The sequence below is a fragment of the Scyliorhinus torazame genome, chromosome 15 (assembly GCF_047496885.1).
Source record: "Scyliorhinus torazame isolate Kashiwa2021f chromosome 15, sScyTor2.1, whole genome shotgun sequence".
In the NCBI taxonomy this organism is placed as follows: Eukaryota; Metazoa; Chordata; class Chondrichthyes; order Carcharhiniformes; family Scyliorhinidae; genus Scyliorhinus; species Scyliorhinus torazame.
Window position 1 is genome coordinate 34,145,150 of NC_092721.1, and position 144,179 is coordinate 34,289,328.

A 144,179-nucleotide genomic window follows, 5' to 3' on the forward strand; every position below is an offset into this window, starting at 1 on the left:
TGTAATTATGCTCATCTGTCATCGCATATGAGTTGGTAAATCTTTGGTGAAGACTCAATCTGTTGTCCTTGGATTTCTACCTTCTATTCCCACAAACAGATTCCTTCCCTCCAGGAGCATTGTATATCTCATATTAGGTCAGGTCGATGGCATCAGCTCTGTTGATATTATGTTCTTTTCTGCTGCCGACCTGTCTGAGCAGGCTTTCTCAAATTGTGGATCGCGACCCACGGGCGGGTGTCGACAGGGTCGCGGAGCAGTGTTCCCAATGGTGGGAAAAAGTGCCCAACGGCTGTGACCGGCTTTCAGAATGCCGGCCGCCCCGTGCATGCAGGCCCCCTCAGGCAGATCTGGCAGTTTGCAGGCCCGAGATCTGAGGCCCTCCCGCTCTTGTCTCTGTTCGCCCAACCGGCCATTGCGTTGCCCTTCCACAGCAGCCCGTCACGTTCTGGGTCCACCTCAGCACCGCTCTGCTCTTGGATGCGCAACTCCGCTCACCATAGCTGCAGTGTGTATTCCTCATAAGCCAGAGAGTGGCACGGAGCATAACGGGACAGACCACCTCCTCCTGGTGTCTGCCACTGTCCCAGTACCGAATTTCTAAAAAAAAAAGAATGCCACGTGACAGGCTTTTCAGTTGAGAATGGCAGCCGCAACCAAGTTTTAAATACAAACGGTGGAGTCTTCCTGCGAGAAGCGGCAGCAGAGAGAAGGTTACATGTCCGGCCCATAAACTGACGTCACCCGCCCTGTAGGTCGGTGCTTTGGGTGGAAAATAACAGAAAGAGATTCCTTCATTTTGTAGCTGCGAGCAAGCAAGCAACAGGACTTTGAAGAAATGAAGATGAATCATTTTGTTATAAGGAAGAGAGGTTAGAGATGCAAACAGGCCAGGATCTCACAACAGAATCTGATGGAGACAGCTGCACAGGAAAGTCCATGGCAGGAAAAAGTAGTACTGATATAAGCTGTATACAGAGCTCCAGAGCATCTGGTGAACAAGTCATTAAGAAGAAACTGAAATCGGGAACAAAGCAGTAGAAAGACGATTTCTTGAGATGTGGCTTAGTTAAAAGCGGCACAGTGGCATGGTGGTTAGCACTACTGCCTCTCAGCGCCAGGGACCAGGGTTCAATTCTGGCCTCGGGTAACTGTCTGTGTGGAGTTTGCACATCCACCCCGTGTCTGCTTGGGTTTCCTCCGGTTTCCTCCCACAGTGCAAAGATGTGCAGGTTAGGTGGTTTGGCCATGCTAAATTGTCCCTTAGTGCACAAAGGTTGGGTGGAGTTGTGGGTTTAAGAGGTGGGGTGGGGTGCCCTTTCGGAGGGTCGGAGCACACTGGGTGGGTTGAGTGGCCTCCTTCTGCACTGTGGGGATTCTGTCAATTGTGCCATTGCACATCAGGGTGCAAAGTCCATGGGCTGGACCCTTCATTCCTGTGGCTAAGTGCTGATGCCAACGGAGGATCCACAATGGAAATACCGTCACCACACCTGCGCCGATTCCATTACCGGTGAGGGGCTAGCACCGGTGCTGTGTAAAACACCCGCAGAACAGGCAAAAAATGGTGGGAGAATCGCTGGGTCCGTGCTGGACACGTGCCGGGCTGACAAGCTGCAGCCACGCGTACACTTACACCCCCCACACACGCACAGATCACGATCGAAAATATGGCGCCAGTTGTGCTGGACCACGTACACGTCCACTCCGACCCCACAGCCCACCTCGCGGCCATCCCCCCACTATTCCCCACAGCCCTGGCAGAAGCCTCCCGGCCAGCGGCATGGCTATCGGCGGAGTATGGTGGTACTGGACACTATCCGTATGCCCTCCCTCTTCGCAGCCACCACGCGAGGCTCACGACCGTTGAGGCCACACGTGGACAGCACCGTCGGGAACACGACCCATCAGAGGCGGAGCATTGTGGATGGGCCCGATAATGAGATGCGAACACGGTTGCAATGACGCCAATTTGGAGAGGCGGAGCATCGTGATTCGGCACCAAACCTGCGTCTGCCGCGATTTCGGCGTCGGGAGCTATTCTCCGCCCGATTGGCGTTCCCGATTTCAGAGTCAGGCAACGGAGAATCCCGCCCCATGTGTGTAAAATGCAGGGAGGTGCTGACAAATGAGAGTTTGAAACGCTGAAAACTTCTAAGTCATTTGAAGACTACATTTGAAGTCTCAGCATGGTGAGTTTGAGGATAAGCCTCTTGATTTTTTTTAAAGGATGCAGCAAGAACTTAAATTATCAGCTGAAGTCCTTTGCCGAAATGTACCATTGAATGGCAAAGCAAGTGCGATCATGAGGACCAAGCAGGCTGAAGTGTCGCATTAAAGATCAGCAAAAATGGTATGTTGTGAAGGTCGGCCGGCGTGGGTCCCAAAGGTCAGCCGGTTGGTAAAAGTGGGCCCCGGGGAAAAAAGTTTGAAAAACACTAATCTAGATTATTTTTCTTGTCCACTAATTCTTAACGTTTTTTATTCTTCCAGATTACAACATTGGCTACACTTCAAAAGTATTTAATGGGTTATAAAGTGTTTGGGAATGTCCTGGGGCTGTAGAAAGGTGTGATGTAGGTGCAATGTTAATTCTGTCCACACAGGCTGCCAGACCGACTGAGCTTTTCCAGCATTTTCTGTCAATATAAATGCAAGTCTTTCTTTCTCTCTCTCCTTCTTTCTTTCAAATTTCCACACTTTTCTCAAATCTCCTGCGATTATTCGATTAGAAATTAGGGAAAAACCTGGAAACATTAAATTTTCAATGAATCCTCCATTGAAATGATGACAGAAGGGGATTCCCTTCTAACAATTCTCCTTGGGCATTTTAACTGTGCCCTAATCAAAGGTTTGTATAGGTTTATGGTGATGTCTTACTTGCATGTCCTATTTGGTAAACTTTCGATTCACAAAGTTTTTCATTTGTCCCTCCACCTTTGAAGATTTGATTATCTGGTCATTAAGTCTCACATTTTCCAAATCTTTAAAATTTGTACTGTTCAAGTTATCTTTACCTTATTCTCCCTCCCACAATTTCCCTCAATTTCTCAATGTTAAATATTATCCAACATCCTGGGCAAAATTCTCCGGAAACGGCGCGATGTCCGCCGACTGGCGCCCAAAACGGCGCAAATCAGATGGGTATCGCGCTGCCCCAAAGGTGCAGAATGCTCCGCATCTCTGGGGGCCGAGCCCCAACCTTGAGGGGCTAGGTCGGCGCCGGACAAATTTCCGCCCCGCCAGCTGGCGGAAAAGGCCTTTGGTGCCCCGCCAGCTGGCGCGGAAATGACATCTCCGGGCGGCGCATGCGCGGGAGCGTCAGCGGCCACTGACAGCATTTCCACGCATGCGGAGTGGAGGGAGTCTCTTCTGCCTCCGCCATGGTGGAGACCGTGGCGGAGGCGGAAGGGAAAGAGTGCCCCCACGGCACAGGCCCGCCCGCGGATTGGTGGGCCCCGGAGCCCGCCCGCGTCGACTTGTCCCGCCGGTAAGATAGGTGGTTTAATTTACGCCGGCGGGACAGGCATTTTAGCGGCGGGACTTCGGCCCATCCAGGCCAGAGAATCGAGCGGGGGGGGGCCCGCAAACCGGCGCGGAGCGATTCCCGCCCCTGCCGAATATCCGGTGCCGGAGACTTCGGCAACCGGCGGGCGGGATTCACGCCAGCCCCCGGCGATTCTCCGCCCCAGCGGGGGGTCGGAGAATCTCGCCCCAAATCTCTGCTTTATTAAGCTGTTTCTGGCTTCCTGCATTGTGGAAAATCGTCTGTAACCACGGGCACTATTCAACCACAGTGTTGCTCCCGGCGGCGATCTGGCCACGCTGGTTAAATTGTGGGAAAGGCCAGAATCAAGATCCAAACCAGGTGCAAACCATTTTCCGATGGCGAGTTTGGGATAATGCCCCCAAAATGGCAAGCATATCATGAACCCTCATTTGCATTCACTTCAATCTCATCAGCGAGATTGAAGTCGAACGCAGTGATCTCCCAGTAACTACCCAGCTCCCTAGTGGGAAATTACATGGGCATCGTTTAATACTCACTTTCAAAAACCCAAAGATCTTCTCATGGCCAAAGGGTGAGTGTGTGGATCAGGGAAGAGCACCTGGGTACGGTCTCACGAATGTTCCCAGCAGAGATCTGGGACCTAGGGGCTGCTGATGTGGCCGGGGTTGAGTGTACAGAGCAAGGTTTGCCAGCCCAACTAGCTCGCTGGATGGCACTCTGAGAGAAGGCGAAACAGTCATGGCAAGGGTGGGGTTCGGGGGCTGGATTTGTGGGATTTGTAGGTCTCGGGATGGAAGCCCGAACAGATTGTCGGTCTCTCTCTTTCTCCAATTACTTCCAGATTAAAAACTGTTTGCTGATATGAATCCTGCAGAGGCTGCCATCATGTTGCTGGTGTCAGCCGAGGCAGGCAGATGTCAGAGAAGGCGGAAGCAGTGACGAAGTAGGGTTGATGCGGCATGCCATGTGCAGGGGACCACCGGACGCCCTGAAGACCCGACCACCCATCAGGCCGAGGAGGAACCCAGAGGGGGACGCTGGCGCCAGCCCAAGTTGTACAGGCTTCATTGGTCTTTCGATGAGATGACGGACAGCATGTGTCGCAGGAGACTGCGTCTCAACAAAGCGACATTGCGGCACCTCTGCCATGTCCTCGCAGACATGAAACCCGTGGAGGCGGAGGAGGACATCCACTTCCGGTGGCCGTGAAGTTCACCGCAGCCCAGAACATTTATTCAACCGACTCATTCCAGGGCTCAAGCCGGGCCTTGTGAGGCATCTCTCAAGCTTTAGCCCGCAGTTACATCTGGGAGGTTACAGATATCCTGTATGCCCAGGCATCCAACGGCATCACCTTTGAGATGGACCAGGCCTACCAGGATGCCCGGGCTGCAAGATTGTCTGCCATCGCCCAGATATACTCAGTCCAGGGGTCAATAGGTGGAACGCATGTTGCGTTGCACACATGGGGTCATCAGGGAGTGTCCTTTATTAACAGGAAGGGGTTCCACTCCATGAATTTTCAGATTTTGTGTGACCACCGCGTGTGTGCCTGCTACCCAGGGACCGTGCTTGATAGCTGTATTCTGGGGCACTTGGAGAGCACTGGCACCTTCGTGTACCACACTAGGATGATAAGTTGGCTCATGGAGGACAGGGAGTACCCGCTGAGGTCCTGGCTAATGACATTGGTGCAGTGGCCTGAGACCGAGCCAAAGACACGATATAATGAGTCCCATGCTGCCACCCATGCTATCATTGAGCGGTGCATTGGAGTGCAGTACACCACTCAGAGGCTCTCCCGCTTTGTGGTGGTCTGCTGCGGCCTCCACAACCTGGCACTGCAGCGGTGTGACATGCTGGAGGAGGAGGAGGAGTCGGAACAGGAGGGTCTAGAGGACGAACCTGGCGAGGAGCGAGTGGAGGACCGGAGGCAGCGGTAATGGTCCGGCAGGCCCAGAAAGAGCCCTCCCCCCCCGTTCCCACATTCCCCCTTCCCCCCATTTCCCTCGTCCTCCCCAATCACACTTAATTTCCCTCCTTCCCCACCCCTTCCTCTCCAATCCCACCTCCTCTCCCAGTTCCTCCCTCCCTGACTACCATGTTCAACTATCCAAGGGTCTGTGTAACATCACTCCAGGGTGAATGGGTCTATGGCGGCACTGTGGTGATATGCATCACTGTAAATACACAAGGGGTTAATGTAAATACACTAAGACTAAATAAACACTAGAGGGAGCACCAGAGACATCCTGACACACAGACGTTCAACCAATCGGTCAGTAAGATAGGACACGACCAATGGGCAGTCAAGACACACCCAGAGGTGACACTACCACAAGGGGGCAACCCATATGAAAGGACAGGGCACACATTGCTCTTTCTCTTTTCCACAGGTGACACTCAGTGAGAGGCACAGGGGCAGATCAGGAAGCATCACACCCACCGCATGGATTAGAGCAGCCTGGTTAGTTAGATTGAGTTACTATAGCAAGATCAGCAGGAGAGTCGAACTGAAGTAGGAGAATTGCTAACTGTTCGATAAATGTGTTAAACCTATCTCCAAGTCTGAACCTTCCTTTGTCAGAGTATACATCAAGGAAGCAGCTTATGCTACATGAAGAAGCATAACACAACAGGCACTATCAGAGGGTCAATATACAAGGCAGGAGAGTGATGTTAACTCGCTGTGAGGAAAGCTCTGGTGCTCCTCAGTTTCTGCAAAAGTCTGATTTCTGTCTTTCTGCTGACAGCGCGCTCACGCCCATCCTCTGCACGGGTCGACGAAGGGTGTTTGATCTTCGACCACTGTGCCAGGGGTGATGGGGTTAGGGGGAGAGCAATGGGCAGTGGGGGTGCAGGCAGGCCGACTGGGAAGATTAACGTGACAGAGACTGCACATGTATCAGGTGTTACATCTTTTAAGAGTGAACATTTCACATTTCCATTCCTCCTGGCTACAGAGAGTGACCCTGCCCCCCCCAATCTTCTTGATCTTACGTGTTCCACTGCTATGTTTAGGTGTGGCCTCAGGATGCCCATCACAGGTGGAGGCAGCCTGCTGCTTTCCACGCCCTGTGGCTCTTTACATCCTTACAGACAGCCTCTGGAGGGCCTGGAGCATGCTCACTGCCCTTGTGATGCGCTGGTGTCAGGAAGGCGGAATTCGGGAGAACTGTAGACTGCTGTAGTCTCCTTGGCAGCAAACCCTGGGTTGGCCTCCAGCACTTGCTCTTCCCTGGTGGTATCCGTGGAGCCCTGGGGGTCTCCATGGGATGGAGGGGCAGCTGGACTTATCTCCAGAGGCCTTTGAGCCACCTGGCTCTGCCAGACCTGACGGCTCCCCATTGTCTGCACCCTGGTGTCGATGCCCTCATTGACGGTGCCAGGTTCGGGAGTGCCTCGACAATGTATATCTGCATCAGGACATGCCCCTCAGCAACTGGGACATGAAGTCGAGCCCCTCAGCCCTAGTCGTCACAGACTGAGTCATGTCTTAGAAACGACCACTCAAGTCGTGCTCCAGGTTTTCCACTGCGGCCTAGCAGAGCTGGCCTTGTTGCTATATATTGCTGGCAACGTCTCCTGTGATGGAGGCCTTTGGGACTCCTCCAAGTGGCTATGCAGTCGCTGGAATGTACCTGACATCCACTTCTGGATGTCATGGCTGTGTCCTAGAAGGTGGTGGGGATAGCTGTGGTCTTGTTAGTGCTCTCCTCTGAGGTGGTTTTTTAGGTGGAGAATGGGACCCGACTGTGGATGGCCCGGCCTCATCAGATGGAGATCCTATCAGACAATAGACATGTGGTCAGTGAGAGGGAAGGATCATTTTGTCCGAGATAAACTACTCACTTGAGACAGGTTATCTGGGTGATGGAGCACTAGATACTCACCTCTGTGGCACAGGCAGCCTCCCTGTTGGTGACTGCTCTCTCCTCGGGTCAACGCTGCGATCTCCAGGGTCCGTTCCGCATAGGGGGTGAAGACTGGGATCCCTGGCATTGTGCCATCCGTCATGGTCCTTTCCCTCTTATTATGGGCAATCAGGCTGCGGGAACAAAGAGAGGGCATTGTGAGCCTCATGCCTCTTGGGTCAGGTGGGTCTATAGCAGGTGGCATGTGTGGGCACCACACCTGGACATGAAGGTGTTGTGCTGGTGGGAGCCAGTGTGTGCTGAGGAATAAGTGTGAAGATCGGTGTGGGGAGGGTGCGAGGTGTCAGCCAGTGATCTGTGTTGGAGGGGGGATTTGGCAATTGGATGGGTGGCAGGTGACATCGCTGCCAGGAAAGATGTGATAACTCACCCTTGCAGCTCAGTGGAGGCCTTTGGTCTTCTTCCCGCACTGGACAGCGATCCTCCTGGTCATGCTGCCCACCCTGACAGCTGCTGGCACTGCCCCCCAGGTGGCATTAGTGACCATGCTGCTGGACTTCCGACCCCCTCAGTGGAACAGGATGTCCCGTCTCGGATCAACTACATCGCAAAGTTTGGCCAGGTCGGCACTCCAAAGCAAGGAACAGGTTTGCTGCCATGCTTGTGACCTTTATGTGAACCACAAGCTGTTTCTTATATCGACCAAATGACCACACAACCAGTATGTTAGCTCAAATACACAGTTTATTAATAACACAAGATTCCGTACTAAACGACACCTAACAACTAAGATGACATATACTTAACTTTGAGTGACCGGCACTGTGCGAGATAAGGCCTTGATCTGGGTCCATGTGTGTGGTGAATGTACATACAGTTAATTCACCAGTTAAGTTCTATGTTATTAACCCTGTGGGTTTTATCTGTGGGCCATTGTACGGCTTCAACCACAGGGGGAGATGTTGGAGGATGTTGGAGCATGTATGGGCTCCGCCCATGGCTTCGCCCCTTTGAAGGAGTATAAGAGTAGCTGGCCTGTGGGACTGTCCTCAGTATGTACCAGTCGCAGGCAGGCAAAGTTGATAGTTAATTAAAACCACTGTTTTACTCCGACACGAGTCCTTGAGTGAATTGATGGTCACATCAATTTAATTAACTATCTGAACAAAAACGATTATGGAGTCAGCCCTCAAACCTGACAGACTGGAGCTCGATCCACAGGCCGCGGAGGCGAAGGAAATTTTTTCACACTGGCTGTGGTGTTTCAAGGCCTACTTTGTCACGTCGCCGATGCCATCCGTCACGGACGAACAAAAATTGAATCTCCTCCACGCACGGGTGAGTCACTGCATTTCCGTGCAACTCGAAGAGGCCACCTCGTATACCGCCACTCTCGCAGTCCTCGAGCGCATCTACGTGCGGCCTGTGAATGAGGTCTATTGTTGCTAACTTTTGGTTTGTTCAATTGGCTCTGTTTTATAACCTTTGCTCTCGAGTCGCCAGGTATCTTTATGATACCGCCACGAGGTTCAAGTTCAAATCATGATCAATAACTCAACACACCAATTAGTAAGATTCAAATCAAAGCACATTTATTCTACACAGTAATCGCTATTCATGCATGAATTCAAGTAAGCTACTTCTACAACTAACAGGCCTATGCTTAGCTTCGGACGGGCCCACCAGGTCAGGGGAACAAATGGCCTTTCATTCGGGTTCTGAGTCTGCGGGATTCAAAGTTGGTACGGACTGGTAGCTAGGAGCGTCTATCTCGTAGCGAGCGTTGACTTAAGACTTACTGGGTCTTGGCGGTAGCTGAACCGGTCACTGTCTAGTGTTGGTTCGCGTTGATGAGTGACCCGGTCAAGAAGGACGATTTGAACTTGGGGGCTTGACTTTATAGTCCCCAGGGGCTTCCCGCCTTTCGGGGCGGACCCTGTATCTGGTTCCAAGTGATTGGACTTCGTTCCAATCGCTTGGTTCGAATTCTCCAATACTGGAGCGGTTCCCTGATCGATGGGCGGTCTTGAGGTGTCCGTTAACCTCTTTTCTGTTGGCTCCTGCTGGCGCTAAGGAGTCTGGCTTGGCCTTGTTTATCCCAAATGTTTCGATTGTTCCCGGGGATCGCTCATTAGTATGTAGATGGCTGCTACATTATTATGCAAATGGCTGCTTGTATCGATGCTGTCTGGCCTTTTGCAGAGTTTAATACACAGTAAATTTGCACCTGCTAGTTTCTGCCTGTGTTGGCTGAATTTCCCTTCAGCCTTTGCTGTTCTCGATTTTACATCGGGAGTTGGCCAACCCAGGTGGCTATACTCCCTCCTGGTGATCCTAACGTGAAGCGTGAAGGATCACTTAACTGTGCTGTTTTTCATTCCCTGACCCGGCGAGCACTCTTCTATGGCCTCTACACTGACCATAACTATGCAAGAAAATTTTTAACTGACAATTCTGAGGGGCGCTATGTCAAACAGGGACATGCATTACAAAACAAGAAAATCGGTACCTCTAACTATCCTTAATAAACTAAACTCACTCAAACATTCCATCACACTAACTTCCTAAACAATACAAACAAAATCATAGCAGCATTATGCACATTTTTCTGGCTTGGCAGTCAAGCTCAGGATTGTACAATCGCTCATGAAATATATCTTTATTCACAAAAAGGAAGGAACGCAAACGAATGTTCTTTATTATAGGACAGGGAATACCAGGTTATAAACCTGGCACGCCAAGATGGTGTGGTGTCGCTTGTGACTGGGCTCTGGGTACTGTGGGGAAGTGAATCATTAACAGCTGGAGGGGGGGAGGTTGAGGTCAGGGGGTTCGCGTTCGCGCGCAACCAAATGTCCATTAGGGCGACAAGCCACGCGGAGGAAGTCCTCATGGTTCTTCTTCTTTCACTTCTCTTCTCTTCTCTTCTCCTGGAGCTTCTGGAGTTCTGTGTGATCAAGCATAGTGTCTGTTACTATCTTGGTTTAATATCTCGTATGATAGCCTGTCTGTCCTTTAGTGCCAATTACTCCCTTTATAATTGGTCACTATGTGTGACTCCCTCATTTTTTTTCCCCCCAAAAACCGAATTTCAGGACAAGACACACTTACAAATACTGAACCAGTGCGAGCCGTCTCGCAGACTGTGCGGGTTACCATCCAAATGTTTGAGGATGTAAATAGCATAAGGTTGGCAACCTAAGGGTTACCTGAAAATAAAACAAAACCTTTTGAACAAAACTTGCCGAAATGTGGTGCGTATGGGCCGCGACCGGTGAGATTTGGATGGAGTCCCCGGGTAGGACGGCGACCAATGCTGTGTGTGCTCTACCCGAGCGTAGCTGACCAGAGGGGGGTTCCCAGGCAGGGCGGGTCCCAATGCCGTTTCTCCACTGCCTGAGCAACTGACAAGAACGGGCAAGAACTGTAGTCATCGTGGGGGGGGTTGCCGTATTGGTTCTTCCTTCGAACCAGAAGGGCAGTTACGAACAGGGGTCTGGCAAGCTCTCAGAGGTTTCTGCTGATGAGCGTGCAGACAAGTTCTCAGAGGTTTCGGCCGAAAAATAAGGCGTGGGGCTAACGTACAACATTTAACAGAACAAGTACAGACAACATCCAACATGCTGCAGGTTCCATCAGAAAGGACACCGTTTTCTCCCAAGCGGTTCCTTTTAAAACATCATCTGAACTCCTCAGTTATCGGTTGCGAACAGGGTCGCAAAGGGGTTCTCGTTTTGGGAGTCAGACTCCAAGTTGTCATCTTCTCTCGGATGCCAAACTCTCGAGTGTATCAGGACTGATAGGGCTGCATGGTGGTGTCTCGTTCTGTGGGGACGGAATCAGGGTTGTTATTGTAGGTTGGTGGTCGGTGGTGGGGTTTGTTTCGGAAAGTGATCATGAAGGGATCACTCGAATCGTGGTCAGATTCGCTGGGTGTGGGTCCTGTTGCATGGGGATAGTAGGGAGGCGTGCTCTGGCTATTGTCTGAGTCACAGTCGCTGTCACTGCTGCTGTCTGTGGGCGTTCCGGGGCGGAGTGTATATTTCAGGGGTGGAGTCGAGGTTGACTCCGTGGCTGGACTGGACGTGTTGGGGGAGGGTAGGGTTACGTTGGCTGTGGGCGGGGCGTGGTCTGCTGCGTCGAGCATGACGTCATGTGTGTGGTCAGACAGTGTTCCATATGCCTTAATCTGGTTGATATGGAACCACGCAGTCTTTCCATTGGGTTACTTTGATTTGTAGACGGAAGGGCTTATTTTGTCCGCAATGGAGTACGGACCCAAGTACTTTGGTGACAGGAATGTGCTGGGTTTGTATACAGAGAGCATGACTTGCTGTCCTACACTGAACTCAGTCGCATGCACTGTCTTATCAAAACAGGCCTTGCTCTGTTTCTTTCTTGTGCCCAATTTCACTGCGGCTGCTAGCTGAGCCGTTTTTACATTTCCCACTAATTGTTTGACTGCGTTCTCGTGTGTGAGGGCGGTCACTTCGGGGCTGGACAAATCTAATCCGAATAAAAATTCTGTGCCTTTCATGGGGCGTCCGGTCATGAGAGTGTGTGGGGTGTAACCTGTGGATGTGGAAACCGTGTTTTGCAAAAACATCAGCGCAAAAGGGAGGACTGAATCCCAAGTGGTGTTGTTTTGCTGGACCATTTTTCTGAGGGTGTATTTTAGGGTCCGATTCATGCTCTCCACGATACCACTTGACTGGGGGTGGTATTCAATGTGGAATTTTTGGGTAATGCCAAATATCGTGAGGACGTTCTTCATGACATGTGCTGTAAAATGGGAGCCTTGGTCGGATTCAATGCTGCGGGGGAATCCCCATGTCGTAAAGATATGGTGGGTTAAGATATTGGCTGTGGTCTTTGCAGTGTTCGTTCTGCATGGGAATGCTTCCACACATTTTGTAAACGTGTCTATTACCACGAGTATATATTTATAACCATTCCTGCAAGAGGGCAATGCTCCAATATAATCAATCTGGAGGTTAGTCCAGGGGCCATTAACGGGTCGGGTGTGACTGAGCTGAGCCTTTTTGACGTATCGGTCCGGGTTGTTCTGGGCACAGATAAGACAATTCTCAACGTAGTGAGTTACATCTGCTTTTAAACTGGGCCACCGACAGAGCTGCCTGAGGTGGGCTGTAGTGGGATCAATTCTCTGATGTCCATGACTGTCATGGAACAAACAAATCTGTTGATTCCTGTCCTGTTCAGGAACCACATAAAGGGTGTCTTTCAACACCACACAGTCATGTGTGGTCAGTGTATTCTTAAACCTATCAAAAGGTGCTGGGAATCTTCCTTTTAAAATCTCCCTGAGATTGCTATCCTGCTTCTGGGCCTGCACTAAATCCTCGATATTAGTCTGCGAGACCTGAACTGCATTCACTGGTGCGCTTTCGGGGGGTGTCCAAAAATATCCGTGCCTGGAACCTGCTTTAGCCAGTGCGTCGGCTTTTACATTTCCAGGGGGGGAGGAACGATGGTGACTATGAACTATTCCAAAGGTCCTGTTCTGTGCTCGCTCGAAAATGTGACAGAGCAATGGAGCTGAGGGGAGGGGTTTTCCGTCTGCGGAAACAAATCCTCTTGCTTTCCACAGGGGTAGGAATTCTGTAAGGCTGTTGCAGACATAGAGGCGGTCCAAATATATGTTTACTGGGCTGGGGAAGGAATCTGGGTGTTCCACTATGTATGCGATGGCCGAAAGTTCTGCTGCCTGCGCGTCTAAGTGTCCTGGAAGTTTTATTGCTATTTCTTCTAGGGCGCGTACCTGCACGTCCTCGACGTAAATACCGCATCCTGTTATGCGCTTCCCTTCTAATATTGTGGAAGAACCATCCACATATATCCTAATGGGTTTGCACGTGTCTGTGTGCTTGGGGCTCTGGGTTGAGCTACCTATCTTTCTGGGGGGTGTGTTCGCAATAAAGATGCCTGTGTTGTGGTGTGGAGAGATCATTTCACATTCATGTGGGGTTCCGGGGTACTGTAGTGCTAAAAAAGTGTGGGTCTTTGTCCTTTTAACAGTGATGTCCCATCCCTGCAAAAGAAGGGTCCATCTAGCTGCTCTAATCTGACTAACTTGAGTCGTCCATCCAGTAAACGTTGGGTGGGGGTGTGCTCCGTAAGGATTGTGATGGGGTTCAGTCCGGTAATGTAAGAAAAATACTGTACTGCCCAAAAAACTGCGAGCAGGTGCCTTTCACAGGCTGAAAACCCCTGCTCCACAGCATCTAAAACTCTGGAGGCATAAGCCACGGGCCTTAACTGTTCGTGTCGTTCCTCAAGGAGCACGGCAGAAAGGGTGCGGTCTGTGCTTGCTACCTCTATCGCAGAGGGGAAAATGGGTCTGGAACCTGTAGTGCGGGGGCTGCTATGAGTGCTCTTTTCAGCGAGTCCACAGCATCCGTATGCTGCGGAAGCCATTCCCAGGGGGCTCCTTTCTTTAGGAGGTCTGAGAGGGGTGCTGCCTTGCTGGCAAAATCGTCAATGTGGTTTCGGCAGTAGCCAACCAGTCCTAAAGACGACCGGAGGGCTGAAACTTTCTGGGGAAGGGGCAATTTCGCAATCGAGTCAAACGTTTATGCTCGATCTCGCGTTTACCATGTGTGATAATTGTACCCAAATATATCATTCTGTGTTCCAAAATCTGGGCCTTTTTGGGGTTGACTTTACAACCAATTGCTTGTAGGAGTTCCAGGAGTTCGGACAGAAGCTCGATGTGCTCTTCCTTGGTGTCTGTCTGCAGTAGTAGGTCGTCTACGTACTGGACCAGACATTCGGGGCGAGAGAATTTGGCTAAACCATTTGCCAGCTGTCGGTGGAAAATGTAGGGGGAGTTGTGGAATCCTTGTGGAAGGCATGCCCACGTGTACTGTTGATTTTTAAAGGTGAACGCAAATTTGTACTGGCACACCTTTGCCAATGAAATGGACCAGAATCCATGACTGATGTCCAAAACCGTAAAGTATCGGGAATTGAGTCCCTGCTTGAGCATGGTCCCGGAACTTGTTGCTACTGTGGGGGCTGCTGCGGGGGTGATTTTGTTGAGTTCCCGGTAATCGATGGTCAGTCGCATGATCCATCGGGCTTTCTCACTGGCCAAATTGGGGCATTATTAGTGGAGGCTACTGATCTAAGTACGCCCTGCTCTAATAAGCTTTTGATTACTTTTGCAGTTTCCCCCTCTACCTCTTGGGGACATCCATATTGCTTTTGGGGTCTAGGGTCAGGTCCTGTGATTTGTACTAAACCAGTCATCCGGCCACAGTCGTGTTTGTGAGTCGCGAATGCTGTCCTGTTCTTTCGTAACATTGCCCTAACCTGCTTGTCCGTGCTAATTGTAGTCGGGTTAAACCAAAATTCGCCTACTGGGCTAATTTTGTTGGCGCATTCCCCTTTGGTGAGCGTTGCGGATTTTGCAGATTTTGCCATTTTCCAGACACATTGGTTGACTGGATCGAAGGATAGATTGTGGGAGTTCATAAAGTCTATGCTCAGAATGTGTTCTGCTGTGTGGGGCAGATCGACTAAAACTATGGGGTGCTTGGTGGTGATGTTGCCGATTTGAATGGGTACAGGGACTGTGATGTGTCCCTGCTGTGAGTGGCCTGTAAAGCCGCTGAGAGTGATAGTGGCTGTAGTGGGCTACGTGTTCTTTTGAAACAGGGTGGAGGAATTTATTGTGGTGCGGGACCCTCCTGTGTCCCAGAGAAACTCGATGGGCTGTCCCCGCATTTTTGCTGCAACTACCAGTCGCCCGGACCTGTCCCAAAGGGTGTCACAGACCCAACTGGGGAAGCCCGAACACTGTCAGTCCGTTCCGTTCAGGTCCGTCTGATCTGAACGGGTGCTCACACTATGTATGGGCTCTGTCTTATTCTTACTTAAAGTACCCGTCTGCTGGGCTCTCTGTGGCTTTCGTGGGCATTGCATTCTCTTGCAAAGTGTCCTAAATGGCCACAGTTGTAACACTCCTTTGACTTTTGTGGGGGGCTGTTCTTGCCTTCATTTACCCATGCGGGGTTCTGGTGTGTTTTAACTGCTTGTATGTCTGCTTCTGCCTGCTTTTCTTCGGGATTTTTAACTGCGGGTTTGTTTTGTACAGACTACTCCCAGGTGCGGGGCAATCTTTTTATGACCCATTTCTCATTATGAGCCTCCTCTGAGGGATCATAATTCGCACAAGCTTTTTGTCCTGTTTCTGTGGCATGGGAGATAAGGGTGCGGGTCCATTTGGCCATGTTGTCTGGGGACAAATGGGCGCGGTGTAAGTCTCCAAAAACTGCTGCAAACTGGATCCACAGGCGTCCAGCAAACGCTGTGGGGAGCTCAGTTTTTTAATGCCTTCATTTATTGAGGCCATCTACGGGGTTACCCCGGTTATACCCGATCGCGTCCAGGATCGCGGTATGCATTTCTGCAAGGGTGCCTCCTCCTACATTCTGTGGAAGGGTATAAACTCAAAACTGTGAGCTTTACGTGCTCACGCTCGTCCAGGCCGTACACAGTCGCCTGCTGCTTTACTCTGGCAAAGAAGTGGTGGGGATCTGAAGTGGGGAGGAACGGTTTGATTTTCTCGCACGCATCCGGTAACTGGGTCACTGTTAAGTGGGTGGTGTACAAAAATTCTGTTTCGTCCGATGTGGCTGTGCGGTGGGTGGTGGCTGGGTTCATTGGAGCCTGAACTATCTGCTCTGTGGGGGGTTGGGGCGCTTTCCTTTTCTGAGGCTTTCCCTGCGCACATGTTCCCTGAACATATCTCTGCGCTGTCTCATTTAACTCTTCACAATCAGGGCCGTCTTCCTCATCTAACTTTGATCCAAAGGTTTCCTGGAATCCTTTTTGAACTGAAAGCAGAGATTGCAGTTCTGCAATCTGCTTCCGGCACTTTGCGTGGTCTAGTGTGCTTTGTCTTTGCTCCGTGGTGGCAGCATGGAGTGCTCTTAACGCTGTCTTCAGGTCACTACACTGCCACTGCAATGCCTCTACCTGCTTCTCGGTTTCTTCTCGTACCAGGACGGCACGTTGCGTGTCCTGATAGGCCTTTTCGTACTGGGACTGGAAGCTGCTTAGGTGCGCCAGACAAGACTGGTGTGCCAACTTGGCATCATTCACCTCTCCGTCTTTTGCTGCCAACTTCCTCCTTAACTCTACGTTCCCTCTTTCTACCTCACTGACATCGACCTTGCTCATTCAATGTATGCCTTCTATCTCTTTCCAGAGCATCCTAACGACCTCCTCTGTGCCTCGCAATTGTGCCAAACAGGACACGAATGCCATCGGCTTGCAAGCTTTTCCTAAGCTCTTCTTGTGAATCTCGCTCAGATTCTCTCATCAAGTATGTCCTATACTCCCGGGACCTGTTTCCTCATCGTTGCAGAATTCGCTCCAAAGGGGCCATCCTTTCCCTTTGAGGTACTTCCTGATTTCTTCTTCCCATAAGACCATAAGGCATAGGAGCGGAAGTAAGGCCATTCAGCCCATCGAGTCCACTCCACCATTCAATCATGGCTGATTTCAACTCCATTTACCCGCTCTCTCTCCATAGCCCTTAATTCCTCGAGAAATCAAGAATTTATCAACTTCTGTCTTAAAGACACTCAACGTCCCGGCCTCCACCGCCCTCTGTGGCAATGCATTCCACAGACCCACCACTCTCTGGCTGAAGAAATTTCTCCTCATCTCTGTTCTGAAGTGACTCCCTTTTAATCTAAGGCTGTGCCCCCGGGTCCTAGTCTCCCCTGTTTTTTTTTTTTCTCGAGGGATGACTTTCACTAGATCGCAGCGAGATAGCTGCTCTGCTACGTACGAAACCCTGAGCCAGAATCAGGTCGTCTGCGAATATTTTAACACCAGGTTCCCCATGAACATTGTGTGCGTATATAGAGAGAGGCGCCGCCCATCTGGCGTCAACCGCCCATCTCCAGTCAAGTGTCGGGTGGCACTCCTCACCGACCGGAGTCGGCTATCCCAGGCCAACAAGTGATCCGTGGCGCTAGGGGTATCGTTACTTTTAGGCGGGATTCTGACTTCGAGGCATTCAGTCATAATCCCACAGATGGTAGCTTCGCACCATTGGCTCCTCAGCCAAGCACATACACCAAATGTCTGAACCTGCGGTTCCTCTAGTACTGAGCAGGATTACTATTGCAACAACACTTGTAATCATCAGTAGGGTAAAACTAACCTGTCTCACGACGGTCTATACGGGACACTGTGCTACTCTACTGCTGCTGGTCGCTGCGACCGTGAATTCCTCTGGGTTCATGAGGCGTTGCATTGCCTGCATTGCTATATTTCCTATCTGAATGCTTTCCTAAAATTTGGAACAAGGGGTATTAAGGCGGTGCTGTAATTACGGGTACGGCTTTCGCTATTTTCCGAAATACAAACTCCCGACAGTTTTGTCGCAACAAAATAATCTATCAGTTTACCTTATAGCCCTGTTAGTTATGCATGCATTTAACACACTTCTGAATTATGAGGAATGATCAGAACTGTGGTTTTCTGTTCCCATTTGGATCTCTAATTCAAATTTTTGGGTTCTCCTGGAGTGGTAAAGCCACTTCTAGATTGGGTCCCACCAGAGCCGCCAGTAATATGTTGCTAACTTTTGGTTCGTTCAATTGGCTCTGTTTTATAACCTTTGCTCTCGAGTCGCCAGGTATACCGCCACGAGGTTCAAGTTCAAGTAATGATCAATAACCCAATACACCAATTAGTAAGATTCAAATCAAAGCACATTTATTATACACAGTAATCGCTACTCATGCATAAATTCTACTCCTAAGCTACGTCTACAACTAACAGGCCTATGCTTAGGTTTGGAATGGGCCACCAGGTCAGGGGAACAAATGGCACTTCGTTCGGGTTCTGAGTCTACGGGATTCAAAGTTGGTACGGACTGGTAGCTAGGAGTGCCTATCTCGTAGCGAGCATTGATTTAAGACTTACTGGATCTTGGTGGCAGCTGAACCGATCACTGTCAAAGGTTGGTTTGCATTGCTGAGTGACCCGGTCAAGAAGGACAATTTGAACTTGGGGGCTTAACTTTATAGTCCCCAAGGGCTTCCCACCTTTCAGGGCGGACCCTGTACCTGGTTCCAAGTGATTGGACTTTGTTCCAATCGCTTGGTTCGATTTGTCCAATACTGGAGCGGTTCCCTGATCGATGGGCAGTCTTGAGGTGTCCATTAACCTCTTTTGTGTTGGCTCCTGCTGGCGCCGAGGAGTCTGGCTTGGCCTTGTTTATCCCAAATGTTTCAATTGTACCCGGGGATCACTCATTAGTATGTAGATGGCTGCTACATTATTATGCAGATGGCTGCTTGTATCGATGCTGTCTGGGCTTTTGCAGAGTTTAATACACAGTAAACTTGCACCTGCTAGTCTCTGCCTGTGTTGGCTGAATTTCCCTTCAGCCTTTGCTGTTCTCCATTTTACGTCGGGAGTTGGCCAATCCAGGTGGCTACACTATGCGCGACATATTCTCACTACTCGATGCCAGCGCCCGGGGAGTCACTCGACGACTATCTGCGCGACCTCAAAGCCCTTGCGCGCAACTGAAACTATCAGGCCGTTACTCTGCACATGGAGCTCGCCATCCGAGACGTCCACGTTGCGGGGGCCAGATCAAATTACATGTGGCAGCAACTGCGCGAGAAAGGGGCCCAGGACCTGGACGAGACGGTGAAACTAGCGACTTCACTGGAGGTCGCTTTCCAGAGCCTCACTGCATTTCCGGCGGAACACTCGACCCCCTCGTGGGCTCCCGACCAGAGACTACCCAAGGCCTGTGCTGCGTGCCCACCAGCTCATCATGGGGGTTGCCTTGTTATTTTTGCGGCCAGCCTCAACACCCTCGACAGCACTGCCCGGCCCGCAACGCGCACTGCAACAGTTACAGTTGCGGCCGAAAAGGGCACTTCGCCAAGGTCTGCCTCGCCAAGCCTAAGCACGCGAACTCTCAGACCCTGACTACCGACTCTCAGGCCCGCAGACCTCGCAATGTGGCAGCGTGCCTGCCAACTCCGCACAGCACGTGCAACTCACGGGGGTCGTCATTTTGGTCATCCTCCCCCACACGGCCGGCCACGTGCGATCCATGGGGGCCGCCATCCTGGACGCCATCTTCCTCGACGTCCGCCACGCTTGATCAACGGGGGCCGCCATCTTGGGCGCCATCTGCTACTCCGCTCGACGGGTTCGACCTGCTCGGACAGTCACCGGGGGGGCGCCACAGCACAGCCGACCACTCCGCCGGTTACCCTCAACTCAGCGCAGTCACCTTGGACCAGTCGCGACCCAAGCACCTCAAGAGCTCAATGAACGTCTGGGTTAACGGATTCGAGACACCTTGCCTGTTCAACTCCGGGGGCACCGAGAGTTTCATCCACCCGGATCTGGTAAGACGCTGCTTGCTCCCGATGTTACCCGGCGCAACTAACAATTTCCCTCGCCTCCGGGTCGCACTCGGTAGAAATCCAAGGGTGTACTACAGTAACCTTAACGGTACAGGGGGCTGAGTACACTAATTTCCAGCTGTACGTGCTCCCAGACCTCTGCGCCCCCCCTCCTTTTAGGGCTCGATTTTCAATGTAATCTCAAGAGCCTGACACTTAGCTTTGCCCCTACTCACTGTGTGCAGCCTAGCCACTCTGAAAGTCGACCCTCCTTCCCCCTTCGCTAATCTCACCGCTGATTGCAAGCCAGTAGCCACTCGCAGCAGGCGATATAGCATGCAGGACAGAATATTTATTAGGTCTGAGGTCCTGCGTCTCTTGCGGGAAGGAGTCATCGAGGCCAGCAATAGCCCCTGAAGAGCTCAGGTGGTGGTCGTCAAGATCGGGGAGAAGTCCGTGTGGTGGTTGATTACAGCCAGACCATTAACCGGTTTACGCAACTTGATGCGTACCTCCTTCCCTGGATTGCAGACATGGTCAATCAAATCGCTCACTACTGCATGTTCTCCACGGTGGATCTGAAGTCTGCATACCACCAGCTCCCAATCCGTCCGGAGGATCGCCACTACACGGCGTTTGAGGCAGAGGGCCGTCTTTATCATTTCCTCCGGGTCCCTTTTGGCATCACGAACGGGGTTTTGGTGTTCCAACGAGTAATGGACTGAATGGTGGACCAGTATGGGCTGCGGGCCACGTTTCCGTACTTGGACAACGTCACCATCTGCAGCCATGATCAGCAGGACTACGACGCCAACCTCCACCGATTTCTCCAACAGCCCAAAAACTTAATCTCACCTATAATAAGGAGAAATGCATTTCCGCACCACCAGGTTAGCTATCCTCGGCTACGTCATGGAAAACGGAGTCCTAGGGCCCGACCCTGACCGCCTGCGCCCCTGCAACGCCCTCTCCCTCACTGTCCCAAGGCCCTCAAGAGGTGCCTTGGATTTATTTCCAACTACGTCCAGTGGGTCCCCCAGTATGCGAACAAAGCCCGCCCACTATTTAAGGCCACCCTTTTCCCTCTGGCAGCCGAAGCCCGCCAGGCCTTCAATTGCATCAAGACGGACATCGCCAACACCGCGATGCGTGCGGTGGACGAGTCCATCCCCTTTCAGGTGGAGAGCGACGCATCAGAGGTCGCTCTCGCCGCCACTCTCAATCAAGCAGGCAGACCGATTGCTTTTTTTCACACATCCTCACCGCCTCTGAACTTCAATACTCCTCAGTCGAAAAGGAGGCTCAAGCCATCGTGGAAGCCGTGCGGCACTGGAGGCGCTACCTCGCTGGTAGGAGGTTTACCCTCGTCACTGACCAACGATCGGTAGCCTTCATGTTCGACAATACGCAGCGGGGCAAAATCAAGAACGATAAGATCTTGAGGTGGAGAATTGAACTCTCCACCTATAATTACGATATAGTATATCGTCCTGGGTAGCTCAACGAGTCGCCAAATGCCCTGTCCTGCAGCACATGTGCCAGTGCGCAAGAGGACCGACTACGGGCTATCCATGACGACCTCTGCCACCCGGAGGTCACCCGGCTCGCCCATTATATCAAGGCCCGCAACCTGCCCTACTCCACCGAGGAGGTCAAAGCTGTAACCAGGGACTGCCAAATCTGTGCGTAGTATAAACCGCACTTCTAGCGACCCGATAAGGCCCACCTGGTGAAGGCGTCCCGGCCCTTTGAACGCCTCAGTATCGATTTCAAAGGGCCCCTCCCCTCGAATAATCGCAATACCTACTTTCTCAATATTATTGATCAGTTCTCCCATTTGCCATCCCGTGCCCCGATATGACCACCCCCACTGTTGTCAGAGCCCTGCACAGTGTCTTCACGACACTGTTCGGTTCGGTTTCTCCAACTACGTCCACAGCGACAGGGGCTCGTCGTTCATGAGCGACGAACTGTGTCAGTACCTGCTCAGTAAAGGCATCTCCTCGTTCAGGACTACCAGTTACAACCCCTGGGGAAACGGACAGGTGGAGAGGGAGAATGCGACGGTCTGGAAGACCGTCCTACTGACCCTACGGTCCAGGGATCTCCGGTTTCCCACTGGCAGGAAGTCCTCCCCGATGCGCTCCATGCTATTAGGTCCCTCCTTTGCATGGCCACAAACCAGACTCCTCATGACGGCTTGTTTATTTTCCCTAGCGGGACTACCTCAGGGGCCTCGTTCCCACCCTGGCTGATGACACCGGGTCCGGTTCTCCTCCGGAAACACGTTCGGACCCATAAGACCTGGGAGAGGGTCCAGCTCCTGCACACAAACCCGCACTACGCATATGTTGAGCACCCTGATGGTCGACAGGATATCGTCTCCATCTGAGACCTTGCGCCCTCAGGCTCCGCCACCACTACGTCCACAGTACCCCCCGCTCTGTACACCGCTCTTTCTCCCATGCCCATTGAGCACCCCGATGGTCGACAGGATACCATCTCCCTCCAAGACCTTGCGCCCGCAGGCTCCGCCACCACCACGTCCACAGTACCCCTCGCGCTGTACTCCACTCTTTCTCCCATGCCCAGCACCCCCCTGGCTATTTGGCTCCCGCGCTCCCTTCCACCCGGCACACCAGTCCGCAGGAATGAAGCTCAGGAGAGCCGCTCCCAGAGTCCACCCCTGGGGCTGCACCGGACCCACTTCCCCAGCCATCTGAAGCGGCTGCAACACCAGTGCTTCGGCGGTCGCAGCGTACGTCCGGGCACCGGACCGGCTGAACTTGTGACCCATCACCCCCGCCAGACTTTATTTTTTTTACAGGGGTGAATGTGGTGAATGTAAATACAGTTAATTCACCAGTTATGTTCTATATTTGTAAATACAGTTAATTCACCAGTTATGTTCTATGTTAATAACCCTGTGGGCTTTATCTGTGGGCCATTGTATGGCTTCACCCACAGGGGGAGATGTTGGAGGATGTTGGAGCATGTGCGGGCTCCGCCCCTTTGAAGGAGTATAAGAGTAGCTGGCCTGTGGGACTGTCCTCAGTATGTACCAGTCGCAGGCAGGCAAAGTAGATAGTTAATTAAAACCACTGTTTTACTCCGACACGAGTCCTTGAGTGAATTGATGGTCGCATCAATGTGATCGGTTGGAAGTTGTTGGGTTCGTCTCAGCTGGGCTCATCCTTCAGGAAATGGTCGCGGGTCCTTGAACTTGGTTGTTCTGCTACAGTTGGCCGCGCACAGGCCAGTCCCAAAATAGACCGATCTCTCGTGCGCAGGGCTTTTTATCCTTTGTCTCTTACACGTCCATTTGGGCGGTCCTTACTCCAGGTCCAATGGATCGATAGGGTTTCGATCACCCTCATCGATCTCAGCCAATTAGGGGGCGGATACCTCGATGGCTGGGCGGGTCCTCGCTATCATTGTCCCAGGCATGTAGGCCTTTCCAAATAAGGGGGTTGGTGCCGGTTAGTCTGCCATTGTTGATGGTGCTTAATGCGAATGCTATTGTCTTGGGGAAAATTATGATTGATTCTTAATGGATGCAAGTTTCAGTCAAGTCTGGTTTCTTTGCACAATACACAAAGGCTGTATACCTGTCTGTGTACCAAATTTCCATGATCCTTTGCAGGTGGCCATTTTACATGGCTACACTGGGACTGAGTGGTGAGGGAGCATTTGAAAATGTTCAAAAGCCACGTTGTTCGCGGCTAGATGCTGAGGCATGAGTCAGGCGAATCAAATGGTAACACAGGCAGTAATGGCAAGATTCACGTGGGGGCTTATTTTCGGCACTCAGTTCCTTCGAATTCGGCAGCCATCTCGCCAACGCGGCCGTCAAGAAACACCCCTCCAAATGCGCCAAAAATAACACTTAGAAATGTTTCTGTTGAATCACGCCCCACATTTTGTATTTTGTGACATTGTCAAATTTTAACATGGGGCTCAATGTAATCAAATCAAGATAATAGTTATTGGGGAGATAACAGGAGTCATTGTAGCACTGGCTCTTGTGAGGTAGGGAAATAGTGAAGGGAGATTATGAGGTGAGAATGAGGAAGACTTTGCACTCATCTGAAGAACTGGTTCTGGTCTCTTTGTCAATCTTGAGTCATGCATAACATAAATCCTCTAACTTATCCACTAAGTAGTGGTATATATTTCCTGTAAGTATATAAACATAAATTATAAATAGCAACAAACATAATTCTTGGTCATCATTTTCAATTTCTTAATTAACTTGAGTATTCATGGTTTGTGATTCCTTTGATGATTAAAATTAGTGTCACTTGGTGGAAGTAAGGTAGTTAATCAACCCTTGGTAGGTGTTTGTTGCTGCGGACATGCCAAACAATGGAAACTAATAGAAAAGCCCCAGCATTTTTACAAGAAGTTACAATATCTTCAAAAGGTTTGCAATAACAATTTCACCGTCAAGAAAATATTATTTGCTCTGTGACACAATATTTAAATTAATTCTATGTGGGTTCAGCAAGAAACAATTATAAAAAGATTTTTCTCAATACTAACCAGCTTGGTGACTGGAAGTGCATTAAAAATTAATTGCAGTTGTACTTCAATCCAAATTGGCACATTTTCTGAGGCTTAATTCTCACTCGATCAATCCTGCATCAACCACTGATAAACTTCTTGTTGCTGGTTTTCAACTTCTGTAGGCAGGGAGCAGCTGATGCAGGAAAAAACATTGATATTCTGTGTAAACGCCTTGGATTGATCAAGCAAATTCATGCTCCGCGCAACTGATTCAATGCCAGTTTTCCAATAATCGCAAAAACAGATGTAAAATTGTCACATTATGCTTGCAAAAAAATTGAAGGACAACCTACAGAATCATGCTGAAGGACCATTTTGGGGAGAATCTTATCAGCACAAATTTCTTTCAGTGCTTCAGTTGCTCATACCAAAGGCCAGGGCAGAACATTGACAAATTTGTCGATAAATTGACTGAAGACGGGGGCACATTTTGAAGTGCTTCAATCATTAATGTACATTGAAAACAAGCAATCATAATGAATGCCAAAGAGAGGTTTCATAGAATTATAGAATCATAGAATTTGCAATGGAGAAGGAGGCAATTCGGCCCATCGAGTCTACACCGGCCCCTGAAAGGCTACCCTACCTAAGCCCAGACCTCCACCCTAACCCATAACCCAGCAACCCCACCTAACCTTTGGACACTACAGGCAATTTAACATGACCAATCCACCCAACCTGCACATTTTGGGCTGTGGGAGGAAACCGGAGCAACCAGAGGGAACCCACGCACACACGGGGAGAACGTGCAGACTTTGCACAGACAGTGACCCAAGCCGGGAATCGAACCTGGGTCCCTGGCGCTGTGAAGCAATAGTGCTAACCACTGTGCTACCGTGCCACTCCTTAAATTGTGCACATGGCAGCTTTCAGGGAATCCTTTACTTTGGACATTGCAGTTGTGCATTGAGATGTTGACTAGCTCTTTAATTACACACAGTATGAAAGGAGTTGAAAGTAATGGCCTTTTTAATTTGCACATCAGTCATGTGCTCAATTCACATCTGGGCAGTATGATTGCTGCTATTGATGAAAATAGAGAAGTGCTGCTTAAATTGCTCATCATGCACCTATCTGGTGAAACACAGGACTGTCAAATTTCAAACAATCACAGCAATTTATGAGAAAAAGGGGTGAAGACTTGGTTGGCAAGTCAACTGTGGTTGGGCAAGGCATTGCCATGGAGAAAGCAACTGGGAACTATAGGTTCCCCAATTCCTGGGCAATTCAAAATTGATGCAAGGCATGAACATATTCCTTTTATTTGCAGAGGTTCCTGCACAGGAATGTATGCCACTTCTGGCAAGCATATATGTGCAATATCACAGGTTTGATCGATTATCTTAAATTGTTAGTGGAGCTATTAGGATACTCAGGATTGTTGTTTGTCAATGCAGAACGTGAGTATTGTTGAAAAAGAGCAATGTTGCCGAAGCATTTTGTCTACCACTCATCAGAACAAAGGGAATAATAACTTTTACTGCATGAGAAAAGAGAGTGCTTATTGGTCATGGTGTTTCCATGGAAAATGCAGCAGAGGACAGTTAACTGCCAAGCATGTGTTCAAATTCAAACTTGGATTGGCCAAGGCATTGCCAAGGTGCAACACTGGTCAAGGCATTTCCATGTGGAATGAACAAGGGAATGGCTGTCCTCCAAGACTTTGTTTAATTGAAAATAGTCAACTAATGTGTGCACAGGGCCCTATGTCAGGTAGATAGGCTGTACTTCCCAATGATTGTGTGAGTGGATTGAACGGCATCTTCCTTTGATCATAAAGTGAACATTGGAGCTCTCAAGAATGAATCTGAGGAATTCATAATGAAAAATAAGGAAATGGCAAATGAACTGAACAGATATTTTGTAATTTTCTTCACTGTAGAGGATACAAATAATTTCCCAGCAATAAGTATGAATCAGGAGGTTAAAGGGTGGAAGGAATGTAAAACAATTGCAATAACCAGAGAAAATATACTGAGAAAAATATTAGAACCAGAAGTTTGCAAGTCCCAAGGTCCTGATAGGCTTCATCCTCAGGTTGGGAAAGAATTGGCTGCTGAAATAATAGTTGCATTGGTTTTAATTTTCCAAAATTTCCCAAATTCTGGAAAGGTCTAATCAGTTTGGAGAACAGCAAATGTGACTCCTCTATTCAACAAAGGAGGGAGACAGAAAGCAGGAAACTATAAATCAGTTAGCTTAACGCCTGTCACTGGGAAATGTTGGAATGTTCTTCAGGAAGCTATAACGGGGCAATTAGAAAACCTCAGTGCAATCTGGCAGAGTCAACGTGGTTTGTGAAAGGGAAAACTCATTTGCTAATTTATTGGAACTCTTCGAGGAACAAGCAATGTGGATCAAGGGAAACCCGTGGATGTGTTGTACTTAGATGGTGAGAAGGCATTTGACAAGGTACCACATCAAAGGTTACTACTTGAATTAAGAGCTCATGGCATCAGTGATAACATATTAGTATGGACAGAGGATTAGTTAGCTAACAGGAGAAAAGAGTTGACATAAGTGGGTCATTTTTGAGTTGGAAAGATATGACGAGCAGAGCACTATAGCGATCAATGTTGGGGCCTCCACTATTTAGAATTTATATGAATGACCTGGGTGGAAAAAGGGGCTGAATGCATGGTTGCTAAATTTGCTGTTGACACAAAGATAGGTAGGAAAGTTTGTGATAAAGTGGACAGAAGTATCCTACACAGGAAAATAGATAGATAAGTGAGTGAACAAACAGTTTCAGATAGAATATAGTGTCGGAATATGTGAACTTGTCCACTTTGGGAGGAAGATTAGGAAAGCAGTGTATTATTGCAGAGAGAGATCGCAGAACTTCTGGAGCAGGCCACAGGCTGCAGGGTTGCTGGGAGAGGTGAGTGCATATTTAAAAGAGACTTCAGTTCCTGGAGCAGGCCACAGGCTGCAGGGTTGCTGGGAGAGGTGAGTGCATATTTAAAAGAGACTTCAGTTTACAGATCGAGTGGCAGTTGGAGGCTTCACTTCCTGGAGCGGGCCTATTGGCTCATTGGAAATCAGGCAGGGTACAAAAGGTGTGGCAGGAGTGCCTTTAGACACGGAGTGCTGATTGGAACAGCGTGCATCTGAATTTAGGTGAGTGACTGAGTGCTGATTGGAACAGAGTGCATCTGAGTTTAGGTGAGTGACTGAGTGCTGATTGGAACAGAGTGCATCTGAGTTTAGGTGAGTGACTGAGTGCTGATTGGAACAGAGTGCATCTGAGTTTAGGTGAGTGACTGAGTGCTGATTGGAACAGAGTGCATCTGAGTTTAGGTGAGTGACTGAGTTCGGGTGTGTGACGAGAGAGGGCTGTGTTTTTGTTGGTGTTTGGGTTTATCCTTGAGGTTCTATAAAAAATTTTAAAATTATTTAAATTAATTAACTAGTTGAATATGGTAGACAGGTGATGTGCTGTTGCTGTATGATGCTGGAACTGGTGGATCCCATTGAGACCGTCAGTGACCACACCTGCAGCAAGTGTTGGCTGCTCGAGGAACTTCGGCTCAGAATTGATGAGCTGGAGACCGAGCTGCACACACTGCGGCACATCAGGGAGGGGGAACATTACCTGGACGCTTTGTTTCAGGAGGCAGTCACACCCGGTAGAATAAGTACTGTTAATTCGGTCAGTGGTCAGGGACAGAGTGGTGTGACTGCAAGGGAGGCAGGTAGGGGGATCCTGAGTTTAGGAGTTGAGGAGCCTCAGCCCTTGACCTTGTTCAACAGGTATGAGATACTTGCTCCCTGTGTGGATGAGGAAGAGGGCTGTAGGGAGGATGCGTTAACTGACCACTGCACCGTGGTACATGAAGCCATTCAAGAGGGGGGAGCAAAAAGACAAGTGGTAGTTGTAGGGGATTCTATAATTAGGGGGATTGATGGCATCCTTTGTAAGCCAAATCGTGAGTCCCGCATGCTATGTTGCCTGCCCGGTGCCAGGGTGAGGGACATCTCTGATCGGCTTGAAAGGATTTTGGAGAGGGAGGGGGAAGATTCAGTTGTTGTGGTCCACGTTGGGACTAACAACATAGGTATGACTAGGAAAGAGGACCTGTTTGGGGATTATCAAACACTTGGGACTAAATTAAAGAACAGGTACTCCAGGGTTATAATCTCTGGATTACTACCCGAGCCACGTGCCAATTGGCATAGGGTTGAGAAAATTAGGGAAGTTAACACGTGGCTAAAGGAGTGGTGTGGGAAAGAGGGATTCCATTTCATGGGGCATTGGCATCAGTACTGGGGCAGGAGGGACCTGTACCGTTGGGACGGTCTTCACCTGAACCATTCTCGGGCCAGTGTTCTAGCAAATAGGATAAATAGGTTGGTCACAAGGACTTTAAACTAGCAAGTTGGGAAGAAGGGAAGGGTAAAGCTATGGACAGTATAATGGTTAATGGAGAGCAAGGCAGCAGGTTACGTGACAGGTTATTATGTAGAGATATGGGTTCAAAGACAAGGAAAGGGTAAGAGGAAAAATAATTTGCGAAAAGTTACTGATCAAGGTGTTAGGATTCATAACAAAGACATAAAAAGCAGCAGAAGTGTACTTTACCTGAATGCCCGTAATATACAGAATAAGGTGAATGAGTTGATGGCGCAAATCATTGTGAATGACTATGATTTAGTGGCCATTACTGAAACATGGTTAAAAGATGGTCACGACTGGGAGTTAAATATCCAAGGGTATCAGACTATACGAAAGGATAGAATGGACGGTAAGGGCGGTGGTGTAGCTTTGTTGTTTAAGGATGGCATCCGGGCAATAGTAAGGGATGATATTGGTGCTATGGAGGACAAGGTTGAATCAATTTGGGTGGAAATCAGGAATAGTAAGGCGAAAAGGTCACTGATAGGAGTAGTCTATAGGCCACCAAATAGTAATAGGATGGTAGGGCAGGCAATAAGCAAAGAAATAACGGATGCAAGTAGAAATGGTACAGCGGTTATCATGGGAGATTTTAATCTGCATGTCGATTGGTTTAATCAGGTTGGTGAAGGCAGCCTTGAGGAGGAGTTTATAGAATGTGTCCGGGATAATTTCCTGGAACAGTATGTAATGGAACCTACAAGGGAACAAGTGGTCCTAGATTTGGTCCTGTGTAATGAGGCAGGATTGATTAATGATCTCATAGTTCGGGATCCTCTTGGAAGGAGCGACCACAATATGGTGAAATTTAAAATACAGTTGGAGGATGACAAGGTAAAATCAAACACTAGTGTTTTGTGCTTAAACAAAGGCAATTACAATGGGATGAGAGAAGAACTAGCTAAGGTAGACTGGGAGCAAAGACTTCATGGTGAAGCAGTTGAGGAACAGTGGAGAACCTTCCGAGCGATCTTTCACAGTGTTCAGGAAAGGTTCATACCGACAAAAAAGAAAGACGGTAGAAAGGGGAAAAATCGACCGTGGATATCTCAGGAGGTGAGGGAGAGTATCAAATTGAAGGAAAAAACATACCAAGTGGCAAAAATTAGTGGGAGACTAGAGGACTGGGAAGTCTTTAGGGGACAACAGAAAGCTACTAAAAAGCTATAAAGAAGAGTAAGGTAGACTATGAAAGTAAACTTGCTCAGAACATAAAAGCAGATAGTAAAAGCTTCTACAAATATATAAGACAAAAAAGAGTGGCTATGGTAAATATTGGTCCTTTGAAAGATGAGAAGGGAGATTTAATAATAGGAAACGGGGAAATGGCTGAGGAGCTGAACAGGTTTTTTGGGTCAGTCTTCACAGTGGAAGACACAAATAACATGGCAGTGACTGATGGAAATAAAGATATGATAGGTGAGGACCTTGAGATGATTGTAATCACTAAGGAGGCAGTATTGGGCAAGCTAATGGGGCTAAAGGTAGACAAGTCTCCTGGCCATGATGGGATGCATCCCAGAGTGTTAAAAGAGATGGCTAGGGAAATTGTAAACTCACTAGTGATAATTTATCAAAATTCACTAGACTCTGGGGTGGTCCCAGAGGATTGGAAAGTAGAAAACGTGACACCACTGTTTAAAAAAGGAGGTCGGCAGAAAGCGGATAATTATAGGCCGGTAAGCTTAACTTCGGTTGTAGGGAAAATGCTGGAATCTATCATTAAGGAGGAAATAGCGGGGCACCTGGAGGGAAATTGTCCCATTGGGCAGACGCAGCATGGGTTCACAAAGGGTAGGTCGTGTCTGACTAATTTGGTAGAATTTTTTGAGGACGTTACCAGTGCAGTAGATAACGGGGAGCCAATGGATGTGGTATATCTGGATTTCCAGAAAGCTTTGGACAAGGTGCCACACAAAAGGTTGCAGCATAAACTAAAGATGCATGGCATTGAGGGTAAAGTGGTAGCATGGGTAGAGGATTGGTTAACTAACAGAGAGGAGAGAGTGGGGATAAATGGGTGTTTCTCTGGTTGGCAACCTGTAACTAGTGGGGTCCCTCAAGGATCAGTGTTGAGCCCGCAGTTGTTCACAATTGACATAGACGATTTGGAATTGGGGACCAAGTGCAATGTGTCAAAGTTTGCAGACGACACTAAGATGAGTGGTAAAGCAAAAAGGGCAGAGGATACCGGAAGTCTGCAGAAGGATTTGGACAGGTTAGGTGAATGGGCTAGTGTCTGGCAGATGGAATTCAATGTTGCCAAGTGTGAGGCTATCCATTTTGGGAGGAATAACAGCAGAATGGATTATTATTTAAACGGTAAGATGTTAAAACATGCTGCTGTGCAGAGGGACCTGGGTGTGCTGGTGCACGAGTCGCAAAAAGTTGGTGTGCAGGTGCAACAGGTGATTAAGAAGGCTAATCGAGTTTTGTCTTTCATTGCTAGAGGGATGGAGTTCAAAACTAGGGAGGTTATGCTGCAATTGTATAACGTGTTGGTGAGGCCACACCTGGAGTATTGTGTTCAGTTTTGGTCTCCTTACCTGAGAAAGGACATATTGGCACTGGAGGGAGTGCAGAGGAGATTCACTAGGTTGATCCCAGAGTTGAGGGGATTAGATTATGACGAGAGGTTGAGTAGACTGGGACTGTACTCATTGGAGTTTAGAAGGATGCGGGGGGGATCTTATTGAAACATATAAAATTATGAAGGGAATAGATAGGATAGATGCGGGCAGGTTGTTTCCACTGGTCGGGGAAAGCAGAACTAGGGGGCATAGCCATAAAATAAGGGGAAGTAGATTTAGGACCGAGTTTAGGAGGAACTCCTTCACCCAAAGGGTTGTGAATCTCTGGAATTCCTTGCCCAGTGAAGCAGTTGAGGCTCCTTCTTTAAACGTTTTTAAGAAAAAGATAGATACCTTTCTAAAGAATAAAGGGATTCGGGGATGTGGTGTACGGGCCGGAGAGTGGAGCTGAGTCCACAAAGATCAGCCATGATCTCATTGAATGGCAGAGCAGGCTCGAGGGGCCAGATGGCCTACTCCTGTTCCTAGTTCTTATGTTCTTATGTAACTCTGAGGTACAGAGGGATCTGGGTGCCCTGGTCAATGAATCACAAAAACTACTCTGCAGGTACAGTAAGTGATTAGGAAGGCAAATGAATTCTTGCAACAACAGTAAAAGTAAAGATACTTTGCTACAGATGTATTTGGCAGTTGGTTTAGCTCAGTTGGCTGGACAGCTGGTTCATCATGCAGAGTGAGGCCTGCAGCACGGGTTCAGTGCCTGCACCGGCTGAGGTTAGTAATGAAATGAAATGAAATTAAAATCGCTTATTGTCACAAGTAGGCTTCAAATGAAGTTACTGTGAAAAGCCCCTAGTCGCCACATTCCGGCGCCTGTTCTGGGAGGCTGTTCCGGGAATTGAAGCGTGCTGCTGGCCTGCCTTGGTCTGCTTTCAAAGCCAGCGATTTAGCCCTGTGCTAAATGAAGGTCCATCTTCTCAATCTTGCTCCTCATGTGAGGTGTGGTGACCCTCAGGTGAAATCACCACCACTCATGCTTCTGCAGATATGTTTTGGGCTGGGGGCACATAAATAGAGTCTCACCCCACTACCTTCCACCCATCCCCTTAATATAGGGGCAGGGGTGTGCTAATTTTGGTGGCCTGGCAAATAAGTAATCAACAGAAAATTAGGCTTATCAGTCAATTTACCCTGATAATATGTTGCTTATGCCATAAAACATTTGGTGTGGTCAGCTGGACAGGAGTGGACAACCCAATTTTTCAAATGTTTCTTCAAAACATGAGAAGGAAGGGGGTTACACTCCTCAGGGGCTTCCCATTTATTGATTGTGGAGCAGGCCACAACTGCCCTCCCCTCGTGCCTATGTATGCAATACCTCCCCATGCCTACCCCACCATCTTGCTCCACTCCCTGACTTACCCAAACTCTCCCTGCCCGACTTACTTGACCCAGGGAACCATGAGCCTTTTCCCTTCTCTTTCTGTAGTCCTGGCTCAGGAGTCTTTGGAAATCTCTTCCCTGAAAGCAGTGGAGGCAGGTTGATTGGCTATTTTTAAGGTAGGGGTAGATAAATACTACAAAAGTTGTATTATGCCAAAACAAAAAATTCTTACAAAAAAGATCAAGGTCAGTTGGTAGGAGGAGGAACACCTGGTGGTGGAAGAGGTGTAGGTGGTGCAGATAATGGTGCCGAATCACTGGGCAGTGGAGGCCTAATCATTGGTGGAATGGGAGCAGGGGGAAGACCCTGTGGAGCTGGAGGAGGACCTTGTGGAGCTGGAGGAGGACCCTGCAGTGAAAGGTTATCGGGGGTTGATGAATGTGGAGTTAACTGCACAATCGTACTGCTACCATTCCATTTGGACCCACAAAGTGAGGTAGTACCAGGACACATATTGGAAGAAAAGTTCTGATTTGCTGCTGGCAATCTTCCCATTTTGATTTTCAGACAACCTTATTTTGTGAAGCCAGCATTCTCATCTGCAACAGGTAGCAGTTGAACCAAAGTACACAAATAAGCATGAACTGACATGGTCAGCATGTTATTAGCCTCTATGGTGAATGTAGGAAATAGATATATCGATTGTATTCTACGAATCTGGCATGATAATGTTTTAAAAGCTTGGGTTAGGGTGTTTCTACATCTATTACAGTAATATTTTGTAAAATACTGGTTTAAAAAGCAGACAGACTTTGTGGCTGCAAAAGGTGAAAGGAAGATGTCATAAAAGTGAGATCATCATTCTTTCAAGCCATGATTATAGTTGAAAGGAGAGGCTAATGGGATGTTGTTACGATTTCTGGGGAGTAAATAATTAGAAACATTGTTTTCAAACTCAAGTGAGTAGGTCAGGGGATTTGAGTGGAATTACTTTGATGTAAGTAACGGGAGGAACCAAGTCTATAGCAGTCAGTTTTAGTTAGTTTCTGGAAGCTGTGAGCTGAACAGGAACTTTTCCAGAAGACTGTCAGATTCAGCATTCATCTGACAGAAAGGGATCTGCAAGCTGTTTCTCTCTCCTCAATTAGTCTTTCAAATAATTACTTGTACCAGAAAGGCCAGAAAGTAATCCTGTGTTTGCTAACTAGATTTACAAGTGTTTTTTGACCTGTGATTGGTTTTGTTTGACTGGAGATAAAGGGGGTATCAGTTAGGAGTTAAACTGTTCCATTTTATTGTTAAGTATTGTTTACCTGGTAATTGTAAGCTATATTTCTGTGATAGTACATTAGTTTAATACTGGGTCAACAGTAAAGTTGGTTTCAACATATCGTACCCCTATTTGTGCGTGGAAGCACTCCTGGAGTGATGATTTCTTTCCTCACTGTTTTACAAATTTTTAAAAAGTGATTGGGACTCCTGTTCAGTATCCTACCAAATGTTGAGGTATAGTCAGGATCGTGATACCTCTAATAAAAACTTACCAATCACACATTGGCGGATGGTCACAACTGATTGTTTTTTTTATTGATGACAACAGACTATGCATTGGTTTACAGGAGAACTTTACATACACATGTTCTGTGCAGATTAACACTGATCAAACTATTTAATAATATGTTGCCTTTCATCACTTTTTGTGATGATTGTAAGTTAAAGGTCCAGGACTTAAAGGGCTAACAGTTGTTGGCAAGATTCTAGAATCCATTGTTAAGGATGAGATTTCTAAATTCTTGGAAGTGCAGGGTCGGATTAGGACAAGTCAGCATGGATTTAGTAAGGGGAGGTCGTGCCTGACAAACCTGTTAGAGTTCTTTGAAGAGATAACAAATAGGTTAGACCAAGGAGAGCCAATGGATGTTATCCATCTTGACTTCCAAAAGGCCTTTGATAAGGTGCCTCACGGGAGACTGCTGAGTAAAATAAGGGCCCATGGTATTTGAGGCAAGGTACTAACATGGATTGACGATTGGCTGTCAGGCAGAAGGCAGAGAGTTGGGATAAAAGGTTCTTTTTCGGAATGGCAACCGGTGCCAAGTGGTGTCCCGCAGGGTTCAGTGTTGGGGCCACAGCTGTTCTCCTTATATATTAACGATCTAGATGGCAGGACTGGGGGCATTCTGGCTAAGTTTGCCGATGATACAAAGATAGGTGGAGGGGCAGGTAGTATGGAGGAGGTGGGGAGGCTGCCGAAAGATTTAGACAGTTTAGGAGAGTGGTCCAAGAAATGGCTGATGAAATTCAACGTGGGCAAGGGCGAGGTCTTGCACTTTGGAAAAAAGAATAGAGGCATGGACTATTTTCTAAACGGTGACAAAATTCATAATGCTGAAGTGCAAAGGGACTTGGGAGTCCTAGTCCAGGATTCTCTAAAGGTAAACTTGCAGGTTGAGTCCGTAATTAAGAAAGCAAATGCAATGTTGTCGTTCATCTCAAGAGGCTTGGAATATAAAAGCAGGGATGTACTTCTGAAGCTTTATAAAGCATTAGTTAGGCCCCATTTAGAATACTGTGAGCAATTTTGAGCCCCACACCTCAGGAAGGACATACTGGCACTGGAGCGGGTCCAGCGGAGATTCACACGGATGATCCCAGGAATGGTAGGCCTAACATACGATGAACGTCTGAGGATCCTGGGATTATATTCATTGGAGTTTAGGAGGTTGAGGGGAGATCTAATAGAAACTTACAAGATAATGAATGGCTTAGATAGGGTGGATGTAGGGAAGTTGTTTCCATTAGCAGGGGAGACTAGGACCCGGGGGCACAACCTTAGAATAAAAGGGAGTCACTTTAGAACAGAGATGAGGAGGAATTTCTTCAGCCAGAGAGTGGTGGGTCTGTGGAATTCATTGCCACAGAGGGCGGTGGAGGCCGGGACGTTGAGTGCCTTTAAGACAGAAGTTGATAAATTCTTGATTTCTCGAGGAATTAAGGGCTATGGAGAGAGAGCGGGTAAATGGAGTTGAAATCAGCCATGATTGAATGGTGGAGTGGAATCGATGGGCTGAATGGCCTTACTTCCGCTCCTATGTCTTATGGTCTTATGGTCTTATGGTAACATGGGACTGAGTACAATACTGCCTGCACAATGATGTAAGAGAACACATGATTCACACCTCGGCATCAATGTAATTTTGGACACAGCTGTGTGTAGAGCCAAGCATGGAGTCAGCTCCGAGCTTAGTGGTTTAGGTCACTGAACTGGTAAACCACAAACCTAGATCATCGCAGCTCCCCAATGTCTGCACAATGGTGTTGATGCCCTCAGCGAAGCCCCTTTGTGAGCGGGCCATGCTCTGCAGCGCCTCGTCAATGTCCACCTGCATCTGGGGCACAGTCCTCAATGACCAGGTCATACTCTGGAACACTTCAGCCATTCCCACCTATGACTGGGACATGCTCCGCAGCACCCCGGCAAGTTCCACCTGTGTCAGGGACACAGCCCCAGTGACTCGGACATGCTGCTGAGGCGCTCAGCCATGCCTGTCACTGACTGGGCCACGCTTTGGACACCACCTCTCATGCTGCTGACATTGTGCACCAAGCTGTCCACTGTGGTCACCACCCTAGCAGTGTTGGCCTTGGTGCCAGTCATTTCCAGCATTATCTCCTGCGCCTTCAGCCTTTGGGACACCTCCAATTGGCTGTGGACCAGTAACACACTGATATCCCCACTCTGAATCTCACGGCCTCACCCTATCGATTGCATCAACTCCGGGTAAACTTGCACCAGAGGCTGAGCATCTGACTGAGACTCAGCTGGGTCCTGGGATCCAGCAGAACTCTGACTGTTGTCTTGACTGGATGTTCCTGCCTACACCTGATGTGCATCTGCAATGTGTGGTTCTCACCTGATTGTACCCAGGAGTCTGTCCACTATTTACATCCACAGAGGTATGTACCTCTGTGCTGGTGGAGGGTGGGGATGACAGTAGTGACTCCTCTGAGGTGTTCTCATGGGGGTGGGGGTCGAGTGGAGGGGGTGAGGCGGTAGGGAGGGGGGGACCACCCCAGTTGGGCCGGCACATTCGGAAGGTGATCCTGTGGGAGAATAGACCTGTGGACAGTGAGAGGGAAGAATCTAGCTTTCACAACTCACATGTGACAGATCATCTGGGTGGGGGCCAGTGGATTTTCACTCTGCAGCACAGACCAATCCCGTCGGTGAGCAATCTGTTCTCGGCCATCTCCGCAGCCTCCAGGGCTAGTACCTCGTAAGGGTTGTGGACTCTGATGTCTGCTCCCTGCCACCCATCTAGGCCCTCTCTCATCTGTTGTGGGCCAGCTTCTCCTACGGGGACACAGAAAGAGCATTGTGGGGTTGGGGGAGAGGGGGCATGGGAGAGGGGATACAGGGCATGGTGCTGGACAGGGATGATACCAGGCGCATGGTCATCGGGGCGGTCGAGAGTGACAGGCAGCATCGGGGCCAGGGGGCAAATGCCAACTCAACAGTGCAACCTGATGGAGGTCATTTAGCTTCTTGCGGCACTTGGTGGCAGTCCTGCTGGTCACACTCCTCGCGCTGACGGCCGCTGCCACTTCCTCCCAGGTGGCAGTGGCTACCCTGTGGCTGACCCTCCGGGCCCCTTGAGGGAACAGGGCATCCAGTCTGGACACTACCGCGTCTAACAGTCGGCCAGGTCATCAAGTCATAGAATCATGCAGCACAGAAAAGACCCTTCTGCCCATTAAGTCTGTGCCAGTCAAAAACAACCACCTAACCATTCTAATCCTATTTTCCAGCACTTGGCTCATAGTCTTGAATCCCCTCAGATCACAAGTGCATATCTAAATACTATTAAAATGTTATGAATGTGTCTGCCTCCACCATCCTTTCAGGCAGTGAATTCCAAACTCCCAGCACCCTCTTGGTAAAAAGATTTTTTCAAACATCCCTTCTAAACCTCCTGCTCCTTACCTTAAATCTATGCCCCCTGGTCATTGACCCCTTTACCAAGGGCAAAAGTTTGTTCCTGCCTACTCTATGTATGCCCCTCATAATTTTATACATCTCAATCATGTCCCCTCAGTCTCCTCTGCTCCAAGGAAAACAATCCAACTCTATCCAATCTCTCTTCATAACTAAGACTCTCCAGCCAAGGCAACATCCTGGTAAATCTCCTCTGCACCCTTTCCAGTGCGATCACACCCTCCTGTTATGTGTATTTCAGGTCGGCATCTCCGAATCGTGGAGCTGGTCTCCTGGGTGCCATGCGAGCTGTGTGGGGTTTGCTCTGCGGGATTGGTTTAAGTGCTGCTCCCCCTCGTTAGTAGGGAGCTACCGGCCGCGGTCCCGGAGAATCAGCCGACGGGACAAGTCACTTGCGGCGTGAAGCCCATGGGGTCTCATTAAGTGGACCAATTAACATTAGATACCAGTGATGGCCTTGCCGAGTCAGCTGTCGGGAAACTCTCGGCATTACCCGCTCGCTACCCCACTTAGAACGAACTTGGTTAGATTGCATCCATAGTTCCAAGTGAGGATGATCTGTGGCTGGGAAACTTGCAGGGGTAGTGTTTCCATGTGTCTGCTATGCTGTCCTTCCAGTGGTGCAGATAGTGGGCTTGGAAAGTGATGTCAAAGGAACCGCGATGAGTTGCTGCAGCACTACTCGTGGTTGGTACACACTGTTGCTGTTATGCGCTGGTAGCTGAGGGAATAAGTGTTTAAGGCAGTGGTTTGGCTGATTTGAGGAAATTTGCATTGCCTCCAGCAAAACATGAGGCCATAATGCAGATCACCGAGAGCAGATTGGCATTCAAGGTTGCTGGAATATATCCACCCACACCGTCATCTCCCCATTAAATACTCCAGCAAAAACCGTCACCTAATGCACACAGAAGGGTCCCTCTCCTGTGCTGTTTTGCAGCTATTTGTTTTGCTGTCCAATTAACTTATTTTCAATTAGTTGCCACCTGGCGATGGCTGTGAAATAATACCTCAACCATTTGTTATTGCTGTTGTGTATTAGTAGCAGCTTGTGCCAGATGGCAAGGAATATAATTTACTGAGAAAAGGCTTTGCACAGCACATTTTAGCCTCTTAAAATCTGCAGCGAATCTTCCACAGATGTAACTGCTTCAGTCGCGCCAATGATCATCAGAATTTCCCTGTTGACCATACACGTTCCCCTTTATTTCTGAAGTGGTTGACTTGCCCCTTTAAGGAAACGAAAATAGGGAAACATGTACGAAAACAATTAAACTGTTCCAATTTCTCTCTTTTGTCTCCTATGTATTTCTTTTTCAGGGTCTTTGTATCGTTCCCATCAATTAATTCGTCTTAATTTAGAGGTGATACTAAATTATATATTTTGAGAAGAAAAAAAAGTTGAATCCACCTTATAAATAACAGAGAAGGGATATGAACTTAGCGAACCTGGTTTAAATGTTGAGACGAGACAAATGATCCGAATCCGCGTGGAGTAACATTGATTCCGTGAGAATATTTGAAAAATTCAATGGGATTTCAATGGGGTTCAGCTAACTATTTCAATTGTCAGGTCCATTGATTCATTAAAACTCTGTTATCATGCAGAAGGCCAGATTTATCTCATTGTTTTTTTTCATTGTGTAGGAATATGAGAGTTTAAGGGATCACTAAAGTTGGAGAACAGGGTTCAGACACACTTTGCATCTATCTACCTTCAGCCATCATTTTCCTCCAGAACTCGCAGGTATTGAATACTGAAGTTCAGTCAACGTTTCCTTATTTTTCGACATTTCACTTCATTCAAGCTGAAAACTTCACTCTTCAGTTCCTGGCCTTATTAAAATTTCCGAGTGTTTACAAATATTTCCTGGCTTTTGAGCAAGGCTTGAATTGTTTTCTTTATGAAGTCACTTTCTGAATGGGTAGGAGGGAAATTTCATCTGCAGTGGGGCTTTCGAAGAACTTTCACAAGTTATTCTTGTTACGTTTTCAAGTCTTCCAAAAAAGGGTTCATCGTTGTCCTCTTAAAAATGCAAGAGAAGGGCAGCACGGTGGCACAGTGGTTAGCATTGCTGCCTCATGGCGCCGAGGTCCCAGGTTCGATCCCGGCTCTGGATTACTGTCTGTATGGAGTTTGCACAGTCTCACCGTGTTTGCATGGGTTTCACCCCCACAAACCAAAGATGCGCAGGGTAGGTGGATTGGCCCTGCTAAATTGCCCATTAATTGGAAAAAATTAATTGGGTATTCTAAATTTATGGCGAGATATAATTGATTAGAAAGCAATTAATTTGGAATTTACACCATGAAACAAAACAAGACATAGCGATAAAATGAGACTAAATTTCATCAAGTGACTTTGAAAGCTGCAAGGGTCAATATAAATGAAGGTAAATTATGAAGAAAGAGGAAAATAAATTTCCGAATTTTTTGAAGGATACAAGTAGGTTTAACATCATGTAGCTCATGGTGAGATGGAGGATGCAGTATTTTACAATGAAGTGACGATCAAACCACTTCTGACAAAAAGTGTATTTTTGTCCGGGGCTTAGTTTAGTGACTTCAAACGAAGTAGCTCCACATGGGGGAGTTTATTAGCCAGATGGAAGCAAACCCATATAGCAAGTTCAACCCAACAGACTTGCACAAGTTTCATCCGTCCCAGGCTTGTGAAAGGGACAGCTCAAGCATAAAGAATTTTGTGTGATCACTTCTGGTGGTATTTTAATTTCAGGGGTCAAATTCTTCAGATCCCAAAGGTTTCTTCTATCTTTCATCCAGAGATATATGTATATAAACATGAAAAAAATTGTTCTGTTTAAATTGGAGTGATGAAAAACGGCATGGAAAAGGACAGTTAAAATATTAGCCAGCCAATCAATACCGGTCGATTTGATACATAATGGGTAGGATTCTCCTGTCTCCCGTTTTTAGGCCAGCGCTTGATTCTCCGCCAGATCGAAAAACCGGGTGGGGGGGTGGAGGGGGTTGCTAACTTTTGGTTGGTTCAATTGGCTCTGTTTTATAACCGTTGCTCTCGAGTCGCCAGGTATCTTTATGATACCGCCACGAGGTTCAAGTCCAAGTAATGATCAATAACTCAATACACCAATTAGTAAGATTCAAATCAAAGCACATTTATTATACACAGTAAATCGCTACTTATGCACAAATTCTACATCTAAGCTACTTCTACAACTAACAGGCCTATACTTAGCTTCGGACTGGCCCACCAGGTCAGGGGAACAAATGGCCTTTCGTTCGGGTTCTGAATCTGCGGGATTCGAAGTTGACACGGATTGTTGCTAGGAGCGCCTATCTCGTAGCGAGCATTGACTTAAGACTTACTGGATCTCGGCGGCAGTTGAACCGGTCACGGTCAAGGTTGGTTCGCGTTGCTGGGTGACCCGGTCAAGAAGAACGATTTGAACTTGGGGGCTTAACTTTATAGTCCCCAGGGGCTTCCTGCCTTTCGGGGCGGACCCTGTACCTGGTTCCAGGTGATTGGACTTTGTTCCAATCGCTTGGTTCGATTTCTCCAATACTGGAGCGGTTCCCTGATCGATGGGCGGTCTTGAGGTATCCGTTAACCTCTTTTGTGTTGGCTCCTGCTGGCACCGGGGAGTCTGGCTTAGCTTTGTTTGTCCCAAATGTTGCGATTATTCCCGTGGATCGCTCATCAGTATGTAGATGGCTGCTACATTATTACGCAGATGGTTGCTTGAATCGATGCTGTCTGGGCTTTTGCAGAGTTTAATACACAGTAAACTAGCACCTGCTGGTTTCTGCCTGTGTTGGCTGAATTTCCCTGCAGCCTTTGCTGTTCTCCATTTTACATCGGGAGTTGGCCAACCCAGGTGGCTATACTCCCTCCTTGTGATCCTAACGCGAAGCGTGAAGGATCACATAACTGTGTTGGTTTTCATTCCCTGACCCGGCGAGCATTCTTCTATGGCCTCTACACTGACCCTAACTATGCAAAAAAATTTTACCTGACAATTCTGAGGGGCGCTATGTCAAACAGGGACATGCATTACAAAAAAAAAAAAATGGGAACCTCTAACTATCCTTAATATACTACACTCACTCAAACATTTCATCACACTAACACACGATGCAGCAGAGTATCGCCAATACCAATAGGGATTCTATCACGTAGGACAGGGAATACCAGGTTATAAACCTGTCACACCAAGATGGTGTGGTGTCACTTGTAACTGGGCTCTGGGTATTGTGGGGAAGTGAATCATTAATGGCTGGGAGAGTTGAGGTCAGGGGGTTCGCGTTCGCACGCAACCAATTGTCCATTAGGGTTATGAGCAATGCGGAGGATGTCCTCATGGTTCTTCTTCTTCTCTTCTCTTCTCTGGTCCTGGAGCTTCTGGAGTTCAGTGTGATCAAGCATAGTGTCTGTTACTATCTTGGTTTAATATCTCGTATGATAGCCTATCTGTCCTTTAGTGCCAATTACTCCCTTTATAATTGGTCACTATGTGTGACTCCCTCATTTTTTTGTCTTCAAAAACCGAATTTCAGGACAAGACACACTTACAAATAATGAACCAGTGCGAGCCGTCTCGCAGACTGTGCGATTTACCATCCAAATGTTTGAGGATGTAAATAGCAGAGGGTTGGCAACCTAAGGGTCAGCTGAAAACAAAAGAAAATTTTTTGAACAAAACTTTGCCGAAATGAGGTGCGTATGTGCCACGACAGGTACGATTTGGATGGAGTCCCCGGGTAGGACGGCGACCAATTCCGTGTGTGCTCTACACGAGCGTTGCTGACCAGAGGGGGGGTTCCCAGGCAGGGCGGGTCCCAATGCCGTTTCTCCACTGCCTGAACAACCGACAAGAACAGGCAAGAAATTTAGCCATCGTGGGGGGTTGCGGTATTGGTTCCTTCCTCGAACCAGAAGAGCAGTTACGAACGGGGGTCTGTGTTTCCGTCGACAGACGATTTCCTCTGAACTGGTGTCTGGGGCCTTAACAAGTCTTTGTGGACAAATTCTCAGAGGTTTCGGCCGAAAAGGCGTGCGGCCATGGAAATCTTTTTTCCATCTGACATACAACATTTAACAAAACACTACAAACAACATAAAACATGCTGCAGGTCCCATCAGAAAGGACACCGTTTTCTCCCAAGCGGTCACTTTTAAAACATCATCTGGACACCTCAGTTATTGGTTGCGGACAGGGTCGCTAAGGGGTTCTCGTTTTGGGAGTCAGACTCAAAGTCGTCATCTTCTCCCGGATGCCAAACTCTTGAGTGTATCAGAGCTGATAGGGCTGCATGGTGTGATTTTGGATCGCTCTCGTCGTTCCCGACGAGTCTGTACGAATTATCTTTGTGCCAATAGGTGGTGTCTCATTCTGTGGGGACGGAGTCGGGTTGTCATTGTAGGTCGGTGGTCGGTGGTGGGGTTTGTTTAGGAAAGTGATCGTGAAGGGATCACTCGAATCGTGGTCAGAATCGGTGGGTGTGGGGCCTGTTGCATGGGGATAGTCGAGTGGCGTGCTGTGGCTATTGTCTGAGTCACAGTCGCTGTCGCTGCTGCTGCAGTCTGTGGGCATTCCGGGCAGAGTGTATGTTTCGGGGGTGGAGCCGAGGTTGAGTCCGTGGCTGGGCTGGACGTGTTGGGGGAGGGTAGGGTTACGTTGACTGTGGGCGGGGCGTGGTCTGCTGCGTTGAGCATGACGTGGTGTGCATGGTTAGACTGTGTTCCATATGCCTTCAGCTGGTTGATATGGAACCACGCAGTCTTTCCATTGGGGTACTTTATTTTGTAGACGGAAGGGCTTACTTTGTCCGCAATGGAGTACGGACCCACGTACTTAGGTGACAGGAATGTGCTGGGTTTGTATACGGAGAACATGACTTGCTGTCCTACACTGAACTCAGTCGCATGCACTGTCTTATCGAAACAGGCCTTGCTCTGTTTCTTTCTTGTGCCCAATTTCACTGCGGCTGCTAGCTGAGACGTTTTAACATTCTCCACTAATTGTTTGACTGCGTTCTCGTGTGTGAGGGCCGTCACTTCGGGGCTGTTCAAGTCTAAGCCTAATAAAAATTCTGGGCCTTTCATGGGGCGTCCATCATGAGGGTGTGTGGGGTGTAACCTGTGGATGTGGAAACCGTGTTTCGCAAAAACATCAGCGCAAAAGTGAGGACTGAGTCCCAAGTGGTGTTGTTTTGCTGGACCATTTTTCTGAGGGTTGATTTTTAGGGTCCGATTCATGCGCTCCACGATACCACTCGACTGGGGGTGGTATGCAATGTGGAATTTTTGGGTAATGCCAAATATCGTGAGGACGTTCTTCATGACTCGTCCCATAAAATGGGAACCTTGGTCGGATTCAATGCTGCGAGGGAGTCCCCATCTCATAAAGATGTGGTGGGTTAGGATCTTGGCTGTGGTCTTAGCCATGTTTGTTCTGGGTGGGAATGCTTCCACCCATTTTGTAAACGTGTCTATCACCACAAGTACATATTTATAACCATTCCTGCAAGGGGGCAATGGTCCTATATAATCAATCTGGATGTTAGTCTAGGGGCCATTAACGGGTCGGGTGTGACTGAGCTGAGCCTTTTTTGTGTACCTGTCCGGGTTGTTCTGGGCACAGATAAGGCAATTCTCAATGTAGTGATTTACATTGTCCTTTAAACTCGGCCACCAGCAGAGCTGCCTGAGGTGGGCTGTAGTGGGATCAATTCCCTGATGTCCATGACCATCATGGAACAAACAAATCAGTTGATTCCTGTCCTGTTCAGGAACCACATAAAGGGTGTTTTTTAACACCACACCGTCATGTGTGGTCAGAGCATTTTTAAACCTCTCGTAGGGGGCTGGATAGTTTCCTTTTAAAATCTCCCTGAGATTACTGTCCTGCTTATGGGCCTGCATTAAATCCTCAATCTTAGTCTGCGAGACCAGAACTGCATTCACTGGTGCGCTTTCGGGGGTGTCCAAAAATATCCGTGCCTGGAACCTGCTTTAGCCAGTGCGTCGGCTTCTACATTTCAAGCGGGGAGGAACGATGGTGACTACGAACTTTGACTACAGCAAAAGTCCTGTTCTGTGCTCTCTCTAAAATGTGACGGAGCAATGGGGCTGAAGGGAGGGGTTTTCCGTCTGCGGAAACAAATCCTCTTGCTTTCCACAGGGGTAGGAATTCCGTAAGGCTGTTGCAGACATAGAGGCTGTCCGAGTATATGTCTGCTGGGCTGGGGAAGGAATCTGGGTGTTCCACTATGTATGCGATGGCCGCAAGTTCTGCTGCCTGCGCGCCTAAGTGTCCTGGAAGTTTTATTGCTATTTCTTGGAGGGCGCGTCCCTGTGCGTCCTCGACATAAATACCACATCCTGTTATGCGCTTCCCTTCTAATATTGTGGAAGATCCATCCACATATATCCTAATGGGTTCGCACGTGTCTGTGTGCTTGGGGCTCTGGGTTGAACTCCCTATCTTTCTGGGGGGTGTTTTAGCAATAAAGGTGCCTGTGTGGTGGTGTGGAGATATAATTTCACATTCATGGGGGGTTCCGGGGTACTGTAGGTTGTCGGCTAAAAAGGTGTGGGTCTTTGTCCTTTTAACAGTGTTGTCCCGTCCCTGCAAAAGAAGGGTCCATCTGGCTGCTCTAATCTGACTAACTGTACCGTCCTTGAGTGGTCCGTCCAGTAAAAGTTGGGTGGGGGTGTGTTCTGTGAGGATTGTGATGGGGTTCAGTCCGGTGATGTACAAAAAATACTGTACTGCCCAGAATACTGCGAGCAGGTGCCTTTCACAGGCTGAAAATCCCTGCTCCACAGCATCTAAAATTCTGGAGGCGTAAGTCACGGGCCTTAACTGTTCGTGTCGTTCCTGGAGGAGCACGGCCGAAAGGGTGCGGTCTGTGCTTGCTACCTCTATCGCATAGGGGGAAAGCGGGTCTGGAACTTGTAGTGCGGGGGCTGCGATGAGTGTTTGTTTCAATGCATCCACAGCATCCGTATGCTGCGGAAGCCATTCCCAGGGGGCTCCTTTCTTTAGGAGGTCTGAGAGGGGTGCTGCCTTGCTGGCGAAACCGTCAATGTGTTTTCAGCAGTAGCCAACCAGTCCTAAAAACGACCGGAGGGCTGAAACGTTCTGGGGAAGGGGCAATTTAGCAATCGAGTCAATTCTTTTGTGCTCGATCTCACGTTTACCATGTGTGATAATTGTACCCAAATATATCACCTTATCTTCCAAAATCTGGGCCTTTTTGGGGTTAACTTTACATCCAATTGCTTGTAGAAGTTCCAGGAGTTCGGACAGAAGCTCAATGTGCTCTTCCTTGGTGTCTGTCTGCAGTAGTAGGTCATCTACGTACTGGGGCGTGAAAATTTGGCGAAACCATTTGCCAGCTGTCGGTGGAAAATGGAGGGGGAGTTGTGGAATCCTTGTGGGAGGCATGTCCACGTGTACTGCTGAGTTTTAAAAGTGAAGGCAAATTTGTACTGGCACGCCTTTGCCAATGGAATGGACCAGAATCCATTACTGACATCCAAAACCGTAAAGAATCGGGAATTGAGTCCCTGCTTAAGCATGGTCTCGGGACTTGTGGCTACTGTGGGGGCTACTGTGGGGGCTGCTGCGGGGGTGATTTTGTTGAGTTCCCGGTAATCGATGGTCAGTCGCCATGATCCACCAGACTTTCTCACTGGCCAAATCGGGGCATTATTAGTGGAGGCTACTGATTTAAGTATGCCCTGCCGTAATAAGCTTTTGATTACTTTTGCGATTTCTCCCTCCGCCTCTTGGGGAAATCCATAGTGTTTTTGGGGTCTAAGGTCAGGTCCTGTGATTTGTACTGAACCAGTCATCCGGCCACAGTCGTGCTTGTGGGTCGCGAATGCTGTCCTGTTCTTCTGTAAAACTGCCCTAACCTGCTTGTCTGTGCTAAGTGTCGCCGGGTGAAACCAAAATTTGCCTACTGCGCTAATTTTGTTGGCGTATTCCCGTAACAGCCTCCCCGGACAGGCGCCGGAAATGTGGCGACTAGGGGCTTTTCACAGTAACTTAATTTGAAGCCTACTTGTGACAATAAGCGATTTTCATTTCATTTCACCTATTGTGAGCGTTGCGGGGGCTCTTGCAGATTTTGCCATTTTCCAGACACACTGGTTGACTGGATCAAATGAAAGGTGGTGGGAGTTCATGAAGTCTATTCCCAGAATGTGTTCTGCTGTGTGGGGCAGGTCAACTAAAACTATGGGGTGCTTGGTGGTGATGTTGCCGATTTGAATGGGTACAGGGGCTGTGATGTGTCCCTGCTGTGAGTGGCCTGTAAAGCCGCTGAGGGTGATAGTGGCTGTAGTGGGCCACTTGTCCTTTTGGAACATGGTGGAGGAATTTATTGTGGTACGGGACCCTCCCGTGTCCCAGAGAAACTCGATGGGCTGTCCCCGTATCTTCGCTGCAACTACCGGTCGTCCGGACCTATCCCAAAGGGTGTCGCAGACTCAACTGGGGGAGCCCGAACACCGTCAGTCCGTTCCGTTCAGGTCCGTCTGATCTGAACGGGTGCTCACACTATGTACGGGCTCTGTCTTATTCTTACTTAGAGTACCCATCTGCTGGGCTCTTTGTGGCTTTCGTGGCGCATTGCATTCTCTTGCAAAATGTCCTAAATGGCCACAGTTGTAACACTCCTGTGGTTTCTGTGGGGGGCTGTTCTTTCCTTCATTTACCCATGCGGGGTTCTGGTGTGTTTTAACTGCCTGTATGTCTGTGTCGGCCTGCTTTTCTTCGGGATTTTTAACTGCGGGTTTGTTTTGTACAGACTGCTCCCAGGCGCGGGACAATCATTTCACTACCCACTTCTCGTTATGGGCCTCCTCTGAGGGATCATAATTGGTGCACGCTTTCTGTCCTGTTTCTGCGGCATGGGAGATAAGGGTGCGGGTCCATTTGGCCATGTTGTCTGGGGACAAATGGGCGCGGTCTAAGTCTCCAAAAACTGCTGTAAAGTGGATCCACAGGCGTCCAGCATACGCTGTGGGGTGCTCGGTTTTCTTTTGCCTGCATTTACTGAAGGTGAGACTGTAGTCAGGAGAAAGAAAGCGATTGGACTTCAGGGAATTCAATCGTGGATGCCAGTGGGGCTAGGATAGAGTGGGGACAAGGTTGGGCTTTGAGGTGATTGTGGAGAATATGCATGTCGGCTTTTGTATATTTTATGTATTTGATTTTCCTCAAAGCAGTACAGAGATAGTCTTACAACACCAGCTTTAAGTCCAACAGGTTTGTTTCGAATCACTATCTTTCGGAGTGCAGCTCCTTCCTCAGGTGAGTGAAGAGGTGGGTTCCACAACCACATATATAGACAAAGTCAATGATGCAAGACGGTACTTTGAATGTGAGTATTTGCAGGGTTTTAAGTCTTTACAGGTCAAGACTGAGCAACAGGAGAGAGGAATAATCACAGGTTAAAGAGGTAAGAATTGTCTCAACCCAGGACAGTTGGTGGGGGGTGAATGTAATGAGACATGAATCCAAGGTCCCGGTTGTGACCATACTCATGCACGCGGGACTTGGCTATCAGTTTCTGCTTGCCGATTCTGCGTTGTCGCGTGTCCTGAAGGTCGCCTTGGAGAACGCTAACCCGAAGATTAGAGGCTGAATGCCCTTGACTGCTGAAGTGTTCCCTGACTGGAAAGGAACATTCCTTCTTGCCGATTGTCGCGCAATGTTCATCCAATGTCGCAGCATCTGCATGGTCTCGCTAATGTACCATGCCTCGGGACATCCCTTCCTGCAACGTATGAGGTAGACAACGTTGGCCGAGTCGCACGTCCAATGCCGGCATCTCTGCATCAATACAGATCTGACACTAGTTTCTAAGCTTTTCTTAAAGCAAAAACTTTATTTCCAAGCAGTTTACACAATGATTTAAAATGTCGACACTGAACTTCTAGAAGCTTCAGTATCCCTGTTTATTTTACTCTGAACTAATCAAAAACAGAACAATTGAATATTGTACTGAGCTTCTGGGAACAACTGCATTTGGGGACCTGGCAACACTTTTTTTAAATTCATGAGATGTGAGCATCACTGGCTGCGCCAGTCTTTATTGCCCATCTCTGATTGCCCTTGAACAACATGGCTTGCTAAGCCCTTTGAGAAGTAACCATTCCACTGGAGTCACATGTTGGCCAGACCAGATAATGATGACAGATTTCCTTCCCTGTAGGGAGTGGATCAGATGGGTTTTTGCAACCATGGTTTCACAGTCATCATCAGACTTTTAATTTTTTGTTGAATTCAGATTTTGCAAGGTATTCATTCAGTTGCTAATCAGAAGTTCCAGAATCTTGGGGTCCTAGATTTAAACCCTGGACTGACTACAGCAAATGTAAAACAAGCCAGATTTTATTCAGTATCGTCGGAAGGGGATGAGTAAAGGGTCTGACTATTGAGAGGAAGAGAGTAGAGGCGATGGGCATAAGGAGTTAGTCGCTCCAGATAATCAATACTCAATGTATTTCAATAAGCGTAATTTGTATGGAGAACCAAGTTGTTATGAGCAGTATTTAATGCCCTCCACCGTTTTACAGACAGCATTTATTACCCCCACCATTGCAAGTTTGGTAACAAGAGGTAGGGAGCTGCATTTAATTAGGTAGGATGGTGATGGGTGGGCACTTCACCACTTTCTGCCTCCAATCCAATTAGTTTTGTGATAGGAAGGCCATGTATGACCTTCCCATTCTGCCACCATTTGAGACCAATCAATGCCCATTTAAGGGCCTCATCCAGCCACCTTTGATTTAGCCCAGTGGTGATGGAGAGGCTCGCCAGGCGTGGCTTGCAGGCTCACGAGGGATCCTTCATTCAAAGGCTCTTAGTGTCTGGTCGGAATGCTCAACATCGGGAAAGGGGCGTGTCGGGTCAGAGCTACATCCTGCCCTTGCAGCCAAACTCCCTCCCCTCCTCAATGTCCCTCCAACCTGCAGCACCCCTCGTGCCATTACTCACCTGCGGTTTGGGATGCAGAAGATGAGACCTCGGGTGGGTGTCATACTTGCAACCCCCATCGCCTCCCTCATGTCGCTGTGTTCAATAGGGCTAACCTTTAGGGGTGTGGGCATCGTTGGCTAAGTCAGCATTTATTGTTCCTTGAGAGGATGGTGTGCTTTCTTGAAATGCTGCAGTCCAAATGTTAGAAGAACACCCACAGTGCTGTTAAGAAGGGAATTCCGGAATTTTGATCCAGCAACAGTGAAGGAATGACAATATAATTCCATATCAGGCTGGGGTGTGGCTTGGAACGGAACATGCAAGTGGTGTTGTTCCCATCCATCTGCTGCCCTTGTCCCTCTCGGTGTTAGTGGTTGTGAGTTTGGAAGGTGCTGTGGATGGAAATTTGGTCAGTTATGCCAGTGTATTTCGCAGATGGTGCAAACTGCTCCCTCTGTGCATTGATGGTGGAGAGAGCAAATGTTTGAGGTGGTTAATCGGGTGTAAGTCAAGTGGGTTGCTCTGCCCTCGATGGTATCAAGCTCCTTATGTGTTGAGGGAGGTCCACGCATCCAGGAAAGCAGAAGGTATTCCACCATGCACCTGAATTATGCCTTGGGAGTCAGGGGGTGAGTTACTCACCACAGATTTCAAAGTCTCCGATTTGCTCTGGTAGCCATAGTATTTATATGTCTGGCCCAATTCATCTGCTGATCAATGGTAACCCCAGAATGTTGATAGTCGGGGATTCAGCAATAGTAATGCCTCTAAATCTCAAAGGGTGATGGTTAAATTCTATCTTGTTGAAGATGATCATTGATTGCCACTTACATAGCACAAATTGTAGAATCCTTTCAATGCAGAAGGAGGCCATTCAGCCCATCGAGTCCACATCAACCCTCTGAAAGAGCACTTTAACAAGGCCCACTCCCCCACTTTATCCCCACACCTAACCTTTGGACACTGTGGACAATTTGGCATGACCGATCCACCTAACCTGCACATTTTTTGTTGTAGGAGGAAACCGGAGCACCCGGGGGAAACCCAAGAAGACACGGGGAGAACATGCAAACTCCACACAGATAGTCATCTGAGGCTGGAATTGAACCCGGGTCACTGGCGTTGTGAGGCAGCAGTGCTAACCACTGTGACACCGTGCCGCCCATTGTTACTTGTCACTTAGTCGCTCAAGCCTGAATGGTCCAGGTCTTGCTGCATATGGGCATGGACTGCATCGTTATCTGAGGGGTGACAAATGCTGCTGAGCATTGTGCAGCCATCAGTGAATATCCCCAATTCCGACCTTATTATGGAGGGGAAAATTAGCCAGCAGCTCTCGGCAGGTGGGATTTCTGCCTCCGGTTTGCTGGAACCCAGTTCAGTTAAGTGCCTGAGTGACACTTAATACTTAATTAGGTGGGCTTTCACTAAGAATAGGCAACGCGGGGCTCCCGTTGGCCCTCCAGCCAGCAGGCTAGACCGCGCACCCCCGCTGCCCTCCTGCCCACCTTGGGCAACAGGAAATCAGCAATTTTTTGGTTAACTGTACCAAACTAAACTGTTATTTTTAAAGATTACACTGGAGGAAAACACTGAAGGAGCATGTTCTAGCCCTGATCTGTGCCAGCATGACAGGTATCTACAGAATGAATTTGCTCATTATTGGAAAGCTTAAGGAGCCATATGGTTGCCATGGAGCCGATCTTAATCTCTTGCACATCAAATGGTGAAGTAAATACCAGGGTGCGGATGACTTTCACAAGTTGTTGAAAGGGATTAATGATCGGTAAATGCACTGCAGCCAAAAAACCACAACAATTCAGCACCACAGCACCTGCATTACCTTGACAAATGCAAACAAATTGGCTGGCTCGAAACACACAATTGGCAGAGCTGATGGATCCAAGTTTTAATTAAAAAACTGAAACAGCATTACAGGAGTAGAATGGGGGATCAAATCTTACGAACTATTGTAGAGGGCAGTGAATATGCAGGATCAGAAATAGTCAAATTTGATTAATATCCCTCCTGCAATTCATATGCTGATTACTTCCTCTGGTGCCATGAAGGCTACAACTATCAGAAAAGTGCTGCTTCACAAAAACTGAAGAGCCACTGCATATTTGGGGGAAAATCTATTGTAATGGAGAATATGGTGTGGGAAATAACTGCTGAATAACTCAAGAAATCTGTTAAAATTGAGAACACAGCAGAGTGCTCAGGACTTAAGACTGACGCTGAAATCTATTATTCAGCATTGGTAGGATGAGTATTAAAGTCAGGATATGAAAGGGCGATGTGGGCAATGACTAATTCGAGGATATGATCAGAGATGGCCTGATCTCTAATTGAACTAGCGAGACAAAGTGAGGTGACAAGGACAAGGAGATGGCTGTGAATATGGGATGGGGCGTTTACATGGGCAGAGAGATTTAAGGGAGGTAGCGGCGCAGTGCTATTATCACTGAACTGATAATCCAGAGATGCAGGGCAATCATCTGGGTACCCGGGTTCAAATCCCACCATGGCAGATGGTGAAATTTGAACTCTGAAATTAAAAATCTCGTGATGACCATGAAACTATTGTCAATTGTCATAAAAATCCATCAGGTTCACTAATGTCCTTTCGGGAAGGAAATCTGCCATCCGCTCCTGGTCTGGTCACATGTGACTCCAGACCCACAACGACTCTTAAATGCCCTCTGAAATGGCCAAGCAAGCCACTCAGTTGAAGGGCAATTGGGATGGACAATAAATGTTGGCCAAGCCAGCGACACCCACATCCCATGAATAAATAAAAGTCAAAATAGGGCAGTGAACTCAGAGAAGAGAGAAGATGATGAGTTGAGATGGAGTTTGAAATCGCTGAGGGTAAGACGTCAGTCAGTGCAGAGGTTGAGAGAGGTGATAACGTTTTTATCATACTTGGGATGACGCTACAGAATGATGATTTTGAAAGCGAGGTGAGAGTGGCGGAACATGGTAAAATGCTGAGGGGGCGGGGGGATGGGTGGGGGGGGAAGTGTCAGAGGAGCTTAGAGTCAGGCCAAGAATTGCGAGGGCTTCCATTCTCTCAATATGTAGCTGGTGCGCATCCAGAAAACAATCTCCATGCAGATGTGGCATTATTTCTGGGAAATTGCCTTGATGTTTTCGTCATGTGGCAGTCCACATCTAAATACCGGGTCTCTTTACACCCCAAAACAGGGTTACCAGCTGGCTGTTCAAGGACAAAAGGCATTCATTTAAAATGCAGCCGATAATGCCTCTCAGAAACCCAAAGACTGAGACCCAAGAGCGATATAATAATATAGCACTGGCAGGTGTGTCACTGAATCAGCCATCAGTGTGCTGAAGATGCATTTTCAGTGCCTGGATAGATCTGAAGCCACCTTTTGATACACATCCCAGAATAGCCATGATGTGCTGCTGCCTTCAGAATCGCGTAATGGTGAGGTTTATACCTGCAGGAGGGACAAGGGACAGTGCATCGAGCCCGCTCGCATGACTTTGAGAAGGAGGAGGAAGCCATGGGGGAGGGGGAGGAGGATGGGCATGAATTGGACATGACAGAAGGTGATGAGGACAAATGCAATACCCGTGCACCCATCGAACAATCACTCAAAGCCACTTTTGCCTTCTTCCACCACCAATGACATAAACAGAAAGCAGTTCCGCAAATAACCTTGGCACAGGCGGGAAACCTGACCCAAACGTCACATCAGAATCTGACAGAACTGCTCTATTCCTCAGGATCTGACTGTCATCGGCCTTTGCAGAGTCCCTAATTGCTTGATGTCAATTCATGCCTTCTTAATAACGATTGTACAATTGAAAAAGCTGTTCATGTCCCTGTTCTGATTGCTGTGATACTCTTGGCAAATGTATTCTAGGTTTTGGAGAACCTAAGGGTAAGACTATCCCACCTGCAGGAACAGCCTCAGCTATTGGGCCACAAGGCAGTAACAGGTACTGACTGGGGATGAGGAGAGAACAGGGACAGAAGTGGAAACCCTTTGAACATTCCCCACTTCCATACACTCTTTCACCAATGTTCCTCCCTTCCCCAGCCACACCTCCTTGCGAGCAATGAGCTGGAGAGCATTTTACTGCAGATTTCTGGGACAATAAAAGGCTAAGGACGGAGTAACAGCCATTCTATTAGAGATGACATTTGGAATGTGCAAATTATTGGGAGAAGGCCTGCAGTAATTGCTGTGTTTAATTCTCCATGGCCGTTCTTTCCATGGAAAGATACATCACTGTTAAGGTCGGTAGCATTATGTAGTTCATGCTTGAGACACACTCTTCCAATCCCTCAGTATGCATGCCCCATGCAACTGCAATGGCTGTCAATACATTAAACATTCACAGCTGTTGCTCCAGAAGTCTCTTGGTTATTGTTGGCCCCTGAGGGACAGCATCTGCATCCAACTAAACAGAACCGTGGAGGAGTCCTACACCTTCCAATGTGGACTTTCCATTGCAACCCATTTCTCTGCTCCTTTGTGCTTGGGTTATCAGATCAATACACAATGATCTGTTTCCATGGGTCCACTGAATGTGACTGACCTGAACTGGTGCAGGGCCTGCATGAGTCATGTGATAATGCACCCTCAGAGAAGATAATCTCCGTCCTGACATCGTGGCCATCATTCATCAGCTGGACCACCTCCAGTCGATTACATACAAGCCCTGTGGGAGATTAAAGACATAAATTAGAACTGTCATTGTAATTGCTGGATATGCAGAAGTACTTTAAAGTCCATTTTTGCCACACTTGCAAGCATTTCCTATCCCCTGCTGAGCGGTCTGAGTGTCTGTGCTGGATTTTCAGCTGTCTATGCTGAAGCCATCTCCAAAGACATCAAGGCACCATCTTTCATGGGCACCACAATCAGTGCTGTAGCCTAGCGCCTCCCACCCCCCATCACACAGGAAGTGGATCTCTCCACCCCCACCCCCCACCCCCGCCCCCGACAGTCCTTGCCGCTTTATCACCCAACATTCGTCGCCGGCAAACCCCCTCCCCGCATAGTTTGAAAGGTTTAGGAGCCAGCGGTGCAATTAAACCAGCGTAATAAGCTTGGGCTAATGGAACGTTATTTTGATAAATGAGAATCCCTGGCGAGTTACTTCGATTTCAACCTGGTAAGATTATGTCATTCCTGGATTGAGCGAAGCTATCAGGCATTTTTCAGAAAGCAGGTCAGTGCAGGTGCGAGCTGAATGAAGCTGTGTTTTGCGCTCACTGCAGTTCAGTTAAAAGAGATTAACAGTCTTTAAAGCAGTGCAGACTTGTCTGAGGACAAGGGGGAGCTGAAGCAAGCTGAGAAGCATCTTCTCAAGAAATACAACCAGAGTGTCTGCATGGTCTGACAGGAGACAGATCTTTTCTTTAAAGCAGGGTCAAGAGGTCTCTCTTTCTCAAAGAAAATTTCTGTAAAGCAAATATTCCTGTGTGCGATTGGTAGTTAAAGTGGATTGAGAGCTGACATAATTTTTTTATTATTGTTTAAGTGGGAATAAAGATAACAATTAAGGATACTCACTGTTTTGAGTAATATTGTTTAAGGGGTAATTGAATGTTATTTTCTGGTGTGCTGTTAAAGATTTTAATACAGCGTTAGTAATAAAGTTTGTTTTAATATTCCATGCCCCTATTTCTTTGTTTAATCACTCGTGGAGTGAGGTATCCTTCCCTCAGAATTAAAATTTAAATATTGGTGTTTCTGTCCAGTATCCTAACCACTGTTGGGATCTGGTCTGGGATCGTCACACAGGAATAATTCAATTAATTCCTCAATCATTGCAAGTGCTGGTTAATAGTGTTTGTTCATTTACTAAATTTCGCTTCTGGCTAAAATAGATGTCAAAGGCTTTATGAATCAAATCAACATCCGTGATTAACTACTGCATAACCTGCCTTATGAGAATGTCATCTTCTATTGGAGATACATAAAGAAAGGAACTGACTGGAAGCTTTGGCTCTTTGTGAACACTGACACTGCTCTGTGTCAGAGAAAATGGTGTTTCCATAACTTCCACTGCGAGCCTCTCTGGAGACCCACGAGACAGTTAAACAGGTGGTGCAAGGGCAGGGACAGCTCATCAGGTACAGTCATTGTTATCTCTCTCCAATGTTCCTCCTTTGTTCACTGGAATTGCCTGAGAAGCTTTCAAATGTTTCTTCATTCTGTGGTTCCTCCGATAACATTGATGTGTCTTTTGTATTGACGTTTCCACTGTTGCCACATGTCCCTATCGTAGAATTTACAGTGCAGAGGGAGGCCATTCGGCCCACCGAGTCTGCACCAGCTCTTGGAAAGAGCACCCGACCCAAGGTCAACACCTCCACCCTATCCCCATAACCCAGTAATCCCACCCAACACGAAGGGCATTTTTGGACACTAAGGGCAATTTATCATGGCCAATCCACCTAACCTGCACATCTTTGGACTGTGGGAGGAAACCGGAGCACCCGGAGGAAACCCACGCACACACGGGGAGGATGTGCAGACAGTGACCCAAGCTGGAATCGAACCTGGGACCCTGGAGCTGTGAAGCAATTGTGCGAACATTGGAGCAGGAGTGGGTCATTTGGTCCCTCGAGCCTGCTCTGTCGTTCAATTGGATCATGCACTGATTATCATAGAATTTACAGTGCAGAAGGAGGCCATTCGGCCCATCAAGTCTGCACTGGCTCTTGGAAAGAGCACCCTACCCAAGGTCTACACCTCCACCCTATCCCCATAACCCAGTAACCCCACCCAACACTCAGGGCAATTTTGGACACTATGGGCAATTTATCATGGCCACTCCACATAACCTGCACATCTTTGGACTGTGGGAGGAAACCGGAGCACCCGGAGGAAACCCACGCACACACGGGGAGGATGTGCAGACTCCGCACAGACAGTGACCCAAGATGGAATCGAACCTGGGACCCTGGAGCTGTGAAGCAATTGTGCTATCCACATTGCTACCGTGCTGCCCTGATCTTCTATCTCAAGGCCACTTTCTACGCTATCCACACATTCTATGATATCTTTAATATATAGAAATCTATCGATCTCAGTCTTGAACAAATTCAATGACTGAGCCTCCACAGCACTCGGGGTAGAGAATTCCAAAGATACACCAACCTTTGAGGGAAGAAATTCCTCCTCAATCCTAAATGGCTTACCTCGTATTGGTTCTATACTCTCCAAACAAGGAGAATTCGGCAGCCAGCGTCGGAGTGGCGGCGCGGGATTTTACCGGATATTCGGCGGGGGCGGGAATCGGGCCGCGCAAGTTGGCGGGCCCCCCCGCTCAATTCTCCGGCCCGATGGGCCGAAGTCCCGCCGAGAAATTGCCTGTCCCGCCGGCGTAAATTAAAGTAGGTATTTACCGGCAGGACAAGGCGGCGTTGGCGCATGTGCAGGAGTGCCAGCATGTTCCCAGAACCGCTGGCATAATTCCTGTGCATACGCAGGGGGTTTCTTCTCCACGCCGGCTATGGCGGAGCTTTACACAGGCTGGCGCAGAGGGAAAGAGTGCCCCCACAGCACAGGCCCGCCCACAGATTGGTGGGCCCAGATCGTGGGCCAGATAATCGTGGGGGCCTCCCCTGGGGCCGGATCCCCCCCGCGCCCCCCCCCCCCCCCCCGAGGACTCCGCAGGCCGCCCTCAGAGCCAGGTCCCGCCAGCACTGACCTGGTCTAATCCACGCCAAAGGGACTGGCCGAAAATGGACGGCCGCTCGGCCCATCGGGGACCGGAGAATCGCCGGGGGGGGGGCACTGCCAACGGCCCCCGACCGGCTCGGCGTGATCCCCGCCCCCGCCAAAAAAACGGCGCTGGAGAATTCGGCAGCCAGCGTCGGAGTGGCGGCGCGGGATTTTACCGGATATTCGGCGGGGGCGGGAATCGGGCCGCGCAAGTTGGCGGGCCCCCCCGCTCAATTCTCCGGCCCAATGGGCCGAAGTCCCGCCGAGAAATTGCCTGTCCCGCCGGCGTAAATTAAAGTAGGTATTTACCGGCAGGACAAGGCGGCGTGGGCGAGCTCCGGGGTCCTGGGGGGGGCACGGGGCGATCTGACCCCGGGGGGGCCCCCACGGCACAGGCCCGCCCGCGGATCGGTGGGCCCCGATCGCGGGCCAGACCACCCTTCCGCCCTTTCCCTTCCGCCTCTGCTACGGCCTCCACCATGGCGGATCGGTGGGCCCCGATCGCGGGCAAGGCCACCCTTCCGCTCTTTCCCTTCCGCCTCCGCAACGGCCTCCACCATGGCGGAGGCGGAAGAGACTCTCCCCACTGAGCATGCGCGGGAAACTGTCAGCGGCCGCTGACACTCCCGCGCATGCGCCACCCGGGGATGTCATTTCCGCGCCAGCTGGCGGGGCAACAAACGCCATTTCCGCCAGCTGGCGGGGCGGAAATCCCTCCGGCGCCAGCCTAGCCCCTCAATGTCGGGGCTCGGCCCCTAAAGATGCGGAGCATTCCACACCTTTGGGGCGGCGCGATGCCCGTCTGATTGGCGCCGTTTTGGGCGCCAGTCGGCGGACATTGCGCCGTTGGGGGAGAATTTCGCCCCAGCACTTGCAAATTTCTCACCATTTAAGAATCATAGAATCCCCACATTGCAGAAGGAGGCCATTCGGTCCATTAACTCTGCACCGACCCTCCAAAAGGGCACCCTACCTGGGCCCATTCCCCCGTCCAATCCCAGTAACCGAACATAACCTGTACATCTCTGGACACTAAGAGGCAATTTAGAATGGCCAATCCAGCCAACCTGCACATCTTTGGACTGTGGGAGTAAAAGCACTCAAAGCAGATAACTTCGCATCTTTGCACAATTTACTCCGTCTGCAGGAGAAGGTGTTGTTGTGCAGCGGTGGTGTCCCTACCTTTAGGCCAGAAGCTCTGGGTTGAAGTCCCACTTCAGGGGCGAGATTCTCTGACCCCCCGCCGGGTCGGAGAATCGCCGGCGGCTGGCGTGAATCACGCCCCCGCCGGTTGCCGAATTCTCCGGCACCGGATATTCGACGGGGGCGGGAATTGCGGCGTGTCGGTTGGCGGGCCCCCCCCCGCGATTCTCCGGCCCGGATGGGCCGAAGTCCCACTGCTAGAATGCCTGTCGCGCTGGTGTAGATTAAACCACCTACCTTACCGGCGAGACAAGGCGGCACGGGCGGGCTCTGGGGTCCTGGGGGGGGGGGGCACGGGGCGATCTGGCCCCGGGGGGTGCCCCCACGGTGTCCTTGCCCGCGATCGGGGCCCACCCACCCGTGGGCGGGCCTGTGCCATGGGGGCACTCTTTTCCTTCCGCCTTCGCCACGGTCTCCATCATGGCGGAGGCGGAAGAGACTCCCTCCACAGCGTATGCGCGGGGATGCCGTGAGCGGCCGCTAACGCTCCCGCGCATGCGCCACCGGGAGATGTCATCTCCGCGCCAGCTGGCGGGGCACCAAAGGCCTTTTCCGCCAGCTGGCGGGGCGGAAATTAGTCCGGCGCGAGCCTAGCCCCTTAAGGTTGGGGCTCGGCCCCCCAAGATGCTGAGGATTCCGCACCTTTGGGCCGGCGCGATGCCCGACTGATTTGCGCCGTTTTGGGCGCCGGTCGGCGGACATCGCGCCGTTACCGGAGAATTTCGCCCCTGGACTTGATAGCCACAGAATAGCAGTTAATATCCTGGCCAAACAGTTGATCATCAGCCTGCAAATCCTTCCAATACACCTGATGGCAGGCGGTAAGAGTGGGAGCTTTTCCTGGTCAGCAGTACTACAGAAGGCAACGGTAAACCACTGCAATACTTTGCCAAGTGTAACCACGGAACAATCCAATGAAAGTCTCTGCTTGCCAATCGTTAATGTTTTCGCCCACTTGCTAAGCCTCTCTAAATCTCCTTGAAGCACCTTCTTGGAGCCTCCTGTTGTGACATGAAAGGTGGGTAAATGTACCCCCAATGACCTTGACCTGTTTGCAGTAAACCTTTTTAACTCAGGCGTGTTACACGGTGGGATAGACAAAGGAGACAAGAGTCAGGTGAAGGTCCAACACAACTTTATAGAACACTTTGTTTTGGAAAATAATATTTATCAAACTCTCTATAAATAAACAGTCTCAAATCTACATTAGCTATCTATTTCTGACACATGCTTCCGAGGATTCACTCCGCCCTACCCACAGATTCCTGTCACTATATTTGATTGCTTGTCTGAAGAACTGGAATACCCATTCAATAAGGTTGGGATAGGCTGTTCCTCGGTTTTTGAGAGTGGGCCGATGTTTCAGTATCTGTGGTCGTCGATTTAAGCTTCCCTGCTCGTCGAGGGCTGGTTCTTGTCTTCGAGATGTCTCGCCGGGGTGGCCTTTTGGGAGACGTCATTGAAGAAGGTGCAAAGGTAGAGAGAGAGCTGGGTTGCTAGGTTGTAATTTTATATTCCTCTTCCGCCCTTTTCAAAGATTCTGTGGCCTGTATCCAATACTAGCATCGGCCGGGGGCAGCAAGATCCAATGAGGTGGCTGCTCCCCATATTTGGAGGTCGCAGAACAGGGTTTTGAACCTTCAACTACCAAGTGGATCCTTGGCACACGATGCCTCTGGCCCCCAAATGAGCTGGGTGCTGCCAAGTCTGCGCAGAATTCTATTAAAGCAAGTTCTCTGGAGGTGTTGACAACGGTTCATTCTGAAACAATGTGGCCATTAGCACCTGGCCAGTGATTAGTGGAATACCACAAGAGTCAGTGCACAGCACTGGCCAGGCAGTTCCAGGCCTGTCTGGTTTTGATTGGCTAAGGCTTGGCTCCATTAGTACAGTCTTCTCCAGCTCTGCAGCTTGCAAATTGCAGGGTCTGGCTATGTTTAAACTTGGCTTTCACATTTGGAGTTTTTATACATGTTCATGAAACAAAAATATCAATATTTCTGTAATATTCCTGGAGGTCATGGGTCACACACCTCAGAATTCATGAGCGGGATTCTCCGACCCCCCCGCCGGGCCGGAGAATCGCAATGGGCCGAGCGGCCGCCCGTTTTAGTGGCCCACCGATCTGCAGGCGGGCCTGTGCATTGGGGGCACTCTTTACCTCCGCACCGGCTGCTGTGGACCTCCGCCATGGCCGGTGCGGAGACAAACACGCCTGAGGTGACGCCAGCACATGCTGGCACTCCTGCGCATGCTCCAACTCGTGTCGGCCGGCGGAGGCCCTTCAGCGCCAGTTGGCGTGGTGCCAACCTCGCCGGCGCTGGCCTAGCCCCTGAACGTGCGGAAGATTCCACACCTTCCGCGCGGCCCGACGCCGGAGTGGTTCACGCCACTCCTCGGCGCCGGGACCGCCCGCCCCACTGGGTAGGGGAGTATCCCGCTCCATATTTCCACCAGGCTTTGTGCCATCAGTAAACTTGGAAATATTACATTTAGTCCCCACATTCAAATCATTGATAAATGTTGTGAACAGCTGGGGGATGTGCACTGACTCTTGTGGTATCCCACTAATCACAGCCTGCCAACCTGAGATACAAAAACAAAATGTAGAGCAACACTATGTGCATTAAACCTTAATTGTGGCAGAGTTGGAAGATTAGAGAAGAGAAAAGGTGAGAACTTAATTCTGAGATTATGAAACATGATTTTGAACTGTAGATAATGTAATAAACTACTTACAGTGTCTATTCACAACACGGCCATTTCCTAATGATAACAGAGACTATCGTTCCATGTGCAATCATTCACTGTCAGCGCATTAAACAGTTTTGAAATGTAGTCATTCAAAATTCACAACTCTGACTATGAGCCAGGATTTAATCGATGCAGCGCAAACGGCAGATCGCAAATAAGTCAGTTCTGTGCAATCGTTATTCCATCCAAATTACAAATCGCAAAACCTTGCTACAGTTGCACACTCAGTTCAAATGCACAATAGTTTCCGTTCTACCTCAATCCCTAGCAAGCTGTTCGAAAAGGAAAAGGAATCTTTAAAAAAAGTTCCAACTTGCCCGGAGGAGGTTGCAAATTCAATTACCAGCTACCTCACATACAGGCTACCCAATGCTACAGAGTTGAACTTCGAGGACTCTTGTGTCTGGAGGTATCTTTGTGAGTGTCAGTCTTCTTGATGGATATCATTATTAGGTCATAAAAGAGTTCAGCAAAACACAAAAAAAAACAGAGATATACCCTTCCAGATTTACAAAAAAATGCTGCTGAAAATAGTCTAGTCATTTTCAGATTTCTTTCGCATGTGGCAGCCAGTGGCATTCAGCACTGATGAGATGTCATGGCTTGTGTGCATTTGGGTCCTTCTCCCACTCTAACTCAACCTATCTTTAACCTTTTGTTGTGTCTGCCATCCATAATAATCTCATTGCATAGCCATAGGGTGTCCCGTTAGTTGATTTTTCACTGCTTAAATAAAGAAAAGTGATTGACATGTTATGCATCTTGGGTGCAGTAATTGACCACGTTTGACAACCTGTGACAGATGATGGATATAACTATTGTTAATTTGTTTTACTGAAAGCTGTCCCGCATGTGTCTGTGTAACAGCAATACATCCAGAAAGTGCTCTGGGCGATTATTCAAGTTATATATTTGTCTTCATTAGCTTCAAGTTATGTTAGCGCCGCATGTGGGAAGGTCATGCTATACTTTGTGGAAAGTTGGTGCAGTGAGAAGAAGTTTAGTAGGGGGGGCGTTCTGAATCTGTAGCCCAGGAGCCACAAACAGCCTATTAATCACTTATATGATTGGGAGGAATATGCAGGAGTCAAGTGAATGGACATGTATCCAAGAATGTAAAAATTGAAATGTATGAAATTATCCAATGATGTGCAGGTTAGGAGGGTTGGTCTGCTAAATTGCTCCTTCGTGTCCAAAGGTGTGAATTGGCTGTGCTAAATTGCCCTTTAGTATCCAAAGGTGTGCAAATTAGGAGGATTGGCCATGATCAATGCGCACACCTACCCGGATAGGGCAGGGGAGTGGGCCAGGACGGAGTGCTCTTTTGAAGGGTCGGTACAGACTCGATGGTCGAATGGCACTATCGGGATACTATGGATATTACCAGAATTTAAAATCATGCTCATTGATTCAATTGCTGAATATATAGCAGTCAGCATTGAACCTGAGATTTCCCATATAATTGAAATGCTCATTGCACTATGATGCTGTGGTTTGCTTTCAATACGGGCGGGATTCTCCGACCCCCCGCCGGGTCGGGGAATCGCCGGGGGCTGGCGTGAATCCCGTCCCCGCCGGTTGCCGAATTCTCCGGCACCGGATATTCGGCGGGGGCGGGAATTGCACTGCGCCGATTGGCGCCCCCCCCCCGGCGGTTTTCCGGCCCGAATGGGCCGAAGTCCCGCTGCTGGAATGCCTGTCCCGCTGGCGAGAATCAAACCACCTCTCTTACTGGCGGGACAAGGCGGCACGGGCGGGTTCCGGGGTCCTGGGGGGGGCGCGGGGCGATCTGGCCCTGGGGGGTGCCCCCACGGTGGCCTGGCCCGTGATCGGGGCCCACCGATCCGCGGGCGGGCCTGTACCGTGGGGGCACTCTTTTCCTTCCGCCTTCGCCATGGTCTCCACTATGGCGGAGGCGGAAGAGACCCCCTCCACTGCGCATGTGCGGGGATGCTGTGAGTGGCCGCTGACGCTCCCGCGCATGCGCCGCCCGGCAAAGTCAGTTTCGTGCCAGCTGGCGGGGCACCAAAGGCCTTTCCCGCCAGCTGGCGGGGCGGAAATTAGTCCGGCGCGGGCCTAGCCCCTCAATGTTTGGGCTCGGCCCCTCAAGATGCGGAGATATGGAAATATGAGACCTGAGTTTGAGGGCTTCTGACTCGTGAAATATTGTCAACGCTATTCCATAAAATGCAATATGGAATTTTTTGCCACATTTGGCCCACTTGAAATGGATTATAATCCTTGCCCTTTTCTGGGACTACTCCGGATCAGGGATGCATCTCAGATGATCAGTGTCATTTAGAAGAATCATAGAATCATAGAAGTTTACAGCATGGAAACAGGCCCTTCGGCCCAACCAGTCCATGCCGCCCAGTTTTTTACCATTAAGCTAGTCCCAGTTGCCCGCACTTGGCCCATAACCCTCTATACCCATCTTACCCATGTAACCATCTAAATGCTTTTTGAAAGACACAATTGTACCCGCTTCTACTACTACCTCTGGCAGCCCATTCCAGACACTCACTACCCTCTGAGTGAAGAAATTGCCCCTCTGGGCCCTTCTGAATCTCTCCCCTCTCACCTTAAACCTATGCCCTCTAGTTTTAGACTCCCCTACCTTTGGGAAAAGATGTTGACTATCTACCTTATCTATGCCCCTCATTATTTTATAGACCTCTATAAGATCACCCCTAAGCCTCCTACGCTCCAGGGAAAAAAGTCCCAGTCTATCCAGCCTCTCCTTATAACTCAAACCATCAAGTCCCGGCAACATCCTAGTAAATCTTTTCTGCACTCTTTCTAGTTTAATAATATCCTTTCTATAATAGGGTGACCAGAACTGCACACAGTATTCCAAGTGTGGCCGTACCAATGTCTTGTACAACTTCAACAAGACGTCCCAACTCCTATATTCAATGTTCTGACCAATGAAACCAAGCATGCCGAATGCCTTCTTCACCACCCTGTCCACCTGCGACTCCACCTTCAAGGAGCTATGAACCTGTACTCCTAGATCTCTTTGTTCTAAAACTCTCCCCAACGCCATACCATTAACTGAGTAGGTCCTGGCCTGATTCGATCTGCCAAAATGCATCACCTCACATTTATCTAAATTAAACTCCATCTGCCATTCGTCGGCCCACTGGCCTAATTGATCAAGATCCCGTTGCAATCCTAGATAACCTTCTTCACTATCCACTATGCCACCAATCTTGGTGTCATCTGCAAACTTACTAACCATGCCTCCTAAATTCTCATCCAAATCATTAATATAAATCACAAATAACAGTGGACCCAGCACCGATCCCTGAGGCACACCACTGGTCACAGGCCTCCAGTTTGAAAAACAACCCTCGACAACCACCCTCTGCCTTCTGTCGTCCAGCCAATTTTGAATCCAATTGGCAACCTCACCCTGGATCCCGTGAGCTTTAACCTTCTGCAACAACCTACCATGCGGTACCTTGTCAAAGGCTTTGCTAAAGTCCATGTAGACAACGTCTAAGGGTGGGAAAGTCTGGCCTCACATACACTTAAATGGGTCTGAAGAACTGGAGACAGATTTTCCCGAATCGTCGCGTTGGCCTGACGCCGGCGTAAAAAGCAGCGTGAACCACTCCGGCAATGGGGCAACTGGAAGTTGGGAGCTAGGCCGGCGCCGAAGTGTCTGCGCGAGTTAGCGCATGCGCAGAACTGCCGGCGTGGTTCAGCGCATGTGCAAACTGGCCGGCATATTCTGGCGCATGCGCAGGGGGGTGTCTTCTCCGCGCCGGCCATGGCGGACCCCTACAGGGGCCGGCATGGATGGAAGGAGTGCCCCCAGGTGGGCCCGGATCGCGGCCCAGGTCACCATGGAGGCACCCTCAAGGGGTCAGATCCCCCCGTGCCTCCCCGAGGTCCGCACCAGCCAACTTACCTGCCAGGTTCCGCCGTGTGGGACCATGTCCAATCCACGTCGGCGGGACTGGCCAGAAACCAACGGCCGCTCAGCTCATCAGGGCCCAGAGAATTGCCGAGGGGGCCTCTGCCAACAGGCCCCAACCGGCATGGCGTGACCACCACCCCCGCCTGAAAACTGGCGCCGGAGAATACGGCAGCCAGCATCGGAGCAGCAGGGCGGGATTCAGCCGCCCCCGGGGATTCGCCGACACGGCGGGGGGGTTGGAGAATCCTAAGGGCGGGATTCTCCGACCCCCCGCCGGGTCGGAGAATCCCCGGGGGAGGGTGGCCCCAATCCCGCCCCGATGCCGGCTGTCGTATTCTCCGGTGCCGTTTTTCGGGCAGGAGCGTGATTCACGCCACGCGGGTCGGGGGCCGTTAACAGCGGCATCCCCAACAATTCTCCGGGCCCCGATGGGCTGAGCGGCCGTCCGTTTTTGCCCAGTCCCGCCGGCGTGAATCACTCAACTCACATACCGGCGGGACCTGGTAGGTAAGTCGGCGGTGTTGGTCCTCGGTGGGAGTGCGGGAGGATACAACCCCAGGGGGGCCCCGTTCCATGGGGGCACCTCTTCCTTCCACGCCGGCCCCTGTAGGGCTCCGCGCAGAGAAGAGAACCCCCAGCGCATGCGCCAAAATACGCCGGCGGTTCCGCGCATGCGCAAGATCACACCGGCCCCCGCCGCGCATGCGCGAACTAGCACAGTCCCCTTGGCGCCAGCTGGAGCGGCGCCAACCCCTCCGGCGTCCACCTAGCCCCTGAAAGTGCAGGGAATTCCTCACTTTCGGGGGCTGTTGATGCCGGAGTGGTTGGCGCCGGTTCTCCCGCCAGCGTGGGAACCTAGTCCCCAGAAGGGAGAATCCCGCTGTTTCTGTTTTTACACCAGAGAATATTACTGTCCTCGAGATGGCTTTTTTAATAAGTTTCAGTCAGATTATTAATAACCCAGATATTGTAAGGGCCTGGGCATCTCCCCTCAACAATGTACCTCTCCACTGAGGTATAGAGATGGGCTCTCAAGTTTTGATACAGACGATTACATGAGATGTTATATTTGCTAAATTCCGAGCTCAAAATGCAATTCACCTTGATGGTAATTCAAAATATTGACAGTTCCAGAAAAGTAAATATAATCTTGTTACGAATAGAGAATCCAGGTCTAATGATGTTACAGAGAGATAAAGGGCCCCACTTGGTGTTGGAGAGAGGCCAATAGGGGGCTCCCATCAATCCCTGTAATAGGAGGACCGCCCACAGGGACCCCCTGCCTAAAGAAACGCCCTCCACAGAACCCTTCCACACATGCACCACGCCCCCACACAGATCACATGCTTGAGGGATTGGAATGCACTTAGTGCTTGGAATGCACTTACACCTCTTTGACATGGTCAATGATTACAAACATTGGGGTTTCATCACCTAGCAGACTGAACCGGGATATGAATGGACCAACGCTGCAGATGGTTTTAACAAGCTGTCAATCACAGACCACTACTCAAAAGCTATGAATGGTTTGCATACAATGGATCTGTGAGAACCAGGCACAGGCACTGCTGGTCTCCTTTGAGCAATAGACACATGGAGTTGCAAGGTAAGTAATACAGCTATGATGCTCCCCACTGCCCCTTCCAGGGGGCTCTGGTAGTGGGGGGGGGGCAGGGGCGTGGATAGGCAGTGCATTGTTGGGGGGGGGGGGGGTTGGCCACCAGATGGGCTCGGATTGTCTCTACCAATATGGCACTGGTGTGGTGGACACATGGTGGACCAATGGGGCCCCCTTGGCCCACCACAAGGTCCACCAGATAAGGTTCACGATTGCTGAGACCACAAGTGATCCGCACCCACGTGATTCCCGGCTAAGTGAAGCAGGGAATTACGGGAGGCCGGGGCATCGGGCACCGGACCCACTAAATAGATGCAAATGAGTCATCAGGATCCATTTACATTTATTTACATTACCCCACCAGCGTGCATCATGGATCTCGCTCACACAGCCAGCGGGGGGTCGGAGTATTGGCGCTGATCCCGATTTCCCCCTACGTCCGATTATCCGTCCCATCGGGGAACACATTCCCAGCGTCCCGGGACAGAGAATCCAAACCCAATCTTTCGAAAAATAAAGATCAACTTACATTTATGAAGGACATTTAATATAGAAAAGGATTCCAAAGTGCTTTACAATGGATTTATAGACCCCTAGGAAAAGGTGAATGATAAACTGGAAAGAAGATGATAGAAGGGGTAACCAAAGATTATGGCAAAGTAATCTGTCTTAAAGGACGTTTCTCTGCGGAAACAAAGACAAAATAGCCCACAAGTTAAGGAGTCTCTAAGTTTCCATATCTGGAAAGAAAAATACCTTCAGACCTGGAATATTATTTGTTGTGTCTTTTATTGTTTTTGTATTTGTTGTAAAGGCTCCCGAACCTTAAAATCTTTTAGGAAAGAAAATCCTCTATTCTTAACCAATAAGCAAAATATTGCAGATGCTGGAATCGGAAACAAAAATATTGAATGCTGGAAAAGTCAGCTGGCCTGGCAGCATCTGTTGAGAGATAAAACAGAGTGAGCGTTTCACGTCCGTTTGACTCTTCATCGGATGTAAAAACAGGGGCAACATGTTGGATATTAAACTGCAGCTGGGAGAGACCGCAACAAGGGGCGAAATTGTCCCGAAACCGCGCGATGTCCGCCGACTGGCGCCCAAAACGGCGCCAATCAGATGGGCATCGCGCCGCCCCAAAGGTGCGGAATGCTCCACATCTTTGGGGGCCGAGCCCCAACATTGAGGGGCTAGGCCGGCGCCGGAGGAATTTCCGCCCCGCCAGCTGGCGGAAACGGCCTTTGTTGCCCCGCCAGCTGGCACGGAAATGACATCCCCGGGCGGCGCATGCGCGGGAGCGTGAGCGGCCGCTGACAGTTTCCCACGCATGCGCAGTGGAGGGAGTCTCTTCCGCCTCTGCCATGGTGGGGACCGTGGTGGAGGCGGAAGGGAAAGAGTGCCCCCATGGCACAGGCCCGCCCGCGGATCGGTGGGCCCCGATCGCGGGCCAGGCCACCGTGGGTGCACCCCCCGGGGCCAGATCGCCCCGCGCCCCATCCAGGACCCCGGAGCCCGCCCATGCCGCCTTGTCCCGCCGTTCAAAAGGTGGTTTAATCCACACCGGCGGGCCAGGCAATTTATCGGCGGGATTTCGGCCCATCCGGGCCGGAGAATCGAGCGGGGGGGCTCGCCAACCGGCGCTGAGCGATTCCCGCCCCCGCTGAATGTCCAGTGCCGGAGACTTCGGCAACCGGCAGGGGGGGATTCACGCCAGCCCCCGGCGATTCTCCGACCCGGCGGGGGGTCGGAGAATGACGCCCAAGATGTAGCAACATTAAGAACAAGAGACTGTGCGGGCGGTGGTGAGAGTTGGGATGGGGAGTAGTGAGGGTTTTTGCTTTGAGACAATAAATGGTGGGGATATATTTTTTTTAATGGTTTAAGATGGAGGCGGAAAGTCACAGTCTAATGGGGCTGAGTTCAGTGTTGAGCCCCGAGGTCTGTCACGTGTCTAATCAGAAGATGAAGGGCGGAATTCTCCCCCCCTCATGCCGGGTGGGCGAATCGGCGGGGCGCCGCGCGTGTCCCGCCACGCCGCCCCGATGCCCGCATGCGATTTTCCCAACCCCCCCCAAACCAGCACGGCGAGAATCACAGCTGGCCGCTGGGAGAATCGCCGCTCGCCGTTTGCAACGGGTGAGCGGCGATTCTCCGGCCCGGATGGGCTGAGCAGCCTGCCCAACATGACGGGTTCCCGCCGGCGCCGTCCACACCTGGTCGCTGCCAGCGGGAACAGTGCGGGAACGCTGGGGGTGGGGCCTGTGGCGGGGGGAGGGGGCTTCCTGCACCGGTGGGGGGGGGCTCAAATGGGGTCTGGCCCGCGATCGGTGCCCACCGATCGGCGGGCCGGCCTCTTTGAAGGAGGACCTCCTTTCCTCCGCTGCCCCGCAAGATCCATCCGACATCTTCTTGCGGGGCGGCCTCGGGGAGGACAGCAACCGCGCATGTGCGGGTTGGTGTCATTTACGCGGCGCTGGCCATGTCATTTATGCGGCGCCAAGGCCCGGCGCGCGTAAATGACGCAACGGCGCTCCTAGCCTCCCGGGGGCGGGAGAATAGGGGGCTGGGAGCGGGCTCCGACACCGGAGTGAAACACTCCGGTTTTCACTCCGGCGTCGGCACTTAGACTCCCGATGGGAGAATTGCGCCCGAAATGTTGCTCCTCCAGCTTGCATTGTGTTTCACTGTAATACTGCAGTAGGCTAAGGGTGGATATGTGGGCAAGGTGCTGAGTTAAAATGGCATGGAACAGGAAGGTTGGGGTCATGCCTGCTGGCTGAGTGGAGGTATTCCATAAAGCAGTCATTCAGTCTGCGTTTAGTCTCCTTTCTGTAGAGGAGACGGCATTGGTCTAATAACGGAATCTGCTATTCTTATCCAATCTAGCAATAATGAATCCAAATGCACAGCAATGTGATTGACTCTTTTAACTACCCTTTGAAATGGCCCAGCAAGCCACTCAGTTTAAAGGGTTGGACAATAAATATTGACCTTGCCTTAAAAATGAATTCTGAAAGCTGCATATGGACAGACTATTCTAAGAAAAGCAGTATTGACGCAAAGCTTAACCTCTTGAGACAATCTGGACAAAATGAAGATGTTCAATCACCAGCCACAGCCCTTTGTCACCCAGGCTAATGAGCTTCAGCACCAAACAAAATGGCCTTCCACCAGCCGCCTGTCAAAAGTCCTCTTGGGGGAGGGGATGACATCCATCAGATGACATCAGGGAAAATAACATTTGAAATAAAAGTAGATAATGCTGGAGATACATTAACGCTATCCCTCTCCAAGGATGCTGCCAGACCCGCTGAGTTTATCCAGTGTTCTTTGCTTTTATTTCAGGTTTCCAGCATTCACAGTATTTTGCTTTTAAAATAAATGTTAGGCTGTGTCTATTGACATTTCAAGCTGTTATGGGCCAGGGTTTAGAGAACCCCAAAGTGTAACATGGAGTTCACCTGACCCACAACTTTTAATAGATTGTGGCATGGGGAGCACACGGCCCACTCTACAGGTGTGGTGCAGCGGAAATGGAAAAGTATTTTTTAAAACAAAACAATGTTTATTCTATGAACTCAAGTTAACCTTTTTAAAACAAACAGTGAATATCTTAGCAACCATTAATTCAAAGATAATCCCCAAAGAATACAACACTAAGTAACCTGTATGCTGTCCTTTTACACCCAAAAGACTTAACAAACCTTTAAAAAGAAGCACATCAGGGTTTACATTCAATATTGAAAACATTTATAATTCCGAATTCACCAAATGATGAAGAGATAGTCCTTCATGGCAGAGAGCTCAACAACACAGCTGCTTTGGCTGACTTCAGCTTCAACACACTGTAAAACCCAGACACACCCAAGCTTTTTCTCAAAGTGAAACTAAAAAGCAGAACCAGAGCTCAGCTCCACCCACACTCTGACATCACTGCAGTAACATGAGCAGCCAAACATTTCTTAAAGCGACATTCTCATGACAAAGCGCAGAGGATGCATTCCCCACACACCCACAGCGCAGTGTCAGTGGCTATATCATTGTGAGCGACAACAAGTGAGTTACTTTCATCTTAAATAGTCACAGGAGAAGAAGACTCCTGGAAGAAACCCAGGCAAAGGTCTCTACAAAGTGTGAAACAATGGAAAAGCACAACACCCTCCGACATTTTGCTACCGATGGCACTTTTCCTCACGCTACCCTTAAAGCATTCCCTTCCACCCTTCTCGCTCCCTCCCCTCCCATTCCCCTGACCACCTCCGACCTGATCCCCTCGCAGCACCTCCTCCCACTCTTCTTGCATCTCCCCCTCCCATTCTCCACACCACCTTCCCTCTCACTCCTCTCACTGCTTCTCCTCCAAGCTGTCCCCTCATTATTCTCCCTCCTGTTCCCTTCAACACGTCCCTCCCTACTTTGGTAATTGCTTCCCTACCCGCTCTCCTTCTGCTCCCCTCATGTTTCCACTCTGGTGTCTCATCACTTTATTTCTCATTCCTTTCATTGTTTTCCTTTGTGTTTCCCTCCCTTTGCCCTCACAGCTTCCTCTCCTATTCCCATCGCAGTTTCTCCCTTTTCTCCTTCTGCTCCTCCCCTTTCCCTTTGCAGCGTCTCCTCTCTTCTTTGACCTCTGTCTGGTTCCTTCACTCCTGCTCCTTTGATCACCTGATCCCACTCCTTCAACTCCCTTTGCCGCAGGTGAAGGGATCAGGGCCACGTGGGGTGAAAAGAGCAGTAAGAATTGGAGGAAGGGCAAGGGAAGTGGCTGAGATAAATACTAAAGGAATGGGAAGGGGTAGTGAGGGGAGCAAGAGGAAATGGCTAACGGAGTGAGAGGGGAAGCAGCGAGGGGAGCAAGGAGGGAGAGGCAAAGAGAGCGAAGGGAGGTTGTGAGGACAGCTGCAATGGGAGCCGAACAGGAATCAGTGAAGGGAAAGGGAGCAGGGAGTGGGTGGGTGTGCTGTGTTTTTCCACTGCTTTTCAACCTTTGTAGAAAACACAATGGCATTACAATGTTCAATAACTTTGTGGTGCCTGGCGGCATTGCCACGTACATACACAGAATAAATACCGACAAAGGGTGCCTTCCTGGTATTTCGTCACTCTAACTATGCACATGCACTGACTATAGTATCATAGAATCCCTACAGTGCCAAAGGAGACCATTCGGCCCATCGAGCCTGCCCCAACCCTCTGAAAGAGCACCCGGCCTAGGCCCACTCCCCACCCTATCCCCACAACCCCATAACCTGCACTTCCCTGGACACTTATGGGGCAATTTAGCACGGCCATCCACCTAACCTGCATTTCCTTGGACTGCGGGAGGAAACCGGAGCACCCGGAGGAAACCCACACAGACACGGGGTGAAAGTGCAAGACCCACACAAACAATCACCCAAGGTCGGAATTGAACCTGGGTCCCTGGCATTGTCAGGCAGCAGTGCTAACCACTGTGCCACCATGCCACCTGTGTGCTTTGCAGTGTTAGCAGGAGTTACGGAGTAAACATTATATGACAGGAAGCAAAGTAGATCGTAGAATCACATGTCACAATGTGGGGAAACAATGTTTTGACTTTTGCCAATCATATAAAACATATAATATCAACTTGGTCATCCTTCAAATATATGTCGCCATTGTCATTTCCATTGACATCAATGGGTGACAAATCTAACATTGTATCTTTTACATGGTCGTCGGCAGTCAAACCTGCGTTCAATATCCACTTTTCCTGCATTGAATAGTCATCATATGATGGGCGAAATTCTCCGGAAACGGCGCGATGTCCGCCGACTGGCGCCCAAAACGGCGCAAATCAGACGGGCATCGCGCCGCCCCAAAGGTGCGGAATGCTCCGCATCTTTGGGGGCCGAGCCCCAACCTTAAGGGGCGAGGTCGGCGCGGACGAATTTCCGCCCCGCCAGCTGGCGGAAAAGGCCTTTGGTGCCCCGCCAGCTGGCGCGGAAATGACATCTCCAGGCGGCGCATGCGCGGGAGCGTCAGCGGCCGCTGACAGCTTCCCACGCATGCGGAGTGGAGGGAGTCTCTTCTGCCTCCGTCATGGTGGAGACCGTGGCGAAGGCGGAAGGGAAAGAGTGCCCCCACGGCACAGGCCCGCCCGTGGATCGGTGGGCCCCGATCGTGGGCCAGGCCACCATGGGGGCACCCCCCGGGGCCAGATCGCCCCGCGACCTCCCCAGGACCCCGGAGCCAGCCCGCGCCGCCTGGTCCCGCCGGTAAGGTAGGTGGTTTAATTTACGCCGGCGGGACAGGCATTTTAGCGGCGGGACTTCAGCCCATCCGGGCCGGAGAATCGCGCGGGGGAGCCCGCCAACCGGCACGGCGCGATTCCCGCCCCCGCCGAATCTCCGGTGCCGGAGACTTCGGCAACCGGCGGGGGGTCAGAGAATCTCGCCCCAGATCACAGAAAACATCCTCAGGGGCTACAGACAACATTTGTTCTTAATTGTTGAACAGTAAAGCTATAAAATGAGGTGGCTGATCCTGCTTGTATATGTGGTCATTGTCCTTCAGGCAAGCTATTGCTTTAGTTCCCATCCTATTTTGGTTTGTTTTTACCTCACTTGGTCTTGTTCTGTCCTTATGCAACATGTGGAAAGGTTGGGGGTGGGGTTATTATGTCATGTCAGCCTCCAGGAATCGGGGAAAACAGTTTATTATTTCCACCCACCAACCCCCAGCAGAGGCTCGATATCACTTGGCCAAAATGGAATTGTTTATAATTTGAGTAAGTCTCCATTATTCTGCCCAAATGTTTGCTGCAGGTTCAGACTGAACTTGGGAAGAGTTGGGACAGAAATGTAATTCGGCCTTGGAGGAGGCAGCAGAATTCAGCCCTATTGGGTAACACTAACTGGCTGGAATGCCTTGCATTATCCCCTCAAATCTTGCGAACATGGACATTCATGCTTGTCTTCGTCTTTTATGTTAGTAGATGAAAATTCATTCATCAAGCTCGATATCTAAAATTCTGCAATTCATTTCTCAAATGGATTCCTAGGACGAAATTCTCCGTTATCGGCGGAAAGTCCGCCGATCGGCACAAAAAACGGCGCAAATCCCACTTGCGTCACGTCATAAAAATGGGACGATAGTCTCCGGCTCGAAATGGGCTAGCACCGCGCTTGCGCAGTGGTTCACGCCGTGCAGCGTCATACGCGCTGCACGGCGTGACGGCTCATAAGGCCGCGCAGCTCCCCCCCACCCGACCGGAACACCCGACCGGAACACCCGACTCGATGGCTGGCCGTCGCTCAGCCCCGAGGTTCGAGTCACGCGATGTGGAGGCGCTCCTGGACGCGGTGGAGCAGAGGAGGGACGCCCTGTATCCCGGGCACGGCCGCAGAGTTGCCCCACGCCACAGCCGGCGTCTGTGGAGGGAAGTGGCAGAGGCCGTCACCGCTGTGGCCCTGACACCACGGACAGGCACCCAGTGCCACAAGAAGGTGAACGACCTCGTCAGAGCAGGCAGGGTGAGCCTCCCCCATATCGCCCCTCCCCCATATCCCCCTTCCCCCATATCCCCCTCCCCCATATACCCCCTCCTCCATATCCCCCCTCCCCCATATCCCCCCTCCCACATATCCCCCATCCCCCATATCCCCCATATCCCCCCTCCCCTATATCCCCCCTCCCCATATCCCCCATATCCCCCCTCCCCCATATCCCCCATATCCCCCCTCCCCCATATCCCCATATCCCCAAGTGAATCCAGTCAACCGATGGCGTGCATTCATATACCTGCCTAACACTGTTGCCTTTTACCCCTGCCACCACCCCCCCCCCCCACAGGAGAAGCGCGCACACAACAATAGGGAGCATGTGAGGACTGGAGGAGGGCCCGCTGATGAGAGGCCACTGACCGTACACGAGGAAAGGGCCCTGGAACTGGCTGGCGGACCTGAGGACCGGGAGGTTGCTGATGCAGAGGTCGGGGGCCCACGAGCAAGTGAGCCACCAACAGCCCGTCCCCATAGCCCCCCTCCCCTATACCCCCCTCCCCCGTATCACCTGATCACTGCCTGATGTCTAACCATGCATGCTTCATTGTGTATCGCAGGACCAAACGTCCAGGCACCCATCCCCGCAGATGCACACCGCCCGCAGGATGCCCCTCGGAGACCACAGGAGACGGAGAGACCCGCACCCTCCAGCATGCGACGCCCGCAGGATGCCCCTCGGAGACCACGGGAGACGGAGAGACCCGGACCCTCCAGCATGCGACGCCCGCAGGATGCCCCTCGGAGACCACGGGAGACGGAGAGACCCGGACCCTCCAGCATGCGACGCCCGCAGGATGCCCCTCGCACACCACGGGAGACGGAGAGACCTGGAGCAACAGGGAGACGACACCCCCGTCACGTGCGGGAGCGACCACCCAGCGATGAGGGGGGCAGCCAGAGGCCCCCGTCACATCCGAGCCAGGACACCACTACCCAGGACACCACTATCCAGGACACCCCTACCCGGAACACCACTACCCGGGACAGCACTACCCAGGACACCGCTACCCGGGACAGCACTACCCAGGACAGCACTCCCCGGGACAGCACTACCCGGGACAGCACTACCCGGGACACCCCTACCCGGGAAGACGAAATACCGGACAGTGACTCAGAGTGGATGGGTGGAGACGAACCCCCACCCCAAAGTGCCATGGAGTCAGAGTGGGACGAAGAGCACGACACAAAGCCACTGCTGTCACCAACACCCTCCACCATCGCAGAAACACTCACCACGGTTGGGCACTTTAGTGATGAGGCGTCTGGTACACTCACTGGTGCGCACAACACAGCCGTCCCGGTACAGCAGGTGGAGGTAGGAGCAGCAGAGGGACCGGGCGGTCGGAGGGCAGCCCAGGCCAAGCGAACATCTGCCGCCCAGATGGATCCCGGGTTCCTGCAGTTACCACACCCACACATAGATCCGATGCAACCACCGACACGGAGACGAGCGAATAGGGTGACGGGTGGCTTGCGGCGGCTGCGGTCGCAGGTGGAGGAGTCCACCCGCGTCCAGTAGCTGGGAGTGGTCCCGGTCATGCGTGCCACCCAGGCTGACACCGCACGGGTGGCGTCCGCGGTGGAGGCAATGGGTGCGACGGTGTCAGACATGGGGAACGGTTTGCGAGGCCTGGGGCCTTGCGTGCAGGTGGCGTCTGTGGCCCAGGAAATGGCTGCCCTCTCACAGGAGGCCATGAGCCAGTGCCAGCGCCAGATGGCAGAGGCGCTCAACGCCATAGCCCAGTCTCAGCAGGCCATGGCCCAGTCTCAGCAGGCCATAGCCCAGTCTCTGCAGGCCATGGCCCAGTCTCTGCAGGCCATGTCCCAGTCTCTGCAGGCCATGGCCCAGTCTCAACAGGCCATCGCTGAGGGCATCGGCGCCAGTGGCCATGTGCGAGCCGGCGTCGCACTGTCACAGACAGGGTTTGACAACCCCCTGGGCTCCATGGCTGCAAACCTGCAGACCCCTGTCGATACCAGCACGGGCCTCCAGGACTGGCAGCGCCAGATGTCGGGGGAGCGTCGGATGGCCAGTCCGTTCGCATCCCCCACCCATGTAGAGGCCTGGGGGGCATCGGGCATCCCGAGGGAGGAGGAGGTGGTGTGGTCCGTCCCGGCTACCTCTGTAGGGGAGGTCCCGGTACACCGCGACACCTCGGACTCCCCCCCTTCCGTCCCAGGTGCATCGGGTGGGCAACGGGCAGGACAGGCTGGCAGCTCACCATCCCAGTCGCCCGGGCCGCAGCCTGGCCCATCTCGGCCAGGATGCCCCAGGAAACGGCCGCCAAAGGGATCCAGTGTCAGAGGGCAGGAATCACAGGAGTCCACCTCCAGTTCTGCTGTACCGTCTGGGGAACAACGTAGACGTAGTCAAAGGGCCCGTAAGGCCAAACAATTAAGACACTGAGTAAGTTGGCACGGGTGCAGGGCACAGATGAGTTTTAGGGGCTAGGGCACGTGCATGAACTCCTTTGGTTATTAAAGTCAATGTTACACCTACCGAAGCTGCCTTTGTGCTCTGTCCAAAGTGTGCGGGCGTGTCATGTACGTTGAGCGCAAGTGTGTGTGTGACGGGTGGTCTTACCTCAGCCCCAGGTGAGTCTGCCCCCTTCTCCCTGGGCCGCCATCAACATCCCCCGGGCAGAGGACGGGACCGTGCGCTGCAGTGTCACAGCCGCATTCAGGGATGGTCCGGGTGGATGGTGGTACTGTGGCCATGGGTCAGACATAGTCCAACGATGTAGAGCCAGGAACTCATCGAAGGGCGGGTTGTCATCATCCTCCATGGCCTGCGATAGACACGCGTCCACCCGCAACTGGGTGAGCCCGGCCCGTTGTGCCGCCGGTGGATCGGCAATTGGGGGGGGGTGGTGTGCATGCGGGTGGGGTGTGTGGGGTTGGGGAGGGGGGTGAGGGTGCTGGGTGGGTGGATGGGTGGGGGGTGTGGGTGGTCGGCTGTTGCCATGGTGTGCGGTCTGTGGCCATACTACCCGATTCCCACGCCCATCTAGTCAGTGAAGCGGGTGGCTATCAGTCTGTCCCGTGCCCGCTGGGCCAGCCGGTAACGGTGGACAGCCACCCGCCTGTGTCTACCCCGTCTGCCCTGACCATTGCCCCCATCCCCCTCATCTGGGGAGGACTGCGCCTCTTCCTGCTGCTCCTCCACTCCGCCCTCCTCTGCCTGCGGCACATCGCCCCTCTGCTGGGCTATGTTGTGCAGGACGCAGCACACCACAATGATGCGGCCGACCCTATCTGACCGATACTGGAGGGCGCCCCCAGAGAGGTCCAGGAACCTGAAACGCATCTTCAGCACGCCAAAGCACCTCTCGATCACTCCCCTTGTCGCTACATGGGCATCATTGTAGCGGTTCTCCGCCTCATTGCGTGGCCTCCATATAGGCGTCATCAGCCACGATCGCAATGGGTAGCCCCTGTCGCCCAGCAACCAGCCCCTCAGCCGGGGATGGCGTCCCTCGTACATGCCGTGGATGGTTGACCGCAACAACACGAATGAGTCGTGTACACTGCCTGGGTGACGGGCGCAGACGTGCAGGATCATCATGCGGTGGTCGCAGACCACCTGTACGTTCATCGAATAGGTCCCCTTCCTATTAGGGAACACGGCCCTGTTATCTGCAGGTGGCCGCACCGCGACGTGCATCCCATCGATCGCGCCCTGGACCATGCGGAACCCGGCAACGGCAGAGAAGCCCACGGCCCGGGCATCTTGGCTGGCCCGGTCCACGGGGAAGCGGATGTAGCGGTGCGCCATGGCATAAAGGGCATCTGTCACTGCCCGGATGCACCGGTGCACCGATGTCTGCGATATGCCGGACAGGTCCCCACTCGGTGCCTGGAATGACCCCGTTGCATAAAAGTTCAGGGCCACCGTAACCTTGACGGACACGGGGAGAGGGTGTCCCCCGCCAGTGCCACGCGGTGACAGGTGCGCCAGCAGGTGGCAGATGTGTGCCACGGTTTCCCGGCTCATCCGGAGTCTCCTCCTGCATTCCCGGTCCGTGAGGTCCTGGTATGACTGCCGGGGCCGGAACACACGGGGCGCCCTCGGGTGCCTCCGTTGCCGTGGGGCCGCGACGTCCTCCTCCCCCTCCTCGCCCTGTCGGTCAGGTGTCCGTCCAGCCTGGGCGGCTGCCGCCTGCCCCTATGCGGCAGCCTGCGCCGCCTCTCTGGCACGCACCTCCTCCTCCTCCTCCTCCTCATCCAGGGCAACATAGACATGAGCGGCTGCCACCACGGCGGCCAACATCGCTGGATGGTCTGAAAACATGACGGCCTGGTGGGGGGGAGGGGAACGACGACATGTTATCATTGCCCATATCCCCTCCTCCCCCCAGCCAGGTGGCATGGACCGCATGGGTCCAACAGTTGGAGGCTGGCACCTGGCCAGGTGGACCAACTCATTTGCCCTCCCATCACCCTCCTCGGCACGGACCCCCTCCCCAACCTCCACCCCGGCACGGACCCCCCCCAACCTCCACCCCAGCACGGACCCCCCCCCAACCTCCACCCCGGCACAGACCCCCCCCCAACCTCCAACGCAGCACGGACCCCACCCAACCCCCAACCTCCACCCCAGCACGGACCCCCCCCCAACCTCCACCCCGGCACGGACCCCCCCAAACCCTAACCTCCACCCCGGCACGGACCCCCCCCCCCCAACCTCCACCCCGGCACGGACCACCCCCCCCCCCAACCTCCACCTCGGCACAGACCCCCTCCCCAACCTCCACCCCAGCACGGACCCCCCCCAACCCCCAACCTCCACCCCAGCACGGACCCCCTCCCCAACCTCCACCCCAGCACGGACCCCACCCCAACCTCCACCCCGGCACGGACCCCCCCCCAACCCCCAACCTCCACCCCGGCACGGACCCCCCCCCAACCTCCACCCCGGCACGGCCCCCCCCTACCTCCACCCCAGCACGGACCCCCCCCAACCCCCAACCTCCACCCCAGCATGGACCCCCCCCCAACCTCCACCCCGGCACGGACCCCCTCCCCAACCTCCACCCCAGCACGGACCCGCCCCAACCCCAGCACGGACCCCCCCCCCCCCAACCACCACCCCAGCACGGACCCCCGCCCCCAACCTCCACCCCGGCACGGACCCCCCCCAACCGCCAACCTCCACCCCGGCACGGACCCCCTCCCGGCACTCCCCCGGAGCCCAGCCTACTCTAACCACCCCCCCCCCCCGCCGCACACACACACACACACACAAGCCGAGACACACCTCTCCTCACGCAATCAGTCTGCGGCCACGCCATTTCCTGCCCAGAGCCAACCCCCCAGGCCGTCACTCACCTCCTCGCTGGTCGGCGTGAGCCTGGAGCACCGGGTCACGCCGATGAAAAGGAGGTTTGATGACCGTTCACGTCGACGGGACTTCGGCCCATCCGGAAGGGAGAATATCGGCAGGCCGAAAATCGGCTGCCTTGCGCAGACCCGTGACATTCTCCGCGGCAGCGGCGCCATTAACGCCCCGCCGACTTTTCTCCCTTCGGAGACTTCGGCGGGGGCGGGGGCGGGATTCACGGCGGCCAACGGCCATTCTCCGACCCGGCGGGGGGTCGGAGAATGACGCCCCTGGGTCTAGAATCACGGGCAAGATTCTCCGCCCCCCCGACGGGTCGGAGAATCGCCGGGGGCTGGCGTGAATCCTGCCCCCGCCAGTTGCCGAATTCTCTGGCACCGGATATTCGGCGGGGTCGGGAATCGCGCTGCGCCGGTTGGCGGGCCACCCCCCCCCGCGATTCTCCGGCCCGAATGGGCCTAAGTCCCGCCGCTAAAATGCCTGTCCCACCGGCGTAGATTAAACCACCTACCTTACCGGCGGGACAAGGCGGCGTGGGCGGGCTCCGGGGTCCTGGGGGGGGGGGCGCGGGGCGATCTGGCCCCGGGGGGTGCCCCCACGGTGGCCTGGCCCGCGATCGGGGCCCTCCGATCCACGGGCGGGCCTGTGCCGTGGGGGCACTCTTTCCCTTCCAGCCTTCGCCATGGTCTCCACCATGGCAGAGGCGGAAGAGACTCCCTCCACTGCGCATGCGCGGGAATGCCGTCAGCGGCCGCTAACGCTCCCGCGCTTGCGCCGCCCGGGGATGTCATTTCCACGCCAGCTGGCGGGGCACCAAAGGCCTTTTCCGCCAGCTGGCGGGGCGGAAATTCGTCCGGCGCGGGCCTAGCCCCTTAAGGTTGGGGCTCGGCCCCCCAAGATGTGGAGCATTCCGCATCTTTGGGGCGGCGCGATGCCCGACTGATTTGCGGCATTTTGTCGCCAGTCGGCGGACATCGCGCCGATACCGGAGAATTTCGCCCCATATTTCACTTTGAGTATAGTTTGCTGTCTTCCGCTGCGTATAAAGCTTTTGGGGGGATCATCCATTCCCGCAGCCGGCCAATTGGGTTTCGCATTTTGACCATCCCACGTCTTCAGGAAATCCGTGGGCGTGGGTGCGCCGCTGGTGACCTTGAGTATCCCGTTGATGGAGAATTCCGCTGTTTGTTTCTTGCAACCCTGCCTCACTGTGGCTGGAATTCTCCTGTCGTCGGGATTCTCTGTTCCCATCGGCAGAGCAACCCCTCCCATGGGTTTCCCGGCGGCGTGGGCTGGCTTCAATGGGATATCTCATTGACAAACGACGGGAGTAGAGATTGCTGCCGCCGGAGAACGGTACGCCACCGAGAAACAGCGGCCGGGGAGTGGAGAATCCATATTCATTGTGAAAATCCCAGTTTGTAGCTGCCATTCCGCACGACTCCTGATAGCCTCATTTCCACTGGGATTAACTCTAGTGCGTATCCCATCATATGAACTGTAATCCACCTCCATCTATTCAAGTAGCACATACTAAATAATCATCTGGCCAATTAATTGTCATAATAAATCAGTGCATGGCTGCTGTTTTCGGCTCTTTTAATGGAAGAAACACATTATTTTGTAAAACATCAGTCCAAAGCCATGCATGATAATCTAGCTGGGACAATGCTTGATGGCTGCGTTGAAAATATTCTCCACACAATTCCCACTAAGTGATGACGTTAGTTGGCGGTTTATAATACAAGTCAGCAACTTCCTTTTAGTGCGACTGTTCATTTCAGTCAGATTTTATTGCGCTGGTGAATTGTTTTTCAATTCTTCTAACTGAACAGCTTCAATAAAACTGACAGATTTCACTTTGCAGAGTTTGTTTACGTTAACTACAGCAGCCTGAAGCAGATAACGTATGACAGCTTTGTCCACACGATACTCTTGGAACTTTGTTCCAGTATCTGTTACACCAAGGTTGCATGCCAGAGAATGTTATTCTTGTCTGTCCACCCTTACCTTTCCTAGCTCTGAAAGGCGAAAATGAATATGTTTTGGGCAGAGCTAGATAGATTCTTGATTACCAAAGGAGTGAAAAGTTATCGGGGGGTAAGCAGGAATGTGGAGTTCAGGGCCGGGATTCTCCCCTACCCGGCGGGGCGGGGGGTCCCGGTGGGATGGAGTGGCGGGAACCACTCCGGCGTCGGGCCGCTCAATAGGTGCGGATTTCTCCGCACGTTTAGGGGCCAAGCTCTCACCTTGAGGGGCTAGGCCCGTGCCGGAGTGTTTGGCGTGCCGCCGGCCAGTGGGAAAGGCCTTTGGCGCCACGGCAGCCGGGGCCGAAGGGACTTCGCTGGCTGGCAGAAGTCCGTGCAGCGCGGGAGCGTCAGCGGCTGCTGATGTCATCCTCGCGCATGCGCAGGGCGGTGGGGTCACTTCCGCGTCGGCCATCGCAGAGGCTATGGCCAACGCAGAAGGAAAAGTGTGCCCCCACAGCACAGGCCCGCCCGCGGATCGGTGGGCCCCGATTGCGGGCCAGACCACCGTGGGGGCACCCCCCCCCGGGGCCAGATTGCCCCCCCAGGACCCCGGAGCCCGCCCGCGCCGCCTGGTCCCACCGGTAAGGGAGGTGGTTTGATTCAAGCCGGCGGGACCGGCATTACAGCCGTTGGACTTCGGCCCATCGCGGACCGGAGAATCGTCGGGGGGGGGGGCCGCCGACCGGCGCGATTCCCGCCCCCGCCAAATTCTCGGTGTCGGAGAATTTGGTGGCCAGCGGGGGCGGGATTCACGCCGCCCCCCGGCGACTCTCCGACCCGGCGGGGGGTCAGAGAAGCCCACCCCTGGTTACAATCAGATCAGCCATGGTCATATTGAAGGCGGAGCCAACTCGAGGCCCAGGTGGCCTACTCCTGCTCCTGATTTGTGTGTTTGTATGTGGGACTGCACGGGCTCAATTTTTGCCCCAGTATAGAGGTAAATACGAAAGCGGTCCTGAGTGAAAATTCAAGCCATTGGCTGGCATGCCAGCCTGCCAACTCCACCCTTCCTTCCTGGATGGAGATCAGAAGAGCTACCACCCAAAGGTGGCGGGTAGTCATTTGAGGTAAGTTAAAGGGCTATTGGGGACAATTGTCAGAGGCGGACAGAAGTTTACCAGTCTGCTATGGCCCACCTCACCAAGGAATAGATAAATAGACAGGTGCAAGTTGTGGTCTCCCGGTGGTAGGTGTGGGGTACCTGTTCCAGGGCTTAGAGTCCTCCTGGTTGCCTGGACACAGCTGCAGTGGCAGGCCACCTTGCGGAGGTAATTTTCCTCCATGATGTTGGCTCAGCTGCTGAGGCCATTTTTTAAAAACTTGAAACTTTCGAAGGTTATAGAGGGGACGCCTCATGTTGGAGGCGTCGTTTTTCTCTCTCTCTCTTAACTGATCTGCAGCCTGCTGTTGTTTCAATGCAGGATAGGCTCCCTTTGACTCTCTAACTTTAGGAACCCACCCACCCTTCCAAATTGGAAACAAGCCTGCCTTATGTTATGGCCCAGGGTTTAGAGAACCCCAAAGTATATTATGGCGTCCACCTGACCCACAACTTTTAATAGATTGTGGTATGGGGAGCACACGGCCCACTCTACAGGTGTGGTACAGCAGAAATGGAAAAGTATTTTTTAAAGCAAAACAATGTTTATTCTATGAACTCAAGTTCACCTTTTTTCAACATACAGTGAGCATCTTAGCAACCATCAATTCAAATACAACCCCCAAAGAATACAACACTAAGTAATCCTTAATAACTTCCCAAGCAACATCCAGAAGGCAGAAGAAACACCTTTCAACAGAATCACGTTAGGTTTACATTCACTGCTGAGAACATTTATAATTCTGAATTCACTAAATGATCAAGAGATGGTGTTTTCATGGCAGAGAGATCAACAGTACAGCTGCTCTGTCTGGCTTCAGCTCCCACACTGAAAACGGAACTAAAACACACCCTGCAGCAAACAGCCTAAAACGAAAGTAAAAAGCTGACAGACAGCCCGGCTCCACACACTCTCTGACATCACTGCAGTAATAAACACCCATTTTTTTGAAGGTACTCTCACTGTAGATATTTATATACACACCCATTTATAAACAGCCATTTCTTAAAGGTACTCTCACATGACACTTATGACCATTTATTGATCCATTCAGGGAAAATCAATGCTGATTGACTGCTCCCCATACAGTGCGGGTGAGGATCATGACCTCCATTTGACCCAAACATAAAGGTCCCAACCCAAACCCCAAATCCTGTCCTTAATCACTGTGAATCCAATTTAACGCTGGCCATATATTGAGGGTGAAATTTGTCTTATTTGTGGAACTTGCTACCCCACAGTGGAATCTGAGTCAGCAAATGGTTTCAAGAAGGAGATAGATACATTTCTGATTAAAGGGATACGGTGAACAGGTCGGGAGATGGATTTGAGACCAGAAAGAGATCAGCCATGATCTGATTGAATGGCGGAGCAGGCGAAAGGGCTGAATTGCCCACTTCTGTTCCTAATTCCTATGCTCCTATATTTAGGCAGAAGTAATCAGAAATAATATTCAGGCAGGTGTTACGCAGTTAGCTGGTTCTCTCCTGCCTGTTTTTCAACAAAATTTGTATTTTCTAATGCCTTTAATGCAATTAAATATCCCAAGGTGCTACACAGAGGCATTATGAAAAAGACTGGCATCAAACTACGTTAGGAGATAGTAGGGCAGATGTCCAACAGCTTAGTCAAAGAGGTTGGCTTTGAGGGGTGCCTCAAAGGAAGATAACAAGATAGAGGTGGATAGTATTGGGAGAAAATTTAAGAGTTTCAAACCTGGTAGCTGGAGGTATGGTTGCCAATGATAGATTATTGCAAAGGTGAATTTCATCCCATTCTGTTATCTACTCATTAAATTATACAAGTCAGTTACGAATTACACCAACACTGACTGATCAAGAAGTGGGCAGAACAACTTTTCCAGCGTAGAGGTTGGGGCCAACTCCATGAGAATACATGTGGAACGTGTGCAATGTCAGTCCTGCAGTGAAAACACACACTGAATTTGTGCACGTTCAGAATGCTGCCACCATACCTGTAAAAGTTGGTGCTCAAAGGGGCCTGTGGGGTCTCACTGCAGTCCAACAATCTCTCCTCCAACAGAAAGTAGGATTCCTGTGTCAATTCCCAGGTGGAATGGGAATGTTACCATGGAGCACATGCTACTCATAAGATGATAGCTTTCACCCTCCCTGCCACTCTGCTAGGGCGCTTTGCTTTGCCATTTAGCCAACAGCCCAAATCACTGCCCATGCCGAGGTGATAGAGTCCAAAGCCAGAGCTCTGAGGGATTGTGGATCTCTAGGTTATACTGCAGGGCCATTTGAAAGTCATCAACCTTCATCAAACATGCTGCATTCAATGGGCCGGCAGTGCTCGGACAAAAGCACCTATGAAACAGTTGCTCAATGAATGCAAAGGGAGGTTTGGTGACTTTTGTGCGGAATATTGAATGGTTTGATTGGTAAAGTCGATTTGGAATTCGTGTTTTGTGGTTCTATTTTTTTACCATTCTGGCTAAGAAAATGTTTCAATGGACAGGGATAGGAGGTGCAGAATGATTAATGAATGGTGAATTGCATTTGTGCACACTTGTACTGTGAGCTGATCAGGGACATCCCAGCAAAAAGGGTTTGTGTTAATTGTCTCCTTTCCTCCTATTCCTCCTTGTCCTCTCCCTCATCTTCCACTTCACCCTCTCCCTCAACTTCCTCTTCACCCTCTCCCTCATCTTGCTCTTCACCCTCTCCCTTATCTTCCTCGTCACCCTCTCCCTCAACTTCCACTTCACCCTCTCCTTCATTGTCCTCTTCACCCTCTCCCTCATCTTCCCCCAGTTCCTCTCTTTCCTCTTCCTCCTTGTTCTCTCCCTCCTCACCATATATCTGGAGAAAACAATTGTGTCCTAATGATGGTGAGGTTGTGCAGGAAGCAGCAGATCTTAATGAATCATGACATGAGCTCTGGCGAGTACATCAAGGCTCCTGCAGAGCGGTCCATGCAGCAGTCGCATTAATTCAGCAATGGTCTACTCCATGACATTTGGTGTGGCACTATGGCTTTTGTTTTATTTGTGCTTCCCATGTATCTTTGAATTGCATTCCAGAGTCATGAACCAGCTAGTCAGCATACCGCTCTTGTCACCCAGTGATCGCCCCCTGGTTTCTCACGGTGATTCGAATGCTGGTTGAACCACAGCCTGGCTCAGATAAGGTATCGAGACTTCTGCCAGGATACTGGCACATCATACAATATGATGTCAACCAGTGGCATCACAAACCAGCTGGACATTGAGAGTGGGACACTTTACAGCTCCACATCTTTGAATCTACATGCAGTGCTTGAAAAATTACAAGCATGCAGCCAATGGGACCTTGTACCATTAGGAAGCCTCCTACCTGGCTGAAGTCACATGCATACTCTGTTTGCTTCTCTCTGGAAAGAGACAGAATGCAATATATTTTCCTATCTTTGTACACAGCACATCAGTCACCTCCCTTTATGCACCAGTGGACACCAAACTGTGAGATGTGGGAATGGTTCCTTTCTCCAGCCTAGAATGATCAGGGAGGAGAATTGCTCTCTGAAGACCCTGGGTATATGACCTTCTGCTGTCAGTACTCCTCCCCTTCCCTCTTCGAGCATCTTGTTCTCCTCTGTGCCATCTCTGCTTATTCTCCCTGTCATACAGCAGATCAACGCAAATAAAAGCTACCGCTTCAATGACTGGGAGCAAGTGGTGTGAGCAGAATCCTTGAACTGAGAACCAAGGCCTACAGCACATGCCAGACTCATCTTTAGTCAGTGCAAATCAATCAGGAACTAACCTGAAAGTGGTCAATTACCCTTTAAAGCTCGCAAGTGTTGGGTCCTTCCTGCTGATGCATGCACATGTAGCTGTGCAAGGTTAAGAAAGGGTATTAGCTGCAGGGTTAAACACTAAGAAACAAGAGTGGGCCTGTTACTCCTTGAGCCTACTCTGCATTAGACCATGGGTGATTTGTGACCTAATTCCATACACTGGCTTTTGCCTCACATCTCTAAATACCTTTGGGAAACAAAGGTCTATCAACCTCAGTTTTAAAAGGAAAATTGATTCAGCATTAATTGACATTTGCAGAAGCGAATTCCTACTTCTGTCACCTTTGCATGGAGAAGGGCTTTTTAATTGAACTTTTCAGGAATCATGGGCGAAATTCTCCCGAAACGGCGCGGTGTCCGCCGACTGGCGCCCAAAACGGCGCCAATCAGACGGGCATCGCGCCGCCCCAAAGGTGCGGAATGCTCCGCATCTTTGGGGGCCGAGCCCCAACATTGAGGGGCTAGGCCGACACCGGAGGAATTTCCGCCCAGCCAGCTGGCGGAAACGGCCTTTAGTGCCCCGCCAGCTGGCGCGGAGATGACATCTCCGGGCGGCGCATGCGCGGGAGCGTCAGCGGCCGCTGACAGTTTCCCACGCATGCGCAGTGGAGGGAGTCTCTTCCACCTCCGCCATGGTGGAGACCGTGGCGGAGGCGGAAGGGAAAGAGTGCTCCCACGGCACTGGCCCGCCCGCGGATTGGCGGACCCCAATCGCGGGCCAGGCCACCGTGGGGGCACCCCCTGGGGCCAGATCGCCCCGCGCCCCCCCCACCAGGACCCCGGAGCCCGCCCGCGCCACCTTGTCCCGCCGGTAAGGTAGGTGGTTCAATTTACGTCGGCGGGACAGGCAATTTATCGGCGGGACTTCGGCCCATCCGGGCCGGAGAATCGAGCGGGGGGGGGGGGGCCCGCCAACCGGCGCGGCGCGATTCCCGCCCCCGCCGAATATCCGGTGCTGGAGACTTCGGCAACCGGCAGGGGCGGGATTCACGCCAGCCCCCGGCGATTCTCCGACCCGGCGGGGGGTCGGAGAATGTCGCCCCGGTTCTAAATTTCAGATTATGCTTCCAGTCCTGGATTCCCCAACCAGCAGAAATAGCTTTTCTCTGTCTACCCTATCTGCTCTCCTTCATATCTTGAAAACTTTCATCAAAACTGCCTTTAACCTTACAATTCCTGGGAGTACAACCCTCATTTGCTTCATGTTCCCACATAAGTTAACCCTTATAATGTCAGGATTGTTCAATTGGATTTCCCTCTCCCAAAAGACTGTGGATGCTGGGTCCATTGAAATTTCAAGACTGAGGGATAGATCTTTTGTCAGGCCATGGTACAAAGAGATGGGGAGCAAAGGTGGGTGAGTGGATTTGAGATACAGGCAAGCCACCGACTAACTTAATAGCAGAATGGCAGAATTACTTTGCACGTTTCATCATGGTTGAGTCACCCTAATCAACGATTCCTTCCTCATGTTTATAGGGGATGGAGCATCCAGTTGCATCTTAAATAGAAAAGTTGGAGCCAGAGACAGGCACTCCCTACACTCCCTATAGAGGCCCTAATTTCCTGACCTATATTTTTTACGTGCAACTAAGAATTAAACAAAGAAAACCAAAAATTCAGTCGGAACATGCATCTTTAAAAGAAACAGCTAAAATTCCTGAACCTGGGTGGGACAATAGGAAGATTTGTTTTGAATTCGTTCATGGGACGTCGATGGCTCGGCAAATATTTATTGCCCATCTCTAACTGCTCTTGAGAAGGCAGTAGTGAGCTGCCTTCTTGGAAGGCTACACTCCACGTGCTGTAGGACACCCACAGTGCTGTTAGATGCGCTAAATGGTGGTGGGAACCTCACAACCTTTAAAAAGTTGTGGATGAGCACTTAAAATGTCATAGCATTCAAGTTCAAAATTAGTGTAGATTTAGTGTAGTTCTTGTCACTGAAGACACAGTGGCATAAATGGCCTCTTTCTGCCTCTACTCTTCTCTGCAGTTCAATGGTTCACATATGGGCCCCACCAGTGGGTTTCAAGTCAGAAGTGGTTTGGATCCTGGATCATTGAAGAACTAAGAATGGCTCTTGCCCCTTGGCTTAAGGGCAGAACAAGACTGGAGTTTGCACCTGAAAGAGTACCTACCTCTTGCTTAATGGGGTATCGCCCTGATGGAGTGTGTGCCGGAGCCAACTGTCAAGTGTAATTGCAGCACAACGACCAGAATCTTGATGGAAGTAACTTCAGGCTATGCACATTGAGCAATCAGTGTCGACTCAAGGTTCCCCTTTTAAGAAAGCTTGTTTTTCTCCACAGTTAATGACCCATCTCCTGGTATTAATAAAAGTGGAATTTTCAATCTTTTGCAGTATTGCGAGTGAGTGTTGGGTTCATTACATCGCACCCGCATTTCATATTACTGTGTAACAAGATGTGGAAAAGCAGCGGCAGGCATGAGGGCCGGGATTCTCCGTGAATCAGCACGATGGCCCGAACCCGGCGGCAAAAACGGTGCGAATCACCCTGGCAACGGGCCCCACGAAACGTCGCAAATTCTTCGGCCGGAAATGGGCCCGTAGCAGCGTGACGCCATTCGCGATGGCATCACCCGTCATTGACGCGCGCGGCGCCGGTGACGTCGCGAGGCATCACTGCACAAAAGATGCCCCCCCTGGAGAACCGGCAAAATGGCCGCACGTCGGGCAGCGCCAAATGAGACCCCCCACTGCCTGCCTCCCTTTACCTCTTCCCCATCCCCTCTTCCCCATATCCCCCCTCCCCCATATTCCCCTTCCCCCATAACCCCTTCCCTCATATCCCCCCTTCCCCCATATCCCTGTTCCCCCATATCCTCCCTTCCCCCATATCCCCTTCCCCATATCCCCCTTACCCGATATCCCCCTCCCCATATCCCCTTCCCCCATATGCCCCTTCCCCATATCTCCCTACCACCATGTCCCCTTTCCCATATCCCTCCTTCCCCCATTTCCCCTTCCCCCACATCACCCCTTCCCCCATATTCCCCTTCCCCCATATCCCCCTTCTCCCATATCCCCCTTTCCCCATATCATCCCTTCACCCATATCCCCATTCCCCATATCCCCTTCCTCCATATCCTCCCTTCCCCCATATCCCCTTATACCTCTTCCCCATATCCCCTCAGCCATATCCCTCATATTCCTATTCCCCATATCCCCCTAAATCCCTAATTCCCCCATATCCCCTTCCCCATATCCCCCTTCCTCATATCCCCCCTTCCCCCATATCCCCGAACCACCATATCCCCCCTTCCCCCATATGCCCCCCTCCTCCCATATCCCCATATCCCCTTCCCCCATATCCTCTTCCCCCATATCCCTCCTTCGCCCATATCCCCACCTCCTCCATATCCCCCCTTCCCCCATATCACACTTCCCCATATCCCCTATTTCCCCTTCCCCATATGCCCGTCCCCATATCACCCATATGCCCCCTTCCCCATATCCCCCTTCCCCCATATCTCCCTTCCCCATATCCCCTTCCCCTATATCCCCTTCCCCCATATTCCCCCTTCCCCCAAATCCCCCTTCCACCATATCCCCCTTCCCCCACATTCCCCTCCCCATATCACCCCTATGCCCCCTTCCCCCATAATCCCCGTTCCCCCACATCCCGCATTCCACCATTTCCCCCTTCCCCCATATCCCCGATCCCCCATATTCTCCCTTCCCCCATATCCCCCTTCCCCCATATCCCCCTTCCCCCATATCACCCATATGCCCCCTTCCCCCAAAGCCCCTTCCCCCATATCCCCTTCCCCCAAATATGCCCTTCCCCATATTCCCCCCGCCCCATATTTACCCTCCCCATATCCCCTTTCCCATATCCCCGTTCCCACATATCCCCCTTCCCCATATCGCCACTACCCCAAATCCCCCTTCCCCATATCCCCTTCCCCTATATCCCCCCTACCCCCATATACCCCCTCCCCCATATCCACCATATCCCCTTCCCCCATATCCTTCCTTCCCTATATCCCCGTTCCCCCATGTCACCCCTTCCACCATATCCCCTTCCCCCATTTCCCCCATATCACCCTTCCCCATTTCCCCCATATCCCCCTCCCCCCTTTTCCCCCTATATCCCCTCTTCTCCCATGTCCCCCTTCCCCATCCCCCATATCCTCATCCCCATCCCCATATCCTCCTTTCCCCCATATCCCCCCTTCCCCTATATCCCCCCATATCCCCTTCCCCCATATCCCCCTTTCCCCATATCCCACCTGCCCCCATATCCCCTTCCCCATATACCCCTTCCTCCATATCCCCTTCCCCCATTTCCCCCTTCCCCCATATCCCCCCTTCCCCCATATCCCCCTTCCCCCATATCGCCCTTCCCCCATATACCCCCATATCCCCCCTTCCCTCATATGGGGGAAGGGGGTATGGGGGAGGGGGGATATAGTGGAGGGAGTATATGGGGTAAGGGGGGATAGACCCGGCCCATCAGGCATACGACGCCCCCAGGATGTTCCAGGGGACCACGAGCCAAGGACAGACCCGGAGCACCAGGCGGACGCCGTCCCCAGGACGTTCCAGGGCGGCCACGAGCCAGGGACAGACCCTGAGCACCAGGCGGACACCGCCCACATCTAGTGCGAGTGCGGCGACGCCGGCGGGCCACACCCAGCGACAAGGAGGGAAGCCACAGCAACAGGCCCCCGTCGCAGCCGACCCAGGACACTGATGTACAGGACACTGACGCACAGGACACCGACACACAGGGCCCTAACACACAGGACACCGACCGCCCAGGACACTGACGCACACGACACCCACAGACAGGGGACGGATGGACAGGAATCACCACTCCAGGGGACCCCGGACTTCGGGTCGGATGAGGTGCACGCTATCTCCTACACCACTGTGTAGGACTATGCCACTGCTATCTCCTACACCCTCCACCATCGCAGAGACACTCACCTCGGTTGGGGTCTTTAGCGATGAGGCATCTAGGACACTAACTGGTGCGCACAACACAGCCGTCCCGGTACAGCAGGTGGAGGCAGGCGCAGCCGAGGGGCCGGGCGGTCGGAGGGCAGCCCGGCGCAGGCAACCACCTGCCGCCCAGACGGGTCCCGGGTTCCTGGAGTTACCACACCCACCCATAGATCCAATGCAGGCACGGACCAAGGGACGACCGAAGGGAGTGACGGCCGGCTTGCGGCAGCTGCAGACGAAGGTGGAGGAGTCCACCCGCATGCAGGAGCAGGTAATGGTGCCGGTCATGCGTGCCACCCAGGCTGACACCGCACGGGTGGCGACCGTGGTGGAGGCAATGGGTGCGACGGTGTCAGACATGGGTCGCCATATGCAAGGTGTGGGGCTTTCCCTGCAGGCGGCATCTGTGGCCCAGGACATGGCTGCCCTCTCACAGGCAGCCATGAGCCAGAGCCAGCAGCAGATCGCAGAGGCACTCAATGCCGTGGCCCAGTCTCAGCAGGCAATGGCCCAGTCTCTGCAGGCCATCGCTGAGGGCATCGGCGTCATTGCCCAGGTTCTGACCGGCATCGCCCAGATGCAGACAGGGATGGTCAACTCACTGAGCTCCATGGCTGGAAACTTGCAGACCCTTGTTGATACCAGGGCGGGCCTCCAGGATGGGCAGTACCAGGTGTCGGGGGGGCATCGGGTGCTCGGTCCGTTCGCATCCCCGACCCATGTAGAGGCCCGGGGGCCATCGGGCACCCCGAGGGAGGAGACGGTGCTGGGGCCCATTCCGGGTCCCCCTGTAGTGGAGGTCCCGGTACACCGCGACACCTCGGACTCCCCCCCTTCCGACCCAGGTGTATCTGGTGGGCAACGGGCAGGACAGGCTGGCAGCTCGTCATCCCAGTCGCCCGAGCCATAGCCTGGCCCATCTGTGACGGGCCACCCCAGGAAACAGCCGCCAAAGGGGTCCCTAGTCACAGGTCAGGAATCACAGGAGTCCACCTCCAGTTCTGCTGTACCGTCTGGGGAACCACCTAGATGTAGTCATAGGGCCCGTAACGCCAAAAAATTAGACACTGAGTAATTTGGCACGGCTGCAGGGCACAGGTTAGTTCTGGGGCGAGGGCACGTGTTTGAACTCTTTGTTATTAAAATCACTTTCACACCTACAGAAGCTGCCTTTGTGCTATTTCCGATGCGTGCGGGGATGTGGTGTGAGGTGAGCGCCAGTGGGTGTGTGAGGGGTGATAAAACGGCCTCAGGTGAGTGTGCCCCCTCCTCCCCCGAGTCGCCCTTGCCATCCCCCCGGGCAGACAACGGGACCGTGCGCTGCAGTGTCACGGCCGCATGCAGGGATGGTCCGGGTGGAAGGTGGTACTGTGGCCATGGGTCAGACACTGTCCAACGTTGGAGAGCCCAGAGCTCATCACCGGCCGGGTTGTCATCATCCTCCCTGGCCTGCAATAGACACGCTTCCACCGGCGACCGTGTGAGCCTGGCCCGTTGTGCCGCAGGTGGATGTGCAATGGAGGGGTGGTGTGCATGCAGGTGGGGTGCGGGTGGTTGGTGTTGGGTGGGCGGGGTGAGGGTGGTTGGTGTTGGGTGGGTGGAGTGAGGGTGGTTGGCGTTGGGTGTGTGGGGTGAGGGTGGCAGGCTGGTGCCGTGGTGTGCAGTCTGTGACCATACTCGGCCATTCCCACGCCCCCCTAGTCCGTGAAACAGGCAGCTATCAGCCTGTCCCGTGCCCGCTGGCGTGCGCGGCAACGGTGGGGAGCCTCCCGTCCATGTCCAGCTCGTCTGTCCTGATCTTTGCGCCCATCCTCCTCATCTGGGGAGGACTGCGCCTCATCCTGCTGCTCCTCCACTACCCCCTCCTCTGCCTGCAGCACATCGCCCCTATGCTGGGCTATGTTGTGCAGGATGCACCAGACCACAATGATGTGGCCGACGCTATCTGACAGGTACTGGAGGGCCCCTCCAGAGCGGTCCAGGCGCTTGGAGCACATCTTCAGCAGCACAAAGCACCTATCACATCCCTGGTCGTTGCATGGGCATCGTTGTAGCAGTTCTCCACGTCAGTCTGTGGCCTCCGTATAGGCATCATCAGCCACGACCAGTGCCATGCGGTGCCATGGTTTCCTGGTTCATCCGGAGTCTCCTCCTGCATTCCCGGTCCGTGAGGTCCTGGTACGACGAGCAGGGCCGGTACACACGGAGCGTCATCGGGAGTCTCCGTAGCCGTGGCACCAGCGGCACCTCCTCCTCCTCCTCATCCTGTGGGGCAGACGGTCCTCCAGCCTGGGCAGCCGCCAACTGCCTCCCGGCGGCACGCTCCTCTGCGGCAGCCTCCGCCTCCTCCCTGGCACACTCCCCCAGGGCAACATGTAGAAGTGCGGCTCTCGCCACGGCGGCCAACATCGCTGGGTGATGACCAAACATAACGGCCTGCAGGGGGTGGGGGTGGTGGGGAATAGACGCCATGTCACCATTGTCCATAACCCCCCCCCCATGCAGCCAGGTGCTATGGGCTGCATGGTCGTGACAGTTGCCAGCTGGCACATGGCCAGGCAGACACCCACCTCCCATCCCCGGCACGTACCCTCCCCAACCCTGCCCCCCTCTTCTCCCTGGCACGCACCCTCCCCAACCCCCAAACCCCGCATCCTCCCTGGCACGCACCCTCCCCAATCCCCCCCTCTGCTCCCCGGCACGCACCCTCACCAACCCTGCCCCCCTCTCCTCCCTGGCACGCACCCTTCCTAAACCCCTCCCCTCTCCTCCCCGGCACGCACCCTCTCCATCACTCGCCCTCCCTGACCCCCCCCTCTCCTCCCCGGCACGTACCCTCTCCATCATGTACCCTCCCCAACAACCCTCCCCTCCCCACCCAGCCCCTCCCCCCTCCCCCTGCTCCCCCCAGCCACTCCCCCCCACAGCCCCTACCCTCAGCTCCTCCCCCCAGACAATCACTCCAGCCCCTCCCCCAGCCCCTCCCTCCCAGACAATCCCCCCCAGCCCCTCCCCCCCAGCCTTTCCTCTCAGCCCTTCCTCCCCAGCCCCTCTCCCAGCCCCACCCCCTCCCCTCAGCCCCTCCCCCCCAGACTCTCCCCCCCGGCACGCACATTCCAACGGCTCCTGCGACTCCCCCCCACCACCTGCGACCGTGCCGTCACTTCTCTGGCGACCACCCCACGCCGCCCCCTACCTCCGCGCTGGCCGGCGGCAACCAGCACGACTGGTTGACGCCGTTAAATTGATGGTTTGATTTACGCTGGCGTGTCCCATGGTCACACCGGCGGGACTTCGGCCCACTCGGCCCGGAGAATTGGGGCGGCCCCGGCATTCTCCGAGGCGCGCGGCGCGTTTCACATTGACGGGATTTTTGGGGTGTCGGAGAATATCGCAGGGTGGCCGGGCGGGATTTACGCCACCCCGCGACGATTCTCCAACATGCCGGGGGCTCGGAGAATCCCACCCCAGATAACGACCAAAACAGAGCATCAAAGATCAAAAGAAGCTAAAGCACTACAGGTGACAGAGTAAACACTGAGGGAGGGACTTTCTGGCTCCAACACTGACAGGCATCGTTGCGGGATGGTGGGGGGTTGGAATATCTAAAGAGCCGTTAAAAGTCAACGGCTCTCCATTTGGGAGAAAATGTGAAAAAGGAGGTGAATAAAATATATTTTTTAAAAAAGTCAACGGCTCACCAAATTTTCCCATCCCACCCGCGAATCTGAATGCTGGTGTCGGGCCTGGAAAATCTGCCCCTCTGAGCTTGAAGTTATTGTAATGTGATGTTAAAATGTATTGTTGGTACATTGACAATATTACATAATTTGTAGAAGTGCAAATTATTGTCTCAGTAATAGATTTGCACTGAGGGAATCCCACTTCTACAAATTGGAACCAACAGGCATTAGGGTCATTATTTGCAAATGCAAAAGGCCTCCAGCCTGTTCCAGGTAAGGCCTTGAAAGCCTTGATTTTCTTCTATCAGTATTGGACACCGTGAACATCTGGGGCGGGATTCTCCGACCCCCCCCCGGCCGGGTCGGAGAATCGCCGGGGGCTGGCGTGAATCCCGCCCCTGCCGCTTGCCGAATTCTCCGGCACCGGATATTCGGCGGGGGTGGGAATCGCGCCGCACCGGTTGGCGGCCCCCCCCCCAGCGATTCTCCGGCCCGCGATAGGCCAAAGTCCCGCTGCTGGAATGCCTGTCCCGCCGGCGAGAATCAAACCACCTCTTTTACCGGCGGGACAAGGCGGTGCGGGCGGGCTCCGGGGTCCTGAGGGGGGGCACGGGGTGACCTGGGGGGGGCGATCGGGGCCCACCGATCCGCGGGCGGGCCTGTGCCGTGGGGGCACTCTTTTCCTTCCGCCTTCGCCATGGTCTCCACTATGGCGGAGGCGGAAGAGACCCCCTCCACTGCGCATGCGCGGGGATGCCGTGAGCGGCCGCTGACGCTCCCGCGCATGCGCCGCACGGCAAAGTCATTTCCGCGCCAGCTGGCGGGGCACCAAAGGCCTTTCCTGCCAGCTGGCGGGGAGGAAATCAGTCCGGCGCGGGCCTAGCCCCTCAAGGTGAGGGCTCGGCCCCTCAAGGTGCGGAGAATTCCGCACCTTTGGGGCGGCGCGATGCCGGACTGATTCACGCCATTTTGGGCGCCAGTCGGCGGACATCACGCCGATTGCGGAGAATCCCGCCCCTGGTTCGGAATGATCGCAGACTTCCTGCCAGCCAGATTTCGGGCTTTGCTGCCTGTTCATTTCAGGAAAAAGGGATATTGTGCCATTAGATTTGTGGATCTGAGTGCAGAGAGTCAGATAGAGGGCGCAAGAGTTTGGATGTTGAAGTGGGAAGACCACTCCGGGGGACCAAACACAGATTGGATGTCATGTTGCTGAACCACTTCTATTCTGCCTGCAGGCATAACCCTGAGATCCCGCCTTGCTCTCACACTGACACCTCAGTCCTCGGCTTACCACCTTGTGCTCGTGAGGCTCAACATAACCTTCAGGAACAGCATCTCACCTGTCGACTATGCAGTTTGCAGCCTTCTGGAGTCGACAACAAACTCAACAACTTCAGACTGTAGACTCTGTCCCCCATTTTGTTTCCTCACCTTTGCTTGTTCCAGTTTATTTTCAAGCAACAGCATGTCAGCTCTCCGCTCTTTGTTTCTTTTCTTCTCCATTCTTTTTGGCCTTGGAGGACTGGCTTTTCTGTCATTTAATCTCTGTTGCCCTTGTCCCACCCATTGCTTCAAACCTATTACATCTCTAACCTTCCCCAATTCTTATGGAAGGCCAGGGACCATAAGACCAGAAGATATAGGAGCAGAATTAGGCCACTCGGCCCATCGAATCTGCTCCACCATTTAATTGTGGCTGATATTTTCTCATTTCCATTCTCCTGCCTTCTCCTCATAACCCTTGATCCCCTTATTAATCAAGAAGCTATCTATCTCTGTCTTAAAGACACTCAGTGATTTGGCCTCCACAGTCTTCTGCGGCAAAGAGTTCCACAGATTCACCACCCTCTGGCTGAAGACATTTCTCCTCATCCCTGTTTTGAAGGATTGTCCCTTTAGTCTGAGATTGTGTCCTCTGGTTCTAGTTTTTCCTGCAAGTGGAAACATCCTATCCACTCTATCCAGGCCTCGCAGTATCTTGTAAGTTTCAATGAGTTCCCCCCTCATCCTTCTAAACTCCAACGAGTACAGACCCAAGGACCTGAAACGTTAACTTTGTTTTTCTCTCTCTGCGCAGATGCTGCCTAACCTTCTGAGTCATTTCCAGCATTTTCTGTTTTTATTGGAAGAAACTGAATTTGTTTGCACTTAATGTTACATCAGCATTGGATGGTTGCATAACCTACTTCCAAAAATGTTACAACTAAAGTGTATTTTTGCAGAAACAAATTGAATATAATCCAATCTGTTTGCATTTTTAATCCAAATAATTAACCTACAAGATCATTTGAAAGATTTGAGAAGTAGAAAAAATAACCGAATTGGCAATTGACCTCGTTGGTTCAAGAGTAAGAGAGATAGGGCTGGAAAATCTGCCACGCATCTCTGGCAATGGATTGGAATGTGAATTGCCTTCAAAATGAGAGCGTGGTGTCCAGAAAGCCAAAGCAAAGCCTTGTAATGGCTTATCATCTGTGATATGGGTAGCTATTGTCCAAGACAAAGGTTACATCCATTGTTTAGACCTTATCAAAGTGTAATTGTACCTCAATGCAACTCTTACACTTCAATCCAAATGCATGACCCTTCTGTTGCGATCAGATTAAAAAGGCCTCTTAAAACCATCAAAAGGCTCAGTGACAGATTAAGACAGCTGTTCATTTTTTCTCTCTCTTCGTAACCAAATCTTGTTTTTAATCATTGGCGACAGATTAAATTCACAGCTCAGTTTCACACTTCAAAAAGTCTTAGGTTTCTGCTATTGTGCAGTACCACTGTCATGGAGTCGACACAAATTCACTCTTTCATCTGAGACAGACAAAGACAACTGTGAGACAGGACATGTAGAATAATACAATGAAGGGGATGCAAAAAATAGTCTAACAACTAACCAACACAATTATTTTATGGGACTGTATATGTCATCTCTATATAGGCACATGTCCTCTAGTGTATGAAGTTTTGTGCAATCAAATCAGAAGATAACTCCCGCTTCTTCAAAGCACTTTTGTGAGTTTTATTGCCGATTTACTCCCGAACTTTTTTCTCCTCATTATTTTCTTGGTGAGCATCCAGCTACCTGTGTCCGTCTGCCTTGACAGATGCACTTCTGGTAACTTCTACCATCTTCCTGGGAGACTGTGCTTTAAAGTAGGTAAGCTAGTCTTTCAAAGCAGTCTCGTTAAAGCATATAGTAAAATGTAGCAGCGAAAACAGTTTTGCGTGGTTTCCAGATGGCCCATCTGTTGCATAAAGCTATGGAATACTGTAATTAAATGGTAAAGTGGCCTATAATTACTAACACCCATAAAGTGTGATTATTTTGAAACACAACAAAAGGCTGCAATGTGAAACATTTATGGGCTTGAAAATATTTAGTTTCAGCACATTGTGAGCAATTATTTGAACAAGAGGCATTAATGCAGATGGTGGTGCAATCTCCACCAATTAAAGCAAAAGGCCTTCTGTTCAGGGGAATTCACAGTTTGAGAAACTTCTCATTGCGCCTTTCTACCTGCCCAGTGTAGTCCCGCTCGCGTCAATGCAAACACACACAATACAATGAAGACTGTCGCTATCATTTTGTTTAGGTTATTGTGATGAAGCGATACACTGCACCATCTGATCGACAGATCCTGGGGCCAACAATTCTCATTGTTGTTGGCAAAATAGAGGCTTAGCGTAACCACAGCTCAGTTTTGGATCTAATGATAGGTTCCCATTTCCAGCAATTTTATTTTCTACTTCTAACCTCTCTGAGAGGATTTCAATTTCTGACAGCCCCCTTCAGCACCACACACACATGTCAATGAGATTTAAGACTGGTATAAGTGTTCAGAGTTCTCAATGGGCCAGATTTTATGGCCAGCAGCAAATACCTAACTTAGGACAGCCCACAGACTTGGGATTTTGCACTGAAACCTGTAGTTACTGGAGGATAATTTTGAAGCAGCAAGCTTTGTTCTTTGAAGTGCTGAGGGTTTTGGCCAAGGTTGGTATCATGACCGGTACAGGTCCCTGCATAAGAAAACCAAATATGTATCTCCTTAATCAATCAAATTAAAAAATTGTGACTGAACAGCAAGGTGGATGAATCAGGAAGGGTCTGTGAGAATATTCAATGTCCAATCAGGTGCAGAAAGTACAGGAAATAGGAAAAGCAATTTCCTGGATGTTCCCGTTGGTGGGATCTTCCAGCACCCCCCCCCAGCGCTGAAGGTTGCGAGCAGAGGGAAAGCCCATTGACAGTGGCAGGACCAGAAGATACCGCCTCCAACCAATGGTGGGCCATCTCTGCTGTTGCGAAATGCGCTGCAATGGGGCGGAAAACCCGACCCATAGGATTGAGACATAGAGATGAAAACATTTCATAAAAATTACATTGTTTTTAAATCTAATTAGAACTTGAGGAAATGAGAAACCAAACTTATGTGAGTTATTCTTCCGCATCACAAAGGCTTTAATTGAGACTTATAATGGAATTAAATATTAACTTACACTGGAATGGACAAGTCTCAACCTTTTCGAGTGAGATTAGTATCCATCATGTCAGTACAACAATCTCAGGCCAGTCCATGTCTTTCAATCAAGAGTCTCTGGGCAAGATATTGTTATAGCAAAGCGACTTCTGTGTTTAGCTGAATATGTGAGGTTGCCGGATGCTTCTGTCCAATTTACATTTACATAACCTCAAGCACTGATAAAACTTCACTGTTATTTTTATCTTAAAGTCTGGGTTATTATTTCCAGCCTCGCTATATGATTTCCGCTGATGTAACCTACTAACAGATGGTAGCTGTAGAGTTGACAGATTCAAATCTGTCAAATGGAGGTGACCAATTTAATGAGCTGACAGCCGAGGCAACTTTTGTCTGTTTCTCAGGTTTGCTTTCATATTTGAGGATTATTTATAACTTGAGGGAGTTACAGAGCAATAGTAACAGAATTAACCTCACACACGCCTCTCAAGCACATACATGACAGAAAGCGACAGGAGCAAGAGGACGAATGGAGGGAAGGGCCTGTAACATGAGTAGATGGAGTTGTCAGGGTTTTCTGGTAATGAAGACTTGAGAAGGGAGAGTCAAGCACAAATTCTAGGTGGAAGAGTGAGAGAGCCTTGTCAATCCATTTCAGAGCTGAGTGTACCTATTGGAGGGATGGGGAGGGGGGTGGTGGTTGGTGGGGGCATAGAATCAAAATTTAAAGGGGGAGGTCATTGATTATTTATCCTGGCTGCCATTAAACATCTTCCCTCACTGTTCCATTGTTCTGGCAGAGATGACAGTCACAGATACACTGCCACCTCGTTCCAGGCAGATCACAGTGGCTCAATTCAAATTTCCTTACCACAAGCCCAGGAAGCCATCTCTCCTGCCTTGCATTTCATCCAGGAGGAGCTGTAAATCTGCACATGAAAGTTTGAGAATTCTTTCTCCTGTCATCACTGCTCTCAGCAGAATCCCCCGGCCCCCGCCAACCTCCTCCCACCCCACCAGTGCGTGAGGCCAAAGCTGTATTGTAGTCATGTGAAATCCCCAAATAATCCTTTGATAAGGAAGTGTTTCAGCTGAAAGCTGGAGGTGCAAATCCAAACTATTTACCTGCTTTGAGCTGCAGGGTTTCAAGACCTGTGGCATTAAGCTCCCTCACTTTCCAGTGATTTATCCCCATACTATATTGGACCTGGCCCATCCAGTCATTTCTTAAATGAGTCATTGCATTTGGTGAGGGGAGACATGTCGTTCACAGGTAGGTAGAAGTCCTGCCATAACTGGACATCTGATGAGTAAACTGATATCCTTTTTGCCTACGAGCATGACTGAAACTATCGCCCTTGTACTGGTGGCTTCCTCTCAATTGTAGAAATCCTTCTAACAGTCCATTGTGGACATGGAAGAAGCACCAACCCTGGAAAATGGGTCATTGATGCAGATGAGGAGGGTGGGTGAATGTTTCATACCACAGGAATGCTTTCCCAACTCACCAAGGCTCCTTCGACGGCACCTTCCAAACCCACAAACCCGACTACCTAAACAACATGGCCTAAAGGGAACACCAGAGGTACAAACTCCCTTCCAAGGTACACACCATCCTGACTTGAAACTATATCATCAACCTGTCACTTTTTCTGGGTCAAAATCCTGGAACGCCCTTCCTAACAGCACTCTGAGAAGCATTTAAACCAGTTCTATCTCCTGGATAACTCTACTAATACAGCGTACCTCTTATCTCCAGAGGAAAAGCCCGTGGTTCTGACATTCTGGGCTCGCACCTCCCCCTCCTCCATCCTTCATACCCACGGAACCCTGCCAAAAGCCACCCACCCATACCAGCCCACCTCCTTCCCTGCTTCCCCCTTTGTGACTTACCCAGGTTCCAGCAGGTAGCCTCTGGGCTGCCAGATCTTCCCCTGCCAGCAAAAGACCAGCCTCCTCTTTCTGCCTGTTTAAATTCCTCATCATTAATTTCAGCTTGACTTACTGCCCTTCAATAGCAGGGTCTTCAGTGAGTGGCCTCATTGTTCCCTTAACTCTCTTGAAAATTTGTATCTTCAGCCCCTTTCGTTCCACTCAAGCCTTGTACAGGCTTCAATTACAGTGAGCGTTCTGATAAATTAGCGGACAACAAGTCATTATTTTACCTGCCTTATGAACACTGTGTACCATGAGAAATGGTTAAAATCTTCCAAACTTTAAACGCAATGATAATCATTCGATAGAAATGAAAGGGAAAGCTGTTAGTACAAGTCAGTGCTGAAAATGTATATACGGCTCAAGATTAAAGGTCTTCAGATCTGTCAAGAACTCCTTCGCTCTGGAGTCTTCGGACCAATCCAACTGGGCCGGCCCAAGTTTCGACTAAGTGGGTAGAAATTTGCACTCAGCTGTAGTTCAATAGACTTCAGGCATTAACTGAAGTCATGGATTTTTTTGTTGTAAGACAGTTTCAAGCCATTGTTAAAGACTTGCGGCAGGATTCTCCGTTTCCCAAACCCGAAATCGTAATTGGCGATCAGGCAGAGAATCCCTGTTTGCGACCGAATCGGGGGTGGCGCCTGTTTTTGTGTGCTCCGCCCTCTCCAAAACGGTGTCATTGAGGAGCACGCCGCACGCCGTTGGGGCAGCCTCAGGACGTTACCTACAGACCCTCCCCCGATGGGCCGAGTTCCCGATGGTGTGGGGGACGTATGCAGCAGTTTTCGGGAACCTGGCATGGCGGCTACGGACTGTGTCCAGCGGCACCACAGTTGGGGGGGGGGGGGGGAGCCATGCCACTGGCCGGGGAGCTTTGGCGAGGGCTGGGGGAAGTGGTGGAGGGTGGCCAGTGGGTGGCGAGGGAGCGTCCAGAGGGACATTATCTGGCAGGCCGGGTCCGCTCACGGCTGACGCCATGTTGTATGGCGCGACCACTGCAGGCCGTTGCCGTGCGCATGCGCGACCACGGACCCGGCAGTTCTCCGGCCGTTTATTTTGTGGAGGCCGGAATGTTTCCGTGGCGCGGCTACTAGCCGCTCACCGGTTGGAGCATCGGTGTGGGGGTAGCATCAACTTTTTTGTCCTAAAACCAGACACATCCTCCGGACATAGCCTCAAAATCGGAGAATCCTGCCCTTGGCATAAAACTGCATTTAGTGCTCCAAAGTACCACAGATGCGGGAGAGTTTTTTCCGTCCAACACCCCAGATGCTCGACCACTGGATTTTGTGACCAGAAAATATGCTCGAGCATCTGTTTAATATTGCAGTAAAGGTACAATCCTAGTAAACCGCCTCTCAAAGTTAATTAGTCACACATTCTGACCAGGCCTCAGGATGTTGGTTTTGCTGATTACACAAATGACCACAGGCATAATCCAGTTAGCCATCCAACCCGACCAAACCATTAATCAGCGTAAATGTCTGCAGTCCCTCTGACATTATGCCAGAAGCTGTAACAATATGCTTCAGATTTCATCTTTTGCAGCAGCAAGCAGGCAATTCTCAAGATACCGGTTTAAAATGAAGGAGATGTTCCCATTGGACAGGGCGTTCGCCTTCTTAAAATTGCACGCATATGTTCACCTCGTGTCACAGATCGCTTCAGACTTTCTCTTCCTGGTTTCCTAATCTATTTCCGATTCATAGTGATTGCATAACATACCAAGGAAAACAAACAAAATTTCTGACCAAACTGCTCCCACGTCTTGAATATTTATGCGCAGATGCTTTGGGAGCAGCTGTTTCAGTATGCTATCATGTAGCGCACCTGGAAAAAGGTTCATCCCATCTGCCAGTAAGCTCTTTAACTCAACTTATTATTATTTCACCCCTCGCATTCCCATCCAAACGTGTGGCCGTGATCAGAGTGACCCAATCTCAACTCCAGCTTTTCAAGGACCAATTCAAAGCTGGAATTTGGAGGAGTTTCAAACAGCACAAGAGGGATTTGCAGGCTGTAAAAGACTGTGCCGCGCTTCAGTGGTGATACCCCTTGATGTGTTGACATGTTTTTATCCCCGGGGATAGGAGGGGAAACCTGCCGCTGATACAAAGTCGGCTGGAGGCAGATGTGATCAGCAACAAGAGTTTATTAAGCGCCAGGATCCTGGAGGCAGTGTAGGTATCACCTCATTATCTAACCCAGCTCAGGATAGCTGAGTGCAGTGGCACATTCATCTATGAACTGGTGGACACTTTACCACACCCTATAATTATGCCCTTCCAAACCTACGCCATGATGTTCGTGGCCAGTTACATCTCATGCTCACATGTCCTTCTCTTTCCAAGTACTATCTCTAATTTCCATTTATTCATCCAATTCAATCCTGGATGCATAAGAGACCAGAATTAGTGGACCACACGTATCTCAGGAGGTAATGGGGCTGGAGGAGATTACAGAGCTAGGGAGGGACGAGGCTGAGGAGGGATTTGAAAACAAGGGCAAATGAGAATTTTCAAATCAAGTTGTTGTTTGACTCGATCGAGCCAATATAGGTGAGTGAGCAGAAGGGTGATAGAGGAAAGGGACTTGCTGTGATTAAGACATGATCAAGAGAGTTTTGGATGACCTCAATAGGGGAATATGGGGAACCTGCTACGAGTACATTGGCATAGTCAGGAACAGAGGTAACAAAGGCATGGATGAGGGCTTCAGCCACAGGTGAGCTGAGAGAAGGGCCAAATTAAGAAATGCAATGGAGGTGGGAACAGGCAGTCTGAGTGATGGTATGAGTGTGAGGTTGGAAGCTTCACTTGGGATCAGTAGCGACGCCAAGGTTGCAAACAGACTGGCTTAATCTCAGACTGTTGCCAGGGAGATGGATGGAATCGATAGCTGCGGAGCAGAGGATACACTCCAGCCATTCAGCAAATACATACGGGTATACGCTTTCATAGGTCATTTCTTTTTCTCATTGCAGGAGATCAGGGCGTGGTACATGAGGGAGAAGGACAGAACCAGAGGTGACCCTTCACACTTTTCCCAGAGGAGATGTTGAAGATAAGCCGGGTTTTAATTTTCTGGATCGTCGGAGATCAAGAGATGGGAAGCAACAACCTGGAAACACAACTGAATATTAGCAACCCACATATCATGAGGCACTCAGTCACGTTGACCTTGTTTCAAGGTTGAGTGAGATATAATCATCTTCATAATGATAACCTGCAACATTCTTACCTTGTGAGAATTATTAATACATTTTCTCTCCAACAGGGGGTTCACACATTCAGCAGACGTCGCTGGAGGTAGCATGTGGATTGCTCAGAGGAGCTTAATCCGTCCGAGGGTGCACTATCATTGAACACTAGCTCTAATATGTGCATGTTAGTAGCATCAGTTAGTCAGCTGTGTGTGTTTTCACCTTGTTCACAAACTTCACAAATAAGTAACAGCAGATAATGGTGGCAGAGGCAGCAACAGAGAGTCTGTTTTAGGATATTGCCTTCTCTGAGCACTGTTCACAGTAGCTGTGACCCAGAGGCCATTGATGAAAAGGTGAATCACTAACAAGCAGCAGATAATGTTGGTTGCACTGACACGTCTTCACAGCACACTGACCATGGTTGCAGAGAGAAAGGAGGAGTCCACCTCTAGTGGCTTGATTAGCTGCAAACCATTCATAACTTTCTAGTGGTGGGCTGTGAGTGACAGCTTCCACAAGTTAGGAATGGTTTGCTTTGAAGGGTCTCGACGCAGGTCACAGTTGTTCTCCTTTGCGGAATGGACACGTGGAGCTTCCAGTAACTGTTACAGCTGCAATATTTTCACTGCCCCTGTCTGGACTGCTCGCTAGATTCCAGACAGGGGCTTCTTTTCGGGGGGAGGAAGGGCCTGTGGGGAGGGGGAGGCTCCCTTTAGTCAGGGGTCCCTTTAGTTAGGGGGTCCCTGTGGGGATCTCTCTAGTCAGCGTGTCTCTGTGGGTTTTCCTTTAGTTAGGGGTCCCGGGGGGGAGGGCTCCCTATTGCAGTGGTCTCTGGGAGATCTCCCAATTACAGGGGTCCCTGGGGGATTCTCCTCTTAAGGGGAGTCATTGGGGGGGGTATCCCTGTTAGGGGGACCATGGGGGAGGGTGGGGATTTGCGTGTGGGCCTGGCAGAGAAGGGGTGGGCAGGTAGTGCATTGTGGAGGTGGGTGAGGGTACCCTCGGATTGACTTTTGGGGCAACTCCCCCAAGGAGCTATCCCCTTGCCCCACCTTAAGGTCCACCATGCCAGGGCCACGCTGCTAAATACCAGAAATAATTTGCGCCCACGTGAGCCCTGGGCCAAGGGACCAGAGAATCACGGAGGGCTGGAGAATAGGATGCCGGGCCCGCTAAATGGGTGCAATTGGATCATTAAGACCCATTTACATTCATTTGCATCTTCCCACTGGCACATGGTCGTGAGCCTTGATCACGGCGCCAGCGGGGGTCGGCGCATCGTGATCGGGTCGACGCCCGGCAGTGGTCATTAAGTGGCCACTCAAGGGCCTTAATCGGAGCAAGGGCAGGCTTTCTCCCTGAGGTTCTTCCATCCCATATGAAATTAGATCACGGGGGGAATCCTGTCCACCAATTTTACCCTCCCCATCACCTCAAAACGTGCCACCGGGGGTTGGGGGGGGACCTAAAATTCTGATCATTAATTATTTTCCCATCGACGGACGCTGCCTGTTCTGTATTTTTTAAAGCATTTTTTGTTTTATTTTAGATTTTTAGCATCTTCAGAATTTTGCTTTTGACGATTGACGGTTTGTCACGTGTATATCCAGCACCTGTAGCTTAATGTGATTCTGACTTTCAAGCCAAATGCCTGATAAGTTACAGATGCTTTGGATATGAAAATAAAAGTAGTTGTGAGCTGTTCATTAGAATTTTACACAGTCCAATTCACTTAGTCGGAAACATAACCTCTGATTTGCCAACTCCAATTTTCTGTGCCTTCGAAGGTAATGTGTAACTTCATGTACCGAATCCATACGATGCTGAATTTTATGATCTGTGAACTTGCTCGATGCGATGATTCTGCACATTAGACAAGTGAATATCTAATTTAAGTGTAATAGTCACTTTAATGAGGCCCATTGTCAAAATTCATAACTTATGGGTAATTTCCAACTCCAGCAAGATATTTGTAATTGGCAGTGAAGATTTATTTGCATTTGCATTATTCCTTTGCCTTACTCCCTTATTGCAAATGCTCGCTTCATCAGGCAAGACTTTCATCCAAGCATTTAGTTTGTTGCTGCCTCACGATGTGTAGGGAAAAATGTTGTAAAGATAGGTATTTTGTTGGATGTGAAAAACTGAAGAATATAACAACAGAGGAATTGTTGGACAAGTAAAGATCAATGTCCATCTAGTTGTCGGATGCTATGATAATTGAGTTGCTGACTGATCAATCTCTATCAATGAGTCTACAATAAACTCAGACAAGAATTGAGAAACCCCAATCTTCATGGTGGAAAGCTTTGAAAATCATAGGTTCAAGTTTTCTGGCCATGGCCATATTTGCGTGACTATCATGTTACTCCCAAGCATGTTACATTTTCCCCCGATCATGCATCAAATTATATCCTAAAATGTGATTTTCCGACAAGAATCTATCTAATTTTCCTTTGGAAGAATCAATACTAACTGCTTCTGTCATCTCTCAAGAAAGGCTGCACCTCAGATTAACCACTATTTGACTTAAATACTGTTCCCACCTATTAGATTCAACTTTACATCACTCTGGCTCTTAAGAATAGGCTGTGTCTTCTGGTTCCATTGTGCTGTACATGGCGAAGTAGCTTGTCATGGTCTACATTATCTAGTCTCTTTAGAATCCGAAGGCCAGCAGTCCTATTTTTAATAAGGCTCAGGGAGTCCAAAGTAAATAAAAGTAGACAACATTTATTTTACAACAATTCTATACATATACATGAGTACCGGTAGAACCTCATTGGATGCTCTATCCTGATGGTCGGTTCCAGGCTGGCTGATCTTTTATACAACTACGGGTAAGCTACCCCACCACCCTAATGGGGAAACCAGTAGACCTCAAGGAGTATGGGGAAAACAATCAGCGCCACATATGTCCCATGCTGGTTCTTCCATTTCTCCCCCAAAAGTCTGAAGACTCCCTCAAAGGACGATGATGAGGAGAAGATGGCGAAATTGCAAAAATCCAGTCTGTGGCTGCCAGTCTGCTACACATTTTGCTAGTGTCAGTCTATGCATTATCCCTCAAATGTTGACAGGAATGTTAACTTTTCCTGGTTAGTGAAAGGACGTTCATCACAGCTGTGTAAGCAAACCGAAAACAGATTTCGGGTTACAGAGCGTAATGTTGCACAGCCGTTATACATTAGAAAATCAACGACCAGCATCAAACATCAAAATGAAAATCCTAAATATTGAGACCTCCATGTTACAATCAGGTGAGGAGTGGGAGGATGGTTCCCCTCCCTTTCTACCCCTCGGTTGACTGCAACGGATGTTGTTTTAAACAATTTGCTTGTCATTTCAGCAAGTATTTAATGGCTTAAATGCCTTGACTGTAATCGGCCCACACACAGATTTTCTTGGATCTTTTACAATAAGGAAAGGAAATTGATTTAATTTTATTTAACACCCGGTCTAATGAAAATAATAAAAACACTCCAAATCTCACACAAAAATGCAATCAAGAGTTCACATACACACATAAGTAAGTTACAAAGTGATAGGGTAGGATAAATTGTCAGTAGCCCCCAAAAAGTCAATTGAGTACAGATACTGTAGCTTGATGCCTTAAATGATGTCAAACAGGTATTTTTCTTCATCAGGATCATTTAAAGATGTTGACAAACAATTTCTGTCTTTTACTTTGGAGGCAGAAACTGCTGAGTACATATTCAAGACATGTGGCTGGTTGAGAACAGTTAAGGGATACGCTTATAGGATAGGTAGAGAGAGAGATTTCCCACTCAGGGTTTTTCTGGTGTCATGCTCTGATCTTCCTCTGACTGGCCCGGAAAGAAAATGTTTCTTAAAACTCATAGAAAGTTAGTTTGCTCATCACGTAATCTTCACTCACAGACCGGCCAGTCACCCAAATATGGCCAGAGCAAGAAAATTGCTAGTCCATTTAAAAATAGTTAGATTATAAGTTCCCTTCTAATCTGGGGTCCATTGTCCAAAGTGATTGAGTTTAATGACTTGATCCATAACCAGCTGAATAGCTAGGTTATGCCTGGATGTTTTGGGAATAATTCAGAAGATGGGCCATTCACACATATTAATTGGTGAATTAATCCCAGACAGCCCAACACCATTACAATGGCATTGTAACTTGCAGGGCACAGATGTTCAGCCATACCAGGAGCCACTGTTAAGTCACTTAAACATGTTGTTGTTCAATCTTTTTTGACTTATTTGGTGGCTTCAATCTACTAAATTAAGTCACTTTGAATATAAAACATGGGTTTTAAGTAACATCCAAGTAAAACGCATTTTCAATTTCATTCATCCCCACATTTATTTTCAAAAATTAAGGGAGGGATTTTCTGGTCCCTCCTGCAAATGCTTTAGACACCGTCAGGACTGGAAAACACACACGGAGGGGGTGGTGTGGGAGGGGTGGGGTTGGGGGGGGGGGATGGAAATCCTGCCCTCGGTCTTCAGCAAGCTTGTCAGGACACACAAATAAAGCACAAATACATTCAAACCACATCCTGTACATTTCAAAACAAATGGTTGCCTTCAGTACTGAAAAATGCTTTGTCATGTGTATCATTCGCAAAAAGGATAAACAGCTGGCTTTAAGTTCTGTAATCAAATTCTCCAGAAAATAGATACACAAACATAAATGTGGGTTCACCTCAGTAACAATCTCTACCTTCAGCAGCTAACATCCAAAGCAAACAGGGTTCCTGGATTTCTGAGGAGGAACCTTCAGTATTGCCACAAATATATCACAGATGTAGCTTACCAAACATTTGTACATTCGATCTGTGTATGCAAGTTGGGCATGGGATCCTCTTTTGCCAAGAGAAGACTGAAGCAAAGCAAAGACATTAGTCATACGCTCATCGAGTCACAGAGGAGTCATACGGCACAGAAAAGGCCCTTCGGCCCACTGCTGCACAATTCTAGCCAACTCACTAGAACTGCGGACCATCACCAAGAAAGAAGGTCCCCCCGATTGGCTCCGTGCCCCTCCACCGGACAGGCATGATCACTGCTCCAGCCGCACATAAGGTCCACCCCCAGTGCTGGATCCCCCTGCCCCCCACCAGGGTGGCTGCGGACTGAGTCCGTAGCCGCCGCGTGACAGTCCCGACCGGTCGTACGTGGTTAGAACCATGCCGTCGGGAAATCTCTGGGAGGGCATCTGGATATGGCCCCCCAGCCATGCGCCGTAATTGATGGACGAGCGATTCTCCGGGGCCCGGAGCCCGGAGAATCGCCGGAGTGGCGGCAGTCGTGATACGGTCCAGAACGGCAATTCTCCACTCCCGGGCCAAACGCGATTCCGGCGCGGGGCTACAGAGAATCCAGCCCCTGTTTTCTTGCGAAATCATGAGCCACTTGGTTACCGGCATGCCTTTTATGCCGTAACTCTGGCTGGGCTTTAGATAGCCGGCAGCAGTGCCACCTTTAAAGGGTGCCCCGCTGCCGAACGGTCCCAACACAGAGATCTTGGGGGATTCCTCTCCCCAAACCCACCATCAGCAGTGAACCCCCCCCCCCCAAAACCGTGGAAGTATAGCCAGCATTCCCTCCGCACCACACATCAAACCACCCCCGCCCCTCCACCCCCACCCACCAACCACTACCAAATGGGGCACCCACTAGGGCCCGCCGCTTTCACTTCCCCATGGTAACGTTTGCCACTGCTAGGCTGGCATTGGCAGGTTGGCACAGTGCAAATCTGTGCCCGGAGCAATGCCAGAGCACTGCCTGAGCACACCCCTCTCCCCGCCGGGGTGCCAACCATACCTCTGCACCCCAGGAGGTGCCTCGGCTGCCTCACAATTGGCCAAATCTGCTGTAAACCTCGTTGAAGTGGTAAAATATTTAACGAGGGGGGATCATTTACTGGGGTGGGGGGAATTAAGAATGAAATCAATGCAAATGCAATCTCGTGACGTGCTGGCGTGAGGTGGGGAAAATCAGAAAACGCGGTTTGTCCGGCGATAATCATCTTTCATGACTCTTGCGGAATTTTCCGCCTGTGCCGCCGATCCCGCAAAAGTTGAATGTGGGCTCAAGAGAGAGCCCGCTGACCTTATTACTTTACCAGGCTTGTTGGAGTTTGAAGGAAATCAAGATATCGATCAAGCAGATTCCTCACAGTTTCACAATTAAACAATTACTTTGGGGGCGAGAGGTCCAGGATTATCGAAGGATCGAGGGGAGTAGTCACTACAAGGAGTCATCATTCCAGGTGTAAGGAAAGACAGAAAACACCATTCAAAGGAAGTAGTGCAAACTCAGGAGACAAGAATAGGGAACATGCAAAATGCAAAGAGAAGAATAAACCTACAAAATGAAATGAAAATCGCTTATTGTCACGAGTAGGCCTCAATGAAGTTACTGCGAAAAGCCCCTAGTCGCCATATTCCAGTGCCTGTTCGGGGAGGTTGGTACGGGAATCGAACCGTGCTGCTGGCCTGCCTTGGTCTGCTTTAAAAGCCAGCAATTTAGCCCAGTGTGCTAAACCAGCCCCTAGTATGCATTGTGTGTGCATTCAAGCAGAAATTTGAGATTTACATGGTGAGTAGAATCTTCTACTCACCATTGCGGGTGAAAGTGCAACAGAAATCTTCAATTCCTTCACGTACTCCAAAGGGCAGGACAAGAGAGACTTCCAGACAGTCCTGGACAAGTTCGAAAACTACTGCAAGGTAAATACAAAATAAATCGGTAAAACTGGAGCCTATACTCACCACGAGGCAAAGGTAGGCTTGCAACAGAAGCAAACGGCAATTTTGATTGGCAGCCATCTTGCGCAAGGAGCCGCACATGCGCAGTTCCCAAGAAGACGTGAACCGGCAAAACAGTGTTTTGCGCATGCTCGAGAAGCCGCGCCTGCGCAGTTGCACAAAGAGCGCAAAGTAAAGGAAAAGCAATTTACGCATGCGCAGTCCATTCCTACTCTTTACGTCACGAACGTCATGACGCCAGAGGCCCTGGACCACGCCCACTTAAAGGAGAAATGCCCGAAAATAGTGAATTTTTTTTTTTAAGCCAGCAAACACAATTCTTTCACCTGGAACGACAGCACAATGCCTGAACTTCGACCAGTAGCTGACAGTAACCTCCGCAGTACCCTGCAACAAGCAGTTAGCACCACCCTAAGAGATGATTTAGTCCTTGAAGCCTACGATTCAGATGATGATTTCATCATTGGACATGGCGACCTCAGCACCAAACCCGAACCGCAATGAGATGTGTTGTCCATTGAAGCATTTGGCACAGTCATAGACGAGTTCTTTGGATTTGAGAATCCTCAGCCCAGCATAGACGACATCCCGACCCATGAGTACAGGTTTCTGCTGCGGCCCGACGCCAAGAGACAGAGAGCGGTACAAGCCCACAGAGAGCGGCCTGACACCAAACCAGTGGTCCACGCACCACGAAGAATGGTCCACGCGCCATGAAGCGTCCCCGACCCCACACCAGAGGGTGGTCCACGCACCACGAAGAGTCCCCGACTCCACACAGAAAGCAATGACAGACTCCACAGCAAGACCACTGCACGACTCCACACAGAGAACACAGAAAGACTCCACTGCGAGACCACTGCATGACTCCACACAGGGAACGATGCCAGACTCCACAGAGAGAGCGATACAAGCCTCCCAACGAGCTGGTTGACAGATTCCATGATGGAAGCAACTTAAGACTCCAGAGCGTAGTCCTTACATGAACAAGACTATGAAGGTCTAGCAACCTAATCTGAGCAACCAGCAGCAGACGATGCAAGTCTGCCACCCTCAAGTGCACAGCAAGACGACTATGACAGTCTATCATGCTTAAGTGAACAACAAAAAGACTATGACAGTCTACCCAGATTATTTGAGCCACCAGAAGAAGACACTGACAGTCTATCCAGCTCATCCAACCGACAAGAAGATACTGAAGGTTTACCCACTGTATGTGTGACAAGTGACAAAGGCTTCACAATTCCCATACAAGATGTGCGACATCTCAGCGAGACTGACAGATCTCAACTAGTATGTTAAGAGGCAATCGACAATCAAAGTGAGGCTACTAGTGACTCCAGTGTCATCACGTTAAATCAAACCTCATCTACTCGAGCCTCTCCACAAGAACCTGAAATGACTCCAGACGGGGAGCATCAAGAAACCAAAGGTGATTCAGGTGAACCAGAAAGAGCTCCAGGTGGGGACCATCGACAAGCCAAAGATGATTCACGTGAACTGGACATGACTCCAGATGGGGAGCGCTGAGGAATCAGAGACGGCGCGCTCAATGAAACAGCAGATGCCATGAAGGACACTGACACAAGTAACTTTGTGAAGGATTCGCATTATCCACTCGGGATGGTCATTGAGCGCAACAAGCACAACAACAAAACCTACAAAAACAAAGGCACCAACGTCACCAACAAGCACAACAAAACCAACAACACTGGAACAACTGGTACGACATGGTACAACTCTGCAAATGCAGGACAATGTAACAGCACAGCTCAGAACAATGGCGAGAGTGCAAACATACCATCTCACCGGTTCAAGTTTGCTCCACTACGAACAAGCAAACCTGCTTTCAAGGCAGATGAGTTTGCTCCACTACGAACAAGCAAACCTGCTTTCAAGGCAGATGACATACTGCATCGCTACCACAAGCATAAAAAAAAGAGTCCAAATCAGACAACAAAGTGATTTGACCGTTGGAACACCTCCTGATGATTTCTTGGTTCCTTAAGCACAGGGAAACTGACGGCGTTCACAAGGAAGTGACAACATCAACATCAACAGTTCAATAACAAAACAAGAAAGCCACTCGACCGTATAAATTCATGAACTTTGGCTCATACATATTATTTGGTATTATATAATCATCACCGTCATCATAACTTGTACATGTCATCACTTATCTACCTATTTTGTTCAATTGTTTTTAAAAAAGTACAGAAAATATGTAACACGAAAAAAGGGGGATGTGGTGATATGCATCACTATAAATACACAAGGGGTTAATGTAAATACACTTCAACAAAGTAAACACTAGAGGGAGCACCGGAGATGTCATGATATGCAGACATACAGCTAATGAACACATAGAATAGGACATGACCAATGGGCAGTCAAGACACCCAGAAGTGACACTACCAAAAGGGGGCAACCCACATAAAAGGACAGGGCACACATGCTCTGTCTCTTTCCACAGGTGACACTTAGAGAGAAGGACAGGGGCAGATCAGAAGCATCACACCCACCGCATGGCTTAGAGCAGACTGGTTAGTTAGACTGAGTTACTATAGCAAGATTAGCAGGAGAGTTGAACTCATAGAGAACTGTGCTGATGGTTCAATAAATCAGATTGAACTTACTTCAAAGTCTGGAGTATCTTTTGGTCAAAGCTGCATCCAGTTGCAGCCTGTGTTATCCCAGAGTACATAACACATCAACAGTAACCGTAGCTAGTGTTGCAGAATCTCTCCCAAATGCCAAACCAATCTGCCTCCTCTCTCTTTATTTCTTTAAGACCCTTATAAAATTCCAACTCTTTAACCTCATTCCTCTAGCATCACCTTTGGTTTGCCACCCATTTTGTGAAACCTGAGGATTTTTTTTTTACAGCGTTAGGGTGTTGAATAACTGCAATTTATGTTGTTGCCTTGTTGATGAGAGGCAGATTTGTGTATGTAAATGACTAAATGATAAGCTGATGAGTTCAGCTGTACTGTTCTGGAAATATGTCAATATCCAAAGAAGAGATAAATGGTTCTTCACAGGGAAGAAGGGGACACCATCCATGTATGAACTGTTGACATCCAGATAAGTAAAGGTTCTGAGCCTTTTATATGGTTCAAGTTAAAAGTTCAACTCTTGGGGCCAGCAGTGAAAATATTAATTCATGTGGCAATTAATGAACTGAGAGAAAAGTAATGAAAACTGAGATTGCATTGAAAACTAGCATTAAAAAATAATTCATAGCAACGTCTAAAACAGCAGGAAGCTGACCATTTGATTTCCTTGATAGAGTCACTGCAATGAAAGTTAGATTTTAATGTGAAATGAAAATGAGGCTATTTTGTCATCATTTCTGAAAATATCTCGGGCGGGGTTCTCCGCTGGCTGACTCTGAAATCGTATTTGCCGATCGGGCGGAGAATCCTTTTAGACGCTGACATCGTGGGCGACACCTGTGTTCAGATGCTCCGCACCCTCCAAAATGGCATCATTGGTGAGTTCACCCCACGCCATTGGGACGGTCTCAGGACGTCACCTGAAGGTCCTTCCCCGATGCTCCGCCACCGACGGGCCAATTTCCTGATGGGCTGACTTCCCGGTGGCGTGGGACATGTGTGCTCTAGGTTTTCGTCAACCTCGAGATGGCGGGGGGAGGATTCCGCCAGCTGGAGAGCTTCGGCGGGGGCAGAGGGGACTGTTGAGCGGTAGTCTGAGGGTGGTGAGGGGGGCTCTATCTGGCAGGCAGGCGCCATGTTGCACGGTCCGACCGCTGCAGGTTGTCACTGCGCGTATTCGCGGCCACAGACCTGGCAATTTTCTGGCCGTTTCTGTCGGGAACGGCGGGGGCTTTACATGGCGCGGTTGCTAGCCCTCACCGGGTGAAGCCGACATTTTAACATAACACTTCCTCCAGACATAGCCTCAAAATCGGAGAATCCAGCCCCTCGTGACAGGCTTACCTCCTGCTCGAAAGTCCCGAAATACTTATTTCAGCAGCATGACCCGAATATTTGCTTGTGGCCACAAAGAGAGCAAGAAGGTAGAAATAATTCTAGATGTGGAAACCCTGAAGTAGGCCAGCACGGTGGCACAGTGGTTAGTACTGCTGCCTCACAGCGCCAGGGGCCTCAGTTTAATTCAAGCCTTGGGTCACTGTCTGTGCCGAGTCTGCACGTTCTCCCCATGTCTCCGTGGGTTTCCTCCGGGTGCTCCGGTTTCCTCCCACAGCCCAAAGATGTGCAGGTTACGTGGATTGGCTGTGCTAAATTGCCCCTTAATGTCCAAAGGTTAGGTGGGACTACGTGGTTATGTGGCTAGGGCATGGGGGTGTGCTGAGATAGGGTGCTCTTTTGGAGGGTTAGTGCAGACTCAATGGGTTGAATACACTGTGGGGATTCTATGAATCTAAGTAAGGAATCTCTTGGGCTCCTTTATTTGTTTTAGCCAGTTTCATGCCCAACACTGGGGCTGGTTTAGCACACTGGGCTAAATAGCTGGCTTTTAAAGCAGACCAGGGCAGGCCAGCAGCACAGTTCAATACTCGTACCAGCCTCCCCGAACAGGCGCCGGAATGTGGTGACTAGGGGCTTTTCACAGTAACTTCATTGAAGCCTACTTGTGACAATAAGCGACTTTCATTTCATTTCATTTCAACAACCAGCTTCATTGATTGGGTTGCAGCGTCTCTGGCACTAAAGCAGCTGAGAAACGGTTGTCAGAATAAGCCGGAGATCGGGGATTGGGTGAATCAGGGAGTTGAAAGCCATGGGAACTGGACGAATCAAATGTCCAGGGTTGGGATGTTGGTGACCATGGGATGTGTAAGATGATAAGTTTGCTGGAACCAATCCTGCTCCTCCAGGGCCAAAGATATACTGGATATGCACTTACCTCATGAATGTGGTTCTCCTACCTCCCTTCACCTGCCTGGATTTCTTCCAAAGCAATGTGCTGCATTGATAGTTTGCCACTTGTGACCTAATAATGTTGAAAAAAAGGACTGTGTACAATGATATCCGTGCCACTGGGCTCATTTTACATGTATAAAGAACAAAGAACAAAGAAATGTACAGCACAGGAGCAGGCCCTTCGGCCTTCCAAGCCCGTGCCGACCATGCTGCCCGACTAAACTACAATCTTCTACACTTACTGGGTCAGTATCCCTCTATTCCCATCCTATTCATGTATTTGTCAAGATGCCCCTTAAATGTCACGATCGTCCCTGCTTCCACCACCTCCTCCGGTAGCGAGTTCCAGGCACCCACTACCCTCTGTGTAAAAAACTTGCCTCGTACATCTACTCTAAACCTTGCCCCTCTCACCTTAAACCTATGCCCCCTAGTAATTGACCCCTCTACCTGGGGAAAAGCCTCTGGCTATCCACTCTGTCTATGCCACTCATAATTTTGTAGACCTCTATCAGATCGCCCCTCAACCTCCGTCGTTCCAGTGAGAACAAACCGAGTTTATTCAACCGCTCCTCATAGGTAATGCCCTCCATACCAGGCAACATTCTGGTAAATCTCTTCTGCATCCTCTCTAAAGCCTCCACATCCTTCAGGTAGTGTGGCGACCAGAATTGAACACTATACTCCAAGTGTGGCCGAAATAAGGTTCTATACAGCTGCAATTGACTTGCCAATTCTTATACTCAATGCCCCGGCCAATGAAGGCAAGCATGCCGTATGCCTTCTTGACCACCTTCTCCACCTGTGTTGCCCCTTTCAGTGACCTGTGGACCTGTACACCTAGGTCTCTCTGACTTTCAATAGTCTTGAGGGTTCTATCATTCACTGTATATTCCCTACCTGCATTAGACCTTCCAAAATGCATTACCTCACATTTGTCCGGATTAAACTCCATCTGACATCTCTCCGCCCAAGTCTCCAAACAATCTAAATCCTGCTCTTTCCTCTGACAGTCTGCATCGCTATCCGCAATTCCACTCACCTTTGTGTCGTCTTCAAACTTACTAATCATTTATATATACTACAAACAGCAAAGGTCCCAGCACTGATCCCTGTGGAACACCACTGGTCACAGCCCTCCAATTAGAAAAGCATCCTTCCATTGCTACTCTCTGCCTTCTATGACCTAGCCAGTTCTGTATCCACCGTGCCAGCTCACCTCTGATCCCATGTGACTCCACCTTTTGTTCTAGTCTACCATGAGGGACCTTGTCAAATGCCTTACTGAAGTCCATATGGACAACATCCACTGCCCTTCCTGCATCAATCATCTTTGTGACGTCCTCTAAAAACTCTATCAAGTTAGTGAGACACGACCTCCCCTTCCCAAAACCATGCTGCCTCTCACTAATACGTCCATTTGCTTCCAATGGGAGTAGATCCTGTCTCGAAGAAGTCTCTCCAGTAATTTCCCTACCACTGAAGTAAGGCTCACCGGCCTGTAGTTCCCTGGATTATCCTTGCCAACCTTCTTAAATAGAGGAACAACATTGGCTATTCTCCAGTCCTCCGGGACATCACCTGAAGACAGTGAGGATCCAAAGATTTCTGTCAAGACCTCAACAATTTCCTCTCCAGCCTCCTTCAGTATTCTGGGGTAGATCCCATCAGGCCCTTGGGACTTATCTACCTTAATATTTTTTAAGACGCCCAACACCTCGTCTTTTTGGATCTCAATGTGACCCAGGCTATCTACACACCCTTCTCCAGACTCAACATCTACCAATTCCTTCTCTTTGGTGAATACTGATGCAAAGTATTCATTTAGTAACTCGCCCATTTCCTCTGGCTCCACACATGGATGCCCTTGCCTATCCTTCAGTGGGCCAACCCTTTCCCTGGCTACCCTCTTGCTTTTTATGTACGTGTAAAAAGCCTCGGGATTTTCCTTAACTCTATTTGCCAATGACTTTTCGTGACCACTTCTAGCCCTCCTGACTCCTTGCTTAAGTTCTTTCCTACTTTCCTTATATTCCACACAGGCTTCGTCTGTTCCCAGCCTTTTAGCCCTGACAAATGCCTCCTTTTTCTTTTTGACGAGGCCTACAATATCTCTCATTATCCGAGGTTCCCGAAAATTGCTGTATTTATCCTTCTTCCTCACAGGAACATGCCGGTCCTGAATTCCTTTCAACTGACACTTGAAAGCCTCCCACATTTCAGATGTTGATTTGCCCTCAAACATCCCCCCCCAATCTATGTTCTTCAGTTCCCGCCTCATATTGTTATAATTAGCCTTCCCCCAATTTAGCACATTCACCCTTGTACCATTCTTATCCTTGTCGACCAGCACTTTAAAACTTACTGAATTGTGGTCACTGTTCCCGAAATGCTCCCCTACTGAAACTTCTACCACCTGGTCGGGCTTATTCCCCAATACCAGGTCCAGTACCGCCACTTTCCTAGTTGGACTGTCTACACATTGTTTTAAGAAGCCCTCCTGGATGCTTCTTACAAACTCTGCCCCGTCTAAGCCCCTGGTACGAAGTGAGTCCCAGTCAATATTGGGGAAGTTGAAGTCTCCCATCACCACACCCTGTTGTTTTTACACTTTTCCAAAATCTGTCTACCTATCTGCTCCTCTATCTCCCACTGGCTTTTGGGAGGCCTGTAGTAAACCCCCAACATTGTGACTGCACCCTTCTTATTCCTGATCTCTACCCATATAGCCTTACTTCCCTCTGAGGTGTCCTCCCATAGTACAGCTGTGATATCCTCCCTAACCAGTAGCGCAACTCCGCCATCCCTTTTACATCCCCCTCTATCCCGCCTGAAACATCTAAATCCTGGAATGTTTAGCTGCCAATCCTGCCCTTCCCTCAACCAGGTCTCTGTAATGGCAACAACATCATAGTTCCAACTACTAATCCAAGCTCTAAGTTCATCTGCCTTACCCGTAATACTTCTTGCATTAAAACATATGCACTTCAGGCCACCAGACCCTCTGTGTTCAGCAACTTCTCCCTGTCTGCTCTGCCTCAGAGCCACACTGTCCCTATTCCCTAGTTCTCCCTCAATGCTCTCACCTTCTGGCCTATTGCTCCGGTGCCCACCCCCCTGCCATACTAGTTTAAACCCTCCCGTGTGACACTAGCAAACCTCGTGGCCAGGATATTTATGCCTCTCCAGTTTAGATGCAACCTGTCCTTCTTATATAGGTCACCCCTGCCCCGGAAGAGATCCCAGTGGTCCAGATAACGGAAATGTAAAAGTAAGTGGTTTGGTCAGGTGAAATTACAAATCTGACCCCAGCCCTTGAACTTCTAGTTTGAATTAAAGTGACATGGGGGTGCAAGCAACCAATCCATTTCTGGGGAAATGGGTGGGGGGCACAGTTAGTCAAAGGTTTGAAGAAGGCTCCATTTTGGATGGTCCTGCTGACCTGTGGATTCTCAACGTGGTTCTCAGTTACTGTTGTAAAGGTTCATTTGATGTCTTACTTAAAGATCTGGAGACTTGTAAGCTTAAACATAAACCATTTATTATTAATCCATAACTATGTAACTATCCCAGGTACCTGTTCTGTTTTTTTAATTCATTTTTTTGAGGGATGTGCGTATCACTGGCTAGGCCAGGATTCGTTGCCCGTCCCTAATTATCCTGAGAAGGTGATGGTGATCTGCCTTCTTGAACCACTGCAGTCCACGTGGTGTAGGTACACCCACTGTATTGTTGGGGAAGAAGCTGTAGAATTTTGACCTAGTGACAGTGAAGGAACAGCAATATATTCCAAGTCGGAATGGTGAATGACTTACATAAGAACATAAGAACTAGGAGCAGGAGTAGGCCATCTGGCCCCTCGAGCCTGCTCCACCATTCAATGAGATCATGGCTGATCTTTTGTGGACTCAGCTCCACTTTCCGGCCCGAACACCATAACCCTTAATCCCTTTATTCTTCAAAAAACTATCTATCTTTATCTTAAAAACATTTAATGAAGGAGCCTCAACTGCTTCACTGGGCAAGGAATTCCATAGATTCACAACCCTTTGGGTGAAGAGGTGCCTCCTAAACTCAGTCCTAAATCTACTTCCCCTTATTTTGAGGCTATGCCCCCTAGTTCTGCTTTCACCCGCTGGTGGAAACAACCTGCCCGCATCTATCCTATCTATTCCCTTCATAATTTTATACGTTTCTATAAGATCCCCCCTCATCCTTCTAAATTCCAACGAGTAATGTCCCAGTCTACTCAACCTCTCCTCGTAATCCAACCCCTTCAGCTCTGGGATTAACCTAGTGAATCTCCTCTGCACACCCTCCAGTGCCAGTACGTCCTTTCTCAAGTAAGGAGACCAAAACTGAACACAATACTCCAGGTGTGGCCTCACTAACACCTTATACAATTGCAGCAGAATCTCCCTAGTCGTAAACTCCATCCCTCTAGCAATGAAGGACAAAATTCCATTTGCCTTCTTAATCACCTGTTGCACCTGAAAACCAACTTTTTGCAACTCATGCACTAGCACACCCAGGTCTCTCTGCACAGCAGCATGTTTTAATATTTTATCATCTAAATAATAATCCCTTTTGCTGTTATTCCTACCAAAATGAATAACCTCACATTTGTCAACATTGTATTCCATCTGCCAGACCCTAGCCCATTCACTTAGCCTATCCAAATCACTCTGCAGACTTCCAGTATCCTCTGCACTTTTTGCTTTACCACTTATCTTCGTGTCGTCTGCAAACTTGGACACATTGCCCTTCGTCCCCAACTCCAAATCATCTATGTAAATTGTGAACAGTTGTGGGCCCAACACTGATCCCTGAGGGACACCACTAGTTACTGATTGCCAACCAGAGAAACACCCATTAATCCCCACTCTTTGCTTTCTATTAATTACCCAATCCTCTATCCATGCTACTACTTTCCCTTTAATGCCATGCATCTTTATCTTATGCAACAACCTTTTATGTGGCACCTTGTCAAAGGCTTTCTGGAAATCCAGATATACCACATCCGTTGGCTCCCCGTTATCTACCGCACTGTTAATGTCCTCAAAAAATTCCACTAAATTAGTTAGGCACGACCTGCCCTTTATGAACCCATGCTGCGTCTGTCCAATGGGACAATTTCTGTCCAGATGCCTCGCTATTTCTTCCTTGATGATAGATTCCAGCATCTTCACTACTACCGAAGTTAAGCTCACTGGCCTATAATTACCCGCTTTCTGCCTACCTCCTTTTTTAAACAGTGGTGTCACGTTTGCTAATTTCCAATCCGCCGGGACCACCCCAGAGTCTAGTGAATTTTGGTAAATTATCACTAGTGCCTTTGCAATTTCCCTAGCCATCTCTTTTAGCACTTTGGGATGCATTCCATCAGGTCCAGGAGACTTGTCTACCTTTAGCCCCATTAGCTTGCCCATCACTACCTCCTTGGTGATAATAATCCTCTCAAGGTCCTCACCTGTCATAGCCTCATTTCCATCAGTCACTGGCATGTTATTTGTGTCTTCCACTGTGAAGACCGACCCAAAAAATCTGTTCAGTTCCTCAGCCATTTCTTCATCTCCCATTATTAAATCTCCCCTCTCATCCTCTAAAGGACCAATATTTACCTTAGCCACTCTTTTTTGTTTTATGTATTTGTAGAAACTTTTACTATCTGTTTTTATATTCTGAGCAAGTTTACTCTCATAATCTATCTTACTCTTCTTTATAGCTTTTTTAGTAGCTTTCTGTTGCCCCCTAAAGATTTCCCAGTCCTCTAGTCTCCCACTGATCTTTGCTACTTTGTATGTTTTTTCCTTCAATTTGATACTCTCCCTTATTTCCTTAGATATCCACGGTCGATTTTCCCTCTTTTTAACGTCCTTCCTTTTTGTTGGTATAAACTTTTGCTGAGCACTTTGAAAAATCACTTGGAAGGTTCTCCACTGTTCCACAACTGTTTCACTATAAAGTATTTGCTCCCAGTCTACCTTAGCTAGTTGTTCCCTCATCCCATTGTAATCTCCTTTGTTTAAGCACAAAACACTAGTGCTTGATTTTATCTTCTCACCCTCCATCTGTATTTTAAATTCCACCATATTGTGATCGCTCCTTCCGAGAGGATCCCTAACTATGAGATCCTGAATCAATCCTGTCTCATTACACAGGACCAGATTTAGGACCGCTTGTTCCCTCGTAGGTTCCATTACATACTGTTCTAGGAAACTATCGCGGATACATTCTATAAACTCGTCCTCATGGCTGCCTTGACCGACCTGGTTAAACCAATCAACATGTAGATTAAAATCCCCCATGATAACTGCTGTACCATTTCTACATGCATCTGTTATTTCTTTGTTTATTGCCTGCCCCACCATAATGTTACTATGGAGGGGAGGGGAATTATAATGTTACTTGGAGGGGAAATTAAAGGTCGTGGTGTTCCCATGTATCTTCTGCGCTTGTCCTTCTCAATGGTAGTGGACGTGGATTTGGAAGGTGCTGTCTAAGGAACCTTGGTGAGATACTGCAGTACATCATACATGGTACACACAGCTGCCACTGTGCATCGGTGGTGGAGGGAGTGAATGTTTGAGGAAGGGGTGCCAATCAAGTAGGCTGCTTTGTCCTGGATGTTTTCGAGCTTCGTGAGTGCTGTTGGAATTGTACTCATCCAGGCAAGTGGAGAGTATTTCATCACTTAATTTCTCAGTTCATCTCTACAGACTGTCCAAGAAGTTCTTACCTTCCTCCAGAATTTGCAACCACCCCTGTTGCCACCCCACAAATCAATGGAATATCAAAACCTGTCTACATGTCGTTACTTTGCATGCTCCCCATGGATCTGTTTATATCAGATCTCCCAAAGGTCGATTGTAATATTTCATACTATTGTGCAGAATGTGCATGTAAAAAATAATTTTTCAAAGGGTTTGCTTTAATATGCCACACGTAAAGTTCCATCATAGATTTCTTTTCTGAAGTTTGTGGATTTGACATTCAAGTTATGACCCATTGCTTTCGGCAATGCCTGACTGAATTTAGGCCATTTCAAAATACAGAATACTTTACACACTCCATAGCTACCAATTATCTTTCTGCCCTGTTACTCATAGTGGAGAGTGGGGTGGTGGAGGTTGTGGGGAGGGGGTGGCTGGAGGTGATGGTTGGAGATCGTGAACAACAGAACAATGCAAGAGAAATAATTTCCTATCTCACAGTGACCCTGGTTCAGATCTGACTGGTATTAATCAGGTTAGAACAGAATGTGTGTCGATTTAACACTTCCAAATCCATCCCTTACTCCTTACGCTCACATTGATCACACAGCTTCTGAAGCCAATCTGCCAAAGCAATGAAACTAACTGTTGTCAACCCTGAAGGGTCCTTGACTTTGATAGGATTATTAGTCAGCACTGTAACTTTATACCTGTCCTTTGTGTCAGAGAGTGAGTTTGCGTCATGGCACTTATCTGTAATAACAACACAAACAGGGATGTGGAACCAGTGTCACTTTGGAATTAATGATTAGGATTGGAGCGTAGAAAAGACTATCATAACCTTTGTATCAGGCACCCACAGAACTGACCAGCTGTAAAAGCCAGAGTAGCACGAACAATGATATGGAGAATAATTTCTGCTGAAACACGATTGAAGATGTCAAATGTGTGGACACAAAATGGTACTGAGCTTAATTATTCAGTGGGAGGGGGGGAGAACTATTCAAATCAAACTGAATGGTTTAAGTTGTATGGAAAGCAAAGCACAGCATAGTATTGTGTTACGTCAGTGGTTGCTGTGTGCTTTTACTACCACACCCTGTTTTGTTTGAAATGTGGATTAACAGTAACGATGGCAGTACCTGCAACAACTGAGAAATCACTGTATAAAGTGGATAAGCTTGTAACATGATGCACTTAGTTAGATTTTAAGCTCGAAGTCTAGATGGCTCAGTAAACAAAAGATCAAAGTGGCAGATATGGAATTTCCCTATTTCCACTCTCCCTTAAAGGGATGTTAACTTCTTTAATCAGCTACATGTGAAAATAGTTTCAAACTCTGAAGTGGTTATGTCTGTTCCTGCTTTAAGAAATCGTGCATGTACAGTGTTCTCAGTGACATCTGGGTAACATTTTTCATAATCGTGCGCATATACACCAGCAATCAGGGACTTCAGAGGGAGACTAATCTCCTCTCAGTCTGGGTAACTCAAAGAGATGCCCCTTTTACTTCTCGATGCCTTTCACTGCAATTCAGGAAAGCAGTCTTTAGGGAATATTAACAAAGGTAGAGGGACAGATAGGAAGCACGCAGGGCTAACATGAGATCCAACACAGGGGAATTCATCTGTTAGATGTAGAAGGTCCTTCAGGCAAAATGCAGGGAAAGTGGCCACTGATATTTCGGGGTCACGGTGGGTTAACAGATTATTGCATTTATCAATAATCAGAAATACGGCTCAACCAAAATGAATATCCTGTGAACAGACCAACTAGGTTCTTTGAGTTAAATATCAGTGTTTCTGATAGTATGCTACACTGAACTTGGATACAAATGTTGTGTACTGATTTCTCTTTGATCATGGCACATACATTGTTCGGCACTGAGATACGATACTGAAAGCCCTGCAAAAGCTTCTAACAGTAAAGCAAGCTTCATGAGACTTTGCAAATGAATAACAGAGGCTTTTTGTATGAGGCCACATACACATTAACATGGCAGATGCCCTTTTTTGAATGGTTAAACTGATCTCTCTGTAAGTGCACTGGGCATCTGCTATCGCAATACAATGCTAAGTTCTATATGTTACAATGAAGTACCTTTGACGCGCCTTGGTACTGATGCAGTAAGCAGTGCAGACTTGCTCATTGCGAGCTAATAATTAGCTGTCTGACTTCTGATGTGGTGCCATATTAAGGCATCATTGCATTTCTCTCCCATCAATGGATTGAGTGAACCTTACTTTTATTTATCCTGCTTGACATTTTCTGTGAAGGCGATGTGAAGCATAATCTGTGCTGTCAGAAATGCAATGATATCATATGGAGCACAATCTTTATAGTCAAAACGCTAAACACTTATGAATCTTCCTTTGTTTATCTGAGGTTAGTTTTGTTCGCAGAGCAGAATGGGTGCTTTGTGAGATTAACATTTTTTAGAGGAACAGCAATCATGATGTAGTCTACATTAGCTCGTCGCTGGTCTACAAGTTGACATGAATTGAAATTTAGTCTGCATTTACAAATAAGCACGTAATTGACTGCTGAGTGACTTGTCTACATTGGGAGCTTAATATTCAAACTGTCGCTGTTGTAATTAAAACAAAATAGTCAGGAAGTATTGTCATCCTTTATCAATCCTTGACTAAAATACAGAATGTAGTTATGACAATGAATTTGCTTATAATCATTGAAGGGTCTGGATGTGATTATGTCTGCCTTCTCATTATATCTCTTATATCATGCAATGACATTGATGTGGCAAATAGCTTTCAAGGGTGGGGCGTTGAAATTTAACATCTCGGTACTACCACCACCCCCCAAAATCATAATCATGATAAATTTTATTAGTGTCACAAGTAGGCCTGCATTAACATTGCAATGAAGTTACTATGAAAATCCCCTAGTCACCACACTCCGGCGGCTGTTCAGATACATTGAGGAAGAATTCAGAATGTCCAATTCACCTAACAAGCACGTCTTCCGGGACTTGTGGGAGGAAACCAGAGCACCCGCAAAAATACCACCCGCCCCCCTCCGACTCTGTGTTCCAGAATCCCCAGCCATTGAATCAATCTTTCAGTGACTACACTGTCAAACCCATTCAAAATCCTTTAAATTTCAATGAGATAGATTACCTTTCATTTTCCAAAGCGATAGAGAACATATTTAGAACTCACTCGATCTCTCATCATAGGACAACCCGCTTATTCCAGGAACCAGCCCAGTGAATCTTGCATTGTGTGGTGGTATATATCTTTGAACATATCTGTCCCTAAATATGGAGATAAAAACTGCACACACTATGTCATGTGTAATCTCACAAAACCCTGTACAATTGTAGCAAGACGTTTTCATTCTTGTATTCAAATTGCCCGACAATAAATACCAACATGCCATTTGTTGTCCTAATTGCCTGCTATACATGCAAGCTGCCTTTCTATTTTTCTCCATTTCATCTGCAGAGAACTTGAATATGTTGGACTGGATTCTCCAGTCCCCCAGCCGTGTGTTTCTCAGTGCCATTCGAATCACTGGTGGTGGGACTCACTACTCCCGCCACTTGTCAATGGGATTCCCATTTAAGTCACCCCACACCTCTGGGAAAGTTATGGGTGGGGGTGCACTGCCAACCGGAAAAGTGAATCACTCTGGCTGTTGTCACCTCCAAAATCCATGGCCACCTTTCCTCAAACTCCATGTTTGAATCCCTTCAATCAGCTTTCTCCCCTCATCACGGTATCAAGACAGCTCCTTTCAAAGTAAAAAAAAAGCATTTCCTTTCTCATCCTTCTCAATCTCTCTGCAACCTCCGAAAAGGTTGACCGCACCATCCCCTTCCAAATCCCTTCACTGTCATCAGCTACTCTCATTCTTATTGATCCAATCAACTTCAGTGTATCACTGCAATGCCATCTCTTCCTGCTCCTGCACCGTCACCCAAAGATGTCCCTCAAAGATGGATTCTTGGCTCCCTCCTACATCTCTGCTGCCCCTTGGTGACACCATCCAAAAGCACAGTCTTAGTTTTCACAGGTGCGTTGACGACACCCGGCTGTATTTCAACACTACCTCTCACAGCTCCATGAATGTTGCTGAATTATCAGACTGCTTATCCAACACCCAATCCTGGGTGAGCAAAGATTTCTTCCAATTAAATAGCAGGAAGACTGAAACCATTATTTTCAGTACCTGTCCCAAACACCATAGCCCTACCCCCTCCACCCCTCACAACAGTCTGAGACTAAACCTATTTGCAACTTTGGTGTTGCATTTGACCACACTATGGCTACCTAATTCTACTGTGGCTACATAATTCGACTTTGGCTACCTTATTCTACTTCCCCAATTTCATCCCGTCTCAGCTCAGCTGTTGCTGAAGCCTTGCTTCGTGACTCTGTTACCTCTGAACTGAACTATTCCAATGCATTTCAGGACGGATTCCCACATTCCACTTTCCATTACTTTGATATCATCCAAAACTTTATTGCCTATGTCTTAACTCACAGCAGATCCCATTCCCCTCTCACTCTTGTGCTCGCTGACAACGAATTCCAGTCAAGCAGCATCTTAATTTTGAAATTCTCATCATTGTTTACAAATCCCTCCGTTGGCTTAGCCCTCCCTATCCCTGTCATCTCCTTTAGCCTCGCAGCCCCCTGAGACATCCGCACTGATTGAATTCTGACCCCTTGAATAGCCCCAATTTGAATCACTCCTCACTGGCGGTCACACCTTTACTTGTCAGGGACCTGCGCTCTGGAATTCTCTTGTGCTGCCTCTCTGCCTCTGTACCTACTTTTCTCCTTTGGAATGCTCCTTAAAACCTAAGCTTTTGGCCACCTGTAGTCGTATCTTGTTGTGTGGCACAGTGCCATATTTTATGAAGCGCCTGTGGGAAGTTTTATTACATTGTAGGTGTTTTAAGTTGTTTCAACTTAAAACACCTACAATATGGTTAGCACTGCTGCCTCACAGCGCTGAGGACTAGGTTTCGATCCCAGCCCTTGGTCACTGACCGTGTGGAGTTTGCGCATTCTCCTCGTGTCTGCATGGGCCTCACCCCAACAGCCCAAAAAGATGTGGAGGGTAGGTGAAATGGCCATGCTAAATTGCCCCTTTATTGGAAATAAAAAGAATTGAGTACTCTAAATTAATTTTTAAAATAAGTTGATCTTGTGTTCGCATCACACTTAAACACTAATAATTTGCATCACGATGTGGCAAAATGTTGCCAAATTGCTTGACTGAGTAGTGATCAATGAAAGGGCTCACAAAATAGGCAGGTGCCCCGAACACTGTAAACTCAGTTTCGCCCTCGGGCATGCTCTTAACTCTGGATGGGCTGCTTTTACCAACATCTGCCAACTCCAACCGAGTAAAGTCCGAGATATTTTCTAGTCCTTCCCAGCTTTCCTCCATTCCCTTGAACTGCAGAGTTTTGCTGGGCAGGTAAGGGCAGTGAGAGAGAGTTAGCGAGGAGCTGTTGAAAACTGGCGTGCAGACATTTGGGCTTCTTCACATCGTATGAACGGCAGGAGGGAGATGCAGCAAGTTGCTAACTGCAGGAGGTGCTGGCAGTTTGAAAGGAAGTGGCAGGAATGTGAAATGAGAAAGCACTCAGCAGAGGAGAGCAATGATTAGCAGTTGCTACCAGGTGAAAAAAACCAGAATGTTGCTAGTGCCTGCTGTGAAAAGCTGCAAGCAAAGGGTGAGAGTGTGATTGGAATGAGGAAAAGAGTTGGTGCAGTGCACCGCCCTACTTTGTGATTGATGGAGCTTAACATGCTGCAGAGTGTGAGGCAAAGGGAGGCTATGGCCAGGCGCAGCACAAAAAAGTAGAGACGCAATGAATTGTAACCACCATGTTGCTCTTGGCAGTCCTCGGAGCAGTTTTCCACATTGAATCAGCAGTGGTAATTCTCTAGGAGTTCAGTATCTCCACCATTTCTCTCCAAACCTGCGACAGATTTTTCTTTGGCACATTCCTGCCATCAGCTGGGAAGAATACCTCCCTCTCTGCTGTCGGCTTCTTCACCAGCACACTCACCGCTGGATCTGAGTCGTTTGGTGCTCCAATATGACTTCTTTCGCAGTCGTCAACCTTTGCACAAGCCAGCTGGATTTGTTCATGACTTGAATGAATCGTTTCTTTAAGAGATGCGTTCAAGCTTTCAATAGTGAGTGGGTGCTCCAGAGGAAACCCTGCTGCGTCTGTGGACGGGGTGCCCATCGCTGGCCTGATTGTGTGGGTACATGCCCGTCATTTTAGAGTGTGCCTTCCGGCAGTTAAAACTGTCCAGGCTTTGCCTTGATGGTATCACGTGGGCAATGTCAGAAAAACATTACCTGTTAAAATTCGCCACCCTCATAAGTGTTTTTAAAATTATCGCAAAGGCTGCAAGCTACACTATCTAGAGGGACAAGGGCAACAGATACTTAGGAACATCACCATCAGCATGTTTCCTTCCAAGCCTCACATTATTCAAACTTGGAACTATATCGCTGTTCCTTCACTGATGCTGAACTCCCTTCCTAACAGCACTATGGGTGTACCTACACGAGTGGGCCTCCAGGAGCTCAAGGAGATGGCTCACTGTCACCTTCTGATGGCAATTATGGGAGGGCAACACATGCTGGCCTTTCCCAACGATGTCCAAATCCCGTCAAAAAAAAATCACATCGAAAATTCTCTGGGCTGGATTTTCCATTATTGGGACTATGTCCCCACACCGGCGTCAAAACGGTGGAGTTTTACGCCAGGAAAACTGGCATCAAAGGGACACAAATTCCTAGCCCTGCAGGGGGCTAGCAGGGACCCGGAGTAGATCTCGCAACTTTTGCTGCAGATACGGGGCCCCGCACATCCGGGTCAGAGGCCGGGCATGCGCACGGCAGTAGCCTCCAGCGGCCGTGCTGTGCTCCATGGCAGACTCGAACCGCAGAGCTGAACCCGATAAAGAGACCCCCCAATCGGCCGCTCGCCCAATCCTCAACGCCTGCACAAGCATCTACCGGCCGCCTATAAGGCACTCCGATCGGCCCCATGCCCGACCAGGGGCCGCAAACTGAGTCCTCAGCTGCCACGCGAGTATCTCGATTGGCTGGAGCACATTAGTTCCACACCGTCAGGACTTCGGCCAGTCGGGGAAGGAGAATGGCAGAGCAGGCCTTTGGCAACAGCCCCAGGTAGATACCAGAAAACGTGGCGTATTCCTCGAGGATGCCGCTTTTTGGGGCCCGCAGAATCGGAGAACTGGCGCCGGTCCCGATTTCTTGCGGGAACATGGATCCTCCGGCCCCTCGCCGGCCGCAATTTCAGCGTCAGGGTGCGGAGAATCCAGCCCTCTGCCTTTGATACAAAAATGTTAAGGATTCTGAATTATTTCAGACTCGCTGAAGCTATGTCAACCTAATTGTGTATTGTAATTGTAAATTGAAATTTGTTTAGTGGATAGCACTCATAAATGTCATGCTTGAGTGTTTAACCAAAGATATATAGACAGGATAAAACAAAAATAATTAAAATGTTGCAGTCTTTATTCCCCACATTGCACACCATATTTATGTTTCATACTATTGCTTGCTTTCAGCTGAAGTATTTGAGAAATACAGTGTTATGTAGTATCAATTAAAAACCTGAATTACCAACAAAAAGGGAGGCAAGAGAGGTACAAATAACATGCGATTTAATTTTTTTTGGCAGCAATCTGCAAACGTCCTTTTCTATCCGAACTTTGTGATCCTACTGAATGTACAATGATGGGACTGCCCAATTAGATGCTATTCATTGATTTTCCATTGCCAGCAGGGAATACGTAATTGGTCAGGAAATTACTGAAGTCACAACTTATTAACATGGAATTTTCAGTTCATTTTGAAAATTACTTTGCCTCTTTTAAGTCCCTCCATTGACTGTGCAATTTCTTGTCTAAGAATCTGAACAAGTAACCTGCCCCCAGGGCTCTGTCATTGTGGCCAACGTTGCATTCTCTCAGATTTGCTCCATGGTTCTTGTGATGGTTTATTGCGATTCTTTCATAGTTTATCAGCCCAATATATGTCAGCCTCTGCGATGTGCCCTTGCTTCCTTCCTTTGATCACTTTACAAATGCTGGACTTTTAAAGACAGTTGTGTTTTCAGCTGTCTCCTTTAACATCAAACAAAATTAAATAGTTAGGAGGAGGGAGGGGGGTGGGATCTCATTGGGGATGTGCCCAGAAATCAGCCCATCTGAGCCCTTCCCGAGTCAGCCCAGAGACAAACCCATATGGCCTGCTTATTATGGGGACAGAAACTCAACTTGAAACTTATTCAAAGTCAGTTGCAAGGTTTAACATCTGGACACAAAGGAGGAAACAGTTTGATGTGGCGGCAGACTTATAATAATAATCTTTATTAGTGTCACAAATAGGCTTACATTAACACTGCAATGAAGTTACTGTGAAAATTCCCGAGTCGCCACACTCTGGCGCCTGTTCGGGTACACTGAGGGAGAATTCTGAGTGTCCAATTCACCTAACAAGCTCGCCTTTCGGGACTTGTGGGAGGAAACCGGAGCACCCGGAGGAAACCCACGCAGACACGCAGACCCCGCACAGGCAGTAGCCCCAGCTGGGAATCGAATCCGGGACCCTGGCGCTATGGAAGCAACAGTGCTAATCACTGTGCTACCTGCCCTTACAGGCTGGGATTCTCCGTGGGGTTCAGCCTGTTACTGCTGCTAGCGAGGATGGAGAATTTGACGCTCAGCCAAACCTCCCATTCAGTGCAGCAGGAGTGGAGAATCCCGTTGCCATGAATGGACAGAGAATCCCGTCTCAGAGGTGTAGCCATGTAAAATGGCTGCGTTCCGATTAATCTGGCCAAAACCCAGTTTGAAATGGCTAACCCGAAAGACTGCTGGGAAAAGCAGCCAAGAAGACACAAGCAGGCAGCTGCAGACAGGTTTGCAGCTTCAGCTCGGGGAACGTAGCCCAGATCGATACTCAGGGCTATCAACAGCCCATCAACCCAGGTATCCGCAGTTGCATTCAGGACTGTTTACACCTAATCTACTCAGACATCCACAGTTAAATCGGCTATCCCCGGGAACAATTGCAACATATTAGCAATTGAATACCGGGCCAGACCTGTCGGCGCCTGCAGTGGCCGAAACAAAGACATGTGAGCGACCACCCCTCGATCGAGGAATCGCCTCACCATTGGACACATCGACCCCAGAGACTGGGGACAGAATCCAATCACTTGGGACTCAGGGTCAAGGGCTGCCCCGGGAGGCGGGAAACCCCTGGGCCCTATAAAAGTAAAGGTCCAAGTTCAGATCTCTCTCTCTCTCATCTTCGCCTGCTCGAGACCTTCGCAAGACCAGCCACCGTGTATCGTAAGTTTGAATCCAACGATCGCTATCCGGTAGAGACACCTAGCCACCGACCTGTAGCAGCCTTTTGAATCCCGCGGGCCAGATTTGATTGGACAAGCCATTCGTTTCCCTGACCTGGTGGGCTCTTCCTAAGTTAAGTATTGGCCAGTAGTGATAGGTTTGTTATATAGAAAGTAGTATTAGGGTATTAATATTGATTGTTGTATATAATAAATGACCGTTGTTTTAATCCTTACTAAGCGGTGTGCTGTGTTATTAATCATAACCTGAACTTGAACCACGTGGTGGTATCATAAAGATACCTGGCGACTCATGAGCAAAGGTGACCTAAACAGAGCAAATAGACTAAAGCTAGAAAGAGCAACAGAGGCAGTCAGCCTGAAAAGTTTGGGGAAGGAGACTGAAAACGGGTATTGTATGCAGGCAGAAGAAACAGACTGCTTTTAGGGTCATCACCAAGTTGCAGGCTGGTGAGGATGGAACCTCTGTTTGAGGAAACAAGGGGCTGGATTCTCTGTTACTGGGACTGTTGTCCCCACGCCGGCATCAAAACTGTGGAGTTTCACAGCAGATAAACTGTCATGAGAGGGCCACATATTTCTAGCCCTGCAGAGGGCTAGCAGGGAACCGGCGTAGATCTGGCAGCTTTTGCTGCAGATACGGGCCCCGCACTTCCAGGTCGAAGGTCGCGCATGCGAACGGCGGCGGCCTCCAGTGGCTGCCCCTGCTCCATGGCGGAGTCGGACCGCAGAGCTAGACCCTAAAAATAAACCCTTCGACGGCCATGTGTCTGGCCCTCAACGCCCGCACAAACATTCCCCAGCCGCCGATAAGGCCCCCCCACCTCCGTTCGGCCCGCCCCCGACCAGGACGGCCGCGGACTGAGTCCACAGCCACCATGCAAGTATCTCAACCGGCTGGACCACATCAGATCCATATGGGGCAGGCCGATCGGCGGCCGGGAAATTTTTGTGTCGGTGCGGAGGGGTCGGGCGCGCGGCCGATCAGGGGGGTTTATTTTTAGGGTCCAGCTGCGCGGTCCGAGTCTGCCATGGAGCTCATTAGATCCACTCCGTCGGGACTTCGGCTGGTTGGGGGCGGAGAATGGTGGAGCGGGCCTCTGGCAATGGCCCCAGGTAGGTCCTAGGCGGCCTTTCAGGGCCCGCAGAAACGGTGAACCAGCGCCAGCCGCGATTCTGTGCGGGAAAGTGGATTCTCCGCCCCCAAGCCGGCTGCGATTTCAGCGTCAGGATGCGGAGCATCAATGGGAGGGATGGGTCAGTCAGTAAGGCAATAACAACTCATGTGTGCCAGGTCCTTGGGGTGGGGCTCAGTGGTTCCTCACCTCTGTGGCATCCGCCAACCTCCGCTTTGGTGATCGCCTGTCCTCGGCCACCCCAGTCACCTCCAGGGCCCGCTCCTCAAAGGAGGTGAGGATTGTTAAGTCCAACACCCCACCACCAGCATGGGCCCTCCCCCAGTGATTCTGCAACAGCTTTTCCTGAGGAGATACAGAGAGGACATTGTTAGCCACACGCATGGTTCATAGTGGTGGGGGGGTGAAGGAAAGGTTCGGGTGGTTTAAGGGAGAGGAGAGAGTGGAGAGAGGGTTGGGGACTCGAAGGGAGAGAGGGGTGGAGGGAGGGTTGGAGGTTGCATGGAGAGTTGGGGGGATGGATGCTCATGTGGGGGTGGAAAGGACTCACTGGGGTTGGGGGGGAGCATTTGTGTCGACTCACCCGTGCTGTCCAGTGTTGATCGTTGACCTTTTTCAGGCACTGGAGGCCAGTCCTCCTGGTCACATTGCCGGCGCTCACAGCCACCATCGCCACCTCGTCCCAGGCTGCACTGACTGCCCTGTGACTGACCCTGCGAGACCCTCGGGGGAACAAGACATCCGTCCTGGCCTCCACGGTGTCCAGGATCAGGCATCACCGAATCTTGGGGCCGGTCTCGTGGGCGCCATTGTTGCAAGCTGGCTGGGGTTGGCTGAGCAAGTACTGTTTAAGTGCTGTTCGAACTTGTCAGCGGGGGGCTGGCGAGCGCGGTGCCGGCAAATCAGCAGGCGAGCTACCATTTGCGGCAAGAAGCCCGTGGGGCCTCATTAAGTGGACCAATTAATGTTGAATAGCATTGCCGGCCTCGCTGAGCCGAGCGGCAGGAAGCGCGTGGCTGTTCCCGCTCGCTACCATACGTAGAAATCTTCCCAGAGAATTGTGTCATTGAGTTGACCAATGTAATTACTGAGAACAAATAAATCACTGCATTGAAACAGAAACAGATGTTATTTATTAAAACAGCAGTTTTTTCTTAATACAATTGGAAAAAATATTAATTATGAATTTGCATAAAAAAAGACAACCACTGAGATATGTTTGTTACTGTTGAAAGGGGTTCCCCCCAGGACCCCGGAGCCCGCCCACGCCGCCTTGTCCCGCCGTTCAAAAGGTGGTTTAATCCACGCCGGCGGGACAGGCAATTTATCGGCGGGACTTCGGCCCATACGGGCCGGAGAATCCAGCGGGGGGGCCCGCCAACCGGCGAGGCCCGATTCCCGCCCCCGCCGAATATCCGGTGCCAGAGACTTCGACAACCGGCGGGGGCGGGATTCACGCCAGCCCCCGGCGATTCTCCGACCCGGCGGGGGGTCGGAGAATGACGCCCCTGATCTCATCTGTTACAGCAGGTAATTGCATGGTGGCACGGTCACACACTGATCCCATTGCCTGAGGAATTGAGTAGTTAGGCCTCAGAGTATCTGTTGCTGAGCTTCCAGTCTTATGAGACCAAAGATCTTCATAATTTTAAAGGCAGCAGTTTGTGAATTTGCTCGCTTAATTGGCTATTTTACAATTATGTTAATTTGTGGAAATTGGTCACAATCCAGGGGCGAAATTCTCCGTTATCGGCGGAAAGTCTGCCAATCGGCACAAAAAACGGCGCAAATCCGACTTGCGTCACGTCGGAAAAATGGGTCGAAAGTCTCCAGCCCGAAATGGGCTAGCAACGACGTAACGGGATCTGCGCTTGCGCAATGGTTCACGCCGTGCAGCGTAATACGCGCCGCATGGCGTGACGGCTCATAAGGCCGCGCTGCTCCCCCCCACCCGACCGGAACACCCGACCGCAACACCCGACTGGATGGCTGGCCGCCGCTCAGCCCCGAGGTTCGAGTCACGGTATGTGGAGGCGCTCCTGGACGCGGTGGAGCAGAGGAGGGAGGCCCTGTATCCCGGGCACGGCCGCAGAGTTGCCCCACGCCACAACCGGCGTCTGTGGAGGGAAGTGGCAGAGGCCGTCACCGCTGCGGCCCTGACACCACGGACAGGCACCCAGTGACACAAGAAGGTGAACGACCTCGTCAGAGCAGGCAGGGTGAGCCTCCCCCATATCCCCCCTCCCCCATATCCCCCCTCCCCCATTTCCCCCCTCCCCCATATCCCCCATATCGCCCCCTCCCCCATATCGCCCCTCCCCCATATCCCCCCTCCTCCATATCCCCCCTCCCCCATCCCCCATATCCCCCCTCCCCATATCCCCCCTCCCCCATATCCCCCATAATCCCCCCTCCCCATACCCCCCATATCCCCCCTCCCCTATATCCGCCCTCCCCATATCCCCCCTCTCCCATATCCCCCCTCCCCCATATCCCCCCTTCCCCATATCCCCCTCCCCCATATCCCCCCTCCCCCATATCCCCCCTCCCCATATCCCCATAATCCCCCCTCCCCCATATCCCCCCTCCCCCATATCCCCCCTCCCCCATATCCCCTCTCCCCCATATCCCCCCTCCCCCATATCCCCCGCTCCCCATATCCCCCCTCCCCCATATCCCCCATATTCCCCCCTCCCCCATATCCCCAAGTGAATCCAGCCCTAACCTTAACCTCTGCAATGCACGCGCAACCGATGGCGTGCATTCATATACCTGCCTAACAGTGTTGCTTTTTACCACTGCCACCCCCCGCCCCCCGCCCCCCCCACAGGATAAGCCGCACACAACAATAGGGAGCATGTGAGGACTGGAGGAGGCCGCGCTGATGAGAGGCCACTGACCGAACACGAGGAAAGGGCCCTGGAACTGGCTGGCGGACCTGAGGACCGGGAGGTTGCTGCTGCAGAGGCCGGGGCCCCACGAGCAAGTGAGCCACCAACAGTCCGTCCCCATATCCCCCCTCCCCTATATCCCCCTCCCCCGTATCACCTGATCACTGCCTGATGTCTAACCATGCATGCTTCATTGTGTATCGCAGAACCAAACGTCCAGGCACCCATCCCCGCAGATGCAGACCGTCCGCAGGATGCCCCTCGGAGGCCATGGGAGATGGAGCGACCCGGACCCTCCAGCATGCGACGCCCGCAGGATGCCCCTCGCACACCACGGGAGACGGAGAGACCCGGACCCTCGAGCATGCGACGCCCGCAGGATGCCCCTCGCACACCACAGGAGACGGAGAGACCCGCACCCTCCAGCATGCGACGCCCACAGGATGCCCCTCGCATACCACGGGAGACGGAGAGACCCGCACCCTCCAGCATGCGGCGCCCACAGGATGCCCCTCGCACACCACGGGAGACGGAGAGACCCGCACCCTCCAGCATGCGAAGCCCGCAGGATGCCACTCGCACACCACAGGAGACGGAGAGACCTGGAGCAAGAGGGAGACGACACCCCCGTCACGTGCGGGAGCGACCACCCAGTGACGAGGGGGGCAGCCACAGGCCCCCGTCACATCCGAGCCAGGACACCACTACCCAGGACACCACTACCCAGGACACCACTACCAAGGACACTACTACCCAGGACACCACTACCCAGGACACCACTACCCGGGACAGCACTGCTCAGGACACCCCTACCCGGGACAGCACTACCCAGGAAGACGAAATACCGGACAGTGACTCAGAGTGGATGGGTGGAGATGAACCCCCACCCCAAAGTGCCATGGACTCAGAGTGGGACGAAGAGCACGACACAACGCCACTGCTGTCACCAACACCCTCCACCATCGCAGAAACACTCACCTCGGTTGGGCACTTTAGTGATGAGGCGTCTGGTACACTCACTTGTGCGCACAACATAGCCGTCCCGGTACAGCAGGTGGAGGTAGGAGCAGCAGAGGGGCCGGGCGGTCGGAGGGCAGCCCAGCCCAAGCGAACATTTGCCGCCCAGATGGATCCCGGGTACCTGGAGTTACCACACCCACACATAGATCCGATGCAACCACCGACCCGGAGACGAGCGAAGAGGGTGACGGGCGGCTTGCGGCGGCTGCAGTCGCAGGTGGAGGAGTCCACCCGCGTCCAGGAGCTGGGAGTGGTGCCGGTCATGCGTGCCACCCAAGCTGACAACGCACGGGTGGCGTCCGCGGTGGAGGCAATGGGTGCGACGGTGTCAGACATGGGGAACGGTTTGCGAGGCCTGGGGCTTTCCGTGCAAGCGGCGTCTGTGGCCCAGGAAATGGCTGCCCTCTCACAGGAGGCCATGAGCCAGTGCCAGCGCCAGATGGCAGAGGCGCTCAACGCCATAGCCCAGTCTCTGCTGGCCATGGCCCAGTCTCAGCAGGCCATGGCCCAGTCTCAGTAGGCCATGGCCCAGTCTCAGCAGGCCATGGCCCAGTCTCTGCAGGCCATCGCTGAGGGCATCGGCGCCAGTGGCCATGTGCGAGCCGGCATCGCACTGTCACAGACAGGGTTTGCCAACCCCCTGGGCTACATGGCTGCAAACCTGCAGACCCCTGTCGATACCAGCACGGGCCTCCAGGGCTGGCAGCGCCAGATGTCGGGGGGGCGTCGGATGGCCCGTCCGTTCGCATCCCCCACCCATGTAGAGGCCTGGGGGCCATCGGGCACCCCGAGGGAGGAGGAGGTGGTGTGGTCCGCCCCGGCTCCCCCTGTAGGGGAGGTCGCGGTTCACCGCGACACCTCGGACTCCCCCCCTTCCGTCCCAGGTGCATCGGGGACCTGATGCTGATCGGGCAACGGGCAGGACAGGCTGGCAGATCGCCATCCCAGTCGCCCGGGCCGCAGCCTGGCCCATCTAGGCCAGGATGCCCCAGGAAACGGCCGCCAAAGGGATCCAGTGTCAGAGGGCAGGAATCACAGGAGTCCACCTCCAGTTCTGCTGTACCGTCTGGGGAACCACGTAGACGTAGTCAAAAGGCCCGTAAGGCCAAACAATTAGACACTGAGTAAGTTGGCACGGGTGCAGGGCACAGATGAGTTTTAGGGGCTAGGGCACGTGCATGAACTCCTTTGGTTATTAAAGTCAATGTTACAGCTACAGAAGCTGCCTTTGTGCTCTGTCCAAAGTGTGCGGGGGTGTCATGTACGTTGAGCACAAGTGTGTGTGTGAGGGGTGGTCTTACCTCAGCCCCAGGTGAGTCTGCCCCCTTCCCCCTGGGCCGCCATCAACATCCCCCGGGCAGAGGACGGGACCGTGCGCTGCAGTGTCACAGCCGCATGCAGGGATGGTCCGGGTGGATGGTGGTACTGTAGCCATGGGTCAGACATAGTTCAACGATGTAGAGCCAGGAGCTCACCGCAGGGCGGGTTGTCATCATCCTCCATGGCCTGCAATAGACACGCGTCCACCCGCAACTGTGTGAGCCCGGCCCGTTGTGCCGCAGGTGGATCGGCAATGGGGGGGGGGGGGGGTAGTGTGCATGCGGGTGGGGTGGGTGGGGTTGGGGAGGGGGGTGAGGGTGCTGGGTGGGTGGATGGGTGGGGGATGTGGGTGGTCGGCTGTTGCCATGGGGTGCAGTCTGTGGCCATACTACCCGATTCCCACGCCCATCTAGTCAGTGAAGCGGGCGGCTATCAGTCTGTCCCGTGCCCGCTGGGCCAGCCGGTAACGGTGGACAGCCACCCGCCTGTGTCTACCCCGTCTGCCCTGACCATTACCCCCATCCCACTCATCTGGGGAGGACTGCGCCTCTTCCTGCTGCTCCTCCACTCCGCTCTCCTCTGCCTGCGGCACATCGCCCCTCTGCTGGGCTATGTTGTGCAGGACGCAGCACACCACAATGATGCGGCCGACCCTATCTGACCGATACTGGAGGGCGCCCCCAGAGAGGTCCAGGCACCTGAAACGCATCTTCAGCACGCCAAAGCACCTCTCTATCACTCCCCTTGTCGCTACATGGGCATCATTGTAGCGGTTCTCCGCCTCATTGCGTAGCCTCCGTATAGGCGTCATCAACCACGATCGCAATTGGTAGCCCCTGTCGCCCAGCAACCAGCCCCTCAGCCGGGGATGGCGTCCCTCGTACATGCCGGGGATGGATGAACACGACAACACGTATGAGTCGTGTACACTGCCTGGGTAACGGGCGCAGACGTGCAGGATCATCATGCGGTGGTCGCAGACCACCTGTATGTTCATCGAATAGGTCCCCTTCCTATTAGTGAACACGGCCCTGTTATCTGCAGGTGGCCGCACGGCGACGTGCATCCCATCGATCGCGCCCTGGAGCATGGGGAACCCGGCCACGGCAGAGAAGCCCACGGCCCGGGCATCTTGGCTGGCCCGGTCCACGGGGAAGCGGATGTAGCGGTGCGCCATTGCATATAGGGCATCTGTCACTGCCCGGATGCACCGATGCACCGATGTCTGCGATATGCCGGACAGGTCCCCACTCGGTGCCTGGAATGACCCCGTTGCATAAAAGTTCAGGGCCACCGTAACCTTGACGGACACGGGGAGAGGGTGTCCCCCGCCAGTGCCACGCGGTGACAGGGGTGCCAGCAGGTGGCAGATGTGTGCCACGGTTTCCTGCCTCATCCGGAGTCTCCTCCTGCATTCCCGGTCCGTGAGGTCCTGGTATGACTGCCGGGGCCGGTACACACGGGGCGCCCTCGGGTGCCTCCGTTGCCGTGGGGCCGCGACGTCCTCCTCCCCCTCCTCGTCCTGTCGGTCAGGTGTCCCTCCAGCCTGGGCGGCTGCCACCTGTCCATCTGCGGCAGCCTGCGCCGCCTCTCTGGCACGCTACTCCTCCTCATCCAGGGCAACATAGACATGAGCGGCTGCCGCCACGGCGGCCAACATCGCTGGATGATCGGAAAACATGACGGCCTGGTGGGGGGGAGGGGAACGATGACATGTCATCATTGCCCATATCCCCTCCTCCCCCCAGCCAGGTGGCATGGACCGCATGGGTCCAACAGTTGGAGGCTGGCACCTGGCCAGGTGGACCAACTCACTTGCCCTTTTATCCCCCTCCCCGGCACGGACCCCCCCCATCCCCCACCTCGGCACGGACCCCCCCGCATCCCCCTCACCAGCACGGACCCCCCCATCCCCCTCTCCGGCACGGACCCCCCCATTCCCCTCCCCGGCACGGACCCCCCCCATCCCCCTCCCCGGCACGGACCCCCCATCCCCCTCCCCGGCACGGACCCCCCCCCAACCTCCACCCCGGCACGGACCCCCCCCAACCTCCACCACGGCACGGACCCCCCCCCAACCTCCACCCCGCCACAGACCCCCCCCCAACCTCCACCCCGGCACGGACCCCCCCCCAACCTCCACCCCGGCATAGACCCCCCATCCCCCTCCCCGGCAAGGACCCCCCTCAACCTCCACCCCAGCACGGACCCCCATCCCCCAACCCGGCACGGACCCCCCCCCCCAACCTCCACCCCGGCACGGACCCCCCATCCCCCTCCCCGGCACGGACCCCCCCCATCCCCCTCCCCGGCACGGACCGCCCCCATCCCCCTCCCCGGCACGGACCCCCCCATCCCCCTCCCCGGCACGGACCCCCCATCCCCCTCCCCGGCACGGACCCCCCCCCTAACCTCTACCCCGGCACGGACCCCCCCCCCAACCTCCACCCCGGCACGGACCACCCCCAACCTCCACCCCGGCACGGACCCCCCCCCAACCTCCACCCCGGCACGGACCCCCCCAACCTCCACCCTGGCACGGACCCCCCATCCCCCTCCCCGGCACGGACCCCCCCCAACCTCCACGTCGGCACGGACCCCCCATCCCCCTCCCCGGCACGGACCCCCCCCAACCCCACCCCGGCACGGACCCCCCCCCAACCTCCACCCCGGCACGGACCCCCCCCCAACCTCCACCCCGGCACGGACCCCCCATCCCCCTCTCTGGCACGGACCCGCCCCCAACCTCCACCCCGGCACGGACCCCCCCCCAACCTCCACCCCGGCATAGACCCCCCATCCCCCTCCCCGGCAAGGACCCCCCTCAACCTCCACCCCAGCACGGACCCCCATCCCCCAACCCGGCACGGACCCCCCCCCCCAACCTCCACCCCGGCACGGACCCCCCATCCCCCTCCCCGGCACGGACCGCCCCCATCCCCCTCCCCGGCACGGACCCCCCCATCCCCCTCCCCGGCACGGACCCCCCATCCCCCTCCCCGGCACGGACCCCCCCCCTAACCTCTACCCCGGCACGGACCCCCCCCCCAACCTCCACCCCGGCACGGACCACCCCCAACCTCCACCCCGGCACGGACCCCCCCCCAACCTCCACCCCGGCACGGACCCCCCCAACCTCCACCCTGGCACGGACCCCCCATCCCCCTCCCCGGCACGGACCCCCCCCAACCTCCACGTCGGCACGGACCCCCCATCCCCCTCCCCGGCACGGACCCCCCCCAACCCCACCCCGGCACGGACCCCCCCCCAACCTCCACCCCGGCACGGACCCCCCCCCAACCTCCACCCCGGCACGGACCCCCCATCCCCCTCTCTGGCACGGACCCGCCCCCAACCTCCACCCCGGCACGGACCCCCCATCCCCCGCCCCGGCACGGACCCACCCCCCAACCTCCACCCCGGCACGGACCCCCCCCCTCAACCTCCACCCCAGCACGGACCCCCCACCCAACCTCCACCCCGGCACGGACCCCCCCATCCCCCTCCCCGGCACGAAACCCCACCCAACCTCCACCCTGGCACGGACCCCCCATCCCCCTCCCCGGCACGGAACCCCCCCCCCCCCCAACCTCCACCCCGGCACGGACCCCCCCCCTAACCTCCACCCCAGCATGGACCCCCCATCCCCCTCCCCGGCACGGACCCCCCCCCATCCCCCTCCCCGGCACGGACCCCCCCCCACCCCCCTCCCCGGCACGGACCCCCCCATCCCCCTCCCCGTCACGGACCCCCCTCCCGGCTCTCCCCCGGAGCCCAGCCTACTCTAACCTCCCCTCCCCCCCCCCGCCGCACACACACACACACAAAACCCGAGACACACCTCTCCTCACGCATTGAGACTGCGGCCACGCCATCGCCTGCCCAGAGCCAACCCCCCAGGCCGTCACTCACCTCCACGCTGGTTGGCGTGAGCCTGGAGCACCGGGTCACGCCGATGAAAAGGAGGTTTGATTGACGTCGACGTGAACGGTCATCACGTCGACGGGACTTTGGCCGATCCGGAAGGGAGAATATCGGCAGGCCGAAAATCGGCTGCCTTGCGCAGACCCGTGACATTCTCCGCGGCAGCAGCGCCATTAACGCCCCGCCGACTTTTCTCCCTTCAGAGACTTCGGCAACCGGCGGGGGCGGGATTCACGGCGGCCAACGGCCATTCTCCGACCCTCTGGGGGGTCGGAGAATGACGCCCCTGATTCCCTGCGCTATCATGGAGAATAGTTCTTATTTCACTGAAAACCTGTACGGCTTGACTGTGGGAACATCTGCAAATTTTCCATTGCAGAACGTGAGAGGGATAACATTGATTCTGGGTGGCAACATAAAACTGATTTAGCTGCCCGCTACACATCTGTCCAGACATCCAAAATGAAAATGATAATTGGAAACGATACATAATTAACAGCTGAATTGATATTGACCGCTTACACCACCACGGAATCAAAATTACTCCTCATAAGACTATGAAGACGTAATGTTAATACACAGAAACATAAATCAAAATTAGAAGCAAGAGGAGGCCATTTGCTCCTTCAAACCTGCTCCGCCACTCATTATGATCATGGCTGATCATCAAGTTTAATACCCTGATTCCACCTGCCCTTACCTCCCATAGCCCTTGATCCCTTTAGCCCCAAGATCTATATCTAACTCCATCTTGAAATGACACAATGTTTTGGCCTCAACTACTTTCTGTGATAGCGAATTCCACAGATTCACCACTCTGGGTGAAGAAATTTCTCCTCACCTCAGTTCTAAAAGGTTTACCCCTTATCTTAAAACTATGACCTCTAGTTCTGGACTCCCCCACCATTGGGAACATTCTTTCTGAATCTACCCTGTCTAATCCTGTTAGAATTTTACAAGTTTCGGTGAGATCCCTGATGCACGATCAATGGCCACTAAAACGAGGTTGTAGTCCAACTGAAGGCTTTAATAAGCTAGATGTTTCCTCCAGCAGCTCAGGTACAGAATGAGGACTGTTGGGGCGGCACGGGTTCTTATACCCCGCCTATCAGGGCGGAGCTATCATACACTCTCACCAATAGAAAGCATACAGTTTCCACCAATGGAGCTTTAG